Raw genomic sequence first — 144,179 nt, 5'->3', positions numbered from 1 at the left:
AGACAGCTGGTAAGTGAGGGTGTCCCTGGGAACTGACCTGGCTTGGACCTGGGCCCAAGGATGAGATCCCCAAATACCAGGGCAACCAACAGAAGTGTTCCTCTGTGGAAACGGAGAACCTCTCTCCCCGCGGGTTCTCTATAGGCAAAAAGGCAGTATATAGTCTGATACAGTAGTTCCCAAAATCCCTTCCCAGTTTGTCATTTTGTGTTCCAGGAATTACTCATGCTAGTTCACATCTAATATTAGAGTTTGTCTTGATGAACTTACATTTATTTTGGTTAAAAAAAAAATTCTTAGGAAGCTTTATATTACTAGAAGTGGAAATAAGTATAATTTGTCATAAATTGAAGATTCCTCAGTAAGGAATTGCAGTTGACTGCTAGAAACAGAGAGCAGAAATAATGGGCTTAAACAAGATAGAAGTTTACTTCTTTGTTACTTAAAAAGAAGACTGGGAAAAGGCATTCCAGGGTGCATCTGTCAGCCCCATGATGTTACTGGGAACCCAGGCTCTTTCTCTCATTCTGCTTTGCTGGCCTTATGTGTGACCTCCATCATCAAGGCTGCTAAGCACAGAATGGCTGCGGAGTCACCAGCCATCAGGCAGGCATCAGGAAAGAGGAAAGACAACAGAGTCTTCCTGCGTGCCTTGTAACCAAGGAGCATTCCTGAAAGTCCCACCCAGCAATTTCTACTTGCTTCTCATTGGCCAAGCTTAGCTTCTTGGCCTACCTAACTGCAAGGGAGACTGGGAAATGAGGTCTCTTAGTTGGCACAAAATTCAGGATTCTGTTACTAAGGAAGAAAGTAGGAACGGATATTGAGTAGGCCATGAGCCAAGTCTGCCTCAGAAGGTAACTGTGGAAGATTAAGCGTAATGAAAATACAACAAGAGTATTCAAGTCTAGCTGGGTATATTGCTTGCCAAGGTTCTAAGACTAAGGTCTCCTCTCCCGTTGTTAAAAAGGAAGGTCAGTCAGTGTTTCAGCAATGTAAAAGACATGCTACTGCCCAAGAGAGACTTTCTCCTTGATGTAAACAGGTCTGAAGGAGAAGTGAACAGGACACAGCTTTCTCACTGTGTGATCAGTGTTCTTTAGTCCCTTGTTTACGCACAGAAGGGTCTTATGACACACTTTAGGAAACAGTGATGTAGACTAGGGTTCAAATCCTAGCTTCATCATTTTTTGTGTAACCTTAGGCAAAGCATTGTTTTTGTTTGTTTGTTTGTTTTGTGGTACGCAGGCCTCTCCCTGTTGTGGCCTCTCCCGTCGCGGAGCACAGGCTCCAGACACGCAGGCTCAGCGGCCATGGCTCACGGGCCGAGCCGCTCCGCGGCATGTGGGATCTTCCCAGACCGGGGCACGAACCCGTGTCCCCTGCATCGGCAGGCGGACTCTCAACCACTGCGCCACCAGGGAAGCCCCGGCAAAGCGTTTTTAATCTTTGTATTGCAACATAATGTACATACAGAAAGGTTGACTTAAGTGTACAACTCAGTGAATTCTCGGAAACAGAGCTACCCGTGAATCCAGTGCCCAGATCGAGAAGCAGAGCGTCACTGGCTCTCCGGAAGCCCACACGTGCTTAGTCCCTGCCCTCCCCCTCAAGAGCACCCACTCTTACGCAAGCCCTTCTGACCTTGTCTGATCCTCAGCTGAAAAGTGGGGACATCACACCGACTGTGTGGGGTTATCAGAAGGGACTGAAGGAAAAGCCACTGATGAAGTGAAAGCGCAAAGCTTGTAGCAGACACGCAAGAAACAGCAGAGATTCTTAGCAGTAACTCGAGGAGCAGCACGGATAACTCCCAGCTGGAAATGAGCACAGCCTAGGAACCTTGCCATCTGGAGGAAGTGTGTGTAGTTGTACTTCAGTGCATGTGCTCTGAATGCAGACAGATGTGAATTTGGAGTCTCACTCAGCCAACTCCCTGTGGTAGATTCTAGGGCTGGGTGAGGCCTGAGCATCCGTAAGTTTAGAAACTTCCTGGGTAATTCTAAGGTGAAGCCTGGGCTGAGAACCAGGCTCTAACCCTGGTTTCCCTATCTGTGAAATATAGATTTAAGAAATAGCCACTACAGGGCTTCCCTGGTGGCGCAGTGGTTGAGAGTCTGCCTGCTGATGCAGGGGACACGGGTTCGTGCCCCGGCCCGGGAAGATCCCACATGCCGCGGAGCGGCTGGGCCCGTGAGCCATGGCCGCTGAGCCCGCGTGTCCGGAGCCTGTGCTCCGCAAGGGGAGAGGCCACAACAGTGAGAGGCCCGCGTACAGCAAAAAAAAAAAAAAAAAGAAATAGCCACTACACATGGGGAATTTTGTAGCCTCAAAAAATTACGCATGCTGAGCACTTAACACAGATCCTTACTCACAGGAAGCACTCAGTGACTCTTCTGTTACAGCCCTAGATTATATGTTTGGTCTCACACGAAGTCTTTCCTTAGTATCTTTTACTCCAGGGGTGAGCAGGTGTTTTCTGGAAAGGGCCAGATAGAAAATGTCTGCTTCGTGGGACATACGGACTCTGTTATATCCATTCAACCCTGCCGTCGTAGTGTGAAAGCAGCCATAGATGGTACCTACACCAGCCACCGTGATTCTGTCACTGAAGCTTCATTTGCAGACACTGAAATTTGAATTTCACATCATTTGCACACACCATGAAATTTCACTCTCTTTTCGGTTTTTTTTTTCAGCCATTTAAAAATATAAAAACCATTCACAGCTTGGACCTTGCACTGTCCGAAAACAGGCAGTGGGGGCTGGATTTGGCCCACAGGCTGGGCTTCTCTTCCTCCATGTGATAAAGAATAGGACAAGGTTCCTGAATTTTTGTACGTTCGTACGTTTTAGGATTCTCTCTAAATGGTCTCAGTTTCTCTCTTTCCTTCTTTGTCCCACTCCATCTGTGTCTCCCGCTTCCTCTCTTTTCCCTCCCCCCCACCTCCTTCTCTCTCTCCTCTCTTCTTCCCACCCCCCCACCCCACCCCCCGCTTTCTCTTTCTCCTGTCTTTTTCCCTCCCTCTTCCCTCTCTCTCCTTCTCTCTGGCACACTGCAAAGGTCTGATGCCGGAAATAGGCCCAGGACCTGTCTTCCAAAACCCTGGCACAAGATCAGTGGTTTCCGCCAAATTCCAAGCTTATGTTGAGACTTTTCACGCCATCGCCTAGCAACCACCTTCTGTTCTCTCTCCCTTTGTGGCCCCCTCTCTCCCCACCCCTTGCCATTCAAACTTCCCCAGACACTGACTTACAAAGAGGGCTGGGAATCCCAGAGCTGCTATACTGGGGTAAATCCATCTGCAGCCCCCTCCCCCCAGACTGGAGGCTTCTTTTGGTCCTGGAATGTTAACTAGCTCTGCTGTGCCGGCTCAGCTCTGGAGTGGAGGGCTCCAGAGACTGGCCCTCAGTTCTCATCTCCTCTCCTTCCCCCTCGGCACCCAAGGCCCAAAGGAGGGGTGCCATTGTTACTCCCTCCTTTTATTTGTTTAGGTTTCTCTAGTGCATATAATCAGAAGACTCGATCTTTTTTTAAGATCCACAAGCAAAACAAAACTCTTAGAGGATTAGAAAATAGAGAAGAATATAATCACAAACAATGCTAGAGCGAAAACCCTTGTATTTACCTCCTCGGGGACTTGTGTGTGTGTGTCTAGGACAGAGGTTGAGAAGTGGCCTAGCTGATCAAGTAAGATTGTCCTAGCAAATGCTCCACCAGCAGTGACTGAGAGTACCCCTCAAGCTACATCCTCTCTGATACAATATAATTGACGAGTATTTAATCAAGAATATGTACGTTCTGTTTTAGCAGATGCTGCTAAATTGACTTCAGAGTATAAATTGGCTGCTCTAATGAACACTCCCCACAGGGATATGCCTTTTTCCCAAACCCTCATTTCATATTATCAGATACATATTTTTAAATTTTTATTGATTTTTGGCCACTTTTCCAAAGGGTGCAAAGATGTGACTAATTGTTTTTCTCTTTACAATTGAGGTTTTTTTTTTTTTTTCCCTTCCTGGAAAATACTTAAATCAGCTTCTTAGTCACAAAGAAGAGACTTCTCTAGTGGTTGAGCGCTTCGTGGAACTGAACAAACTTGGATTGGAAACCTGGCTGCACCCCTGAGTGGCCTGTGACACTGGACAAGGCCTGCCCACTCTCTGATCCTCCGCTTTTGAATCTGTAAAACAGAGACAAGAGTGTCTTTCAGTGTGGTTGTGAGACCTCCGCGAAGCACCTGCAGTTCATTAAGCCCACAGTCAATGCTGGTTAATGATGTGGCATCTACGCAATCCTCACCAAGGTGCTCCCTGTGAGCACTAATGTTTAATGGCTCTTTTATGAGTAGATCCAGGTGGCTGGGGGGGACTTCCCTGGTGGCGCAGTGGTTGAGACTCCGTGCTCCCAATGCATGGGGCCCGGGTTCGATCCCTGTTCAGGGAACTAGATCCCACTCGCGTGCCACAACTAAGGAGCCCGCATGCTGCAACGAAGGACCCGGCGAGCCACAACTCAGGAGCCCTGGAGCCGCAGTTAAGGAGCCCACGTGCTGCAACAAAGGAGCCTTGAGCTGCAACTAAGGAGCCCACCTGCCACAACAGCCGGTGCAACCAAATTAAAAAAAAAAAAAAAAAGGCCAGTGGGGAGAAGCCCCTCCATAGCGATAGTCCCCATCTAAGTGCCAGGGAGGTTTTCATCGCAGGGCTGGGGACGGAGAGCCAAGATCTGTTCTCCCTGTTGGGAAAATCCTAAGGGAGATTTTATGTTTATCCACAGTCTCACTGAGCCAGCTAACTAGGTGTCAGATTCTCTGCTTTTGGCTGGAATTCCTCCAGCTCAGTATGGTAATACTGTCTCATGCTGATCAGAAGCCTGCCGGTTATGTATGTCTTTGCAAAGTAAAGATGGGAATGGAGATAAATTACTAATTAACAAATTCCGTCCATTTGTCACACCAACTCCTTCCAACCCTGGAGCCCAAGGAGAAAGGATAATTATGAAGAGTATCACCAAAAATAAAGTCTCTTCAGCAAATGGTACAGCCACCCCATTGGCTATCCATATAGAAAAAAATAAATTTTGAGTACCATGGACAAAAATTAATCTGCAATGGATCATAGAGCTAAACATAAAAGCTGAAACTATAAAACTTTTAAAAGAAACTACCAGAGAAACTCTTTGCAAAGATTTCTTAGGTACAGCATAAAAAGCACAAACCATTAAAGAGAAAAACTGATAACCTGGACTTTATCACAATCAAAGGCTTCTGTTCTTTGGAAGACACCATTTAGAAGAAGAAAAGGCAAGCCAGAGACTTGGAGAAAATATTTGCAAAGGATTCCTATCTAGAATATATAATGAACTCTTACAACTCTGTAATAAAAAGACAGCCCAATTTTTAAATGGGCTGAAAATTCTAACAGATACCTCGCAAAAGAAAATATGTATGGTCAATAAATGCAGGAAAATATTCTCAACAGGAAAGTGAAAAGTTAAACCAGAACGAGATAGGAGTACCCACTCAGTTGAATGACTAAATTTAAAGATTAATAATACCAAGTATAGGTGAGGAACCAGAATTCTCATAATATTACTGTGGGAACATAAAATGATATAACCACACGGGAAAAACATTTAATCACTTATACTTACTGTCTGATCCAGCAATTCTACTCCTAGGTGTGTATATATATATATATATATATATATATATATCTGTAATAGTCTGAATTGTGTCTCCCCAAAATTCAGATATTCAAGCTCTGACCCCAGTACCAGAGAACGACTGTTTTTGAGGACAGGGTCTTTAAAGAGCTGATTCAGTTAACACAAGGCTGTTAAAGTTAGGGTGGGCCCTAATCCACTGTGACTGTTCTTATAAGAAGAGGAAATTTGGACACACAGAGAGATACCAGGGACACACATACAGAGGGAAGACCACATGAGGACACAGCATGAAGGTGGCCATCTACAAGTCACAGAAGGAGCCCTCAGAGGAAACTAAACCTGCCCACACCATGATCTTGGACTTTAAGCCTCCAGAACTGTGGGAAATAAATTTCTGTTGTTAAAGCCACCCAGTCTGTGGTATTGTGTTATGGCAGCCCTAGCAAACTAATACAACGTCCAAGAGGAGTGAAATCCTATTTCTACACAGACTTGTAGGTGAATGTCTATAGAAGCTTTATTCATAATTTCTAAGCAATGGAAACAATCCAAATGTTTATCACCTGATGAACAAAGTATAGTCTATCCATCCAATGGAAGATTACTCAACAATAAGAAGGAGTGAACTACTGATACTGTGCACCAATATGGATGAATCTCAGAAGCATGATGCTGAGAGAATGAAGCCAGAGACAAAAGAGCATATGCTGTCTGATTCCATTTCTACGAAACACAAGAAAAATCAGACTGAATCTTTAGTGACAGAAAGCTGATCAGAGGTGGGCTGGGGCTGGGGAGAGTTTAACTGGGAAAGGGTACAAGGGAACCTTTCAAGGTAATGGAACATTCTTTATCTTGAGTGTGGTAGTGGTTACACAGGGGAATACATTGGTCAAAACTCATCAAACTATACACGAAATGCATTTTGTTATATGTAAAATATACCTCACTAAAATTGATTTTTTTAAAAAGTGTCCTCAATCCTGAAAATGCTTGGAAGCCCTGCCCTGGATGCACTTAAATGGCAGGTGAACAGATGAAAGTGGGTGCTGTGGGTAACCAAAGTGCCTTGTCATCACAGGAGGTGCGAGGAGGGGACCAGCGAGAACGAGGCAGCAGCTGAGGAGGAGGAAGAGGGGGAAGAGGAAGAGGATGTTTTCGCTGAGAAAGCCTCACACGATATAGTTGAGTGCCCAGCGCTAAAGGTAGGGAGGGCTGGGGACATGGGAAGGGCTGTCTTGGGGAAATAGCCCTCAGTCCTTGAACCTGGGCAATCAGAAGAGGCTCGGGGCTAAGTCTCATGCTCCAGCATCAGGGGACAGGCCTTCAGAGTGGGATGACCTGCAGAAGGTTGTGTAGGAGTGTCCCTGCCTGGAATTGGGGTCATTTCGGTGACAGTAAGCCAGGAGAGGTTGACTCATCCCCTCGTCTCTCCTGCCCTCTGCAGTTCCCAGTTTTCTGGGCAGACCTCAGTCTTTGCAGGCAGGTGGGTCTGGGTTCAAAGGCCAGCTCTGCTCCTTCCTAGCTGTGTAGCCTTAGGCAGATGACTTCATCCCTCTCCAGCCTTGGTTTTCTCATCTCTAAAATGGACACAGTAATACCAACCTGGCAGGTGGGTTCTAAGATTTTGAGTGAAAGGATTTCTCCATTTGGGTCTGCCCAAAGTGCAGTAGGAAAGAGGTTCTAGTCAAGTTCCCTTCGCCTCCTGCTTCCCTGCTGCACTAGGGTTACATGATATAACAGGCTTCACGCTCCAGAGAGATCTCCATGTTCTTTGACCTGCAGGACTCCTGGAAGTAGAGCGCCCCATTGTGTCTGAGCCGGGCACGTGGGGCTGGAGGGGCTGGAGGTTGTGCACTGCACAAAGGTGCCTGACCCCTGGGGGCGGTGTGCAGCGGGGGTGTGAGAGGAGAACTTGGGCCTGCCTTCTGACTGCCCCGCACCGAGGGGAAGTCTTTCCGTAGTTTCTCCAGCCAAAGGGGGTGCCTTTTCCAAAATCACATGAAGGCCCTGTTTTGGTGAATCAAGGCCCTTCATTTGGGTGTTTTCCTTTACCTCTGCTGGTAACTACTGTGAAAGGACAATAGAAACGTGATCTCCTAGTTTAAATAACGAGATCTGCTAGTTGCCTCCATAACTCCATGAAAACATCTTCGGTTCTTGGCCAGGGCCGTGGAGGCCTTGGCTACGGCTTTGATAAAATACGGTTGGTCTTGAGGGTGTGAAGTCCGGGACTTCGGTGGGTGAGGTACCTCTACTGCTTACGTGAGCTTGTTAGGGGACTGAACATCTCCCACAGGTGTCAGGGAGGACTGGGGGCCAGTACTCGGGGCCATGGGCGCTGTCCTGGCTGGGCTGGGGCCGCGGAAGCCTCTGGCTGTGACTGAGGACCAGAGGCAAGGTGACAGAGGTGGGGAGCAGCTGCGGAGGGTGCCCGAGACTCTGCGGATACCGGTGGCCTCACAGTTGTGACCTCTCCCTCAGGTGGACAAAGAGACCAACACAGAGACCCCAGCCCCATCTCCCACGGTGGTGCGGCCCAAGGACCGCCGGGTGGGTGCGCCATCTCCAGGGCCATTTCTTCGAGGGAGCACCATCATCCGCTCCAAGACCTTCTCCCCGGGCCCCCAGAGCCAGTACGTGTGCCGGGTAAGCAACCATGTGGCACTCTCCTCCCCGAGAGCACCTGCTTCTCTCCCAGTAGCCGAGAGCCCCGGTTCTCACACAGCTCTGGGTGCAAGTTCCCATCGCGCTCACCTTGCGTCCTCATCGGAGCCTGTTTCCTCATAATGTGAACAGACCGACCCTATGGGGTTGCTTTAAGGATCTGAATTAGCTAAAGCCTGGGAAAGGCTCCATCACCAATACAGGGCCAGTGGTTTTATAATTCCAGCCAACTCCCCCCTCCTCCTTGTTTATACCCTGCCCTGCCACACCCCTTGCTGAGATCAGACTGACCAGTCACCATCCCTGATGGGCGGGCAGTTCCTCCCCCTCCAGGGCAATTGCAGCCTGCAGCCTGAGGTTACAAAATAGCAACAGGCCTGTTATTACTTAGTCATGGGCTTAGGGGGTTTTTTAATTGAACTTTTTGCTAACAATGAAAACTTAGGAAATTCCATTTAAAATTTTAAAAAATGAAGAGGTTTCGAATAAAATTCCAGTTTCTCTTGGGAAAAAAAGGGACTGTCTGGCCCCGTGGGCTACACATTCTGTCACAGACACAACTGGCTGGAGCTGAGCAGTGAGGGCCACTGCCCTTGGAGGGGTGGAGGGGCAGGACTTTCAAGTTCACTGTGGCCTCCACCTGGCCCTGTTTAACCTATTTCGCTTGCTGACCTGCTCTTTCAGGCCCCGCTGGATTTAGAAGCCGTGCAGTAGGCTTGGCCCCTTGCTATCTAATTAGTCTACCCCGTCTGAGGGGTCATGCTGCTTGCTGGGGCTACAGAACCAAGACCCTGTTCCTGACGCCCAAATGACATATCGACATCCTTCCTTACCTCCTACCTTCCTTACCTCCTACCATGAAGAACCAACGAGCAATAACCAGAAGCATACACAGAACCTTCCTGCCCTAGTGTGCCAATAAGTTGTCACAGGAAAGGCCCATGGAACCTGCCCCACCTCGTCAACCTGCCACCCACCTGCCTATTGTTATTGGGCAGGGGGAGGGGATATGGGGGGTTCAATATCTGATATTCGGTATCCAAGGCCTCCAATAATAAGCTTGAGTAGGGAAGGTAATTTTTTCATAACATGACAACTTCACTAACTTACTGGCTACTTTTCAAATTAGTCCCCCCAAAACATTCCCTGTAATACCTCCCAGAAATAACGTAAACCTCTTCCATCTAGGTCAAGTGTGTAGCTAATATTTGAGCTTGTAAGCATCTGAAAAGACAATGTGAGCACCTGCAATTTAGCTGCATGTCTTGCAAAAGGTACAGGGTTTCCTGCAGTCACTGAATGTGACTACTGTGGCCTCTCCCGTTGCGGAGCACAGGCTCCGGACGCGCAGGCTCAGCGGCCATGGCTCACGGGCCCAGCCGCTCCGCGGCATGTGGGATCTTCCCGGACCGGGGCACGAACCCGTGTCCCCTGCATCGGCAGGCAGACTCTCAACCACTGTGCCACCAGGGAAGCCCTGAATGTGATTATAACTTGAGGGAATTCGTGAATCACAAGTGAAGAACCCTGCAATTAAGCCAGCACACAGCTGAAGAAGAGGAAAATCCAATCCATGTTTCAAATGTGCATAACTTGAAGGACTTAGAAAAGCCCTTAGGATAATGGATAATCTGTTTCTGGCAAAATTACTGACTTTATGAACGTGCAGTGGAAATCAAACACAAAGTGAAGAATGTCACTTGTTGGAAACATCACACCAAAAGAAATGAGTGTTTGATTCATCCTTTGTCATCAGGATTTAGAATGCAGTTGTAATTTTGTCAAATGGAAGATATGAAATGTAACTTCTGAAAAGTGTTTCTGTTTTCCAACTAAAAACTCAAACTTTTTTCCCCCAGTATTTACAATAAAACTCTGGTCTCCTGTGTAAATGGATTCGCCTTAGATGGCCTTTTTCAGGATTGGCATCCTTGAATAACAAAGAGCTCCGGTCCCATTTGTTACACATCTTTAGCATGCCTAGCACTGTGCTGGGCCCTTCCCGTATTTTACTATCTGGACCAGTTTCCAACCCTGCAGGGCTGCAGATTAAAAAATTCCTAGTCTGCGTGGATTACCTGCCACAGGCAGAAACAACCTTTCTGGGACTTCCCCAGCAGTCCAGTGGTTAAGACCCTGCCTTCCAATGCAGGAGGCGTGGGTTCAATCCCTGGTCAGGGAACTAAGATCCCACATGCCATGGGGTGTGGCCAGAAAAAGAAAAAAAAGCAAAGAAAAGAAAGGGTCTTTCTTAGCAAAGCCGTATATTTTTCCTTCTTTGTTTTCTGACTACCCTTGAGCCCAAGCTTATCGGTTTCTTGTAGATTCTTACTTAAGGCTACAAGAAGTAGCCAATGGTACAATATCCTGAATTTTTTCACTATCATTTCCCTTAAAACTCTATAGGCGTGCAGTCTGTCTCTCGAGATACAACAGGTAACAAGTGTATCCCTCTGGTTTGCACCCACAGAATGAGCATTCTCAAATTCCCAACAGGGAATATTGGTGTCTGTCCTGTGCCCCATCCTACCTCCAGTACACAGCCAGCTCCCCGTCTTCCGGTCTGTGGTTTATAGCACCCAAGTCCTGTACTGGTCAAGGTTCTTAATAGCAAGCAATAGAAACAGACTGTGGGCAGTGGATGTGGGGAAGAAATGTTTGGAAAGGAAATTGAGTAGTTGACATATTCATCAGAAGGCTGTAGAACCAACCTCAGCAATCAGGCAGGAGCAAGGCGGGCCAGACCACAGCCAGAATCAGACCACAGCCAAAGACAGTCAAGGGAGGACACCCCAAGTGCTGCTGTGGAGCGTGGTCCCAGCTGTCTGTGCCACTGCCTCTGGGGTTCAGCACTGATTCCTCCGCCAGACTCCTACCGCTGCAGGAGGCCAAGGAAGCTCCGGCCACTGCTGCTGCTGCTGCCACTCCTCCACCGCTAAGGGCTTCTCCCTGAGAAACCAAGAAACCCGGATGCTCATGGAGCAGAAGAGAATGGCCTGGTTAAATCCAAGAGGCACAGTGACAGAGAATTGGTCCAGCTAGCAAGACCAGAGCAGTTGCACTTAATTGTCAGAGTCTAGTCCCGTGCCTGCTTCTAGCTACAAGGGAGGCCATGAAAACAAGGCTCTGGTACTTTCTGCTTCATTCGTGAAAAGTGGGCTTCGTCTCCCACCAAGAGTCGTAAGAGGATGGTAATTAGATTAGCAACCCCTCCCCCGCCCCCAAATCCCTGTTTTCCTGTGTCATCTAATGTCACAAACAGCCCTGCAAGGCATGTTGTATTAATCCCATTTCATATACGCAGAAAGTCAGGGCACTTCGTTCTGAATACAAGCAATCCCTTCTGGCCTGATGCCACACGTCTCCACATCGAGTACCCTCTGCTGGGTGTCTCCCTTCTTTGGTCCTCAGCATGGCCTGGTGAGTTTCCTGGACTTGGGACCCCACTGGACTTTAAGTCCGTGAGGGGTAGAGATGGTATATTATACTCCCCACAGCTCTCCCCTACCCCTGTGTCTTAAACACCTACGTATTTATCAGCAGTGCTGGCACATGTGTTGGTCGGCTCACTTTGACCTGAAGGATACAGTCCTTCCAAAATTCTCATTTCCCTGTAGCTCCCTCTGACTGCCCGTTATTTCACCTCTCTGCTCCTCAATTTCCCTAGCCATCAGATGGAAAGAACAAAAAGGCAACGATATTCTCTACCATGTCTGAGATCAAACGCAGTACAACATCTTTAAGAAAAAGTTAAATTCAAGGACTTAATGTAGCTTTCATCGCTTTTTTTTTTATAACATGGTCTTTAGCGCATAAACAACTACGACTCGGGATTTCCCTGGTGGCGCAGTGGATGAGACTCCGCACTCCCAGTGCAGGGGACCTGGGTTCAATCCCTCATCGGGGAACTAGATTCCACACGCGTGCCGCAAGTAAGGAGCCTGCGTGCCGCCATGAAGGAGCTGGCGAGCCGCAACTAAGGAGCCCGCCTGCCGCAACTGGGGAGCCCACGTGCTGCAACTAAGGAACCTGTCTGCTGCGGCTAAGACCTGGTGCAACCAAATAAATAAATAAATATTAAAAAAAAACAACAACAAAAAATAAAACAGCTACAACTTAAGCATCAGTTGTCCTGACACATATTCTAGTTGGTATGACACATATTCTGTGAGTGTCACCTATGGATTGAAACAATGTAGGATAAATCCCCCTTCTGATACGATATCCAGCCCGTCTATTTGTATGAATCCACCTCAGTCAAGATGGTCCACCCCTCTGTCTGTATATTTGTTTCATCTCCGAGTCCTACATGCATCCTGGGGGCCGGAAGAGGACATGGCCTTGGAGTCAAACAGACGGGACCTTGAACGCTTGTTCGGATGCTTACCAGAACATTCCACTGAACATGAATGAAATGCTCACTGCATGACTTATAAAAGTGTGTTAATGTCTCCAGGCCTCCGTTCCCTCAGGATTGTTTGAAGATTAAATGAAACTGTCTGTAAAGCCCATGGCACATAGTAGGGGCTCCGTCCATGTGGCTGTTATGGTTACTGTTGCCTATTTCTCATTCTGGTTGAGCCTCTGCCTAGTGTAGTAGCTATTTCATCAACGTAGCAGGACTATTAATATCATTATCACTAATAATTATTAATAACCGCAAAAATGCCGATGTGGACAGCTTCTCAGAAGAGACCTGCAGCAGTGAGCTGACAGCTGCCTGAATTAACGGACTGTAGCATCAGCCTGTGGCGATCCCAGTGACTTGAAAATACGACTCCGGAGAGAAGGCCCCCGCCTCACACATCCTGGGATGTGCTGCCATCCTCACCTCCCTCTCCGGTCCTCCCACTGGGGACACACACTGTCAGTGGAAAAGCATCTGCCTCGACCATAGCCCTGATTTCTGGCTATGGGTGAGGAACATTAGCCCTCTGGGGAGAGTCCATATCACTAAGTGACTGAAGGGTTCTGAGGAGGGGAGAGCTGTGTTCAGCACAGCCCTCACAGAGCGTGTCTGGCCCGTCTTCCCCGGGGATGTGGTCCCCGAGGCTTTGCCTGTGGGCTGCTTTTTTTATATGTATGTCAGTCTTGACAGGGGCTCCATTTCAGCCATGAAAGCGGCTCTCGGGGCAACAGGGAAGAGTTGATACAAATAGGCCTTAGCGTAGGAGATCAAGTGGTCAGTAGATCCTAGAGTCACACTGTCGGGTGTCAACCCCGCCATGCTGCTGCTATCAGCTCTCCAACCTTGAGCAAATTCGGTAACCCCTCACCCTCCGTCTCCTCCCCCATGGGTTGTTGGAAGGGTTACATGAGATATCGCATGGCTGACACGTAGGGGTGTGCATCACTGAGTACACACTCAGTGTGCTTTCCGCATGCACTTCGATCTTCATGAGCTTCCCACGCCTTTTCTCTGGCAGCTGAACCGAAGTGACAGTGACAGCTCCACCCTGTCCAAGAAGCCACCTTTTGTTCGAAATTCCCTGGAGCGGCGCAGCGTCAGGATGAAGCGGGTAAGATGATCACCTCGGAGCTGTGTGTCCACCTGCCCCTCCCTCGTTTCCCCGAGCCATGTGTCCGGCACACACATCCCCTGACGTCTGACCGTTTCTCCTCAGCCACTGGTTGGAAGAAAGTCGCTCTCGCAAGCATGGGGATACTTGCAAATGGAAGCTGATGAACTGTCAGGCCTGGGTAGGCCCTGGGGAAAGTGCCAGAGGGTCACTGTAACATCGTTATTATGACCAATAGGGTTAGATCAGGAGTGTGCATACTTGGCTTTGTTTTCTTGGGTAGAAATCAGAGTCACTAAGAACTAATCAACCCAAGACATCACAGCCACCCATGGGAGCCTGCCTGAGGCAGGACTCTGTTCGGTATGTGTCATCTAGCTGACTGGGCAGTGGCAGGTCCTGACGGCCTCCCTGCTGGCGGAGAAGCCGGGCGCCCCCTGCCCCGCCCCCTGTGGGCTTCTCTCAGTCCAGCTGGAAACGTGCAGGGAAGAGGCCACAAGCTGTGCCCGCAGAGCAATCTGGCCTTTCCTTAACGGAGACTTGGCTGAGGGGTCAGGATGGGGCCGTCTTAGACAGTGGCCCAACTCCCAACAGGGACTTTCACCAGCCAGTCAGGGCTGCAGGAGGTGCAGTGTGGCTCTCCCCACTTTGACCTTTCAACGCAGGCTCGACAGCAGTTCTGGCGAGCTTGCAGAACTAGAAGAAACCCAGGAGCCAGAATGTCAGAAAGAGAAGCAGAGGGAGCAAAGCGAAAGAGAAAGTGCAGAGAAAGGAGAGCGTGCTGACAGCCCCACGCAGGGGTGGCCGCTCCGCATATCCTGTGGGCCTGCTGCTGACAAGCCCCCCGCGCCCCCCCCACCCCAGGTCTCCAGAAAGAACTAGAGAGAGCAGGAGAAAGAAGGCAGTGCAGAAGAGGCGCACCCGGAAAAGAGAGAGTGCTGGCTGCCGGAGAACGTGGACATGGCCTTAAGTGACAGGCATGTCCCACCCCAGCCCCACCCCGTCTGCTGTGGCTGGCTGGTGCTGCAGTCCCTGGAACACCACGTCTCCTTGGGAGCTGGTTGATGATGCAGATTCTGAGGCCACACTCCCAGACTGTCTCATCCAGGCAGCTGGGGTGGGGCCCTGGAAACCGTATTTTAATAAGCTCCTCGGAGGATTCTGGAGCAGGTGTTCCGGGATCCACTCCAGGAGAAATGATGCTGCAGCTGCAGAAGCTCCCGCCTGCTCCCCCTGCAGTTACCTAATCCTAGGAGTGATAGCCCATCATATTCACAGGTCCCACCCACACTGAAGAGGAGGGGATTACACAGGGCTTGTATGTTAGGAGGTAGGAATCTTGGGAGCCATCTTAGAACTCCATCTCCCACAGTCATTTATTCTTTTTTAATGATTAGTGTTTTCTGATAGGAGGAGAGTTAATGATTATAGTTAATCAAGATCTTTTACATACAGATAACTGAAGAACTCAACCCAAATATAGCTTGAAAGTGAAAAAGGGAATGTATTGGCTCATTTAATGGAAAACTCTAGGATGTTGGACTGACTTCAGGCATGGATTGATCCAGGAGCTGAGCCACTGTCATCAAGCTTCAGTCCTCCTCTCATGGCACTGCTCTCTCCAGATGGCTTAATTCTTAAACAGGGTTACCCCATATGCTGGTGAACACAACCATGATCGTTTCTAGTTTATATCTTGCTGGCTCAGTGGCCTCTGTGTAAAGACATTGCCTTCTTTCCCAGTAGCTCAGCAAAAGTGCCAGAATTGAGTGGTACTGCCTGGGCTTGGATAACATGCTCACCCCTGAGGCAGTCACTGAGATTCTGATTGGCCAGGTTCAGGTCACGTTCCTATCCCCGAAGCACCCCCATGCGAAACAGATGGATTGACTACGGCAGATGTGGATCCCCAAGGGAAGATGAGGATGCTATTACTGTAAGACTAGAGACGTGGAAGCTGGACAGGCAGAAACAGTAGATGTCCATTACAGGACCACAGAGTCAATGCATGGGGAACAGACCTGCATCGAGGAAACGGCTTTAGAGCAGGAGAGGGACAAGAATCCAGTGAAGGAGGGGGTAAATGTTGAGGGCACTGTGAGTAGGGAAAGCAGCACCGTGTAGGGAGTGAGTGGGTAGGTTCTGGAGCCAGCTCCTGGGGTGGAATCTCGGCTTTACTGCTTATAATCTGTGTGATCTAACCTCTGGGAGCCTCCTCATCTGTGCAGATGGTAACGGTCAGGACCTCACAGGGTTGTGAAAATGAACTGAGGTAACAGAAGTAAAGTGCCTAGCACCGTGCCTGGGACATAAAAATGCTCAATATTACGAGCAGTAGACGTGGAAAACATCAAGACGGGCTCCAGGGCGAGGGCGAGCCCCATTTTCTAAGCCCGCAGGTGAACGAAGGAGGGAGGGTGTCTGAGGTTCAGACCAGGGGGTCGTGTGGGCTCCCTGGACCCGGCCCTGTAATAACGGCTCAAAAACCATCCCCACCCCCGTAGCCTTCGTCTGTCAAATCCCTGCGTGCCGAGCGCCTACCACGCACCTCGCTGGACCTCGAGTTGGACCTGCAGGCGACCAGGACCTGGCACAGCCAGCTGACTCAGGAGATCTCGGTGCTAAAGGAGCTCAAGGAGCAGCTGGAACAGGCCAAGAGCCACGGGGAGAAAGAGCTTCCACCGTGGTTGCGGGAGGACGAGCGCTTCCGCCTGCTGCTGAGGATGTTGGAGAAGCAGGTGAGTGGCGCTCCGCCCGTGCAGAGGGTGCGCTGCTGCAAGGGAGGCCGGCCGGACCTTCAAACGGGTCCTGCAGCCCTGTGGTGCACTTGGAGTGTTCCCAGGTCCCCTCATACCCATCAGCAAAGAGATCCAGGAATCCCTCTGCCCGGCAAGCGTTATTAGCTCTTTACCTGGCTGCCAGGTCCTTTTGCTGCATTCCCGTGTTTATGTGTGCAAGACCTTATTGTTTACACGTTTATTCCTCCAGGTGGTCCTTCATCAAACACGTTGGGTACCTAATCTACGCTGGGGCACACGCTTGAACAGAGTAAATACAGAACGCTGACCTGCCCCAGTGGCTGCCCATGCGGTCCCGCAGAGCGGGTGTTTCCAAATGGGAAAGGAGCGGCTCCTGGCAGGACTTTGTCCTGAGGGAGATGCCTGGGAATACAAGCCTGCTCGCGTCCCTGCCCTAGTGTAGTGCATTTGAGGGATTTCAGCAGTTGCTCAAGGAAGAAGATATAACCACAGAATGGCCGGAGCACACAATGAGTTTAATTTGAGTGGTTGCTGCTTTCACAACTTTGCATCTGGGGGAAGTCCCTCACTGCATGACAGTGCCCACCGCCCCCTCCAAAGTAGTTCTGGGACCACTACCTAGAGAGGAGGAGGGCAGGGGAAAGGGGATTGGAAAGGGGGCCTAGGCATCTAGATGATGTCATTCAGAGCACCATGAGAGTCTCTGGATTGGAGAACACCAAAGCAGCAGCAGTTTGGGATCTCTTATAGCCCTGGGGTTTATCTTACCTATGACTAGCAGATGTTGGGTACAGCTTTAGGGGGTATGCAAAACAGGCAGGTTCTAAACAGCTAAAAAATCTTATTTGAGCTTCATTTTAAACAGTTGGATGGGTAAAAATTTGACTTTGGCACCAGTGGGCTCTTGAGATCCCGGAACTATGGTGAAGAAATAAATACCACAGGACCAACACACAGAGGCCACCTTCGACTCAATTTCTATAATACCTGCCAGGATTGCGGTCCATGGCAGACATGATAGACTTTTGCTAGTTTTCTCTGTACACAGCCAAGCAGTGCAAGAGCACCGTACAGAGGGTGCCTGCCTGGATTGTTGGGAGGGCCATTAGCTAAAATTCCAGCTCTCAATGCAGGTGACGATAACTTAGAGCAGGAAGGTGGTACTGGGCTTCTTAGGTCTGGACTAATGTGGGAGCTTCAAATTGACTCTGGTAATTCAGAAGTTCCAGAAATGTTTATCTCTTTCTTATTTATTACTTATACCCTAATATACTTATAATAGAGTTATAATAATAGCATTAAGAGAAAATAGAAAATTAGAGCAAGTTTTAAGGAAGAGAAGGCAATAAATATATCCCTAATCTAATGGTAGTTGTCTATTACATTTATCTTGGAGCTTCCTAGTAGCCAAGGCAAAAAGAGGTAAGAAAACAAGTGCATATGTGCCGTACCTTAAGAAAGCACCAACTAAGAAAACCTGACCTTTTAAATAGGGGAAAAAAAAAAAAAGTACATCTGTGACTGTCTGATGATGAGCTTCTACTAAAAAACCATTTAAATGGTAGCTTCATTGACCAAAATTCTGGCTTTGTGCAATGTTTTCAAGTATATGGAGCATAGATATTTTAGGGCTCTCTGGTTTGTTCTCAAAAGTGCTTCCATAGGTTTGTATCAGGAGGGAAGAGTGTAACGTTCCTAAAGCCCTTTAGCACAACTGCATGACTTGGAATTGGGTTTCCACCGTTTCTCACTGGCTTGACGTTAAAGAAATTTCTTCACATGCCTGAGCCTTAGTTTCCTCATCTGTAATACAGAGGTAATTAAAAAATTTACCTTCTTAGGTGGCCCTGAGAATTAGAGAGGCAGCACACATTTTACCTGGTAGCCCCTGTCTCCTTACTTCTGACAGGTCCCCACAGGTATTCAGTTCCTGGCCCCAAAAACCTGTCCTGTCTGACAGATGATGGGATCACTTCCCCTCATTGTTCGGGATAAAGAGGTTCCTATGGTGGAACAGGAAGCGTCAGGGTGCCTATTCTGTGACCCTCAAACCTTTTAACTGCAGCAGACTCCTTCTTTGTGCTAGAAAGTTCCCCGTGGCTGACCCATTTCTAGAGACCCTAAGGACTCTCTACTACCTCACTTTGCCCTCCAGATGGACCGAGCAGAGCACAAGGGCGAGCTTCAGACAGACAAGATGATGAGGTCGGCCGCCAAGGACGTGCACAGGCTTCGAGGCCAGAGCTGTAAGGAGCCCCCAGAAGTGCAGTCTTTCAGGTCAGCAAGTGGGCGCCCGGCCAGCCGGCTTTCCCTTTCCCACCCTGCCCGCCCAGCCTCGGTCTTTCCTCTGCCTCGCTGCTCCCCATCCGACGCTCCCTTCCATAGCGGAGCCCCAGCTCTCTCTGTAGCAGATGTTCACCCTCTGCCGAGCCGTCCCCGTCGGTCTGTGAGCCCTGCGGTGCTTTCCCTCAGCTGTCTTGCTCCGTCCCCACACAACTCGAGCTAATGTGTTAGATCCTCTTGTTTAATGAATGAGCCACCTGCTCCACCCTTTCCTCTTAGCGTTTCCATCCCCAGTAATTGCAGAGGATTGGCTGAATGATAAATAAGCCTGGGAGTGATGGATGCTTGCCAGGCCTCCCTAGCTATGCCTGCTGCCTGCCGGGATCCCAGGGAGATGCCTTCTTGCCGCCCTGGACCCAGGCGTGTCACGGGAGGACGCCACCCACCATTCGGCCTGGGCCTCCCATTCACAGAGGGCTTTGCATTTAGACTCGTGTTCTCCTCTCAGAAAAGATACTCATGTTTGTGTATGTGCTAAAACGCATTCCTTTGTGGAACATGAACGTGTAAAATATACTGTCATTTGTCTAACCGCATTTGGACATCCCTTAATTTCTAACCAATTGGAAATCTAAAACAAACCAACAGTGGAAGTGGCCCGAGGGCCCTTTTAGACTCTGGAGGCCTCTGATTGGAACTGAATGTGGCTGGGCCTGCTAATGTCCCCTATAGCAGTGGTTCTCAATCAGGGATGATTTGGGCCCCTGGGGGACGTTTGGCAGTGTCTAGGGACTTTTTTTTTTTTTTGGCTGTGTTGGGTCTTTGTTGCTGTGCGCGGGCTTTTCTCTAGTTGTGGCGAGCGGGGGCTGCTCTTGGTTGCGGTGTGTGGGCTTCTCATTGCGGTGGCTTCTCTTGGAGCACGGGCCCTAGAGCGTGCGGGCTTCAGTAGTTGTGGCATGTGAGCTCAGTAGTTGTGGCACACGGGCTTAGTTGCTCCGCGGCATGTGGGATCTTCCCGGACCAGGGATCGAACCCATGTCCCCTGCATTGGCAGGCAGATTCTTAACCACTGCGCCACCAGGGAAGTCCTTAGGGACATTTTTGATTGTCAGAACTGGAAGGAGGGGTGGGAGAGCTTGCAGCTGGCATCTAGTGGCTGGAGGCCACTTACATGCACAGGACAGCCTCACCACAAAAAAATTATCCTGCCCATTATACCTATAAAGTGAGGTTGAAAAACGCTGCTTTAAAGGGATGGCCTCTTTTACAGGGAGAAGATGGCATTTTTCACCCGGCCTCGGTTGAATATCCCGACCCTCTCTGCGGACGACGTCTAATCGCCAGAAAAGTATTTCCTTTGTTCCACTGACCAGGCTGTGAACCTAGACTGTGGCTAAATTTATTTATGTGGTGTTATATGAAGGTACTGAGTCACGAGTCCTCTAGCACTCTTGTCGGTTTGAAGACAAACAGATTTTTTTAGTTTGGGTTCTATTATTAAAAAAACAAAAACAAAAAAACCACAAAAAAACCAGCATTACAATGACAAGATTGTATAGTTTGTATATTTAGGAATGTATTTTTGAGAAAGAAAATTTAAATGAACTAAAGCAGTATTAAGTTGCTGCTCTTCTTAAAATAAAATTGTTTAGTTTTTTTTTTTTTTTTTGTACAGCTCTACCTTCTAGAGGTTTCATTGCAATAAGAAGTAATGTTTGGGGGACGGTAATCCTCAAAGGACGTCCTGCAGATGTCACAGCACAGCTGACCTTTCCTACTTAACATATTTTGTACAATAGTAAAAAAAAAAAAGTGCACGGGAACTGTTTGGGGGATTCTGAGGTGCACCCACGAATCTTCACGAGCTGTGATGTGTTTTTATGTGGCCGCCTGACGTGGAGCAGGCAGCGTGGGGCCGGCTGAGCTGCCCATCCTGTGCCAGTGACAGGCCTGCCCACGCTGGCCTCAGATGCCCAGTGAAGCCACTGAAACGAGTGAGGGAGGGCTGTGGAGAACTCCTTTCAGTTTTATCTCCATCAATAAAGTGGCCTTTCTGAACGAACGTCCTCGCTCTCTTTTTCTCCTCCACCCACTCACTTCATCTGTGTTTCCCTGATTTTGACTCTCTGCTTCCCAATCGTTCCCTCCCTACCCATCCCCAGCGCAGGGGATGATTTTTTTCTTTCCTCTGCTCATTTGCTCATTAAGTGAAAATCACTGCTCAGCTGGGGCTGTTGCAGACATCCGAAGTCAGCCGTTACCAAACAAGTAGCAGATTCTCTTCCTTCTTCCTTCCTCTGAAGTTAATCCGTGCAGTTGTCCTCCAAGTGTTGGGTTGGCCCAAAAGCTCGTTCGGGTTTCTCCGTAAGATGTTACAGAAAAACCTGAACGAACTTTTGGGCCAACCGTCTAGAATATGTTGCGCTGCCAGCCATGTCGGAATCACTTGGGGCAGCTTGTTAAAAATACAGACTCCTGGACCCTTCCCCAGACCAGGATGGCTCAGAGACCAGCTTTTATCCGCAGTTCCCGCTGTAAGTCTTACGCATACTGCAGTTTGAGGGACCAGCTGGTTTCATATGAGTGAAGACCAGGCAGAGGCAAAGTGGTATCGCCCCACATCCTACCGGAGAGTCAGGCGGGGGACACTAATAGACATGACCCTCTCCAGGCCACTGGGGACCATTGGGGGAGGGGTAAGGAGGGAGTAGAGCCCCCTTCTAGGCTTCGGGGGCTTCCCCCAACTCCTCACTACATTCCTTACATGGCTGTTCCTCGTGTATTATTCCTTACGTAGAAGGAACCTGGAGTGGTGTAGAATCCACCGTTATTCCCCACGTGGCTTCCAGGTCTTTGGACAGCCAGGCCTCCCTCTAACTATCCAGTCCATTTCCTCACCAACCCGGGGCTTCACCTCTCTGAACACACGAGTGTCGGATGCACTCTCTCACCTTCCGTGGAAATCCATCGCACGTGCTGAGGGTTGGCTTGGACGTTTCTTTAAATGAGTATCAACGTTGTCCCTGACTCAATTGTAATGGGTCCAAGAGCACAAGGGTTGCGTCTTGTGCTGTTCCTGTGGCCCTTAATGCCTGCACAGCTTAGAGCATTGAGACAGCTGCTGACCCTGCCCTTCAGTTCAGGGCTCTGGCCGCAGCAATGGGGCAGATGACCTATCCCACTGGCCACCGCGATTAGACTAAGGCTAGGCCTGGGGCCCCAGCTGGGCCAATCAGAACTTTTCCCCTACATTTTCCACCTGAAGGTTGGAGACTAGATTTTCTCTTCCCAAAGCTATCGTGACCGTGGTTTCAGCTTCTGGGACCCAACCCTAAGGAGAAGAGCAGATAAAAGAAGTGGAGAAAGAAGGTGTGTTTTGGGGTCTGAATCCACCAGGACCAGAGGTCAGCTGCATCCTCGCTCTATTCGTAGTCTGTTGGTGAACCAAGTGAAGAGAACTCAGTAAGAACTTGAAGGTCCTGCAATGGGACATTTTTCGCTCAGTCACACCTTCATCCGTGTTCAGCTTTCCCGACAAGGGTCAGCCCCTCCCACCCCCAGAGCAGCAAGTGCTAAGAAGCAGAGCTCTAAATGCCCTCCTTGAGTGTGGGAAAGGCTGCAGCCGGAGAAGTGTGTCTCGGTGTTGCTTCAGCCGATGGAGCATTTGGGAGAAGAAGCAGGCCACCTCTGGGGAAGGCACAAGGCCCTCTGTCAGCCGTGGCATTGAATTCTCTCTAAAAGCAGTTCACTGGCCAAACACCAATACATCCTGTTGCTTTTGCCTGGCAAGAAATCGAGGAATACATAAGGGATCTTCCATTTGTAATTGTGCTTGTGTCTTCTCCAGAATCTTCAGGAAACAAAAGCTCAGAAATGTGAGATGACTCGCTCAACATCACTCGGATGATAAATGGCCAGAGCTAGGATGCAGACCCTATCTTTGGACTTCAAATTTTCTATTGTCTTTCAGCTCCACTCTCTGTTTCCTGGGGTTACCACGTCACATGAGGTCCTACTCGAAGGGACTTGGCACATTTGGTTTTGAAGAATGAAGTCATGGAATCCCGTGCTTTCTTTGTGTGGGGGTATGGAGAACGGAGGGGTGATTAGGAGACCGGTCGGGGAAAAGACACTCAGTAAACCTCAGTGGGTCTGACTGTCCTGTTCATAAAGCCGGTAGTTGGCCTTTTGACTATAAATGTTTTGCAGTATACACACTGGCAGCCTTTGTGCCTCCTGCCTCCCAAGAAAGCTAACCAGCAAGATCTGTCCAGTGAACTGTCCCTCTGCTGATCAGATTCCAGCCACACTGACCTTTCTTCTCTCCATCCCCACCACAGGGCCTTTGCACCTCTGGTTCCTTCTGCCTGGTACACTCTTCCACCGTGTCTTCATCCCCCCACTATACGGCCCTCTCTTCATCCCTATTCAGATCTCAGTTCAATCCTCACCCGCTTGGAGAGCCTCTCCACCCTGACCCTGGGCCACCCCATCCACTTACCCTCCCACACGTCATTCTGTGACACAGTGACCTGCTTTGTTTGCTTCAGAGCACTGTTCCTCTCTGCAGTGATCTTGTTACATCCCCCCTGCCTGTCTCTTCCCTCTAGGACATAAGATCTTAAAAGCAGGGACCTTGCTTGCCTTGCTTTCTGTTGGATCTGATGCAGAGTGGGTCCTTAATAAATACCTGCAGAATGAATGAATGAGATGAAAAGTCTGCCCCAGAGCTGTGTTTAGTCTCGTCTCCTTTGTCATTCCAAGGAAGTAAGGTAGGTTCTGGGTGGGAAAGGAGTACTGAAGACTGCTATGGGGGGTGTCAGGATGCAGGTGTCTTTCCAATCAGGCTCAGCACACCCCTAAACACACCCACACGTCACCCTACAACATAAAGAAGCAGAAGTGATGGGGATTCCTACTGCACATGTGCATGCACACAGAGATATAAACACACACACAGTGTTTACGTCCTTTGGAGGAACAGTTAGAGTCCTCTCTTCTAGCAATTGGTTTTATTATTTTAATGGCTAATACTTACCTACTGCACAAAGTCCAAAGGGCACTCAAGAGCCATGGTAGCAAATCCTTCCACTACTATAGGCCTCGGCACTGTTCTAAAGCTTTACTTATTGTTAACTCATTTATCCTCACAACAGCCCTATGAGGTAGATAGTATCATGATCATTCCTATTTTACAGTTGAGGAAAGTGACCCAGGGAAGAGTGGGATTAAACCCAGAGTGTGCTCTTAAGACATCTCACTACAGTGACAAGTCTTCTTCACACTTTTGTCCCTACCAGCAGCTACTTCCCTTGCTAAAGACATCCTGTATTACCAGTTTCTCCCATGTCTTTCCAGAGATAGGCAATGCATAAACAATCTTATATGCGTATCCTTTTTTTTTTCCACCTGAAAGTGCATGCTAGACAGACTGTCCTGCACCTTCCCTTTTCTCAATAAGATATCTGTAAGCTATTTCATTCTTTTTTTTAACAACCGTGTAGTATTCCACTGCGTGGATATACCACAAATTAATGGAGGGACATTTGTATTGTTGCCAGTTTCTTGCTTTTACAACGTCTAATTGCTGTCTTTTCCATCCATCCTTTCACATGTATATGAGAGTATCTGTAGGTAAATTACTGCCTGCGTTTTAAAAATGCATTTTCAAAGCTCCCCGTGAAGCTGTAAAAGTGCCTCTCAGTCATTTCTTCCCAGCATGTTTGCTGGCTTCTTTAAGTGGCGTGAAGACTCCGGGAGATATACATTACAGGCACTGAAAAGAATTAAGTTGTTAATGAAAGGTAAGGAAGTTGTTATATTCTAATAGAAAGTATATTCTTGTTATATTCTCGATGCTCCTGGGAATAACTAAACGTAGACGTTTGTCCTGCACCACTAATAAGGCTTCTCCCAGGGCATTTGGGACTGAGTACATTTATTTAGGAGAACATGGTAAGTCATATATTTACAACCAACCATAAATATACATGAAGCTAATCAGAAGTAACAAAATGACCTAAGCTTAATTTTATAGAAGTTTTTACCACTTGCATTTTCGTATTTGATATTTTGGTTTTGGATCTCTGATCATGAGGATATTGGACACACAGAGGCAGGCATCATGCATGTCTTGTGCACCATTTTGGCCCCAGGGCCAAAGCAGTCCCTGAGAGATAGCAGACCCTCAAACAATTGTTCAGTGAATGAATTAGTGTAAGACCAAAGTTCTGATTCCAGTCCTGCTAAGTAAAAACACAAACCCGGGTAATTTCCAGTGGTTTTCCTTTTTTGTTTGCAGGGGTTTTGGGGGGGGGGGGGTTTCCAGTGGTTTTCCATCCTTTTGCCAGGCTGTCTTGATAACCAATGATTTCATGCAGTGTTTCCCAAAGTGAAATGTAGGAGAAGATGCTAGAGGGTACCTAGGTGAACTTTGTATAATTATAATCATATGTTTATTTTAACTTGGCCATTAAACCCATGAATTCACAGCTACTACTTCTTAGGGTGAGGATTAGCAAATACTTAAGTTAAAAAAGTGAATCAATTTAAAGAAAAAGATCGGGAATTCCCTGGCTGTCCAGTGGTTAGGACTCTGTGCTTTCACTGCCGAGGGCCCGGGTTCCATCCCTGGTTGGGGAACTAAGATCCTACAAGCCCCATGGGGTGGGGGAAAAAAGAAAATCACATAATCAACATAGTGGCACAAAGAAATGGCGAAAGTAGTGATGATAGAAGCACATTTAGAAATAATTGAGTTAATATATCTAGAATGGTTCTAGGTATCTGTAAGCTATTTCATTCTTTTTTTTTTCAGTTTTTTTTAAAACTTTATTTTGTGTTGGAGTATAGTTGATTAACAATGTTGTGATAGTTTCAGTTTACAGCAAAGTGATTCAATTATACATTTACATGTATCTATTCTTTTTCAAACTCTTTTCCCATTCAGGTTGTTACATAATAGTGCTATACAGTAGGTCCTTATTGATTATCCATTTTAAATATAGCAGTGTGTACATGTCAATCACAAACTCCCTAACTATCCCTTCCCCTGACACGTCCCCCCTGGTAACCATAATTTCATTCTCTAAGTCTGTGAGTCTGTTTCTGTTTTGTAAATGAGTTCATTTGTATCATTTCTTTTAAAATTTATTTATTTATATATTTTTTTGGCTGTGTTGGGTCTTCGTTGCTGTGCGCGGGCTTTTCTCTAGTTGTGGCAAGCGGGGGCTACTCTTCGTTGCGGTGCGTGGGATTCTTACTGCGGTGGCTTCTCTTGCTGTGGAGCACGGGCTCTAGGCGCCCAGGCTTCAGCAGTTGTGGCACGTGGGCTCAGTAGTTGTGGCTCGTGTGCTCTAGAACGCAGGGTAAGTAGTTGTGGTACACAGGCTTAGTTGCTCCGCAGCATGTGAGATCTTCCCAGGCCAGGGATGGAACCTGTGTCCCCTGCATTGACAGGCGGATTCTTAACCACTGCGCCACCAGGGAAGTCCCATATCATTTCTTTTTAGATTCCACATATAAGTGATATCATACGATATTTCTCTTTCTCTGTCTGACTTACTTCACTCAGTATGACAATCTCTAGGTCCATCCATGTCGCTGTAAATGGCATTATTTCATTCTTTTTAATGGCTGAGTAATATTCCATTGTATATATATATGTACCACATCTTCTTTATCCATTCCTGTGTCAATGGACACTTAGGTTGCTTCCATGTCTTGGCTATTGTAAACAGTGCTGCAGTGAACATTGGGGTACATGTGTCCTTTTGAATTACGGTTTTCTCAGGGTATATGCCCAGTAGTGGGATTGCTGGGTCATATAGTAGTTCTATTTTTAGTTTTTAAAGGAACCTCCATACTGCTCTCCATAGTGGTATACCAATTTACATTACCACCAAAAGTGTGGGAGGGTACCCTTCTCTCCACAGCCTCACCAGCATTTATTGTTTTTGGATTTTTTTGATGATAGCCATTTTGATTAGTGTGAGGTGATATCTCATTGTAGTTTTGATTTGCGTTTCTCTAATAATTAGCAATGCTTAACATCTTTTCTTGTGCTTTTGACCATTTGTATGTCTTCTTTAGAGAAATGTCTATTTAGATCTTCTACCCATTTTTTTATTGGATTGTTTGTTTTCATGATATTAAGCCACATATGCTGTTTGTAAATTTTGGAGACTAATCCCTTGTCAGTCACATCATTTGCAAATATTTTCTCCCAGTCTGTGGGTTGTCTTTCATTTTGCTTATGGTTTCCTTAGTTGTGCAAAAGCTTTTGAGTTTAATTAGGTCCCATTTGTTTATTTTTGTTTTTATTTCCATTACTCTGGGAGATAGATTGAAAAAGATATTGCTGCAATATATGTCAGTATTTTGCCTATGTTTTCCTCTAAGAGTTTTACATTGTCCAGTCTCACATTTAGGTCTTTAATCCATTTTGAGCTTATTTTTGTGTATGGTGTTAACGAATGTTCTAATTTCATTTTTTTACATGTAGCCGTCCAGTTTTCCCAGCACCATTTATTGAAGGGACTGTCTTTCCCTCATTTTATAGTCTTGCCTCCTTTGTTGTAGATTAATTTTTTTTAATTTCAATTTAATTTTATTTATTTTTATTTTTTGGCTGCATTGGGTCTTTGTAGCTGTGGGCAGGCTTTCTCTAGTTATGGCGAGCGGGGACCACTCTTCGTTGCAGTGCACAGGCTTCTCACTGCGGTGGCTTCTCTTTATTGTGGAGCACAGGCTTTAGTCACGCAGGCTTCAGTACTTGTGGCACTCGGGCTCCATAGCTGTGGCTTGCAGGCTCTAGAGCGCAGGCTCAGTAGTTGTGGCACACAGGCTTTGTTGCTCCGCAGCATGTGGGATCCTCCCGTACCAGGGCTCGAACCCATGTCCCCTGCATTGGCAGGCGGATTCTTAATGACTGTACCACCAGGGAAGTCCCTGTTGTAGATTAATTGACCATGGGTGCATGAGTTTATTTCTGGGCTTTCTATCCTGTTCCATTGATGTATATTTCTATTTTTGACCAGTACCATACTGTTCTGATGACTATAGCTTTGTAGTATAGTCTAAAGTCAGGGAGCCTCATTCCTCCAGCTCTGTTTTTCTTTCTCAAGATTGCTTTGGCTCTTTGGGGTCTTTCATGTCTCCACACAAAGTCTAAGATTTTTTTGTTCCAGTTCTGTGAAAAATGCCATTGGTAATTTGATAGGGATTGCATTGAATCTGTAGATCGCCTTGGGTAGTATAGTCATTTTGACAATATTAATTCTTCTAATCCAAGAACATGGTATGTCTTTCCATCTGTTTTGTTGTCTTAGATTTCTTTCATCAGCGTCTTATAGTTTTCAGAGTACAGGTCTTTTGTCTCCTTATGTAGGTTTATTCCTAGGTATTTTATTCTTTTGGATGCAGTGGTAAATGGGATTGTTTCTTGAATTTCTCTTTCTGATCTTTCATTGTTAGTGTATAGAAATGCAACAGATTTCTGTGTATTAATTTTGTAACCTGCAACTTTACCGAATTCATTGATGAGCTCTAGTAGTTTTCTGGTAGCATCTTTAGGATTTTCTATATATAGTATCATGTCATCTGCAAACAATGACAATTTAACTTCTTCTTTTCCATTTTGGGTTCCCTTTTTTTTTTTTGGCGATACGTGGGCCTCTCACTGTTGTGGCCTCTCCCGTTGCAGAGCATAGGCTCTGGACACGCAGGCTCAGCAGCCATGGCTCACGGGCCTAGCCACTCCACGGCATGTGGGATCCTCCCGGACCGGGGCACGAACCCATGTCCCCTGCATCGGCACGCGGACTCTTAACCACTGTGCCACCAGGGAAGCCCTGGGTTCCTTTTATTTCTTTTTCTTCTCTGATTGCCATAGCTAGGACTTCCAAAACTATGTTGAATGAAAGTGGCAAGGGTGGACATCCTTGTCTTATTCCTGATCTTAGAGGAAATGCTTTCAGCTTTTCACCATTGAGTATGATGTTAGCTGTAGGTTTGTTGTATATGGCCTTTATTATGTTGAGGTATGTTCCCTCTATTCCCTCTTTCTGGAGAGTTTTTAACATAAATGGGTGCTGAATTTTGTCAAAGGCTTTTTCTGCATCTATTGAGATGATAATATGATTTTTAGTCTTCAATTTGTTGATGTGGTGTATCACACTGATTGATTTGCAGATATTGAAAAATCCTTGCATCCCTGGGATAAATCCCACTTGATCATGGTGTATGATCCTTTTAATGTATTGTTGGATTCAGATAGCTAGCATTTAGTTGAGGGTTTTTGCGTCTGTGTTCATCAGTGATATTGGCCTGTAATTTTCTTCTTTTGTGGTATCTTTGTCTGATTTTGGTATCAGAGAGATGGTGGCCTCACAGGATGAGTTTGGGAGCTTTCCTTCCTCTGCAATTTTTTGGAACAGTTTCAGAAGTATAGGTGTTAGCTCCTCTCTAAATGTTTGATAGAATTCGCCTGTGAAGCCATCTGGTTTTGGATTTCTGTTTGTTGGGAGTTTTTTAATCACAGTTTCAGTTTCAGTGCTTGTGATTGGTCTGTTCATGTTTTCTATTTCTTCCTGGTTCAGTCTTGGGAGATTGTACCTTTCTAAGAATTTGTCCGTTTCTTCCAAGTTGTCCATTTTACTGGCATACAGTCACTTGTAGTAGTGTCTTATGATCCTTTGTATTTCTGTGGTGTCAGTTGTAACCTCTTCTTTTTCATTTCTAATTTTATTGATTTGAGTGCTCTCCCTTTTTTTCTTGATGAGTCTGGCTAAAGGTTTATCAATTTCATTTGTCTTTGCAAAGAACCAGTTTTATTTTCATTGATCTTTGCTATCATTTTCTTAGTCTCTATTTCATTTATTTCTGCTCTGATCTTTATGATTTCTTTCCTTCTACTAACTTCAGGATATGTTTGTTCTTCTTTCTCTAGTTGCCTTAGGTGTAAGGTTAGGTTGTTTGAGATTTTTCGTATTTCCTGAGGTAAGCTTGTATTGCTATTAACTTCCCTCTTAGAACTGCTTTTGCTGCATCCCATAGGTTTTGGATCATTGTGCTTTCATTTTCATTTGTCCCTTGGTATTTTTTAATTTCCTCTTTGATTTCTTCAGTGATCCATTGGTTGTTTAGTAGCGTAGTGTTTAGTCTCCACGTGTTCGTGTTTTTTGCAGTTTTTTTCTTGTAGTTGATTTCTAATCTCATAGTGTTGTGGTTGGAAAAGACGCTTGATATGATTTCAGTTTTCTTAAATTTACCAAGGCTTGCTTTGTGGCCCAGCATGTGGTCAGTCCTGGAGAATATTCCATGCACACTTGAGAAGAATGTGTATTCTGCTGCTTTTGGATGGAATGCTTTATAAATATCAGTTAAGTCCATCTGGTCTAATATGTCATCTAAGACCTGTGTTTCCTTATTGATTTTCTCTCTGGATGATCCGTCCATTGATGAAAGTGGGGTGTTAAAGTCCCCCACTATTATTGTGTTACTGTCAATTTCTCCCTTTGTGGCTGTTAGTATTTGCCTTATATATTGAGATGCTCCTCTGTTGGGTAAATATATATTTGCAATTGTTATATCTTCTTCTTGGATTGATCCCTTGATCATTATGTAGTGTCCTTCTTTGTCTCTTATAACAGTCTTTATTTTAAAGTCTGTTTTGTCTGATATGAGTATTGCTACTCCAGCTTTCTTTTGATTTCCATTTGCATGGAATACCTTCTTCCATCCCCTGAATTTCAGTCTGTATGTGTCCCTAGATCCTAAGGGGGTCTCTTGTAGACAGCATATATATGGGTCTTGTTTTTGTATCCATTCAGCCAGTCTAGTCTTTTGGTTGGAGCATTTAATCCATTTACATTTAAGATAATTATTGATATGTATGTTCCTATTGCCATTTTCTTAATTGTTTTGGGTTGACTTTGTAAGTCTTTTTTCTTCCCTTCCTCTTTTGTTCTCTTCTTTTGTTTTTTGATCACTCTAGTATTGTGTTTGGGTTACTTTTTCTTTTTTGTTTGTGTATCTATTGTAGTTTTTGTGTTTGCTGTTCCCATGAGGTCTTGATATAGCAGACTATATATGTACCAGGTCATTTTAAGTTGCTGGTCTCTTTCCTGCCTAGAGGAGTTCCTTTAGCATTTGTTGCAAAGCTGGTCTGGTGGTGCAGAATTCTCTTAGCTTTTGCTTATCTGTAAAGCTTTTGATTTCTTCATCAAATCTGAATGAGAGCTTTGCTGGGTAGAGTATTCTTGGTTATGCTCTTCCCTTTCATCACTTTAAATGTATCATGCCACTCCCTTCTGGTCTGCAGAGTTTCTGCTGAGAAATCAGCTGATAACCTTATGGGAGTTCCCTTGTATGTTATTTGTCATTTTTCCCATGTTGCTTTTAATATTTTTTCTTTGTCTTTCATTTTTGTCAATTTGATTACTATGTGTCTCGGCATGTTCCTCCTTGGGTTTATCCTGCCTGGGACTCTCTACATTTCCTGTTCTTGGATGACTGTTTCCTTTCCCATGTTAGGGACCTTTTCAGCTTTTCTCTCTCTCTTCTCCTTTTGGGATCCCTATAATGTGAACGTTGGTGCATTTAATGCTGTCCCAGAGGTCTCTTAGACTGTCTTTGTTTCTTTTCATTCTTTTTTCTTTATTCTGTTCTACAGAAGTGATTTGCACCATTCCACCTTCTAGCTCACTTATCCATTCTTCTGCCTCATTTATTCTGATATTGATTCCTTCTAGTGCATTTTTCATTTCAGTTATTGTATTGTTCATCTCTGTTTATTTGTTCTTTAGTTCTTCTAGGTCTTGGTTAAACATTTTTTGCATCTTCTAGATCCTTGCCTCCATTCTTTTTCTGAGATCCTGGATCATCTTTACTATCATTATTCTGAATTCTTTTTCTGAAAGATTGCCTAGTTCCACTTCACTTAGTTGTTTTTCTGGGATTTTATCCTGTTCCTTCATCTGGAGGATGCAACATAATCCTCTACTCTTTCATTTCATCGAACTTGCTGTGATTGTGGTTTTCGGTCCGCAGGCTGTAGGATTATAGTTCTTCTTGCTTCTGCTGTCTGCCCTCTAGTGGATGAGGCTATCTAAGAGACTTTGCAAGCTTCCTGATGGGAGGGATTGGTGGTGGGTAGAGTCTTTTCCCTCTGATGGACAGGGCTGTGCTCAGTAAAACTTTAATCCACTTGTCTACTGATGGGTGGGGCTGTGTTCCCTCACTCTTGGTTGTTTGGTCTGAGGCAACCCAGCACTGGAGCCTAGAGGTTGTTTGGTGGGGCTAATAGCCTCTGGGAGGACTCAGGCCAATAAGTACTTCCAAGAACTGCTGCTGCCGCCAGTGTCTTTGTCCCCACAGTGAGCCACAGCCACCCCCTGCCTCTGCAGGAGACCCTCCAATACTAGCAGGTATGCCTGGTCCAGCCTCTTATGGGGTCACTGCTTTTTTCCCCTGGGTCCTGGTGGACACAAGACTTTGTGTGTGCCCTCCAAGAGTGGAGTTTCTATTTCCCCAGGTCCTGTGGAATTCCTGCAATCAAATCCCACTGCTTTTCAAAGCCAGCTTCACTGAGGACTCCTCCTCCCATTGCCAGACCTCCAGGCTGGGAAGCCTGACATGGGGCTCAGAACTTTTTCTCCCGTGGGAGAGTTTCTGTGGTATAATTGTTTTCCAGTTTGTGGTTTGGCCACCCGGCGGGTATGGGATTTGATTTTATTGCAGTTGCACCCCTCCTACCATCTTGTTGTGGCTTCTCCTTTGTCTTTGGATGTAGGGTATCTTTTTTTGGTGGTTCCAGCGTTTTTCTGTCAATGGTTGTTCAGCAGTTAGTTGTGATCCCAGTGTTCTCGTAAGAAGGGCTGAGCACACGTCTTCCTACTGCACCATCTTGAGCTATTCTATTTCATTCTTTTTAATAACCATATAGATTCCACTAAATGAAGGTACCATGAATTAACTGATGGATATTTATGTTGTTGCCAATCTCTTGCATTTACAAACAGTAAAATGCCTTCATATAAAGACTAAGGCTGGTGTGACACTGGAACCAGGTGCTGGACAAGTGGGAATGATGAGGGCCAGGGACCCTAGGACCCTGGGTGGCCTCCCCACCATCTCTCTGACAGCAGGGAGGGGACGAGGAGAGGTTTTCAGCTTGGGGAGGACCCTTCTCCTGTTAGGTCAGGACTTTGTGTTGGTCCCATCCCCCTCTGCCCAGAAGTCACTCTGTGCTTGAGGCAGTTCTCATTGTGAGCAGGAGGATAAGAAAGGGGGCCTGGGCTTCCCTGGTGGCGCAGTGGTTGAGAGTCCGCCTGCCGATGCAGGGGACACGGTTCGTGCTGCGGTCCGGGAAGATCCCACATGCCGCGGAGCGGCTGGGCCCGTGAGCCATGGCCGCTGAGCCTGCGCGTCCGGCACCTGTGCTCCGCAGTGGGAGAGCCCACAACAGTGAGAGGCCCGCGTACCGCAAAAAAAAAGAAAGGGGGCCTGCCCTCACCTAGAGCCTCAGTACGGGAGCTTGGTGCGCAATTTTTTTCACTTTAGAATTTGTTTTCAGTTACTATGTAATTAATACACATGGTTAAAAAAAACGCCTCAAATGCTACAGAAAGACGTAAGATATAAAATAAGACACACCCCCATGCTCTGGAATCTACAGTTAATAATTGTTAATCTGGTGGTTTTCAGTTAAATAATTGACCTTTTTTCCTTGTTCATTGTCTGCAGGCAAGATCTGGCCCCTCCCTGCCATAAAGATGAGGAGATTGTGCCACATGCTTTCCCTTTCTCCTCAGCAACACCTCCTAATTTTTGTTAGTTACATCATTATTTTTTATGTAGTTTGAAACAGTATCACATTTACATTCTCCTCTGTAATGATCATCAAGCTTCCTGTTATGAGTTGATTTGAAAAATTAAGAACTATTAACAGCATTTACAATACGATGGTTGAAGTAAACATTATTTCCTATGGAAACAGGAAGTATGTTTGGTCCTGGGTCATTAAACTTTTGTTACTGGAAGCAAAATTCAAAGATCCAGTCATCTTTTCCTTCCCCATAACCTTCTTCACTTCTTTCTGGCCAGACTTAGCTCATTATTTCTCATACCCTGTATCTTCATTTTTGGATTCCTAGTCCAAGAGCAAGTTCTGTCAGTTCTACCTCCAAAATACGTCATGAATCTGTCCATTTTTTTTTTTCCTGTTACCACTTTGGTTCATTATCCTTCACCTGGACCACTTCCAAAGCCTCCCGTATTAGTTTGCTAGTGATGCCGTAACAATCTGCCAAACCGGGGCCGGGTTGTGGGTGAGGCTTAGCCAACAGAAATTTATTTTCTCAGAGTCCTGGAGGCTAGAAGTCTGAAATCAAAGTGTTGGCAGGCAAGGTTGGTTATTTCTGCAGCCTTTCACCTTGGTTTGTAGACGGCAGTTTTCTCACCATGTCTTCACATGGTCTTCCGTGTGTGTGTGTGTGTGTGTGTGTGTGTGTGTGTGTGTGTCCTATCTCTTAAGGACACCAAACATATTGGATTAGGCCTCACTCTCATGACACCATTTTAAATTAATTCCATCTTTAAAGACCCTACCTGCAAATACAGCCACATTCTGAGGTACTAGGGGTTAGAACTTTGACATATGCTTTGAGGGAGAATACAATTTGGCCCGTAACACCTTCCTTTTGAAAAACAAGAATTAGACTTCTCTGCTACGCCATCCAATGGTTCGTATTGTGCTTAGAATAAAATTAAACCCCCCTGCCTTCACTTACAAATTCTTATATGCTTTGCTTTTGCCAATCGTTCCATCTCAGCTCACACCCAATTCCCCTCCTTTCTGCTTTCAAGTAAACTTAGCTCCTGTCTCAGACCACTTGCATTTGCTATCCTCTCTGCCTAGAACCCTGTTGACTGAAGAAAAAAAAAAGCGCAACCTAAAACTAAAAGCTGAGAATTATGGGTTTTTTTGGCAGACAAAACTGAGGACTTTCAGAAGGAGAAGAACAAATTTTGTACATTAACGCATATATATGGAATCTAGAAAAATGGTACAGATTAACCAGTTTGCGAGGCAGAAATAGAGACACAGACGTAGAGAACAAACGTGTGGACACCAAGGAGGGAAAGCAGGGAGGGGGCTGATGAATTGGGAGATTGGGATTGACATGTATACACTAATATGTATAAAATAGATAACTAATAAGAACCTGCTTATAAAAAATTTTTTAAATGCTTTGCTAATTGTAGCTTATTTAAAGCCTCTAGTCCTATAATTCTTTGAATTATTTGAAACTGAAACAGGAGGAAAAAATTAAAAAGGAAAAAAAACACCAAAAAAGCCTGAGGACTTACACCTGGGATACAGCCTCTCAGTTAGCTCTGAGGAACTGCTCCCAAGAGGTAAGGGGGGAGCCAGGGTATATAGGAGTTTTTGTAACAAAGACCAGGTAGTCAGAACATCAAAAGATCACTGTTACAGAAAACTAGATATCTCAAGTTAATGAAGTTAGTACTTTTCTATATATGGGAAGATGCAAGAGTCTGGGCTCATTGAAATCATTCCTTTGATATGCACCTTAACGATCTAGGGCAAGTATCCTGCTTTTTTTCCATCCTGAATCCCCTCAGGGTGCACAGCTGGGGGTTGCTGCAGCGGCTTAGGGCTTGGCAGTGGGCAGCCTGTTTGTCTCCATCCTAAGTTCCCCTGGGGTTCACCGGCTGGGGGGCTGTAATGTGATGGCTTGATGGCTGCAACATCCTTCGTTTGCTGATACAGTAGGCAACATTTTTCACTCACAACCCTCCTATTCGTTACATTAAGAAACAGCTTTTTACCAATGTCCTGTAACAAACTGGGTGATATGCACCTCAGGGTGTAGGAAGACATTCTAAGGGGGCTTAGGGCCTGGATACAAGAGAAGAATCCATTTACAGATTGTGAATTTTTGTATACTCTTTCCTAAAATTTCTTTGCGCGCAAATTCAGTTATCCAGTTCTCTTTTTATATCTCGCTTTCCACAGAGAAAGGCATAACACCCCTCCCACTGCCCTGGGTGTAAACTAACAGGAACTGAACAAGGCATACTTTGTCAGGGAGGAAGAGATTTTCCCCTACCCTCTAGGTTTTTCAGGCTGCCTGGTCTAAGAATTAAATTGACATGAGACAGGTTAGCATGAGAAATCACAGAAAATTTTAGTAATATGTATACATGGGAAAAACTCAGGAGAAATGAGGGACTCCCAAAATGGCCCAAGCCGCCACCTTAAATACCATCTTCATCTAAAGACAAAAGAGGGTATGGGGGGTAGTGGTTTGGGACTTCCAAGGGGAGGAAGGCAATACACTTAGAGATGGAAAAGCAAGTGTTGGGTAAATAAACGGAGATAAGAGTGGACTCTGATCTCTAGGCCTTGCCAAGTTTCCCCCAGTACACCTAGCCCACATTCTTTGCAGATATCGCTGGTGATGGCTCTATTCCAGGAACAGGCCCTTTATCTAAATTCTTTAGGTCACTAAGGGCGAGGTAAAAAGAAAGACTTCCTGAGTCTTCTGTTTCATAAAAATAATCAGCCTAAAATAATCCTCACACCAAAGAGACACATTTTGAGGTGGCAGATTTTGCTTCTCTGCAACTTCAAGAATTTCCCCTGAGGGTAACCCCTTTAGCACCAAGCAAAGGAAACTTACTAAAAAGATGACCCATTTTCCTGCTTTGTTTCAAAGGCCCAAAGGTGGACATCTATCAGTCCATTGATTTGTCCATTCACCAACTCATCCTTCCCTCCATCCATCTTTCTCTCTTAGAGAAGTAAAAACGTGTCACAGGGACATATATTAACACTTGTGTTTGGCTTAAAAATAAAAATAAAAGCAAACTTCAAAAATTAAAAAAATAGGTAAAAATGATATGAAGTATTTGACTTGACAAAGAGAACTGGCTTTGCCAATTAATCAATATGGTAAACATTTTCCATAAATTGGATGAGCTAAATTCGCCGCTCCATGGTTTTGATGAAAATACATTAACAGCACTTACAAAAGAAACAAGATGCCAGAAAATAGTTCATTACCACTATTTCAATTTGTTGCAAGAGCTTTCAGATGTCAACTTTAAAAAGCCTGTAGACTATAGTAAGAATTTTTAAAATTCATTCATGGGCCACAGAGCAAAACAATTTAGAGACCACTGTTTGAAGCACTGGGGATCCAGGGAAGAGTGAACAAGACAGTTGACATCCCTGTCTTCTCAGAACTTACATCCCAGATTAGCTGTTTAAAATTTTAGTTCAAATGTTACCTGCTCAGAGAGACCTTCCCTGACCCAAGTGACTCTACCACGTTACCTTCCTGGCAATTAAAACTCATTGAGGGGTTTCCCTGGTGGCGCAGTGGTTAAGAATCCACCTGCCAATGCAGAGGACACGGGTTCGAGCCCTGGGCTGGGAAGATCCCACATGCCCGGGGAGCAACTAAGCCCGTGAGCCACAACTACTGAGCCTGCGCTCTAGAGCCCACAAGCCACAACTACTGAGCCCGTGTGCCTAGAGCCCGTGCTCCACAAGAGAAGCCAGGACAATGAGAAACCCGAGCACTGCAATGAAGACCCAACACAGCCAAAAATTCAAAAACAAAAAAAACCCTCAAGATTGTTATTTCCTTTCTTTTTTTAAAAAAAAATTATTTATTTATGGCTGAGTTGGGTCTTTGTTGCTGCACACGGGCTTTCTCTAGTTGCAGTGCGCAGGGGCCACTCTTCGTTGCAATGCCCAGGCTTCTCACTGCAGTGACTTCTCTTGTTGCAGAGCACAGGCTCTAGGTGCGCGGGCTCAGTAGTTGTGGCTCTTGGGCTCTAGAGTGCAGGCTCAGTAGTTGTGGCGTACGAGCTTAGTTGCTCCGTGGCATGTGGGATCTTGCCAGCCCAGGGCTCGAACCTGTGTCCCCTCCATTGGTAGGCGAATTCTTTTTTCTTTTTCTTTTTTTTGCGGTACGCGGGCCTCTCACTGTTGTGGCCTCTCCCGTTGCGGAACACAGGCTCCAGACGTGCGGGCTCAGCGGCCATGGCTCATGGGCCAAGTCGCTCCACTGCATGTGGGATCTCCCCGGACCGGGGCACGAACCCGTGTCCCATGCATCGGCAGGAGGACTCTCAACCACTGCGCCGCCAGGGAAGCCCGGTAGGCGGACTCTTAACTGTTATTTACTTTCTTGTCTGGTATATCTATTTCCTCTAAAATGTAACTTCCATGAAAGTGAGGACCTTGTCGGACTTGTTTCCAGCTGTGTTCCAGCGCCTGGCATAGTGCTGGCAAATTAATGGACATAATAAATTCTGTTGAATAAATTAATGGATTTTGTTAGTTCTGTACCCATTTCACGGAGGGGTTAAATGAAGCCCTTGAGAGACAAAGGCTTTAGGTAAGTGCCTCTGTCCAAGTCAGTCGAGCACAGAGCAGCTCTGGTCCGATTCCCCTCAAATCCTTTGCCCTCGTCCCAACATCAGAATCTAAAGGCTGCAGCCCCCGCCCCCAATCCTGGCAGAAAATTCCCGCGGGTTCTCCCCGCAGTGTCTCCTGGATTTCACCAGAGGGCAGCAGAGGCGACACCCACGAGACGGCTGGGCGGGGCCGGGAAGGGCAGAGGGAGAGGGGTTCCGCTTCCGGCGGGGCTTGCCGCTTCCGCTTCCGGCGGCTTGGTGGGTTAGCCGCTGACGAGAGGATGGACGGCTTGGTTGCTCATTGCTCCGCGCGGCTGCTGCAGCAGGTGGGACCGCGTGGGTCCGGTGGGAAGGTTTGGAAGGGAGGCGCCGGGGCCCGGCTCCTGCCCGGGCAGCAATAAGGCGACGGCAGCGAGGTGGGGACCGGCCTGCGCTGCCTCGGAAGCTAATGCCCTCCCAGAAACGCTCTCCCAGAGGTGGGAGAGGAAGAACCCGTGGTTTCCAGGCCCGGGTGACGGTGACGTTCAGCGAGGTGGAGGGTCCCCCTCTCTCTGACTTCCTCAAGGCAGCGTGTCCGGGGGGTGGGGTGCTGGAGCCTGGCGTGTTGAGTACAGCCTCGAGCAGCGCTCGTCTTTTCCCGAGCACGCGCGCGCTCTCGGTGGAAGCGCGGGGCCAGGCAGAGGGGCCCTGGGTCCTGTTTGCAGCCCAGCCACCGTTCTCGCCGTGCTGCTGAGCAAGAGGAATCCTGAAAAGCCCGTGCAGTCGTTCATTATCAAGCAGGAGTTTGCTCTCTTGCCCTCAGTATTCGTGGGGGGAAGAACTGTCATACTTTGTCAAAAAGTGACAGTTCCCTTACCCTCTAGGCCCAGGTAGGGAGAAGTGGGAGGGGTGATGGGAATGTAGGTTACGCAGTGTCATCTCATCACGGGAACTGCTTTATGCTAAATCCCTCACAACAGTACAAGTTGGTCAGGTAGATTGGCACGTTCTTTACCGCTCTCCTCGCATGGTCTTTGTCCGTGTGGGGCTGTAAGTACCCTCTCGCTGGGTTGTGATAAGAATAATAGAGATAATTTCTGAAAAGTGTTAGCTCAGTGCCTGGAACATAACGTATGCTCATTTATGGCAATGTTTTCGGCTGTAGTTATGTCCAGGTAGACAATCTGACAGTTAAAGTGAGGGCGTGTCTCCCTTAGTAATGCAGTTAGGTTGGAAGCTTGATTTTCTTTTGACTGGACATGTCTTTAGTTGGAGGAGAACATCTAGGCTAGGACCTACGACCCTGGAAACAAAGAGAGGAAAAAATGGGAAAATCCTTGTGTCTCAGAAAAGGCGGAAGGGGTGGCACTTGAGCCAAAAAAGAAACAAGCGATCTGAAGCTTATCCCCTTGCATGCTTAACACTCCTGTTTCTCCCCGCCAACACACGTGCTTCGTTTTTTCTTATCAAGGATAATATCCTAATGTCATCAAAAACCTCAAGGAAGAAAACTCACAGCTTATCCTAAGGAAACTCCTTCATTCCCATCACCTCTGCCACACCCAGGTGGAGAGGAGGGGAAAGGAGGAAGTAAGCCTGTGGTTCAATTTATCACGTCGTGGGAATCATCAGTTATGACGGACCGAACAAAGTGGCTTTTCTTTCCTAGGAGAAAGAGATTACGTTTCTGACTGCTGAAATTGATCGGTTGAAAAACTGCAGCTGTTCAGAAGCTTCTTCAAATTTGGAACAGTTGCGGGAAGAAAATTTAAAATTAAAGTATCGGCTGAATATCCTTCAAAAGGTGAGTACTCTAGGTTCTAGTTTCATTCTACAATTTAAATTATTGTGTCTTTTTTTAAAATCCTTGTTATCGAAGATTCTGAAAGCATGCCCTGAGGAATTTGGAAAAAGGAGTGAAGAAACCATGTCCTTTCTCCCTGCATGAGACAAGTTAGGACTCAGTTTTTGGTGCAGATAATGGAGCAATTGCTCTTGTCCTTCTAGGGCCCTTTGAAATGTTTCATCATACTAAGTGTTTGGCCAGCTTAATTTTACATAATTGCTTCTATCAAATGGAAATATTTTTAAATACACCCACAGCCCTTCTCTGCTTTAAGTTGGTTATTGTACAGTTTTACTTTCGTATTTTACAACGTCATATATATATTTTTTTCCACTTAAAATTTCAGAACATTTTTTTCCAGGAAGCTTGTGTTGTACTGGTTATTTAATGACTTCATGATCTAACGGTGTTTATAAGTTTTGTCAACATAGTGAGCTTGCTTCAGTTGGGGTTTTAATTTCTTGGCCTGCCTTTCAGGTCTGCTGATGACACATCCTAGAGGATGACCTCACTCCCATAATTGTTCTCCTGTGTGTGTACTACTTTCGGCCAGGCTGCACTGGCATTATACCTTTTTTCCAAAGCTTACCCCATTTATTCATCTTAGACTCTGCCTGCCCCACTCCCGTGAAGTCTTTTTTATTACCTACTGTGATCTCTTCCGCTTAAAATAGCTTTGAGTCTTCTAAAATCACAAAATTCCTTTTCCATGGAATTGCCCCCAAAATATCTCACCTTTCTGATTACCTCATTCATTCTGCACTTACTTCTACTCATTTCCCTATTATATTTATTTCAATTCAGAGGTATTGTTAAATGCCTAATATGTGCTAGAGTCTAGGAGGGAAGAGATACAAAAGGAAGTACAATGTATTCTAATACACATTTTCATAATGGGAACTAGCTCTAATTGTAAATAGGAGAATTCCGTCAGTGTAATGTGGAAGGCATATTGGTTCTTTCGTAGATACTTTGCCCTACTGAGTAACAGCACTGAATACAAAGTACCCAACAGAGAACAGCAAGCCACAGAAGAATAAATAGTGCGGGATGCCCATTCTCCCTACCCTCTTCCTCTGGCTCACTTTGGCCACATGCTCTGAGTTAGAAACACGTGTTGGATGGTTGTCTCAGAGACATTTTTGCCCTTGTTTTCATTAACTCAACAGCCTCAACTCTTCCGTATACCCCCTCCTACTGAGCTGTCTTCCCCCTGCCCAAGATTAAGTCTTATATTTACTTAGTACTTATTAGAATTATGGGTACGTTTTTCACCAGTGACAATGTTAAGATTGCTATGTGATGGTACTCTTATTACAAAATCAGAGATTTTGAGTAATCTGCTTCTGATGCTAATTTTCTCATAAGCTCTGTGGTTTTAGGAGGTTTTGTTGTTTTTTTTTTTTGCATAATGTGAGGTGTTTCAGAATGCTTATAGTGAGTTATAGCAAAGGTGTTTGTACCGTATGTAATATTTCTTAACCTCATGGAACTTACCATTTTGGGGGAGAAAAGACTTGCACATACGAAACAGGTTGGGGAAAAGTATTTAATTATAGTCAAATACTTAATTGCATGGTGCAGAAATCAAGTACAATGGATTCATATACATGTGTTTACATAGATACACACAAAAACATACACACATCCATACATATATACTGATATTCCCAGCCTTTAAAAATAGATTGAGATTTATCTACAATTGGTTTTGGGTCTTAGGATCATATCTAAAAACTTTAGTATTGTGTCGGCCAAAAAGTTTGTTCGGGTTTTTCCATTAAGATGTTAGAAACCCGAATGAACTTTTTAGCCAACCCAGTATTTGTTACTGGAAACCTTTAGATTGTGATAAGCATATCTTCCCCTTTTTTGAGTGTGGCATCACAGGGGAGTCAATTATTGACTAACTAAAATTTTAAATCAGTATTTTAGTGAGTTTAAAGAATATAATTTCTTCCATATGGTAGAGAGGGTGATGAGGAAGCATAGAACCTGAAATGCTCCATTCCAGCAGTACTGACCATGAATCCTGACTTTGCCACTTGCCTTTGTTATCTTTGGCCAGTTACTTAATCTCTAGCCCACAAGGAAATGATGATAGTAGTCACAAACCGAATTTTTGTTATGTAGATGAAGTAAAATAATGCACATAAATAAATAAAGCACTTGACTCAGTTCTTGAGACTCAAGTTACTCAGTAGTACTCAGTTCAGTACTACTCGAATAATAGTTTTCATTGTTGTTGTCATTCATATTGCACATCATTGGCATTTTGACTGATGTAAAGTTGTGATTACTTTGTAGCAGCATTTTCATTTGTATTCCATTATGAGCGTATGTGTTCAGTCACCAGTCATCTTGACCTGCTACATGGCAGGTACAATGCTAGGTGCCAGGGATAGAGCCATAAATAGGACACTTTCTTTGCAATCAGAAGTCTGGTGATACAGACAGATAATTTGGAGAAGGTATGAAAAGTGCAATAATAGAGGTAATTAATTAATTCTACACCATCTTATGTGAATATATTCCACTTCAGAGAAAGTGAGAAATAGGAGGTAGTAGTAGTCCAACATGGGAATAGCAGTAAGACAAAACAACCTGTTATTCTGATATATTAATATTACCCAGCAGTATTTTTTATCTGTTTCATTTCATGCCTTGAAGGGGTCAACATTTTAATGGAGAGAATATATTTTTTTTTTCTTTTGTTCATAGAGCTTTCAGTTCCAGCATTTGATAAGAAGTTATTTAGGATTTATTTTGTATTATTTTCTCTGTGCTTTAAGGAAGCTGAGAAAATCCAATCAGCCCCTTACTCTCTATTGCTAATTTCTGTTCTGATAAAATAACTGTAGAGGGCTTCCCTGGTGGCGCAGTGGTTGAGAGTCCGCCTGCCGATGCAGGGGGCGCGGGTTCGTGCCCCGGTCCGGGAAGATCCCTCGTGCCGCGTAGCGGCTGGGCCCGTGAGCCATGGCCGCTGAGCCTCCGCGTCCGGAGCCTGTGCTCCGCGACGGGAGAGGCCACAACAGTGAGAGGCCCGCGTACCGCAAAATAAATAAATAAATAAATAACTGTAGAAAGAAAGTACTCAGGACGTTTTTACATGTATGTCTTAGATGCTATGGGATAGACTTGTCCTATTAATGTTTCTCAGCATATCCTAGATATGAGAGCATTACACTATCAGCGTATATTACCTTTCAGTTCTTCTGAAGACATTTCAAGGTTTCGCAAAATATTTGGGAAAATTTTGTATGATAATTTAGAATTTATTGACATTTTCATTCTTTTCTTACAGAGTCTTCAAGCAGAAAGGAGCAAACCAACTAAAAATATGCTTAACATCAATAGTTGCCTACAAGAGGTCTTTGGTTGTGCCATTAAGGCTGCCTATCCAGATTTGGAAAATCCTCCACTGATAGTGACACCAAGTCAACAGCCCAAGTTTGGGGACTATCAGTGTAATAGTGCTATGGGTATCTCTCAGGTGATTATATTATTATAAAGCATTCTTGATGACTTGATTTTCTTAAGCATTATAATTATTACCATTTGCATAAATAATATCAAATTGTATCCTCAGTGAAAACATTTTCCACGGTTCTGGAAAATCTTGAAGAAAGGGAATATGTATGTTTTTAATTTTTAAAAACCACTAATTTGAATATTTAAATTATATATATATATTATATATATATATATATATATATATATATATATATATATATATTCTCAATGTTTAAGGGTAATAGTTGGTATTGTTTTGGCACTTCCCTCCTTTTGTGTCCAGGATGGCTTTGTGTTATTGTTGAGGGATTAAAAGTTAGCTGTCTGGAACCAGCATTCCCATCAAATATTTGGTGGAGATGTGTCTTTGAGGTGGGCTTGTGTATTTCATATTCAGGCAGAGGAGTTCCCTGTTTTTAAGAGCTACATTGTCTAATGTGTTAGTAGTTTATTGCCCCTGGTTTGGGACTTTTTCTTTCTTTTCATTGCTGAATAGAAAGTCTTCATCTAAAGAGACCAGATTTTTTTCTAGATAATTTTTATGTGTCTACGCTGGGGTTAAGTTTATAAGGGTGCTGTTTATTACTCAACTCTGAATATTTGCAAATTAGGAATGTGAATATCCTGGAAACGGGCATTATAACTAAAGACTTTAGAAGTCTTCATTAAAAAGTTCTAGCTAGTTTTGGCAACTCATCTTCAAATGGAGGTCCTGTGGTTTTGGCACTTTTTTATTCCTTCTGGCTGGCACTTTGATGTCTGATGCTTTAATCAATCCCTTTACAAGGTTATTGGTCTCTGCTTTTCTGCCTTTTGATGGGTCTTATGTCAAATGCATCTGATGCTTTGTCAGTTGTGCATTTCCTACTACCTTGCTGAAACCTGTTGTGTAATGAATCATTTATGTTTTATAGATGCTCAAAACCAAGGAGCAGAAAGTTAATCCAAGGGAAATTGCTGGAAACATTATCAAACACCTCCCAGACAATGAATATATTGAAAAAGTTGAAATTGCTGGTCCTGGTATGTCATAATGTTATCTTTCTTAAGTAGTTGTATTGATTGCTGAGTCCTTTAGAAATAAGAAAACTTTTTTTAGCCGTGCCACGCAGCTTGTAGGATTTTTACCAATAGTTTCCCGACCGAGGGATTGAACCCGGGCCCACAGAATTGAAAGTGCGGAGTCTCAACCACTGGCCCGCCAGGGAATTCCCAAGAAAACCATTTTAAATATAAACATAGGGTTATAACTTGTATACTGAACAAGATGATGAAAGCACCTTAGATTGAGAGTTAGGAAACTGTAGTTTTAAACTAGACTTAGCCACACTGGTCTTGGATGAGTTAACTTTTTCTCCCTCTGGCTTAGTTCTTCATCAGCAAAAAGGAGATAGACCATGGCAGGTATTCTGTACGAAAGAATCACCTCTTTTCTGTTAAGAGGTAAATAAATCATTTGCTGAGAGTGAAGGGGCCCTGAAGTAAGAAGCTTTCAGGAGAGTGGTGAAAGTTTGAAATAGATGCTGAAACAGGGAACTTACAGGAGTGCTCAAGCCAAGGCCCCAAGTGGTGTTGGAAGCCTGAAAAGTTTTGCCAGAACCAGACTAAGGCTCTGGAACCAGCATAAGTGAAATTGAGAAAGGCTTTGGGGGTGAGCAATCCTCAAGTTTGGAGGCTGTCTGATTTTTTTTCTCTTCTCTATTGTTCTTTAGGTTTTATTAATGTCCACTTAAGAAAGGGCTTTGTATCACAACAGTTGACCAACCTCTTGGTGAATGGTGTTAAACTACCTGCCATTGGAGAAAACAAAAAGGTATATGTACAATTTTTGATTGATATAATAATACATTAGAATTGTGTTAGTTATAACTAGGAATGGCTTTTACTTCTACTGAGATTTAATCATTAATGTTTTGAGATTATGAACACAGCTGTGAAGTAACTTTTCCCCTGGGTCTTGATTGCTATGTGATTTTTCCTTTCATTCCATAAAGCATTTGAGGTAGCCAACCGATATTTATGAGTTATCTCTGAAATAGAGAATAGATTAGAGAATAGAATTTGTTTAAACAAATTTGATTATTTTTCAGTTAATAATGGACAGGTTTCATCAGACAACCTAACACAATTGAATTACAATGCAAGCTACTGTTTAAGTCTTAAGTTTATTATTAAATGTTATTAATGAATGTGTTAGCAGAATAAAATGTTTATACCCCTTTAAAAAAAATCTTTATTATTTATCCTAGGTTGTAGTTGACTTTTCCTCTCCCAACATAGCTAAAGAGATGCATGTAGGCCATCTCAGGTCGACGATCATAGGAGAGAGCATGTGCCGCCTCTTTGAGTTTGCAGGATATAACGTGCTGCGGTATGTACTCTTGGCTTTCTTTGGAGATTTCTATAGACAAGGGAAAATGTCACTTGAGAAAGAATCTTTGACTAAATCAGTGATTCATCAGTGTGGTTCTGCTTCATAATCACCCATTAGGCTTTTAAATTATGTCCTTGGCCCCTCCTCTGGACTAACAGCTTTTAAGACTTGGGGTAGGGGGCGGAACCAAGGAAAAAGCTCCCCCATTTGTTCCACAAATATTTCTTGATTGCCTCGTGTATACTAGGGGTATATAGTCTAGTGGGAGAGGTAAGCAAGAAACAGATGGTGCTGGGCCTTGTAGGCCATGGTAGGAAATTGGGATTTTATTAAGTGCAGTGAGAAGTTATTGGAAAGTCTTAAGTTAGTAGGGCATGTAATCTAATTAGAGATTACTCTGGTTCCTGTGAAGAAGCTAGGCAACTAAGGGAGAACTATAGTAATGAATTAGAAGGCTGTTTTAATAATCCAGTTAAGAGATGATCTGGTGGTTTGAGATTAGATGAAAGCCGTGAGGAATGAGAAGTGGTTGGATTGACATATTTTGAAAAATTTTGTCCATTGACATTTGGGAACCACTAATTACACTAAGATAATTAGTTGAAAAGTTAAATTTTCATAAAATTGTGGTAATGACGAACATTGGCCCAGCTGCCATTGGCCCAGTTAACTACACAATAAACAGATCACAGTCCACTGATAGGAAATTCATTCAGCAAATCCTAGAGACCTGCTGTTTGCAGCCTCCATTCCTGGGTATGCGATGCTAAACATAACAGACCTGGTCTTTGCCTCTCAGACCAGTTGAGGAAACACCTCCATAAAAATATATTACTAAATGTGATGTACTGGCACTTAATGTTAGTGGTTCCTAATGGAATATAATTCCTCTAATTTAACCATGTTTATCATTTTAAAGTGATTTTATGTTCTGTTTTTGGTATTAGATTAAACCATGTAGGAGATTGGGGAACCCAGTTTGGCATGCTCATTGCTCACCTGCAAGACAGATTTCCGGATTACCTAACAGTTTCACCTCCCATTGGGGATCTTCAGGCTTTTTATAAGGTTTGATTTCATTTATTGTTCTATTATTTGTGTGTTTATCATTTATCACAATTATTTGTTTTCCTTAGGGAGTTTAAAATGGCATTTGAAGCTACTATAACAGTTGCTAAACTCTGTTCCTTAACACATCATGCTTGCTTTTTTTATTGGTGTATGTTAAAAATTTAATTCTACTACATTACCCATTCTTAAGTGAATTTAGGAGTTTGTTAGTCAAAATACATTTTAATATTTAAAAATTTCTGATGCTGTAGTTTTCATCTTCATTTTATATATTTTGAAAGCGTTGTTAAGTATATATAAACAGTTTTTTAAAGACAATTTACCATAAACCATAATTTTAAATCAGTTAGTGTGACTCCTTATCCGTATACAAACATTCAAACATGTATTATATCATTTGTGGTTATAATATCATTTTTATATTCTGCCTGTTAAACATTTTATCAAACTCTTTCATGTTACTTTATAACAGCACATTATTTTGGATTTGTGGACCAAAGTTTATTTCACTCCCTATTGTTGGATTTTCTTCCCCCATTTGGGGGGAGCTCAAACTTCATACTGTAGGTCTTTTTCCTTTTTAAAATTGTTTCCTTATGATAGACAGTATCCCAAGAATAGGATTACTGCATTAAAAAGTAAACATTTGTGGGTCTTTTGGTTGGTTGTTATTGGGTTTTTTGAAGTTATTTTTGTATTTTGGTATGTATTTTCTAATGAAAAAATTGAAAATAAATTGTTTACTGGTGGGTGAAATAACTTACAGTCTCTTGGGATTCTGTGCACTGAATATAATGAGGCAAATCTATTAATGCAATAAAATTTTTTAATACATTGCTAAATTTTAAAACCAAGGTAAAAGAAAAGCCATATATTTCCAGTTTTTTTTAAACACATAGATCTGTAATTATAAAGAAATGTCTAGAATTTCCATCAAAATGTTATTGCTGGTGAGTTTGGGATGGGATTAACAATATATATATATATTTTTTTAGTAAGCATGTGTTGCTTTCAAAATAGATATAAAAACAATGAAAGCAATTTTATTTTTAATTACAAAAAAAATTGCTCATCCAGAATGGAAAATAGAGCCCAGAAAATTCCTCCTCATCTGTTAGCTATTCATTATTACTCTCCTGGAACATAGCATTGGTGTGAATTGGAAAAGTAGAGGTAGCACTGTGGTGAGAATTTTATATTTTTATTTATTTATTTTGCGGTACGCAGGCCTCTCAGTGCTGTGGCCTCTCCCATTGCGGAGCACAGGCTCCGGACACGCAGGCTCAGCAGCCATGGCTCACGGGCCCAGCCGCTCCGCGGCATGTGGGATCTTCCCGGACCGGGGCACGAACCCGTGTCCCCTGCATCGGCAGGCGGACTCTCAACCACTGCACCACCAGGGAAGCCCAAGAATTTTATATTTTTAAGAAAAATTATTTCAGAGGCAATAATAGGGTTTTATTGGCGCATTCATTTGTAACAATACTCTTTGTTGAGATAGAGCACTTGTTCTGGTGTTCTAAATTTTTACTTCCTCACTCTGGTCTATTTGTGGGGTTTGTCTAGGTCTTTTTGAGAAATGTACAAATTTTTTATCTAGAAATATGGGGGTCACTCTTTACAAACCTTACCTTTTTTTTTTTTTTTTAAACACAGGAATCCAAGAAGAGATTTGATACCGAGGAGGAATTTAAGAAGAGAGCATACCAGTGTGTTGTTTTGCTCCAGAGTAAAAATCCAGACATCATAAAAGCTTGGAAGCTTATCTGTGATGTCTCCCGCCAAGGTGAGTTTCTGGGCTTTGTTCATTCATCTAACAGATACTATTGCATACAGTTTCTTGAGTATTCAAAATTGACCTTGAATGACATGTTAAATTTTCAAGGACTAACAAATTATTTTTCTTAAGTATTTTCTGAAGTTGAAACTGCAAAGAAAGTTTATAAAGACAGGCAGGTGCAAAATTTAACTTCCTCAGAAGTCAGGAAAAATTAGTTAGGAAAGAAAGTAGAAGAGAAAAAGATGCTATTCACAGTAGCATCCAAAGCTATAAAAATAGTTAGGAATAAGTCTATCCAGGAATGCGTAGGGCTAAAATGAAGGGAAATACACAAAAGGATGGAATAGAATGTTTGGACAGAGTGTCATGCAGAATCCCCTAGTTCTCCACATTCATTTGTGGTTTTAAGACAATTTTAACATAATCTGAAAGGTCACTTTGAGGAATAAATGAACAAGAATAGCCAGTAGATCTTTGGAAAAGGCTGAGGGCTGTTTTGCCACACTAGGCAGTAAAATGTGTTGTGCTACTGTAGGTTATCTTGTGTCACTAATGCGTGGCTAGAGAAAGAGATAAATGATACACATTAGAAAAAAACTATATAAGAAAATTCAGTGAACAGTTGAACTCCAAATAGGAAAGGCTTTTCTTTTTTTCTTCTCATTTACATTTTCTAAGAGTAAATTTTTTATTTTTTTTATTTTTTATTTATTTTTTTTTGCGTTACGTGGGCCTCTCACTGTTGTGGCCTCTCCCGTTGCGGAGCACAGGCTCCGGACGCACAGGCTCAGCAGCCATGGCTCACGGGCCCAGCCGCTCCGCGGCATGTGGGATCTTCCCGGACCGGGGCACGAACCCGTGTCCCCTGCATCGGCAGGCGGACTCTCAACCACTGCGCCACCAGGGAAGCCCCCTAAGAGTAAATTTTTTAAAAATTACAGTAGGTATTTGTTCCTTGCAGGAACAAAATAAATGTAGACAGGAAAAAAGGAAATACATTATCTGTATTCCTCCCCACTATTAATAATTTTGATATGTATCTTGCTATATTCTTTCCAAATTTTCAAAGTGGCAGTATGTATGTAATGCTCTGTTTCATACATTTTCATGTAATTAATTTCCTTCCAAATGCTTCAATTAAATAATTTCTTTTAAGGTAAGATGCATGTTTCCTATTTGTTTTAATTATACATTTTCTTTATTTGGTAACTTTTTCCCTAGAGTTTAATAAAATCTATGAGGCGTTGGACATCTCTTTAATAGAGAGGGGAGAATCCTTCTATCAAGATATGATGAATGATATTGTGAAGGAGTTTGAAGATAGAGGTGAGTTGTTTTTTTTTTTTAACTTTATTATACAAATTTTCAAACATAGGCAAAAGCGGAGGGAATATTCTAGTAATCCCCAACTCCATGCACTTGTTACCCAACTTAATTATGAATGCAGGCCGATCTTACTATGTCAGTACCTTCCTATATACACTGCTTATATCATATAATTTCATGTATAACTGCTTTGGTTTGTCTCTGAAACAACAGGCCCTTCATCCCACCCCAAAACCACAATACCATTATTATTCCATGACAGTTAATAATTCCTTAATATTAAATAGTGAGTCAGGAGTTCAAATTTCCCAAGTTGATTCATAATCTTTTTTAATCATGAGTATTTTTTTTCAGTGTCTGCACATTTGTTTGCTATAAATTCTGTAGGTCATGGGTTTCTCTCCATTAGCCCCATCCTTTTTTCTCATTTATTTGAAGAAACTAGGCTGTTTGTCTTACAGAGATTCCCGTATAATGTTATGTAACAATTCCTCTATCTGTATTTTCTAAAGAGGTTTGATTAAATTCTGGTTTGTGTTTTTATTTTCTTCCCTTTTTTGTTTGGTCTTGTTTAATTTGCAAGAATGCCAATTTTTGGTTGGCTCTCTTACTATGATGTTAAGATGAATTAGTGGGTTTAGGTGTTGTCAGCCTGATCTATCCTTTAATTTCCCCATTAGACTTTCCCCTAGAGGTTTTAGCAGCTGTTGATTGTCATGACTTTGTTCCATTATTTCATTAGAGATTGGAAAACGGTGGCATTCTGTCATTCCTTTGTTACCTGGAATTCTCATGTGCAGAACTTTGTCACATAATCATTTTGATTATCCTGAGGTACAATTCATAGAAGACAAACAGTATAAATTCTTGGTCCTTTATTTTTCTTTCTTTATCAATTTTCAGAATAATAAATTAATTTCTTAATATCTTCCAGATGTGACAACTGGATTGTTTTTAGCATTATTGTAAGGTTTAATATCTTTTATGTTTTTCGACCATTTGCCTTAGATCTGGATTCAACCAATCTGATATCTGCAAGGAAACTTGGTTCCTTGAATGACAAATGATATTTGTTAGTCACGTTCTGGAGCCTAGGGACCATACTTTTAAGATAATGAATTTTAAAAAAATTTTTTAATTGAGATATAGTTGATTTACAATGTTGTGTTAATTTCTGCTGTACAGCAAAGTGATTCAGTTATATATATATATGTGTGTGTGTGTGTATGTATGTGTAAATACATATTTTTCGTATTCTTTTCCATTATGGTTTATCACAGGATGTTGACTATAGTTCCCTGTGCTGTGCAGTAGGACCTTGTTTACCCATTCTATATGTAATAGTTTGTATCTGCTAACCCCACACTCCCACTCCCTCCCTCCCCCCACCTTGGCAACCACAAGTCTGTTCTCTGTGAGTCTGTTTCTGTCCTGTAGATAGGTTCATTTGTGTCATATTTTAGATTCCACATATAAGTGATATCATATGGTATTTGTCTTTCTCTGTCTGACTTACTTCACTTAGTATGATAATCTCTAGGTCCATCCATGTTGCTGCAAATGGCATTATTTCATTCTTTCTTATGGGTGAGTAATATTCCATTGTGTATATGTACCACATCTTCTCCATCCGTTCATCTGTTGATGGACATTTAGGTTGTTTCCATGTCTTGGCTATTACAAATAGTGCTGCTGTGAAGATAGGGGTGCGTGCATCTTTTCGAATTATAGTTTTGTCCAGATATATGCCCAGGAGTGAGATTGCTGGATCATATGGCAACTCTAGTTTTAGGTTATTGGGGAACCTCCATACTGTTTTCCATAGTGGCTGCACCAATTTACATTCCCACCAGCAGTGTAAGAAGGTTCCCTTTTCTCTACCCTCTCTAGCATATTTTATTTGTACACTTACGATAATGAAATTTTAATAATGAGAAAAGCACAGAGAAGTTAGTAACTTCCCAGAGTTACATAGCTAATAAGTAATAAGTCTGAGATTCAAACCTGGGCAGTCTGGCTTCAGAGTTTGTTTTTTGTTTTGTTTTGTTTTTTCCGGTATGCGGGCCTCTCACTGTTGTGGCCTCTCCCGTTGCGGAGCACAGGCTCCGGACGCGCAGGCTCAGCGGCCATGGCTCACGGGCCCAGCTGTTCCGCGGCATGTGGGATCCTCCCAGACTGGGGCACGAACCCGTGTCCCCTGTATCGGCAGGCGGACTCTCAACCACTGCGCCACCAGGGAAGCCCCAGCGTTTGTTTTTAACCAGCATTTTATAGTGCCTTCACCTTACCAAGCATCAGTTTCCTAAAGTGTAAAAAAAAACAGTAATAACAATATTTACTGCAGAGAGTTATTGTGAAGGTTGAATTTAAGGCTTAATATAGTATTTAGCACATAGTAGCATGCACTCAAAGATTGCTGTTTTTACCGTCATGTACTCTCCTGTCCTTTCTTGCATCCAAGAATTTTGTCTTTTTCATTATGAGTGTATGAACATGATTTTATTTTTACTTTTCACTAACCATTCTAAATGCTAAATCCTGCCATGTTTGTTTCCTGAACTCTGTTGCAGTTTTAACTTTAAAACTGTAAATGAATGAATACATTTTAAGAGGTAATGATAAAAATTGCATCCTCCTCCCAAAGGAAGGCTATGACTCCAGCTTGAAAACAAAGCACAGATTTCCGTGTTCTGTGTCTGCTGAGCAGGTGGGCTCCAGTGGGATGCTCTATGAAGAGTTTGGGCTCCAGTGGGATGCTCTATGAAGAGTGTAGTGTTAGTCCAGAAAACTGCCAGGATATCTCACCTGTGCCCTGAACACACCCTGGGTGCCCAGACAACCTTGACAATAGCCATTTTCCAAGGCTCATACTAGGTCACATTGAGGGGAAAAATCCTGTGATTTTTTTTTTTGAGCTCTCTAATAAATATCCTATAATGGCTAAGCATTTATAGTCCTTCAAGATTCTTTTAACATTATTAATAAAGTTTTTTTTTCTTCTAGGATTTGTGCAAGTGGATGATGGCAGAAAGATTGTGTTTGTTCCAGGATGTTCCATACCATTAACCATAGTAAAATCAGATGGAGGTTATACCTATGATACATCTGACCTGGCTGCTATTAAACAAAGACTGTTTGAGGAAAAAGCAGATATGATCATCTATGTGGTAGACAGTGGACAAGTAAGTGAGTTTGAAGATTTGTATATGTTTAGATTGTCCAGTTGGTGAGGCATTTGGCTCTATAAGACCCTATAAATTTCCCTACAAAAATTCAGAAAAGTAATATAAGGAAAAGAACAGGGTTTGGATTTGGCCAAACTTGTACACTTCTCAGCTTTCCCGCTTGTCTCTGTAAACTGAAAGGGTGTTCCTTTTCTCATGTATAAGGAATAAAGAAGAGCTTTTACAACTTTACTTGCCTTACAAGATGTGTGAGTGATTTGAATTTTACAAATTTTTATTCCTAAGCAGAAGAGCTTTCAGTCATTTTTTTAATTAGAAAGTTTAGCAAGTAACTTTCTCTTTCTCTTTCTTTGTAGTCTTTACACTTCCAGACAATATTTGGTGGTGCTCAAATGATTGGTTGGTATGACCCTGCAGTAACTCGAGTGTCTCATGCTGGATTTGGTGTGGTACTGGGGGAAGACAAGTAAGTCTGGAAAATCTGAAGGTGGAAATGACACACCTGACCCCCAGATTTCTTTGAAAGAGGGTATATTTCATTTGATACCATAGTCTACGTATGCTGTAGTGGTGTACGCAGCTGAGATGTTTTGTACCTATGTCTTATCACTGCCAGAGAATGTAACCTTTTAGGGAGAATTCAGAGAAATTTTTAACATCTTACATTTAATATTGTCTTAGGATCACTTAACTAATCACCATATCATTTTAGATTTGGTGACATGACCTAAATACTACCATCACGTAAAAGTGGGTGATGTTTCTAAAAACTGCATAAGCTAGCTCAAGATGCTTAACAAGCCAGTGTACAAAAGCCCTAATTTAAGCATGTAAAAGGCAGGCTAGGGGTGTCAGGGTATTTATTTTAGATACAAGATTATATGGAGACCAAATACCTTAGATCAGACATTTAATTGTAACATATGACTCTTCTGTATAGCTGCGCTTTTTTGTTAATTAGAAGACACTGGGTCCTTACCATGAGCCATGGCCGCTCCGTGGCATGTGGGATCTTCCCGGACCGGGGCACGAACCCGCATCCCCTGCATCGGCAGGCGGACTCTCAACCACTGCGCCACCAGGGAAGCCCCTATTGGTTTTTTTGACTAACATTTAGATGATTATTCCTACAGTTAGGAGAAAATTAACACATTTACCTTTTATGTCTGATATTTATCACCAATATTTATATATTGGCATTTAATTTATCATGTAATGGCTAAGGAATTTTTTACTTCTTTTTTTGGTTGTTGTTTTATATTTCTGCATTCGGTATCATGTAATTATGGTGTCCTACACCATAAAAAAGAAAAATAATATCAGTGATAGTTAGCCAGTAGCAGCCTACCGTATTTTAAATAGTGACATTAAAATGCTCAGATTCTGCCATCTATTTTTTAGTGAATTTTTCTGTTTTAAGGCTTTTTACAATAAATAACTTATCATTTTATTTGATCATCTTCCTGTTTATTGAGCACCTCATTGGCTGGGTGCTCCACAGTGTGTACATGAAGATAACATAAAACATGGCCTCCTTCCTGAAGAAGAAGCCTGTCATCTAAAGCAGAGCAGTTCTCTGTGGAGCCTGTTAAAATATACATGCCAGGCCCTACCAGGAGAGTTACTGACTTATTAGGTCTACAGTGGGTATTAGGCATCTGTTTTTGAAAGCTCTTTTGGTAGTCAGGTATGCATCCCTCTTATTAGAACCACTGGTCAGAGGAGTAGACCAACACAAAAAGCAAAAATTCAAGGCAGGCGCGGGTAGGGAATAATGGGAAAGACCAGTTATTGCAAAGTGGAGACATTAAGGAAGGCTTTCTTACATTTTGGCTAGGCTTTATGATGGATATCATTTCATCACACAGAAGGTCTGGAAGTTGTTGGAACACTCAAGGAGGGGAGGGGATGGTATAAGGAAAGCTATGGAAGTATTTAATGTACTTTTGGAATAATAAAGGAGTTTTAATTCTATAATGAAGGGCAAGATGATCCTTTTTAAGGCAGCTCTGAACATATAACTTTAACAGGAAGTATCACAATTACTTTGGCAGACTTTGTGTTAGATAGAAAAACATGCTTCCTTTGTACCATTATTGGGATTGAAGGATTTTTTTAACTTAAAAAAAACAGGAAGAAAAAGACGGACATCATATACTTGGATGTCTTGCAAACTTCTTTTTAATAGGTAAAATCCAATTTTCATGAAATGCTTTTTTTTTTTTTTTGCGGTATGCGGGCCTCTCACTGTTGTGGCCTCTCCCGTTGCGGAGCACAGGCTCCAGACGCGCAGGCTCAGCGGCCATGGCTCACGGGCCCAGCCGCTCTGTGGTATGTGGGATCCTCCTGGACCGGGGCACGAACCCGTGTCCTCTGCATCGGCAGGCGGACTCTCAACCACTGCACCACCAGGGAAGCCCCTCATGAAATGCTTTTTAATAGTGCAGTTACTCAGGGCAGTGCTTATCAGTACTTTTGCCCCATCCACAGAGATTCTGATTTCAGTGAGTATGAATGGGGCCCTGGCATCCAGTTCTAAAGTTCTCAGGCTGATTCCGATATGCTTCTAGGGTTGGTTACCACTGGACAGGTGGAATTACTATTCAGAGAAATGCAAGTAAGATTCCAGTTAAGAATTTGCTTATTTCCCAAGCAGTTCTAGAAGCAAAAGTGTAGTTAATTAATAATTTTCTAAGAAGGTAAAACAACTGAGCCAAACTTTGTGTTCAGAAAAATGAACAAATTAACGGATGTCTTCTTTTTTACCGTTTTAACGAATGTATTAAAGGTGAACATGTAGAGAATGCTATTAGGGGTCTAAAGCATAGAATGCTTGGAGTTGAGGGTTAATAGATGAAAGACACTTGACTGTATCTACTTTCTTTTGGCATCCTCCCTGGTTGTCAGCTGAATAAGGCAGTGTCAAACCTTAATTTTCAAAGATTTCTAAGTTGGAAGGTCTGTTTCAAAATCTGTTTAACTGGGACATTTAAATTTTATTAGGAAGAAGTTTAAAACACGATCAGGTGAAACGGTGCGCCTCATAGACCTTCTGGAAGAAGGACTAAAACGCTCCATGGACAAATTGAAGGAAAAAGAAAGAGACAAGGTAATCCAAAGACTTATTTGTGTATTGTGTAGCATGCATGGTGTTGTGGTTTTTTATTTTTGTCTTTATTGAGAGAACTGGGAAGGATTACAAGGAGTCAGTCCACTTTTGACAGGCTTATAGTACTCAGATTTTATTGCACAGTTTGTTTCTTGATTGAGTATTTATTGTGAAAATACAGTTCTTGGCTATTACAAAAGGCCATGGCCTTTTTCGCCTTTGTTAATGTGGCATAGAATATCTGCTTCTTATTGGCAGTTCACCTGTCACTGCTTTGAAGCAGTGATGGGAGAATATTGAAGATTGAGACGGTCTGAGTGAAGAGCCTACATTAGAGTGTATGTCTGCTGAGCTCCTTTGTCTGGGAGCATTTGTAGAATGATCATAGCAGTAAACACCTACCACTCTCGGCCACTGACGAGCCATCAGAGTAGGAAACATGATGGGCTTTCATAGCACCCTTAGAAAGGACTGAGGTTGGATCTGTGTGGAATTTGGAGGAACTGCATCAAAATGGAAAAAAAGCATCAAAAAAAATTTAAGATGGGAATAACAGAGGTCAAGGATTGAGATTCAAAGAGTCTTAGGTCTTTTACTCTCCTGCAAGTCAAGTGGTATTTTGGAATGAACATAATTACTATAAACAGAAGAGTAAAATGACAGAAAGAGACACAGAATAGGAAGAAATGTAGACATCAAAGAGCCAAACAAAAAAAAGGTTCTTTGAGGACACACTGTCTTGTTTGGTTTGGGTAGATCACTGATAATCCAGAGAGCATGAAGGCAGGCTGTAAGGCTACATTCTTCCCATCTGTTCCCTTTCCACTGTTAGCAAAATGAAATGTAAAATACTTTTTTTCTCTATTTCCAGTAGGTGGTTGTCAGGTATACCCAGTTGGTATCTCCAGAATGGTTTTGCCTTTTAGTTCTGGCCTAGGCACAAGTGGCACAATCAGATGAAAAATGGAAAATTTAGTCACCTAATCAATTTGTTTAGTCTGCATGATAACAAAAACTGCTTTGACTCTTTTATTTATTTGGCCATTTCAGCTAGTATCTTTTGATTTGCATACAGTAAAATGTAAAGCTTGACGAATTTTTACACACACATATGTATAGACATGATAACACCAACCAATCAAGTTATATTTCCATCACCCCAGAAAGTTTCTTGTCACCATAGATCACTTTTGTTTGAGGACTTTAATGAAATCATAACGTGTGTTCTGTTTTCCAGGTGTATCAGTAGTTCATTTCTTTTTATTGCTAGATAATAGTATGTATGTATTTATGACTGCATTGGGTCTTCATTGCTGCTCTCGGGCTTTCTCTAGTTGTGGCGAGCGTGAGCTACTCTTTGTTGAGGTGTGCAGTGGCTTCTCTTGTTGTGGAGCATGGGCTCTAGGCGCACAGGCTTCAGTAGTTGTGGCACACGGGCTCAGTAGTTGTGGCTCACAGGCCCTAGAGCACAGGCTCAGTGGTTGTGGTGCACGAGTTTAGTTGCTCCGCGGCATGTGGGATCTTCCCAGACCAGGGCTTGAACCCGTGTCCCCTGCATTTGTGGGTGGATTCTTAACCACTGTGCCACCAGGGAAGTCCCTAGCTAATAGTATTATGTTTCTTCTGTTGATGGACATTAGGGTTGTTTCTGTTTGTTGACTATTACAAATAAATTAATTTCAGCATTGCTGTTCAAGCCACTCTATGGGTACATGCACTTTTTCTCTTGGATGTATATCTAGGAATGGCATTGATGGGTTGTAGGGTGGGCTTATGCTTAACTTTATTAAAAATTGTGCCAAGGACAGAGTTGTAACCATTGTACACTCTCACCACTAGTATGTGATTGTTCCAGTTGCCCCATATCTTCCACTATAACTTTTTGTGAGTCTTTTATTTTAGCTTTTCTGGTGAATGTGTATTAGCATCTCACTATGGTTAAAATTTGCATTTCTCTGATGAGTAATTTATGTTGACTGTTGCTTATTGGCCATCTGGGTGTCTTTTGTGAAGGGTCTGTTCAAGTCTTTTGTACAGTGTTTGTTTTAGACCATCTATTCATTTATATTTATCCACATATTTACCCTTTCCTGTGAACTTTTCCTCCCTGCAGTTTTTTTTATTGCCTAGGTTTGGTTTGGAGAGGGAGTTAGGGAGTTTCCTTCTTTCCTTTGTACTTACCTTGCTTGGGAGTTGCTGAGCTTCCTGTGGGTTGGGTTCCTCATCAGTTTAGGAAAATTCTCAGCCATATTTCTTCAAATATTGCATCTTTGCCCCATTCTATTCTGGAATTCTAAGTACATATATTATATTAGAACTTTTGACGGTCTCCCAAAGTGTCTTTCACTTTTTTTTTCACTTTTCTTCTCTCCGTGCTTTATTTTGAATATTTATCTACTTCAGATATTTTGCTGTTCTGTATTCCAAGTGTCTATTGAAATTTTGCTTTTCATACAGTTTTGTCTCATTATTTGAATACCTTAATCATAGTTTTCTTTTTAGCTTTTCATTTTGAAATTTTTCTTTTAGCTTTTCATTTTGAAATAATTTCAGACATAACAAAAATTGTAAAATAGTACAAAGAATTCCCATATTAGCTTCCCCAAACATTAACATCTTACAGCCGTAGTATGATTATCAAAATCAGGAAATTAACATTGCTGCAATACAATTCACTAATCTGCGGACCTTAGTCAAGTTTTGCCATTTGTCTTACAGACGTCCTTTTTCTAGTCCAAGATCACATGTTGCATTTAGTTTTCATGTCTCCTTATTCTTTTTTAATCTGGGCAGTTCCTTGCTCTTTCTTTGACTTTCATGATCTTGACACTTACGAAGGGTCAGGTTTTTTGTGGAATGTCCCTCAGCTGGATTTATCTGGTATTTCCTCATGATTAAATTCCAGTTATGCAGTCTTGGGAAGATAGGAGTTCTTCTCACTTTTTTATTTCAGGAGGCACATGATGTTGATATTTCTCATGATTGTTAATATTAATTTTGATCACTTTGTTAAGGTGATACTATCAGTTTCTCCACTGTAAAGTTACTATTTTTCTTCTTTGTAGCTAATAAGTATTCTTTAAACAATTCCAGACTTTAAAGTTGCTGTTGACTTGTTTTTGTTGTTTCTGTTGTCTTGTTTCTCCCTCCCCCTACCTCACCTCTTGGTTTTTAGTCATTTCATCTGACATTGTGGATGAAAAATTATAACGGTTCTAGATAATATCATTCATCCTAGTTAGGTTTTCTGGCCAACAGATAGCATGCCAGCTGGTTGTCTTAATGGTGTCCTTGTGTTGATGCTCTCTGGTGACTTCAAATGGTTGTTTCATATAACTTATTCAGCTTTTAAGTAGTTGATTTTGCTGGAAGGGTTAGTCTACTTCAAGCTACTGCATCATGTCCAGAACAGAAATCCTTACTTACTTACTTGTGACCTAATAATGCTTCAGAATGTATGACCAAATTTAGCAAAACAATATTAGATCTCCAGTTCTTGACACCCTATTTTAATTCCAGTTAATTACCTGACCCTAATTTTTGTTTTTATTTTACTGTACTTGTTTCCTGTAAGCTACCTCAGAATCTTTGATGGAATGAAGCGGATATAAACTAATAATTGGTGCTTTCCGTTTCTCACTTACTGAGTAACGTATTCAAGCGGACACTTCATAATTTACAAATCAAGTTTCTCATGGAAACATTCTTCGTTATGCAGAGCTGATGAATTGTATTTTCATTGTTCTCTTCTTTGTAGATTGGTCCATGTTTTCCTACCTCAGTGTTGATATTTATTAAAGTTTACTGATTAAAAAGCACCATTAGGTGCTCCTTACGCCCATCTTTTGTCTGTGAGACAGGATTATGAAGTATTTTTTTCTTTTTCCAAAAGGTCTTAACCACAGAGGAATTGAAGGCTGCTCAGACATCTGTTGCTTATGGCTGTATCAAATATGCTGATCTTTCCCATAACCGGTTGAATGACTATATCTTCTCCTTTGACAAAATGCTGGATGACAGAGGAAATACAGCGGCTTATTTGTTGTATGCCTTCACTAGAATCAGGTAATTGTGGGTACAACATTGTTTTATTTTGAGTCAAATGATGATCATTTCTAGTTTATATCAGTCACTTCTTACTACATGTTTCAATGGAAAAGAATGTACTTAACAAAGGGGAATGATGGCTGTTACCTGATTTTTCAGGTCAATTGCGCGTCTGGCCAGTATTGATGAAGAAATGCTCCAGAAAGCTGCTCGAGAGACCAAGATCATTTTGGACCATGAGAAGGAATGGAAACTAGGCCGGTGCATTTTGAGGTTCCCTGAGGTTCTGCAGAAGATTTTAGATGACTTATTTCTCCACACTCTCTGTGATTATATCTATGAGCTGGCAACTACTTTCACAGAATTCTATGATAGCTGCTATTGTGTGGAGAAAGATCGACAAACTGGTGAGTGGTTCATCCAATAGTCATTTTGGGGATTGGGCACCAACAAGGCATTTATTTGAGTTGGATGTAGGTGGTTTTCAATTTATTTTATTTATGGAAACCACCTCCTTCCCCCCATTTTTCCCCCAGTTACACATTAATCCATATCATATACACAAGACAAAATTGAGCTAGCTCTAATAAAAGCATAAACGGAATTCTTCCCATTCCCAAACTGACTAGTTTCCCCACCCTCAGGCACATGGGATGGAACCATAAGACTCTAAAGAAAAACAATTAGAAGGCCACTAGGAATAGGATATTTCCAACAAAAGCAGTGTGACTGAGGGTCCCAGAATGAATCTTTGTGGTTCTTGATAACGAAAACTACCCTTGGGGGAAAAAAATGATACCTTTTGTAGGCTTTTTGCTCTACCCTGTTAAAGAGTTAATGAAGTAGACTGAATTAATGTGTTACATGGCAAGTAGGCATTTCTGAGAGTCATGCCTGAGAACTAAAACTTCATTAGGAAAAAAATCTCACCATTATGGTGTTAAAGTTTATAGTTAATTCAGACCATGAGGCCTAGGAAAGAACTCTAAAAAGAAAGATAAAATACAATCTAATCAATGCAGGCCTTGTATCTCTTTTATCATCAGTTGAAAACAGATTTCTTGAACAGAACACTTATATTTCTTAGATTGTTTCCCCTTATAGTTTAAGGTAAAGGTGATTCTAATTAAAGCCCCAAAACATCTATGGGTTGGGCTATTCACTTCTCAGTAAAATCCAGAAGTAACATAGATTCTTTAATAGTGATTTGTAAAAAGAAAATTTACTGTCTTTTTCTATGTTCTCAGGAGAAGTATTGAAGGTGAACATGTGGCGTATGCTGCTATGTGAAGCAGTAGCTGCTGTCATGGCCAAGGGGTTTGATATCCTGGGAATAAAGCCTGTCCAAAGAATGTAATCCTCCTTAGGTTTGAACACTGTGTGTTTTTACCAAAGTGGCCATTAGCATTGTTTGCTTTTTCACAATCATCAATCATGTGGATACAAAAACAAGTAAAAGAAATTTGTCAGCTATCTACAGAACATGTGGTTCTTTATCTCTCACAACTAGGCTTCTGAAAAGAAAAATACTTTCACTAATTTTAATTAAATAAGGAATCCCATTTATTGAGCCCTACTATAGTCCCCAAGAACACAACCTTCATTACCATTTATTCTGAAAAAACAAATGCTTAATAAACATGAATGGTATTGCACCATGCTGTTTCCAAGGGTCTCCAAGCTCAAAGGAGCCTTAGGTATGATCTTAATGAGTTATGACAATAACTACCATTTACGACTGGTATGCACAGAGCCCATGTCCACAGAATAAAGGATAAATTGAGAATAAATATCTAACTAAAGCGAATAGCAATGAGAAGACAAATTATTAAAAAGAAGCCAAGTAGAAGTTCTGGAGTTGAAAAGTATAACTGAAATGAAAGATTTGCTAGAGGGGCCCAACAGCAGATTTGAGCAGATAGATGAAAGAACTTAATAGATAGGCCAAATTGAAATTATACAGTCTGAGAAAGAATTATATTAATGCTTAGAATGAAATTTTTAAAAAATGAACAGAGCCTAAGAGATGACCTACAGGGCACCATCAAAAGTACCAACATATGTATAATGGGAGTCCCAGATGAGAGGAGAGAAAGAAGCGTAAAATATTTGAAGAAATAATAGCTAAAAATTTCTCAGATTTGATGAAAAACGTTAATCTAAAAAAAAAAACAAAAAAACGTTAATCTACATATAGAAAGAAGCTTAATAAACTCCAAATGGGATAAACTCAGAGATCCTTTTTGAAATATGTAAACTGTTGAAAGACAGACAAATTGGAAATCTTGAAAGCAAGAGAGAAGCTACTCAAATCACATGCAAGGGATCCTCAATAGCAGCAGTCCCCAATTTCAGCAACAATTTTTCCACAGACGGGGGGTGGAGGGTAATGGTTCAGGCGGTAATGCAAGCGATGGGGAGCAATAGATGAAGCTTTGCTCGCTTGCCAGCTGCTCACCTCCTGCCGTGTGGCCCGGTTCCTAACGTTCAGTTATTTCGCCTTCATCAGTTGTCTTTGTCACTGAGAGAACCGCTAAGGAATGAAAGAGTTTAAACCCTTTACTTCGGACCACACTCAGCCTGTCTGCATCCCTCTGATTCAACCACCAAGGGAGGAGGGAGGCGTCCTGGGGCTGCTGCTCCCCACTGACACCCACCCTGTCTAGCATGCTTTTGGTCTCCAGGATTTTACCAGGTTTGTTCTTTTTAATTCTCAACATTTGGGGTAGAGGTGGACGGTATGAAGCCCCAATTTCCCATTGTGTTTGTAGACAGTTTCAACTGAAGCAATCAGAAACTAGGACTAAAACTTTCTATAAATGAGAAAATTCCCCCAAAGAAGCACTTTAAAGATACCTCTGAGAAAAGTTACGGAGCAGAAGTCACTGAGTAATATAAACACACACACACACAAACACACACTCAAATAAAAAGCAAAAGAAAATGCAATAATTAAGTGCCAGTCTTCTCCTTGGTCCACAGCCCAGGGGTTGGGGACACCTCTTAGTAGGATTGACAACTACAGAAAACATAGGAAGTGGGGGATGGAGCTATATAGGAACAAAGATTTTGTACACTGTTGATATGAAGTTGTTACAAACGAAAGTTGTCTAAACTAGGTTGTTACAAACTAAATTTAGATGTTACTTATTATCCCCAGGGCAATCACTAAGAAAGTAACTTAAAAATATAAGGTAAAAGAAATTACAAGGGAAATGTTTAGAAATACCTATTCCTTTTTAAGTTGAATAATATCTATGGTATGTATATACCATATTTTCCTGGTCCGTTTGTCTGTTGATGGGCACTCGGGTTGCGTCCATGTTTTAGCTATTATGAATAATGCTGCTAATGATCATGAGTGTTCAAGTTTTCTTCAGGACCCTGCTTTCAATTCTTTTGCGTATATGCTCAGGGGCAGAATAGCTGGATCAAATGGTAATTATTTTTAATTGTTCAAGGAACTGCCGCGTTTCCCACGGAAGCTGTACCATTTTACATTCCCAGCAGCAGTGCACAAGGGTTACAATTTCTCCATCCTCGTCAACACTCTTTTTGATAGTAGCCATTCTGTTGGGTGTGAGGTGGTGTCTCAGTTGTGCTTTGCATTTCCCTAATTAGTTAACATTTTGAAGGCAGAAGGAAGAAAATAATAAAAGACTAGAGTGGAGATGTATGAAATAGAGAATAGGAAAACAATGGAGAAAATCAAACCAAAATTTGGCTCTTTGAAAAGATCAATAAATTTGACAAACGAAACGTCTATAGCTAGACTGACGAGAGCTCAAATTACTAAAATCAGGAATGAAAGTGGGGATATTACTACTAACCTTACAGAATAAAATGTAAGAGACGACTATGTACAGTTGCATGCCAAAAAATTTAGACAACTTAGATGAAATTTTAAAAATTCTTAGAAACACACAAACTACCAAAGCTGATTGAAGAAGAAATAGAAAATCTGAATAGGCCTCAAACAAGTAAAGAGATTGAATCAGTTATACCAAAAAAATTCCAATAAGGAAAACTCCAGGACCAGATGGCTTCTCTGGTGAATTCTACCAAACCTTTAAAGGAGAATTAATATCAATTCTTCTCAAAGTCTTCCAAAAAAGAAAGGAATCACTGCCTAACTCATTCTGTGAGGCCATTATTACCCTGATACCAAAACCAAAGACATCACAAGATAAGAAAAGCATAGATCAACATTCCACATGTATATAGATGAAAACATCAAAAGTACTAGCAAATCAAATTTAACAATATTAAAACAATTAATACATCATGAGCAAATGAGAGGCTCCAATCAAGATGGCGGAGCAGTAGGATGTGGAACTCCCCTCCTCCCAAAAATACATCTACAAATGGAACAATTCTTATAGAACACCTACTGAACACCAGCAGAAGTCCTAAAACACCTGAAAGGATGAGAAATATCTCCACATAACTGGGTAGGATGAAAGGGAGGAAAAAAAGGGACAGGACCTGCACCGCTGGGAGGGAGCTGAAGAAAGGAAAGATTCCCACACCCTGGGAAGCCCCTCACCTGCGGGGAGATCAGCTGGGACAGAAAAGGAGCTTCAGAGGCTCAGAGGAGGGCACGGCAACTGGTTTGTGGCAGGCAGAACAGAGAGACTACACAGACGGTCCGAGCCACCGCCCTGTACCCCCAGCCTAACGCACATCCGCTGGTACAGGTGGGGGCTGGGTGCTGAAACATGGGGTTTAGAGGACAAACCTGGGGAGAGGACTGGTGTTGGCTGCTCGGAGACAGACTGAAGGAGCTGGAGTGTGGTACGGCCACAACCAGGGCTAGAAGCCAGGCCCACCATAGAAACGAAGCACCGTTGTTAAGTGGTGCACGAACCGGGGAGGGGGTGCTGCCGTTACAGCCTCTTTCTCCATGTGCTAGCCCCTGCCCACGCAGGCTCCGGGAGAGCACGCCCCAGCCACCCCACCTCGGCCAGCTCCCACCTGGGCAGTCTTGCAGGCCCCAGATGCCACCTAGACAGGCTCCGAGGCCAACCGCAGCCTCAGGAGCAGACACCAGCAGTTTGCCCGCATTCAGAGGTAGGGCCAAAAGCACAGCTGAGCCCCAGGGGCCACACAACTTAGGAAGCAGGGCTGAAAATTCAGTGCCTGTGGGACATCCGAACAGACAGCGGGTGCTCCCACGGCTGGGACGGGTCTGGCCTTAATAGCTGTGGGCTTTGTGGGTGCATGCACGCAGGGACTGGGCCGTGCCAGGGTCTAAGCTACCTCTATAGCTCCCACAGCAGGTCCAGGTGTGGGACTTGTGCTGTCCTGGGACCTGACTTCAGTGGCTCTGTGCTGGTGTCCTTGAGACACCTGGGTGGATGGCCGGCATACCCATGGTTGACGCAGGGCCAAGGGCAGTGCCAAACCAGTGTACTTTGTGATCCCGGACAATGGGTGAAAGGTGACACATCAGAGCACACTCACCAGTGAACAGCTCCAGCAGAGGAATACTCAGTGGCTCCCCTCCCAGTGGGAGTGCTCCAGTCCCACCTACCTCACACCACAGCTCAGTAATGCAGCTCAGAAACAGATCTGGGGACGTCTACTCCAACATCTAGGTAGCAGACCCTGCCCCTGACAGGGCAGTGACAAAGAGCAAAGAGGAGGCCCCACTCAACATCCAGTGCAGGCTCTGGCCACCACACCACCAGTCACACCTTCTATCAAGGGGATAATGGCCAGCATACACTGAGGAAAGTGGTGGCAGCCATCCATACTAAAAACAGCCCCTGCACCACAAATGTTAAACCCACGTAGGCTACAAAGGGACGCTCCCACATTAGTATAGCCCTCCAGGACCACAGTAGATAACTGTTTTTCCTAAACTCAGAGCAAGAGAAATATAAGTAAAATGAAGAAGCAGAGGAACCATTGCCAATTAAAAGATCAAGAGAATTCCCCTGAAACAACAAACAATGAAACAGACCTCTTCAGTCTAATAGACAAAAAGGAGATAATGAAAATACTGAAGGAATTAAGAAAGGCTATTGGCAGAAATGCAGATTACTGTAAAAAGGACCTAGAAACTAGGAGGAACCAAGAAAAAATAGTTCATCATGAGCAAATGAGACTTACCCAGGAATGTAAGGATGGTTCAACATTTGAAAATAAATCCAAGTAATACATCATATTAATCAATTAATTAAATAGCAGCACTATTTACAAGAGTCAAGACATGGAAACAGCCTAAGTGTCCATCAACAGATGAATAGATAGAGAAGATATGGCAAATATATATACAATGCAGTATTACTCAGCCATAAAAAAAAGAGTGAAATAATGCCATTTGGAGCAACATGAATGGACCTAGAGATTATCATACTAAGTGAAGTAAGCCAGACAGAGAAAGACAAATATCATATGATATTACTTATATGTGGAATCTAAAAAAAGGATACAAATGAGCTTATTTACAAAACAGAAATAGACTCACAGGTACAGAAAACAAACTTATGGTTACCAAAGGGAAGGAGAGGGGAAGGAAAACTTAGGAGTTTGGGATTAAAATATACACACTACTGTATATAAAATAGATAACCAACAAGAACCTACAGTATAGCACAGAGAACGCTACTCAATATCTTGTAACAATCTATAATGGAAGAGAGTGTAAAAAAAAAGAATATATATATTTTTATATATGTATAACTGAATCACTTTACACCAGAAACTAACAATTGTAAATCAACTATATTTCAATAAATTTTTAAATCAAATTTAAAAATTTTATTTAATATGTATTGTTGATTGATTAACGTGAAAACTCACAGACGACAGCACTATAACTCATGCCTGAACAAAGCTTATGTAACACACTTATTTTCTTTCAAAGGCACATCATAGCCTTCTTGGACAATTTTAAACAGCAAGATCACCAACAAAAAGCACAAAAGTGTCACTAAATAGGCCGCGAAAAGGACCATTTTTTTACAGTATGTGAACTGAAACAAGATGGCAGAACAGCACCTTGTTCAACCTAAGCTGGTAACGTGTTCATTGGGTGACTCAAATTTTTCACTGCTCTGTGCATAGCCATGAATGATTGCAAACACTCTACGAGTATCAATTTGGGGGTTACAAATAAATGTTAGCAAGCTGATAAACTCACAAATATGGAATCCATGAATAGGGAGAACAAACTGTTATCTTGCTGGTGACTTGATTTTCTCTCATCCTGTAATGTCTTTTTTTTTTTAGAACTTTTATTTATTTATTTTTATAAATTTATTTATTTTATTTTATTTTTGGGTGTATTGGGTCTTCATTGCTGTGCGGGCTTTCTGTAGCTGCAGCAAGCGGGGGCTATTCTTCATTGTGGTGTGCGGGCTTCTCATTGCGGTGGCTTCTCTTGTTGTGGAGCACGGGCTCTAGTCTCACAGGCTTCAGTAGTTGTGGCGTGCAGGCTCAGTAGTTGTGACTCATGGGCTCTAGAGTGCAGGCTCAACAGTTGTGGCACATGGGCTTAATTTGTCCGCGGCATGTGGGATCTTCCCGGACCAGGGCTCGAACACATGTCCCGTGCGTTGGCAGGCGGATTCTCAACCACTGTGCCACCAGGGAAGCCTCTGTAATGTCTTTAAATACTGTATTATCTCCAATGAGCCCGTGCAGCCCTAAATTTCCCAAACACATACACTACTGTATTTTATTTATTTTATTTTTATTTATTTTTGTTTTTGTTTTTGGCTGCATTGGGTCTTTGTCACTGTGTGCGGGCTTTCTCTAGTTGCAGCGAGTGGGAACTACTCTTCCTTGTGGTGCGTGGGCTTCTCATTGTGGTGGCTTCTCTTTGTTGCGGAACATGGGCTCTAGGCACGCGGGCTTCAGTAGTTATGGCTCACGGGCTCTAGAGCACAGGCTCAGTAGTTGTGGTGCACGGGCTTAGTTGCTCCACGGCATGTGCTCCACGGCATGTGGGATCCCTTCCTGGACCAGGGATCGAACCCGTGTCCCCTGCAGTGGCAGGCAGATTCTTAACCATTGCACCACCAGGGAAGTTCCTACACGACTTTAAGAAAGGGAATTGGGGGGGTGGTGGTCCAGTGGCTGGGACTTGGCTTGAACAAAGATCCCACAAGCTGCACAGTGTGGCCAAAAATAAAAAAGGGGGTGGGGGAATGGAAATGCTGCTGGGTGACCAGCTCATAGTTTCTGCTCTGTGTGGCAATCATTCCTTTTATGTTGTTTAGTGTTAGTTTGCTACTGCTGTTATAACAAATTTCCACTAACTTGGTGGCTTGAAATAATAGAAATTTATTCTTTCACAATTCTGGAGGCCAGAAGTCCAAAATCAGTATCACTGGGACAAAATCAAGGTATTATTGCCTCTTCCAGCTTCCAATGGCTGACAACATTACTTGACTTGGCCACATCATTCCAATTTCTGCCCCTGTGATCACATCACTTTCTCTTCTGTGATATCCCCTTCTGCCTGTAAAGTTACATATGATTGCCTTCAGGGTCCACCCAAATAATTCAGGATAATCTCCTCATATCAAGATCCTTAAGTGCATATGCAGAGACTCTTTTCCCATATAAGGTAACATTTACAGGTTTGAGGAATTAGGATCTGATATTTTTTAGGAACATTTTTCACCTACCACACCTAGTCTTGTCTGTCCATGTGCTTTGTGGGCAGCAAGCTCTTACTCAGAGTCCTGTGAGACTTCCGGGCTTGCACCTGAGGGTTTACAATCCAGCTGAGCCTGGGTAGAGTGACACAGCTCTAAAGAGGCCAGAGAAGTTACCAGGAGCCAAGAAACTGGTCTGTTTCCAGCTCTGCTGTGTACCTTGGACAAAGGGCCCATGCTTACCAAGCCTTGGGTTCCTTATTTCTGAATGCTCTTCTACACCAGGACAGCTCAGAGCTGCTGCAGATGAACTTGCAAATTGTAGCCCCCTCCTTAGTGAAAGACAGTTTAAGGGAAGTGATTTTGCCTCATTTCTCTGCTTTGGCTGAGTCCACTCAAGCATAGCCAACCAACATCAACAGATCACCTACTCCCTACCAGGCTTCCTTCTAGGCCCAGGATAACACAGTACCTCAGACATCAAGGAGCCCCCAGCTAAAATGGGGGTAAAAGGGGGGCATGGCATGGGTAAAGGTACCAGGAAGCCCCAGGGTGAGAAGCCTCAATTATATCTCACAGTATTCAGGCTCACTCATTATAGGAATGTTTTTAAGAAACAGATTAGATATGAATAAAGTTAGTGAGTTGCGTTACTTTAAAAGGTCTCAGGGGGCTTCCCTGGTGGTGCAGTGGTTGAGAGTCCGCCTGCCGATGCAGGGGGCACGGGTTCGTGCCCCGGTCCGGGAGGATCCCACGTGCCGCGGAGCGGCTGGGCCCATGGGCCATGGCCGCTGGGCCTGCGCGTCCGGAGCCTGTGCTCCACAGCGGGAGGGGCCACAATAGTGAGAGGCCTGCATACCACACACAAAAAAATGTCTCAGGCTCTAATCATGAAGTCTAGGGTGCAGTTGAAGTACTCCCCAACCTACTTTTCTTCAGAATAGGTCAGAATAAGAAGAATTTTTCACTTTAGAAAGGAGCAGGACTTCCCTGGTGGCGCACTGGTTAAGACTCCACCTACCAATGCAGGGGACACAAGTTCGATCCCTGGTCCTGGAAGATCCCACATGCTGCAGAGCAACTAAGCCCATGCACCACAACTACTGAGCCTGTGCTCTAGAGCCCGTGAGCCACAACTACTGAGCCTGCATGCCACAACTACTGAAGCCTATGTGCCTAGAGCCTGTGCTCTGCAACGAGAAGCCACTGCAATGAGAGCCTATGCATTGCAACAAAGAGTAGCCCCCACTCGCTGCAAATAAAGAAAGCCCACGCGCAGCAACGAAGACCCAACGCAGCTAAATAAATAAATAATAAAATAAAATAAAAACTATAAAAGAAAAAAAAAAACTATAAAAGAAAGGAGCTAAGAGCCTCCGGTGTGGTGGTATGAAATGGGACAGATGCATCCACGGAAACTAGAGGCTTGAAGGGGGATATATGGGACAAATTTCATACAGCTAACCTAGTTGGGAGCCAAAGGTTACCATAGACAAACATTTTTATAATTATCAGAAAATTTGAGTTGCTTCTAGTTTGTCAAGGGAGGGAGGTTTGGGGTATTAAAAAGGCCATCCAGCATTTCTCCCTGTATTCTGCAAGGGAAGGGGAAGGGCAGACCCCACCCCAGGGAATTCTTCACTGAACATAGAGGTTAGATGGGCAACAGGGACCTCAGTGGACTGAGAGGCTACCATGCTACAAGGAGTGTCAGGCCAAGTCTCTTGTGTTGGTGTCTGACTGAGACAGGAGTCCAGAAATTCTGTGTGAGTGCCCTTTGCCGACTGGGTACAGAGGGGCTTGTCCTAGACCACCCTCTAGGAGACCCTTGTTTGGTTAGGATTGCTACCCTTTGAAGGGAGGCACTGATCCACTGGTCCTTTCCTTCCCAACTGGCCCTTTCAACATTATTTCTACCTTTCCCAGTGAGCTCTAGCTGTAATTATGAAACTAACTTTAATAAATTTAGTCCCGTAATAGAAATAAATTGTGTTTGTCAAAACCCATAGAGGGTATAACACCAAGAGTGAGACCAGATAGAAACTATGGACTTTGGGTGATGATGACGTGTCAACGAAAGTTCATCATGGGAACAATGTAACACTGGTGTGGGACATCTATACTGGGGGAGCCTGTGGGAGGGGGGCTCAGGGTATATGGGAACTCTGTACTTCCTGCTCAAATTTGTTGTGAACCTAAAACTGCTCTAAAAAATAGTCTTTTTTCTTGAGGAACTGTATGAGGGCTCTTTGCTCACCTTGACCTCCTTGAATCCCTAGACCAGCATAATCGCCTTCGTTTGTTTTGAATAGAGTATTTGCCAAATATTAAGGGCAAACTCAGTAGAGAGTTGGAGTCAACCATTCAAGAAATTTCCAACTTTCGAGAGTGTCTTTTTTTTTTTTCCCAAATAAATAGTTAGTTGGCTTTTAATTGGAAAAACAGAGGCTCAGTATTGCATCCTATTTGAACCCTATTTGGTGTTTCCTGACTAGGCCTCTCCCCTAGACAGTGTATCAGAGAAAAAAAATGGAACCTATTTTTCTGAAGCTGGAATGTAAATTAATTTTCTGTTATTATCCTCCTCACACTCCCTTCATTCCTATGGATATCCAAATGGTTTTAATCAAAATTAGATTCAGAGGCAATATTACAGTTATTCTTTTTAAAAATAATGTTTTTCCCCCTTGCCACAGAACTGACTTTATTTTTATTTATTTACTTATTTGGCCACATGACATGGCTTGCAGGATCCTAGTTCTCTAACCAAGGACCGAACCTGTGCCTCCTGCAGTGAAAGCATAGAGTCTTAACCACTGGACTGCCAGGGAACTCCCACCACAGAACTAACTTCAGAAACTGAATTAAGAAGAAAAATAAAACAAAAGTTACAAGTAATCCAAATGCCCATTTATAAATACTGCAGTGTTTTGTTCCTTTTGTGTACAAACACACGCATGTGTGTACATACATAATGGGAAAGGGTCATATTTTAACTAGATTTTTTTTTCAGTTAATATGGACATTGGTCCATGGCTTTGCATATTCTTTCAAAACATCAGTTTTAGGACTCCCCTGGTGGCACAGTGGTTAAGACTCCGTGCTCCCAATTCAGGGGGCCTGGGTTCGATCCCTAGTCAGGGAACTAGATCCCACATGCATGCCGCAACTAAGAGTTCGCATGCCACAACTAAGGAGCCGGCGAGCCTCAACTAAGGAGCCCACGAGCTGTGACTAAGGAGCGCACCTGCTGCAACTAAGACCCATAGCAAACAAATAAATAGTAAAATAAATAAAATTTTAAAAAATAAAAGATAATTGGAGAATATTAGAAACAGTTAAAAAAAACATCAGGTTTAGTAGCAAATTATATTCCATTTTATGGATATACTACAATTTAAATCAATCTTGTATTGTTGAACACAGAGCTTATTTCTTAACTTATGCTTTTTCAGGTGATACTGCAGTGAAGACTCCTGGGTATAAATCTTGGCACAGATCCATGATCATTCTCCTTCTAGTAAACACCAAGAGGTGGAATTGTGGAGTCAGAAGGTACATGCCTGGTAAAGACTTCAGCACAATTAACAAATGGCTTGATAGGGAGGGAAGCACGTCACAGTCCCAGCAGCAATGCATGAAAACTCCATGTCCTAAATCCTTGTCAATATTGGATATTGAGTTTGACAGGTTTGGCAACACTAGCTTAGTACTGAGAAAATTAATCAGCCTGAAATCACTGCACCCTAACTCTGTGTTAAAACACAGAGAAGTATATGTCCTGGTTCTGAAGGAATTCACAGAATATGGGCCAGGTTTTTCCTGGCTGAACCACTTACTTCCCTGCTGTTTGGCTCTGGAAGAGTTATTGACCCTCTTTGCCTTAACCTTGCCTGCCAGCCGTGAGGATGAGTATCTGGACTGAATTTATCATATTCTCATTTACATTTGTATTATAAGTAATATATAAATGAGAATATATATATGTTCTTATTTAGCCTCCCCAACTAGACACAAATATATATATATATAAACTAATAACTATAATATATATACAGTTAATATATACAGGGTTCAAAAGCGGTTGTCACTGCCAGTGCTATTACTACTACTGATTATAATAATCATTGAGATGGCTCTGGGTAGACACTTAACAAATGTTAATTACCACTTACAAGCTGTTTAACTTGGCTTAGAAAAGTTACGCCCTCTCTCCAATCATTAGCTTCCCCATCTGTTCAACGGAACTAAAAATACCCATTTCCTAGGATTACTGTGAGGATTATAGGAAATGAAACCATCAGCTCAGTACCAGGAATATAGAAGGAAGTTTTCTTCCTTTAGGAATATTTTAGAAACCGACTTCAGAAAAATAATGCATAATGCCTGATAATAAACAACTCAGTTTCTTTTGTGAAGAACTCTAAGATCAGGGGCTGAATCAGCAAGAGCTGGTGAAACTACATCTTTACCCTTTATCCTCCTTTCTGGAAAAATTATTCTTTCCAAACATCAACTCTTTTGGCCTGATGTTCAGGTGCCTGTCACTGGGTTTGCCTGGCTGACGGCAAAAAATCATAGGAAGGCTGAGGTGCCAATCTAGGAGACCGAAATAAGAGTAGGGATTAGGTGGAGAAGAAGGAAATTCTTTCTCCCTATGTTCTTGCTTAGTTAATACCTAATGGCTTTTTAAGGGGTTGCAAGTATAGTTTAATAAAGATGTGCCAATATCTAGCAGCAAAGGCACTCTGCCAACATCATAAGCCCCTCTGCACCTGCTCTGGCATAATAACTTTGATAAGAACTACTCATTACTGAGCACCTACTGTAAGACTCTATAATCCTTCCAACAACCTGATTATTCCAATGAAGACATAGCTATTCAGAAGAGATAACAATTCAGAGCCAGGACTGGGACTCATGTCTGTTTGCCTTGAAGTACATGTTTTTCCTTGTGTACTTTCTCTCTCTTCCTCTAGTACTTTTCAGATTCCTGCCTTTTCCTTCTAGCCCACCCGGATTTCAGGCCAGCCTTTGTACCCATACCAGGTGCATCACCGATCCCCATGGCTTTAAGATCTCCTGTTCCCATGGCCCTGCACCTGGCGGACTGAGAGGGATGCCAGCTGCTCTTTCTTTGCAGGGCACAGAGCTCTGAGTAGCACACCAAGATGTGCAGGAAACTGCAAGCTGAGAACCCTTACATATTTCTGAGTCTCTGAGTCATTGAAGAAAAAGAGGTACTTCAGTGAAGAGGGCTCAGCCTTACTAGGAAGTATAAAGGAAATATTAAAGGCACTGTGTTTTTAAATAGTATACTTAGCAAACTTGAATATTTTTGGCTAAAGCAATTTCATATTGTGACCAAGGGAACTGAGTGAGTTCAATTAAGGTACTATGAAGAGACAGGAGCATTGCATACAGACCAATGTTTTAACAGTTAAGATTATTTTTTATCTTTGACCTAAAGGAGACAAGTATACTCAATAGGGAAAAGATAGTCTCTCAATAAACAGTGCTGGGAAAGCTGGATATTCACATGCAAAAGAATGAAATTGGACCCCTATCTTACGTGACTTACAAAAATTAACTCAAAGTGGATTAAAGACTTAAATGTAAGATCAGAAACCATAAAACTCCTAGAAGAAAACATAGGGGAAAATCTGCTTGACACTGGGCTTGGCAATAATTATTTTTTTAGATATGACACCAAAAGCACAAGCAACAAAAGTGAAAATAAACAAGTGAGACTATATCAAACTGAAAATTTTGTGTATAGTCAAGAAGCAATCAATGATATGAAAAGGCAACCTATGTAATGACAGAAAATATTTGTAAACTACATATCTGATAGGGGGTTGATATCCAAAATATATAGGGAACTCATACAACTCAACAGCCAAAAAAAAAAAAAAAAAAAATCCCACCCAAATAATCCAATTAAAAAATGGGCAGGAAAAAAACAAAAAAAGGGCAGGGACTTCCGTGGTGGTGCAGTGGTTAAGACTCTGCACTCCCAATGCAGGGGGCCTGGGTTCAATCCCTGGTCATGGAACTAGATCCCACATGCATGCTGCAACTAAGAGTTCGAATGCCACAACTAAGGAGCTCATGTGCCACAACCAAGGAGCCAGATAGCCACAACTAAGGAGCCTGGGAGCTGCAACTAAGGAGCATGCCTGCCACAACTAAGACCCAGTGCAACCAACCAAATAAATAAATTTTTTTTAAATGGGCAAAGGGTCGGAATAGATGAATAGACATTTTTCCAAAAGATATTCACATGGCCAACAGGTACCTGAAAAGGTGCACAGCATGACTAATCGTCAGGAAAATGCATTTCAAAACTAAAATGAGATATCACCTCACACTTGTTAGAATAGCTATTACCAGAAAAGACAAGAGCTAAGTGCTGGTGAATATGTGGAAAATAGGGGACTCTTGCTCACTGTTGATGGGAATGTAAATTGGTGAAGCCACTATGGAAAACAGTATGGCAATTCCTCAAAAAATTAAAAATAGAACAACTATATCATCCAACAGTTCTACTTTTGGATATATACCTGAAGAAAATGAAATCACTATCTTTGAAACTGAGCAGGACCCTACCGGGTCTTCCTGGGGAAAGACACCCAACCTGTGTCCTCCATCTCTTATTTTAAAAAAAACTTTAGCCTCCTAGGCCTTCCAAAGAGCAAATATAATCAGAAATACAGAAACAAAGGAAAGCAATCAAGCAAGACAAAATAATAATAGTTTAACCATAAAACAAAGTCAATGACCTTTAATTCCTCCTCAGAGGCTATAGATAATATCCTGATCCAAATCTTTGAGTTGTTTTTCAGATATTAAAACCCCCACAAGATGGAAGAAGTTGACTGCATGCTGACCACTAGCATGTAGCCCCCAGATGAGCTGGAGCGTGAAGATTGATAATGCTGACCTCTGTGACCTCATCTGGTTGCCTCACCACCCACCAATAAGAAAATTGTGTGTGAGCTGATCACATACTCCACAACACTTTCCCTCACTTTGTCTTTTAAAACCCTTCCCTAGGGACTTCCCTGGCAGTTCAGTGGTTAAGACTCCGTGCTTCCATTGCAGGGGGCACGAGTTTGATCCCTGGTCAGGGATCTAAGATCCCACATGCTGTGTGATACGGGAAAGAAAGGAAGAGAGAGAGAGAAAGAAAGAAAGGGAAAGAAAGAGAAAGGAAGAAAGGAAGGAAGGAAGAAAGAAAGAAAGAAAAAGCCATTTCCTAAAAGCCATCAGGGAGTTCAGGTTTTCCAAGCATTAGCTGCTTGTTCTCCTTGCTTGTTACCCTGCAATAAATGTTGTACTTTTCTTCACCAAAACCCCGTGTCAGTAGATTGGCTTTGCTGCAGGCAAATAGACCCAAGTTTGGTTTGGTAATGTCTTGAAGAGATATCTGCACATCCACATTCATTAGAGCATTATTTACATTAGCAAAGACATGGGAACTAAGTGTTCATCAATGGATGAATGGATAAAGAAGTTATACACACAAGTGCATGCGCACATGCATGCACACGCACACACACACACACGCACACACACAGAATGGAGTATTGTTCAGCCATTAAAAAGGAACTCCTGGGCTTCCCTGGTGGCACAGTGGTTGAGAGTCCACCTGCCGAGGCAGGGGACGCAGGTTTGTACCCTGGTCCAGGAAGATCCCACATGCCGTAGAGTGGCTGGGCCCATGAGCCATGGCCACTGAGCCTGCACATCCGGAGCCTGTGCTCCACAATGGGAGAGGCCACAACAGTGAGAGGCCCGCATACTGCAAAAAAAAAAAAAAAAAAAAAAGGAACTCCTGGTTGCCATATGATCCAGCAATCCCACTCCTAGGCATCTATCTGGACAAAATTATAATTCGAAAAGATACATGTATCCCAACGTTCACTGGGACACTATTTACAATAACCAAGACATGGAAACAACCTAAATGTCCACCAGCAGATGAATGGATAAAGAAGATGTGGTACATATATACAATGGAATACTATTCAGCCATAAAGAAGAATGAAATACTGCCATTTACAGCAACATGGATGGACCCAGAGATCATCATACTAAGTGAAGGAAGTCAGAAAAAGGATGACAAATACCATATGATATCACTTATATGTGGAATCTAAAATATGACACAAATGAACCTAACTATGAAACAGAAACAGATTCACAGACATAGAGAACAAACTTGTGGTTGCCAAGGGGGAGCGGGGAGGGGAAAGAGAAGGATTGGGAGTTTGAGGTTAGCAGATGCAACTATTACATATAGAATGGATAAACAACAAGGTTCTACTATATAGCACAGGGAACTATATTCAATATCCTCTGATAAACCATAGTGGAAAAGAATATATATATGTGTATAACTGAATCACTTTGCTGTATAGCAGAAATTAACACAACATTGTAAATTAACTATACTTCAATAAAATAAATTTTAAAAAAGAGAGAGAGAGATGCCAGAGACGTTACTTTCTCTCCCTACCAGGTGAGGTCACAGTGAGAAGGTGGCCATGTACAAGCCAGAAAGGGACAGCTATCACCAGAAACCGACCATCGATCATGCTAGCATCCTGATCTTGAACTTCCATCCTCCAGAACTGTAAGAAATAAATTTCTGTTTCTCTGGAAGACCCCTGCAGCCATCTAAGCTTTTTGAGGATTTACTAAGTGTCAGTCAGTAATTCTACAGGGTAAAATGGAGTGAGAGTCTGAGCCACCCCCAAGAAGAAGTACCACACCCAGTGAGGTAGTGGGCAAATGTCAATGGAATCCCAATTAAGGGACTTGAACTATTCTCCAAGGCCCAGATATTAGAAAAGGAGAGACAGTTCTCTTTTTTACTTAACGTGCCATATTAGACATGTGATTGAGAACGGATTATTACTCTGGGCTTTAGTCATGTGTTAGTAAAAAGGTATTCTATTTTGTCTTGAGGAATAAATTGAAATATATGCACACTGAACAGTAAATTTTATCTCTGATGTTTATGTAGGTATACTGATCCAGGTGTGCCAGACAGACATTATGCAGTAGATACCTGTGACAAAAACATTTACTGTTCACCGATGATCCCACCCACATTTCCCAGCTGCCTTTCAGTTAGACAGGGCATGTGACTAGTCCCGGCCAATGGGTTGTGAGTAGAAATGACTGTGTCAAACCCTAGGCCACAACAGAGAAAAAGGAAAGTGAGTTCTCCATGCCCTTTCTTCCCGCATGGCAACAATGGGAGCCCTCTTGTTTCTCATGTTACAGCCACAAGATGTTGGTGTGTGAGCCGTGCAGTGTCTATGTGGAGCGAACCTCCCACAGATCTTCAATGGACATTAAATGTAAGCAAGTGGGAGACGTAGTTGTATTAATCCATTGAGATTTGAGGGTTGTAATATGTTACTGCATCATAGCCCAGTCCATCTTGACCAAATACAACTGTGGCTGTCACTAGGGGTAGAGAGGCAAATCCCTGGAGTCACCTTTGGAAGTAGACCACGGCTTATAGAAAACAGGTTGGGGAAGCCTCTTCAGGAGTGAACGTTTAAATGCTAATTAGACTGGGGATGAGGTTGCACAGCCTTCCAGCTGGTTTTACCTAAATCATGACTAGTCACTCCTTAGGCAATTTTCTGGAACGGTATATGAGAGTAACAGAGAAAAGTTTCATATATCTTGTGAAGTCTATGGGTAGGACTGATGTACTCCATGTCACTACTAAAGCCCGGTCACAGATATAATTATGAACATCATAGGAGGGCATACATTATGGAATAATAAGTCAATTGTAAGCAAAAGTTGAAGTGACCATAGTTGTTCTTATTGGCTGTCAGACAGAAGTGTCTGGATCACAATGCCAACTTATCCCTTTAAGAAACTTCTTGAGCAGATGAGACACACTGCTAAAGAATCTTTGAAAATGAGACAGATTTTAATGTTGTAAGTGACCCCAGATGAAAATTTGAGTGGCAGAGGTTTTTTTTGACACCTCAATCTCCTTATGATGCCAATATTTGGCATGAGTCCCTGCCTTGGTTGCATTCTGGGGTCATGCACAGGAGAGGGGGAACATGTTCCACTGGACTGAAAGTCTAGTTGGTGATGGGTGCTCCCAGGCTAGAGCATCCCAACAGAGAGCCGGTAGCAAATGGCTATGCAAGGTAGGAATCAAAGGCGGGAGACAGAAAAGGTCTCTGTGGGAGTCATCAAACGTCGTGCTGGGAAAGGTTGCCTCTGATCAGAAACAAGATGTGCAAACTTGGTTTGTACTGATTCCAAAGCTGTCAACAGCAATGAGGCCGTGGGAAAAAGCCTGAGAAAGCTGCCTTTGGCTTGCGGACCTGGACGGAGAGGGTTGTTGGAAGCCTTAGCAGATTATTGCAGAGGACATCAGTAATGTGAAGAAAGTGATGGGCCACTAGGGGCAGGGGTGGGAAGATATCTGGAGAAACTGTCACTGCTAGAGCGTGGTGGAGGCTGCTTCCAGCCCTGGTATGAAATCTAGTGCGTAGGGCGGGCCACCAAAACCTGGGGAAGTAGGCACCCCCCAGCAAGGTGGCACACTCCTACTGCTAGTTTACAGTAGTTACTCCTGCAGAACAATTCTAAATTCATGAAGGTATTGCTCATTATGTTTAGAATTTGTAATCACCAGCCATCCCTCCCAATGGATTCCATTTAATGGAATCACAGGGGAAGGCATGAATTGCTTGAGAGGATCAGCTCTGAAATGAGCAGCAAGTGCACTGGAAAGGCCACAGTTGTCCACTTAAAACAGAGGCTGTGAACAAGGGCCTCAGAGGTACTGGTATCATGGTGAAGGAGAATTAACGACAACATAACAGAAAGTGATAAGAAAAAGGTCAAAATGTGTCAGTAGGTGTGCCCTCTAAGACTTATACGTAGAGTGGCAAACAGGATTATCTAAACTATTTAAGGTAAAGTCTGGCGGATCTCTTGCTGTTGGATTCTGATCTCCTTCAATAGCCTGGTGGCATAGTGGAGAGGGTTCATTGTGGAGGATTGGGCTTTAGTAACCTGAATAAAATCAAAAAAGGAATAAGGTATTCAAATGTAACTTCAGACCTCCATGATACTGTGCACCAGAGGGAAAAATATTAATGCTTATTGATGAGAGTTTTGTACTGCGAAGTTAAATACTACCTGTAATACAGGTAGTATTAGTATATTTATAGTATGACTTTATTACCTGATGTAATAAGCCTTATGAGTCATGTACTTTTTCCAAGTTCTGTTTGCACAACAAAGTTCGGGCTGTATTTGAGATGTAGTGGCCAACTAAAGCAGGCACTATTGATGCCCTATCTAATATCCCCTAGACTCACCTCTGAGTTCACCTGCAGCTGTGGTAAAGAGCTTCCAGCGTGATTGCAGCTCCCCATTCCAAGTGCCTGCTTCTCTGCCTGAGAGCTGTCTGAAGCATCAGCGGAATTTGCTGAGCCACACACAGGAGCAACTCAAAGGATAAGACAGTTAATGTTCCAGAAACAGGGTTTCCCTGGTGGCGCAGTGGTTAAGAATCCACCTGCCAATGCAGGGGACACGGGTTCAATCCCTGGTCCAGGAAAAGGAACTAAGCCCATGAGCCACAACTGCTGAGCCCACGTGCCACGGCTACTGAAGCCCGCGCACCTAGAGGCCATGCTCTGCAACAAGAGAAGCCAACGCAGTGAGAAGCCCGTGCACTGCAACGAAGAGTAGCCTCCGCTCGCTGCAACTAGAGAAAGCTCACATGCAGCAACAAAGACCCAACACAGCCAAAAATAAATAAATAAACATTTGAAGAAAAAAAAAAGTTCCAGAAACAATTCCTGATGGCTGGGGAAGGGAGAATGCTGGATTACTGCTCCAGCCTCCCAGCCTGCAGTGGAACAATTCTGAGATGCCCTCTACACAGTTTCTCAGAGAGTAATCAGAACAATTAAGCCCTGGGACTTCCCTGGTGGCACAGTGGATAAGACTCCGTGCTCCCAGTGCAGGGGGCCCCAGGTTCGATCCCTGATCAGGGAACAAGATCCCACATGCATGCCGCAACTAAGAGTTTGCATGCCACAAATAAGGAGCCTGCACGCCACAACTAAGGAGCCCATGTGCCGCAACTAAGGAGCCCGCCTGCTGCAAGTAACACCCTGTGCAACCAAATAAATTATAAAAAGAACAATTGAGCCCTAATCATGCACTGTGCTAATCTGCTCATTAATGCACTGTTTCTTAGCCTTTCTACCTCCCCTGTCTCATTTTCCCCACACCCACATGTGCTTCCTAGGATCACCTGGACCCAAGTCCCTGTATCAGGGTCTGTATTAGTCAGGTTTCTCCTGAGAAATAGAACCAGTAGGATAGATAGATCAATCTATTTCTCTATATCCATATGTATAACTCCACGTCTATAGCTATATACCTATATCTGCATCCACATCTATATCTATGTATCTATACACAAAGATTATAAGGAAATGGCTCACATGATTATGGAGGCTAGCAAGTCTAAAATCTGCAGAGCAAATGTTGCAGTTCAAGGACAAAAGCAGGCAGGCTGCTACAGACCCAGGAAGAGTCAATACGCCAGTGCAATGGCTGTCGGGCAGGAGAATTCTCTATTACTCAGGGGAAAGTCAACGTTTTGTTATATTCAGGACTTCAGCTGAATGGATGAGGCCCACCCACATTATAGAGGGCAATCTGCTTTACTCAGTCTACTAGCTTATATGTTAATTTTACCCCAAAATACCCTCACAAAATACTCAGGATAACATTTAACCAAATATCTGGGCATCCCGTGGTCCAGTCTAGTTGACACACAAAATTAACCATTACAGGGTCCGATTTGGGGGCAATCCAAACCAAGGCACCAAGCATAGCTCATCAATCTGGAGAAGCACCCCTTGTAACGAGAGTAGAAACCTCTAAGGAGAGCGTTTTATGTGGACCATACACCTCAGGAACCATACGCGCACTCTCTGACCCCTTGTCCACGTGCCAACACATAGGCTCTGGCACACATTAAGGAGGCATTTTGGCCAGAAGGGAAAACCAGACCTGGTGTTGCTGTCCATGAATTTGAGACAGAAAGACTCCTGGTCCAGGATGGAATGAAAGCTTTGCTGTGTGGACTCTGCCTGACATTTGCCCTAATATTCAGTTACATTTTGTCCCTCTCTGGACCAGGCACTTAGTCCCACTAATAGGGAGGTCCACCGATTGCTTACACCACCTACCTACACCATCTTGCGTTGCTCCTGGTTGAGCCCAAAGCAAGCGCCAGTAGCTTAACCGGCCCCCATTGGTGTTGCTGTCCGTGGTCCTGACAGAAGGAGCAAGCCTCTGCGTTGACACCTGTTTTGCTGTCCATGGTGCTACCTAATAATTTTTTTTTAAATAAATTTATTTTATTTTATTTATTTATTTTTGTCTGCGTTGGGTCTTCATTGCTGTGCATGGGTTTTCTCTAGTTGCGGTGAGTGGGGGCTACTCTTCACTGTGGTGCGCCTGCTTCTCATTGCAGTGGCTTCTCTTGCTGCAGAGCATGGGCTCTAGGTGTGTGGGCTTCAGTAGTTGTGGCACCCAGGCTCAGTAGTTGTGGCTCACGGGCTCTACAGCGCAGGCTCAGTAGTTGTGGCGCACAGGCTTTGTTGTTTCATGGCAATGTGGGATCTTCCCAGACCAGGGCTCGAACCCATGTCCCCTGCAGTGACAGGTGGATTCTTAACCACTGCGCCACCAGGGAAGTCCAGTGATTCTTTTTTTATGCTCAGGAAGACGCTGCATATTGAAAGAGCAGGTTTTTGAAATGTAGACTAGAATTCAATGACAAACATGAGATTTTGGCTCTTGCTGATGTGTGTTATAGGATTTAGTGCTCTGGTGTATGTGTCCCCATTCAAACTGAAGATTCAATATTTTCTTGCTGCCCCATATTCCCAGAACAGGTTCTAGGATTTAGCACAGTTGATGGAAAAGAGCAGAGCTAAATAGAGAGCAACCAGGGCTGAAGGTTGCAGGCTATTAACCACATCAGGGGAATCACTGTCCTTTGGAAACCCCTGGCTTGGAATTTTCCTCTTTTTTATTTCCTATGTCCAACCTCGCAGAAAGTCTTGTGGATTCTATCTTCTAAGTAGCTCTTAGATTAGGCTACTTCACCTCACCTCTGCCAACACTTCCGACAATGATGATCATCACCACTACTACCATCACTACCTTCATTCTTCTAATTACCATTATTTCTGGCTGGGATCATCCCTTTAGGATAAAAATTTCAAAGTGGAATAACTAAGTGGAAGTATAGGTACGTTGTTTAAGGGTTTGATAGAATATCTGTACCAAGGTGCATTTCCACCAACCTTGTAAAAGAGGGCCAGAGACACTTTCAGGTGGCAAAAGATCTATCAGCAATACACTTCAGTTAAAGATTGACCAAAAGAAATACATTAAAAAACTAAACAGGGAGTTCTCTGGTGGTCTAGCGGTTAGAATTCGGCACTTTCACTGGCGTGACCTGGGTTCAATCCCTGGCGGGGAAACTGAGGTCCTGCAAGCCAAAATTAATCAATTCATCAATCAATTAAGTAAGTAAAAAACATAAAGAAAAAAGCTAATGCTTACAGAGCACTTAGCATGTACCATGGCTGGGCAAGTGTATGTGGTGCTTTAAAACAAACCTTTGTGGTATGTTCTGTTTTCAGATGGAATAATGAGACACAGGTAAAGAAACTTGTCCAAGTTCAGACAAGACCCTCGGAGAAGGTCAGGTAAGCTTTCTGAGACCACACAGCAAGCGAGTGGCGCAGCAAGTACTGAAAGCGATGTTTGTCTCTCCCTCTCCTGCCAAGAAGAACTGCCAGGGGTCCCTGAGAAAGCAGAACATGGGGAAGAGGGAAGGAAGAAGGCTGCGTCTGCGCGCCTGCTGGGAAGCGGGGGCTTCCGGAGCTGCAGGGTCGCTATAGCGGGTGTGATGCAATCACGCCCGTCGCTGCGTCAAAGGGCGGCTCCCGGGATACGGGGACTGCAGTAGAGGTGGTCCCCACCGCCGCCCACCTCGCCTCTGCCGCCCACCGCGGCTAACCCGGCAGGCAACCGCTGCCGCTAACCTTCGTCCAGAGTCAGGACCACCGCCCCGGAGCCACCAGCGACCCCGACAACATCTCTCAGCCACCGGCGACTCTGACAACCGCCCCCAGGTACCGGTGGTCCCTGACAACCACTCCGAGCCACCGGTAACCCCTGACAACCGCCGCCAGCCCCCACCCCGCCCCCCCCCCCCCACCGGCGCCCGGGGTGCGCCATGAAGTCGGCGGTGAGCGCGCGCGGTGGGGTGTCTGGCGGCCGCGGAGGTGGCTGCTGGGGCGGGGGGCGAGGAGGCGGAGGAGGAGGCGGGGGCAAAGGAGGAGGCGGGGGCAAAGGACCGGGAGGCGATGGCGGCGGCCAGGGGGGCAAGGGCGGCTTCGGAGCGCGGACGCGCGGCTTCGGAGGCGGCAGGGGCAGGGGGCGCGGTGGTGGAGACGGCAGGGACCGCGGAGGCGGCGGGCAGCGGCGTGGCGTGGCCAAGAGCAAGAACCGCCGCAGGAAGGGCGTCACCACGGTATCCGTGGAACCGCACCGGCACGAGGGGGTCTTTATCTACCGCGGGGCGGAGGACGCTCTGGTCACACTGAATATGGTGCCCGGCCAGTCGGTGTACGGCGAGCGGCGGGTCACGGTGACCGAGGGCGGCGTGAAACAGGAGTACCGCACGTGGAACCCCTTCCGCTCCAAGCTGGCCGCGGCCATACTGGGCGGGGTCGACCAGATTCACATCAAGCCCAAGTCCAAAGTGCTCTACCTGGGTGCCGCCTCGGGGACCACCGTCTCCCACGTCTCCGACATCATCGGCCCTGATGGCCTAGTCTACGCGGTCGAGTTCTCCCACCGCGCCGGCCGCGATCTGGTCAACGTGGCCAAGAAGAGAACCAACGTCATCCCAGTCCTCGAAGACGCCCGGCACCCCCTCAAGTACCGCATGCTCATCGGGATGGTGGACGTGATCTTTGCCGACGTGGCCCAGCCAGACCAGTCCCGCATCGTGGCTCTGAATGCCCACACCTTCCTGCGCAACGGGGGCCACTTCCTCATTTCCATCAAGGCCAATTGCATCGACTCCACCGCCTCTGCTGAGGCGGTGTTTGCTTCTGAGGTGAGGAAGTTGCAGCAGGAGAATTTGAAGCCTCAAGAGCAGCTGACCCTGGAGCCCTATGAGAGGGACCACGCTGTGGTCGTCGGGGTCTATCGGCCCCTTCCCAAGAGCGCCAACAAGTAGCAACCCAGCTCGGGCTGTCCTTGAGATAATGCTTAAGACTGTGCTATGTTCAGTGTTACTATATGTGTGTTTTCTTTGTGCACCGCTTTTCTATTAAATGGCATAAAGAAACAGTACCCAGGTGTATCAGTGAGGCCAGACCCAGTTATCCCCAAATCTCCAAATCCCCCAAACTCTAAAATAGCCAAGATAACAGGTGATAGGGGTCTATCAAGGATCAGCCTGGGGACTGCTTACTCCAATCACTCAGGGTCCTGACTCTTCAGGGCCCCTCTTCACTCGTCACAGGGGCAGGGGAAGAGAGCTGGGAAAATAATGAGCTTATAAAATCCCCTTTGGAACTGAGGGGACACTTCTTACACACTGACCATGTCATGTGACCAAGCCTGGCTCCAGGGAGTAGCATTGGATATTGACGGACAGTAGTATAGTCTAACACACCCAATGTGTCTGACTCCAAGCCAGAGTCCTAACCATAATATATATTTAGTACTTTACTCTTCAAGGAAGCCCTTGTGCATTCCCTAGTATGTGTAATCAGCACACCAGCCCCAAGATGGCTTTGTTACCATTACCCTTTTACAGGGGAAGCCACAGAGCTTCTGAAGGTAAACTGGTTGCACAGCCAGTAGGGAGGTAGAACTTAACTGCCAGTCTTTGCGCCTCTAAATTCATTGCCATTTCCTGTACACTAATGGGATCTTACCTCTCCCCGACATGGCCCACGCTAAACAGACCACAAGTCCTAACACAAGGACACACACACAGAGCAGGGCCCTCTGGCTTCTCTGTGTCCTTTCTCTGCCTCCCTGTACCACCCTTTTCTTAGATTTCAAAATAACAAAACAAGGCAGGGAGGATGTGAGTCCACCTCAAAAAGTATTCCCAGGGCTTCCCTGGTGGCGCAGTGGTTGAGAGTCCGCCTGTCGATGCAGGGGACACGGGTTCATGCCCCGGTCCGGGAAGATCCCACATGCCGCGGAGCGGCTGGGTCCGTGAGCCATGGCCGCTGAGCCTGAGCGTCCAGAGCCTGTGCTCCGCAACGGGAGAGGAGGCAACAGTGAGAGGCCTGCGTACCGAAAAAAAAAAAAAAAAAAGTATTCCCACCACAAGGCATAACACACCCAAAGTGGCATCACCAAGTGTCTCAGAAATAACCAGGAAAATGACTCCCAGAAAGTGTGTCTCTGAAGGGCATTTCCTGCAGGCCCTGAATCCCAGTCCATTCAATTCTGGCTCTCAAAAGCAGTCCAAAGGGAGCAGGAGAGAGAACAATCCCAGGAGGGCTGGCAATGTTCCAAAACCAAGACTCAAAAAGGCCTTTCATTTATTCATTCACTCATCCACTCAGGAAATCCCCATTGCCAATTGCCAACGTCATCGACATTGCATCCAGGAATGATTGCTCCCTAATCCGTCATTTGGAGAGTGGGTCTACCTTCCTGAAGATGTGCTTGGATAGAGGTTATGGTTAATTTGTGTTTTCTGAGGGCATACTTCCTTCATACAGTAAGAAGATAAATCAGATTTCGAAAGGGCAGCCTCCCCTCCCCTTCCCACAATGCACACACAAAAGCTATTCCATACAATGCAGGGGGAGAACTACAGTTCAGATTTGCTGGCCAGACTGACTCAGGAAGAAGAGGGTGAATGGAGTAAATGTCTGCAAAATCCCGAACCAGGCATTTCCACAAACAAAGTGAGATCTTCATTAAAACCCTGCAAAGCGAGGATCATTATTCCTATATAACAGAGGAGGAAACTGCAGTTCGGAGAGATGACATGACTTGCTTAAGATCCCCCAGTAAGTCTCACAGCCAGAAACCAAACCCACAGGAGTCTGACTCCAAAATCTATGGCCTTTCCACTGAGGTCTGTGCTGGCTCCCTTACTTTGAAAAGCCCTCTCTCCAGTCCTAGGCTAATTGATTCATTGCTGGGATGAAACCCTGAGGCTGGGAATGGACTCCTAGGAAACAGGATGATTCCTTCTGGAATCTTAAAGGGTCCAGTCCTTCCTCAGAGGCAGCTCAGTCTCAATAAGGAGCTCTTGGAGCCTCCTTACAAGGTGTCTGTCCCTCCAGATCTGGGACATGGCAGGGGAAACTTGGCATCTTTCCTTGCTGTGAGCATTCCCACATACACACAGAGAAAATTTATAGTCCACGTTTGAAGCTGCTTGAAGTGGGAACGTCAATGGAGACATGGCATGAAAAAAACCTCCTGAAGAATGTCTCTGAGCTGCAGACGGGTTCCTGGGCCAATGGAACAACATGGTAAGTCCCAGGAGAAGCATAGGAATAAGGACTAAGGGAATATAGGAGGGAAGCTGAAACCTGGTTTTGGAGGATGGGGGCGGGGGAAGTATGGGACTGTAATTCCAGTGGGCAGTGAGGTTCAGGACATACGTAGCAGTGACACCGGGCACCTGACCTGCTTGGGTTCCCAGAGGCATCAAATTGGGGTCCCTAGGCATCTTAGACTGCGGCGGCTACCCTAACAAAATACCAGTCTGCATGCCTTAGGCAATAGACATTTACCTTCTCACAGTCCTGGAGCCTGGAAGTCCAGGGTCAAGGTACCAGCAGGGCTGGTTTCTGGTGAAGCCTCTCTCCTTGGCTTGTCAATGGCTGCCTTCTCCCTGGGTCCACACATGGCCTTTTCTCTGCGTGCACAAGGAGAGAGAGACAGAGAGAGAGGGGAGGAGAGAGAGATGCTGGTCTCTTCCTCTTCTTAGAAGCACTCCAGCCCTCTCAAATTACAGCCCCACCCTTATGACCTCCCGGAACCTTAATTACCTCCTTAAAGGCCCTACCTCCAAATACAGTCATATTTGAGAGTTAGAGCTTCAACATTTTGATTTGGGGGAATACAATTCAGCCCAAAACACTAGGGCTGGATGGGAACTTTCAGCTAAAATGCCCATCTTGCTGGCTTTTGGAAAGTGACTGGGGAAAGCAACGTGCAACTGAAGTTCCTGCACAAAGCTCTGAGTGTTATCCCTTTCTCCCAACTTTCCTCTTATTGTCAGTGTAAAATACCCGAGAATTAAGAGTTAACATAGACGCCTTGGGTTGGAGCGGGTGGTGGGTGGGGTGAGGAGTGATGGGGAGGGAACTTAGTTGAGCTTCTAAGAGGATTGGTTCAACCTGGGAATTGGTTCAGCTGGGTGGAATTTGCTGCTGAGTTTCAGAGAATCAGCAGCCTGACAAGAGCCACGGTTGAGCCCAGCCCAGCAGGTGCAGTGAGGCTGGAGGCTGATGCTCAAAGACAGGGTGAGATGGACCCTGACTCAAAGAGAGTCAGCAGGAACCAGTGGGAAGAACACACAGACCTCACCTACTGCCTACCCTCACCCTCACCGTGATGTCCCTCAGCCTCCTCCACCCCGATGCCCCTTGGGATAAGGGGAGGAAGAACGGGGAGGGAAAAGAAAACAAAAGGGACTGTTTTAAACTGGAAGAAACCAACTTCTTTTCAACTGGCAGTTTCCCTCCCGGCTGCAGTCCTGCTACCAAGCAAGATGCTTTAACCACATCGGAGCCGCAGTGAGTATGTTTGGACTCTGCAACACTCGTATTTGTCAAGCACTTATGATGTCCCAGGCATAGAGATAAGCATTTATTTGATTGCAAAAAGTGTTGTTTTTAAATTAATAACGGGAACAAACATAGCAGAAGATACTGAAACGTAAATGTTCAGGTTAACATTTGCTGTAAAATGCACACCGGCGTCAGAGCTGCCGGAAATGTCTGTGTGGCCTGGAGCGAGCGCACACGTTAGACCCCTGGCCAGTGCCCTGCCCCTTTCTCTTCCCACCCCTGGTTCTGCCCCACCTCCTGAAGGGGCTCACACGCATGTCTGTAGACTCCCAGCCCTAAAATCCAAGATCCGACCCCCTGCTCTTCAAACAGCCTCCTTTAAGCCCCTTGGGACTGGAGTTGTAAACTGGGAGCGTGGTCCCTTCTTGGGAGGACTGGCCTGGGGAAGATTGATGGAAGCGGACTTGGGCTGTTCAGGCTGGGCGCCGGGTGCCCAGTGCAGGATCTAGAAGGTGGTGGCGTGGGCTCGTGGGGGCACGGCCCTCGGCCCGTGTGGACTCCTTGCCCCATGGGGCAAGGTGCAGGCAGAGGAAGGCCAGAGCGCAGCCCTGTAGGTGCGGGGCCCAGGGCAGGGGCCCTGGCTGACCAGGTCTGAGAGTGGCCCCTTGGCCCGTCCACTCAACCAAATCTCAGTGTTCCTCCTTAAGGAGGCCAGTCTAACTCTTCCAAGTAGTCTTCCTGGCTCTTGGGCTCACAGGAAATTCCTCTTGGTTCACGTTCTGAGGGAGACAACATTTACCGTGCACGTAGTATGTTCCAGGTGCCTCCAGACACCTTGTTTCACTTAATTCCCATAACACCGCCTGGGAGGCAAGTGTCATCCTCCCTGATATCACAGATGAGGAAATTGAGGCTCAGGAAAGTGACAGGAATCACCCAAGGTGTGATGGAGCTGGAGAATGGAAGATCTGGGGTGTCCTGGAGCAGAACTCTACGTATTCATTCTCTAAATCGGTGAAATTAAAACCAGACGCTCTAGGGGGAAGGCCTGGCATTGGTGTTTTTGGTAAGTCCCCCAGGTGATTCTAATGTGCATCCAAGGCTGACACCATTTAAAACCCCATACCACTCTTGCTGTTGATTGGGAAAGGCAGATTTAGGACAGTACTTTGAATAACTGGAAGATGACAGCTGAGCTTTTCTGCAGGGTCTCTGGGACAGCCCAGGATGCCCCCTGAGATTCCTAAGAGAAGGATGGTTGAAGTCTGTGACTGAAGACAAAGTTACTGGTATTCCTGCCTCTTTGGTCCCTGATTGAGTGCTGCCCACGGATCTTGTTTGTAAGGAGCTCAGCTGAGCTGGGAGAGAGAGCTGAGCTGCCAGGTGTGGGAGGAACTCAAGATTGAAGGAGCCGAAAATGAGAGTTCAGTCTTTAATTTACTGTGATGGAATAAGCAAAAGGCTAAAACTGGAGAAAGCGCCAACTCCCCTGTTCCATATTCTCACATGGAAAGGCGCCCCAGCCGAGGGTCGGGGGATCAGAGCTCCTTGGGGATGTCTTACTGCTGAAGGCACCCTTGAAAAAAAGGCTCCAACATTTTACGGACCCTGAGGCTGCTGGTGAGGGCACGAATGGGGAAGGCTGGGGGTGGAAAAGTCTTCAAGGTTCTCCCCTCCCCCACAAGGAGGCAGAGGTCCTCAGATCAAAACCTATGGAGGACTTCCCTGGTGGTCCAGTGGTAAGACTCCGTGCTTCCCCTGCCGGGGGCACGGGTTTCCCTGGTTGGGGAACTATGATCCTGCATGCTGCACACAGCCAAACACACACACACACAAACACACACACACAAAACAAACCCGTGGAATGAAGGTGACGGGTAGGAATGTAAATTTACCTGCCGAGGGCCCTGAGTCCTTGACCGCAAGCCCCTTCAGAAACCGAAGTGCGCCGGCTGTGCCCCAGGTCTGGTGCGGAGGGCAGCTTCTCCTAGTCCCACCAGCTGTGCTGTCTGAAGCCTTCCTATTTGCCTGTGGTCAGGCCTGAGAAATCAGTCACACATGATTTTTTTTTTAGAGAGCTTTTTTTCTCTTTTTTAAAGTTTATTTATTGGCTGCGTTGGGTCTTCGTTGCTGCATGCGGGCTTTCTCTAGTTGGCGGCGAGCGGGGGCTACTCTTTGCTGCAGAGCACGGGCTCTAGGCACCCGGGCTTCAGTATTTGTGGCTCGTGGGCTCTAGAGCGCAGGCTCAGTAGTTGTGGTGCACGGGCTTAGTTGCTCCGCAGCATGTAGGATCTTCCCGGGCCAGGGCTGGAGCCTGTGTCCCCTGCATTGGCAGGGGGACATTCCCTGGGCCACCAGGGAAGCCCCCCATGTGTTTCGTATATAAATTGTCAAATGGAAACAGCCTCCAGTACATGCTACTAACACCACTTTGCTACTTCGCCTAAGGCCACACATCCATTGGCACATGACCTACCTTCCAAGTTGTCAGGTGACTGAAGTTGCACTTCTCCATGACATGAATCCTTCCATCCTCTGATAGCAGTTTTTTTGCCACCTGCTGCCAGTCCCTAATCCAGGGCCTCATTATTTAGGTTTCTATTCTTCAGCGGCATCCATTGCTGGTACCAACGTCTATATCAGTTGGGATGGGTATATCAGACGGGTTAGGCGGTGGTAACAAACTCCCAAGGTCTGTGCCTAAATGAAGTTTGTTTTCTTCCTCACACTATACTACCTTCATTATTTTGTGGGTGGTTGAAGGAGAGGGGCCTCTGTTAATTTTAGTCATTTAGGGATCCAGGCTAACAGAGTAGCCACCATCTTGAATGCTGCTGGCTGTCAAGAGGGAAAAGATGGCTCCGGGAAGTCTCAGGTGATGAAGTGCTCTAGCCATGACATGGTAGTTCCAACTCACTCACTAGTTGGCCAGAACCAGTCATATGAACCTTTTCAACCACGAGGGAGCCTGGAAGTACAATCCTACTGTGTTGGAAAGGTGGAATAAAGATCTCTGCTGAACAACATGAATGATGAACACAAGATCATCATCACATGTGGGGTGAGAAATTTTCCTCAGGGACTTCCCTTGCAGTCCAGTGATTAGGGATCTGTACTTACACTGCAGGGGGCACAGATTCGATCCCTGGTTGGGGAACTAAGATCCTACCTGCCAAGCGGGGAAGGAAGGGAGGGAGGAAGGGAGGGAGGAAGGAAGGAAGGAAACAAATTTGCCTGAGATCATATGCCTAGTGACTAAGAGCAGAATTTGAAACCATGCTCCAGAATACTCGCATTTAATCACTACTCTACACTGCCTCCCGAGCCATTAGCAAAGAATTTTTTTTCCTTTTTTTGGCCACGCCACGCGGCTTGTGGGACCTTAGCTCCCTGATCAGGGGTCGAACCCGCACCCCCTGCATTGGCAGCGCTGAGTCTTAACCACTGGACCACCAGGGAAGCCCAGCAAATAGATTTTTACGTCATTGTCATGTAACTTAATTGTTATGCTTTGAGAATGTGGCCTTATTTTTTGAAATTTATTGACTTATTCTATGATCTTGTACATGATCAATTTTTGTACATACTCCATGTGTGCTTGAGAATAATGTGCACCCTCTCATTGCTGGATGCAGAATTCAATGTATGTCCATTGGGCCAAGCTTAACCATGGTGTTCAAACCTATTTTGCTGATTTTCTGTTTGCTTGAACTATCACTACTTGAGTGAGGTGTTGAAACCTCTCACTGTGATGACAATTTCATGCCTTAAAGTTTCCTCCCTTGTAGATTTATTTTCTATTTATTTAGCTATTTCATTACTTGCATATGTATTTTAAACTGTGATGTCTTCTTGGTTCGCTTTATGATTACATAATGACCCCATTCCTAATGATGACTTTTGTTTTCAAGTTTATTTTGCTTGTCTTAATATAGCTACATAAGTTTTCTTTTGGTTAGTGTTTGCCTGACCTTTTTTAATCCTTCTGATTTCAAACTGTCCAGGTCCTTTTACTTTAACATCTATTACAAAAAGCATATAGGTGTTGTTTTCCTTTTAAACCAGACAATCTCCTTTAATTGGCAAACTTAGTCTACTTTCTTGGATTCTCGATGCCCAAACTTGGCTCTTGGTGTGTGAAAGATCCTAGGACATCTCTAATCTGAAGCTTGCTCTTAGACTAAGAGGTTTCTTTTTTTTTTAAATTAATTTTTTTTCCCAGCTTTATTATGATATGTTTAAGATTCAAGATAGCCTTCCTTTATTCACAGCACTGGGAAAATGTCAGACAAAAGCAGTATTATGGAAAGGAACCCAGGAAAAAACAGAATGTTAGTAATTTAGTTTTAAGTGTCTAGAATTGCTTGAACTATAAATTTCATAATCAGAGTCAGGAGAACGAATAGGATATGTTGACAGAAGTGTGAGTGGCTATTGAGTCCACCATTCTAGATGCCATTAGGAACATTTGTGATTCCTGGGTAGAGGTCAAAATATCAACATCAACAGGAGTTTGGAAGAAGTTGATTCCCATCTTTAGGGATGACTTTGAGGGGCTCAGGACTCCAGTGAAGGAAGTAACTGCAGATGTGATGGAAAATAGCAAGAGAACTAGAATTAGAAGTGGAGCCTGAAGATGTGACTGAATTGCTGCAATCTCATGATAAAATGTTAACGGATGGGGAGTTGCTTCTTATGGATGAGGAGAGAGTGGTTTCTTGAGATGGAATCTACACCTGGTGAAGATTATTGAAATAACAAAGCATTTAATATATTACTTAAACTTAGTTGATAAAACACTGGCATGGTTTGAGAGGACTGACTCCAATTTCAAAAGAAGTTCCACTGTGGGTAAAGTACTACCGAACAGCACTGACGCTACAGAGAAATCACTGTGAAAGGATGACTCAACTAATGCAGTAAACTTCATTGTCGTCTCATTTTAAGAAATTTCCACAGCCACCCCAGCCTTCAGGAACCACCACCCTTATCAGTCAGCAGCCATCAACATGGAGGCAAGACCTTCCACCAGCAAGAGATTACGACTCCCTGAAAGCTCAGATCATGATGGTTAGCATTTTTCAGCAATATTTTAAAGTGAAGGTATGTACATTTTTTGACATAATGATATTGCACACTTAATAGACTACAGTATGGTATAAACCTAACTCTTACATGCACTGGGAAAACAAACAAACTCACGTAACTCGCTTTATTGCAGTGGCCTGGAACAAGCCCGAAATATCTCTGAGGTATGCCTGTAGTAGCTCTAGAAAGCCTTAAAGCTGGGAGGGATGGAGGACTGGGAAGTGAAAAAAAGGGTATCTACTGTATGAGCCCACTTATACAATGAAAACTGTAGAAAAAATAAATTGAATGTAGTGACAGAAAGCATTGGTTGACACGGGATGGGGCTGGGAAGGGACAGCCTAGGGTGGAGGCCAAGGGAACTTTTTGGAATGATGGAAATATCTTGGAAGGGTGGTTACCTGGGTGTATAAACATATTTACTTAAATATACCATTAAATATTATTGTTCTTAAAATCATACCTCAATAAAGTTGATTACAAAAAATAAAGAGGTCCAAAACCAAAAGTAAACAAAAATCAGTAGTAGCAGTTACAAATTCACTGAAATCTTTTTTTTGAGGCATTAAACATATGTCCTGAAAACCGGAAGAGGTGTTCTAGGAAATCTGAAAACACAAGGTATCAGGATTCTTTATTCAAATTGTTAAAATATGATACCTAAAACCAAACAAAAACAAAAACAAAAACCTACATAACACATATTCACTTAACTTTTTCCTGAATGGCATGTTTAATATATGATAAAAGTTGGATTTTCCCCCACCAAAGAAATTGGGGGTAGCAGACTCCAAACTCTAGCTAGAGAAAAATGAGTGAAGTGGGCTCTTCAGTCCAAAAGAACATGCCTTCATGGTTTTGATAATTTTTGTTACTGTTTATAGAAACTGTAAAGGTCACTTTTATAGCCCTGGCTGGAGATGTGCACTTACTTACCTAAATGTAAGCAAGTGTACTGGTGTATTGCTCACCTCTGGGAAAAGCAACATTAAATACCGATTTTTTATGTAAAGGAGGAGATGCAATCCCAGAGATGAGGAGTCAGGTTTTCCAAGTTTATTTTAGAAAACAGAAACAAAAACAAAACTTAAAAACTCTCAAAATCAGAAGCATAGGAATACCTTAAAATAGTTTATAAAGCTTTTTGCATAGGAGGAGATAAGACTTCAGGTGCAGAAACATTAACAATGTTTGTTCAATACACAATACACTCCACTGAGGAACATGTCAATAGAAAAGAGACGTCTTCCTTTCAAAATGTATACACCAGCTCTGTGTATAGAAGTCAAATAAGCCCTTTTCTTTCCCTCCTAGAATAAATTTATTTTTATTATTATTTTTTTAAATAGATATTTGTTGGAGTATAATTGCTTCACAACACTGTGTTAGTTTCTGTTGTACAACAAAGTGACTCAGCCATACGTATACACATATCCCCATATCCCCTCCCCGTTACGTCTCCCTCCCACCTCCCTCCCACCCCTCTAGGTGGTCACAAAGCCCCGAGCTGATCTCCCTGTGCTAAGCGACTGCTTCCCACTAGCTAACTATACATTTATTTTGAATGAAGCACTTAAACTACGCATGTAGCCTTCAATTACGGTTGACCCTTGAACAACCTGGGGAGTTTGGGGGGCCTGACCCTTCGCACAGTTGAAAATCCACATATAACTTAAGAGTTGGCCCTCTGTATCTGGTTCGGTTCCTCTGCACCTGCGGATTCAACCAATCTCAGATCATGTAGTACTGCAGTACTTACTACAGAAAAAAATCTGCATGTATGTGGACCCGCACAGTTCAACCCGTGTAGCTCAAGGGTCAACTGTACTTTTGCTCTTCAGTAGCTTATTTCCAATCGCTTGCAATGCACTTGGAGAGCTAAAGTATAGCTCAAATCTAATATTTCCACACCAAACTCGTAATTTTTCCCTTAGTCACTGTCTCACATTTTTTTCATCCTACTGAAAAAATTTTTTTAAAACAAAGGGTATGTACCTTCACAAGTTACCTGGTCATCTTCATGTTTTCAACCATTCTTATATGCCTGGAGTCTAGACAATCAGTTTGAAAACTCAGAAGTCAATTTTCCAACTTAATTCCTCACATATTACGGAACACCATCGAAGCTTTTAGAACAACGCTAACAGACATTGTCTATTAAAAGCAAAGAAATGAAGTTTTGGTTTAGAGAAAAGCGTGTGTGACATAACCCTTAACAAACTGTGGTAAGAAAGTACCACACGTTCTGGCACCTCTGCTGGGACCGCATCTAAGGGCCACTCTGCTGTCAACATCCATTTCTGGCATAGGACACCATGGCCTCGGTTCAAGGAAAAGCAAAGCTTTTCACATGTTAATAAACGTAAGGCTTAAATTTCAGGAAGGTTTGCACTGCACCTCTGCTAAACTTACATTTGTGCTTTCTAAGGCTGGGGAGAGGAAAGTGGGGAAAAACTTCAATTACATCTTATAAAGGGAGACTAGATAGATAAAGACACTTCCTCTACAGTTAATTCACTCAATAAGTATTTTTTACTGAATGCCTTCTCTGTGCCAAGTACTGGGAATACAGAGGTGAGCAAGACTTTACGATGTCCTTTCTCTCAGTTTACACATTCTACTATAGTTGATTTCATTAAAACCTTATATTTATTTGAAGTGGAAATGTGGGAATACAATATATAAACAATAAAAAGATAACACAGTAAACAACTTAACAGAATTTATTTGCAAAGTAGGAAATAAAAATCATGATTTTAACATTTATTTAGAATATGAACAAAACTAGAAAAAGTTAAAACTACAGAAAAGGTAGAGAGTACTGAAGTTGGCTCAGTGGCCATATAATACAAACAAGCAAAACCCAAGTTTCTTTCATGCAAATAAGCCTTAAGGAAAAGAGAACAGGATGTTTATAGAACAGACCACAGCAAGTATTTTAAAAATTTACATAAGAAACTGTACATAAATGAAAAATAAATTAGACAATTTACAAGAAATGTTTTATAGGTTATAATAGGCTATAACTTAGTTTATTATGAATAAAATTTGTAGCACATCATACATTTTTACATCACAGATTCAGTGTTAGAATAATTCCAACATGACAGAGCTCAGACTTGGCAAGAACAATGCAATAGATAGAATAAGGCAACTTAAACGGAAATGGCTTGTATAAGTAAAATTAACACAAACATTTTCTAGGTATGATTTGATCTGTAACTGGGCAGAATTAAGACAAATGCCACTCAATTTCAGTTAAGAAGTCAAAGCTTCACTGTAGTTCAAATAAAAAGTCAAAGCACACAATGTATTAAAAAAATGATAAAACCACCTTAACCTGACTTACATCCATGTTCCATTAACCGTATTTAGGACAAGGAGACCAGAATATTAATGTTAGGTCTATAAAGTTATCTTTTGTTTCTAAATGTAAACTAAAAAGGGCACCTCAGAAAAAAAGTGGCAGATTTCAAAATGGCTTAATACTCGTGACAACTATCAACTGTGCCAGGTATGAGATCCGTATGATTCAGAGACACAACATAAAGCTAAAATAATCTCAAACTATCTGCATTATTTATGTATATTTTACAAATTATACAAAACTGAAATGTTTTCTTTGAAAGCTACTGGAACTGTAGGTACTGCAATGTATGAAAGATATTGAGAAATAGAAAAAAAAATCAGCACTATCTTAGACTTGAAATTTAGTTGTACATTTATACAATTCAAAACCTTGGATTTTAACTTTATTCACTCCTTTGAAAAATACATTCCTCATTCGTTCTTTTAAACACAAAATTACTGGCCGCTACAGCAAAAAAGACTGAAAATCTAAAAAGAGAAATAGTCTTTTGACTACACAAAGAGCCAGAATGTAAAGATTCTGGTTTTTTTCTTAAGGAAAAAGAAAACTGATTTCCTCTCAAACACATCATTCAGTACCAACTGTAGTACCTGAAGTCCCAACATCAACTCACTGCTACATTTATTAAGCTGGAAATATCAGACACATGTACAATCTGATTATTCTCAGGCAATCCTAAGGATAAAGGTACTTTAGGTCTTTATCATACTTGATGTAAATGACTACAATCCATGATATTTCAACTCACTTAGAGATAATTAAAATTGTGTTTTATAAATCCCACTATGAATTGTGTTTGACAAAGGCAATAATTCTAGGAGGGGTTTATCCCACATCTATCCCAACTCACAATGATCAGAAATAAGAAACAGCTTAAAGAAAAGGGCTATTAAAAAAATCCCAAATATATCTAACATTCAAACATCCATAAATTTAGTGGTATGTTTCTTTTTGTACAATGGAAAAGTTATAATGCCCATATAATTTTGAAGTTATAGCACAATAAAAATTCCAGATAGCTTTACAGATTAAAGCACGCGCACGCACGCACGCACACACACACACCCCCTTGATATTACTTTAAGGTATATCTACTACTTGGCCATTACAGGTAATAACAAAACATTATGAGAGAATAACTAATACCATTCTATGGTGAGAATCCAAAAACTAGTACCTCTCAACATATATCAACACAAATAAAATGAACTCTAAAACATGATGCCACGTATCTGAACAAATTGTTTCTGTCACTTCAAATGATGCCATGAATGGAGCAACTAACTGTCTTTTGGGACAGTCTGCTTTTCATGGAACCCCTGTTTTCAATAGGCTATTAAAATACCTCAAAGGAAGAAAAATAATTACTCACTTTTTGGGGTCTTTGCTCATCAGTTACTAGGCTCAGTAGAAATATAAAGCTACGGTCTCAAATATTGAAAACAGGCAGTAATATAGATAAAGAACATTACTTTCTGAGATTATCTGATGACAGAAACCAAGTTGGCTGAATTCCTTCTCTATTAGAATAAAACACCCTAAAATAAACAAGCTTATTGGGAAAACAGATCATTGATATTTCATGGCAAATCATGTTAAATAAAGTCAAAGAGTATTGTTACAAAAATGCAGTATGTTTCTAATATTTTGTTTATACATACCACAAAACAGTAAGTTAAATGCAAAATAACACATACTCATTTTTCCGGTGATCATCCAGTTTTTACATGGCTTTAGAAGAGAAAAAGTTTCTAAACTACATTCTCAAATGCAACAGACTAAAAAGCATAAAGTGCTCGATAGAGAAAAAACAAAATATTAAAATATGAAACATTTTGCATATAACAAGCAGAGTGGTTATAAAGGACATTTGGAAACTACTGCCTTGCTAAGCTTTCCACCCAAAAATGCGACCTTAGAAATCAAGGCAAGATGCCTTGATTCAAGGCAAGATGGACTGCTCTTAGAAGGCAAGAGTACCGCTGGACATAGAGGAAAACCTTTTTCCCTTTGAGCTGCCTCATTTTTCTTACAGAAGTGGACTTTCAGGAACTGGTACTGAGAATACAACAATCACATCTGCACGCAAAGGTAAAAAACTCAGGAATCTTCACAGTCTAATATTTGGCAAACAATCTGAACCTCTAGAAGGACTGTCAAGACGCCACATATATTACTGGAAATAGCGCTAACTTTACCTAAACTAAGAGTCCACCTATTTCAACTAGAGTAGCTGAGCAAGGAACGCCCTTGTCAACAGGCAAGGAAGTCTACTAGTACTTTGTCTTTGGAGAAGTTGGGGTGTAGAACTGAAGGCCATTAGTTCTCAAAGTCTCTCTGGTTAAAAGGCAGTCTTCTGGGGGTACGGATGGTGGTAGTGGTGGTGGAACGTTCTAGACCTTGTGTTCTTTACCAACCGCCCAAGCAAACTGATAGTGATCCTTGCATTTGAAAATGTTTTTTTTAAAAATGAAAATTAAATCCACCAAGTTATAAACAAGATTCTCCTTGTGTGTACAGAACTCAATGAAGAATTAAAAAGGTTTCTTTTTAGTCCTTTAGAATTGGCTTCTCAAAGTTCAATTAGACAAGGTGTGTGTGTGGGGTTAAGTCTTTGGAATCATCAAATTTACTGCAGCGAAGGAAATATACATTCTGAAGACTGATGAGGATGCTCAGGATGTGTCTTGGGCAACTTTATTAGTATCATTAGAAAAACGATACCTACTACAATGAGATGGCAGGATGCAATGTAAGATGTTTTTTGGAATGGTCAGAACTACAGTTTGTCTGAATAAAATAAACTAGGCCAAATGAGGTATTTCTTATCCCTCTTTACGTATTTAAAAAATAAGGTTCTCACGTGTTCCCTCTCTAACATTCTTTAAAAAGTCCAGATCCAAATTTAAGTTTTAATGAATACATGATAGTGTTCATTTTTAAGAGCTAGTTCTAGAAACTACACTCATACAGTAACCACTACCCAAACGTGGCTACTGAGAACCTGAAATGTGATTAGTCCAAATTGAGTTGTGCTGTACGTGTAAAATACATACTGATTTTGAAGACTAGGTAGCAACAATCCCCCAACCCCAAAAAAACCCTAAATAACTTTTTATAATGATTACATGTTGAAATGATCACACAGCTACACTGGGTTAAATAAAAATATATAATTTAAATGAATTTCACCTGTTTACTTTTTAAATATGTCTGCTAGAAAACGCAAAATTACATGTTGCTCACGTTTATTTCTATTAGACAGCACTGTTCAAGAACATAAGAGCTCTGAAGCTGATTGGGATTAGAACCAAACCTATTTACCACTCTATGCTTATTCAAGCATTTTCCTGGGATCATAATAAAAAACTAGAATCTTGGCAGCCTTCATCCCAATTCTGTGTTCTTATTAGAAATACTTATTAGAATTACTCCAGTAATTCTAGATTGTACAAGAGAAAAGCCAAGAGCTTTTCTCACAGTGGTGAAATAGTTGGTCACTTTATATGCATTTTAGCAGGTAACTTCAGTTTCAAAAGACAAAAAGTATGAATCATAGTCCCAAATTAACCAAAGTATTGATCAAATTAACTTGTATATACTTTTACCATTCCATTTCCTTCTTGACGACAGCCCCAAACCTGTAACTGCTAACGTACAGTTTGCCACAGGTATAAAATTTGAAGTTATCATTTAAAAGCAAAACCTTCTTGTACAGATGCCCAATCATGCAATTCTAAAATAAATTAAAAATATAGCTTTTGGCTGAAATATCTAGTCACAAAAATGGAAACATTTAGTAAGAAAATGTTTAAACACTGTAGGTTTTCAAAATGACCACTGACTGACATGAATTCAAAGTTCTAAATATTCTACATTCTAAAAATTACCTTCACATGCTTTTCCCTCTGAACATAACTACAGGGAGAAATATCTTTATCAAGCACCACCTCTTGAGATTCAATTGAAAATTGTTCTCTACGGAGCAAAACTGTCGTGCGAAAAGACAGCATAATACCTCTTCCTGTAATATAAAAGTTTTAAGCTCTTCAAAGTACATCCAGATTTACTGTAATTTAAGGAGGTGAACAGTTTTTCCCAATTTTCCCCGTCTTTCAACTTCCTAAACCATAAGTGACAGTCTCAAAAAACTTTGCTGAACTATTGGACCTCCAAAATGTTACTACCAAAATGAAAGTCTGAAAAAATTTATAACATTATAAAAAATGACTTCAAAATACAGAATAAATTCCAAGGCAAAAGGATTTACAAATTTTGGAACTATAATGCTTTTATTACCAGAATGTACGAAACACTGATCCTTTTATAATTCTGCAATACTGCCTCAGATTCCCAGTTTCAAAACAACTCATCTTTTAAATTTCCATAACATCTGTTTAGAACAAATGATTTTGCTGCTGTTCACAGTAGAAGACAGTCTTTAGCTTTGATGGTTCAGACCTAATTAAACAGAAATGGCTAACTTTGGGCCTAAGATAAATGTGGTATAGAGAGAAGAGCACAGAACCCTACCAATACACATAAACCATACTCCATTCAAATAGTCCTGGGACCTCACTGAACGGACTTTCAAATAAGTAATTAAGCCTCCAATTAAACAACATTTTAAAATGTACTATCTGATAAACTCAAAATACAAAAAATGCAGTATCACCAATTATGTGCATTTTCTAGGATTCATTTTAAAGTTCAGGCTAATGTTTAACAACAGTATTTCAATTAAATTATGGCATTTGAAAAAGGTTATACTTCTGGGGAAAGAGCACATAAACATGATTTTTGGGAGAAGATATGTTTGGAAAACAACAGTAATGAATAATTAATATTGCTTTAACATTTCTAAAATCATATAAAAATGATCATCTTTGATTGCCATTTCAGTAAGTTTCGATACAGGATATGTTACTGTCCACTTACTAGTAACCAAAATACACATAGAACAGACTTGTAACAAATATTCAGAATCAATTCTTTTCATGAGATAAACATTTCTGAGACTTTAAGATTCATGTTTGAACATACAGTACTGCAATGTTGGCTACATAAAATAAAATAAATAGAAAATCTTTTTCAGAGGAAGCTCATTAATCAGAGGCTGTATTGCATTTAAGGATTTAACACTGGCTATATACAGAAGGGAAAGTATTTCACTTAGAAATACTTCACATTACTGGAGCTCTCTTTTTAATATGGCAACATATAGCAGCTTACCATATTCTGATACTTAAAAATCAACAGGAATAGTGCTACTCTTTCATCCTTTGGTTCCCAGTGACAAATAATGCAGTAATAACACCTCCAGTTTTCAGTTCCTCTTGAGTGACATTAACAGAGAGAAACCCGATGCTTTAGCTGAAATTTGGCAGCCCAAGAAGTGCACCAACTGCTCCAAAATATCCCTGCATAATTTAAAAGCAATTATTAATGTAGTGCAGCTTCTAAATGAACATGTAATATTAACCACTATTAAGAACACATACTTGTGTATAATCTATTTAAGAACATTGATTCAGAAAGCTACCAATTTGTGTCATCAGTTATTGTAAAAAAAATTTTTTTTAAACTGTATTCTCAATATATACAACTTTTTTTTTGTAATTGAATTCCATGTTTAATTGCTCAATATTTCAATCAACAGTCTACTTGAAACAATCCAAGTTTTCTGGTAGTATATATTCTTCATATAGTACAAATTTGGGGTTGACCAATAAGTTTGTTCAGGTTTTTCCTTAAGATGTTGCAGAAAAACCTGAACAAACTTTCTGGCCAACCCAATACATATATATGTATATGTTTTTGTATTATAATTGAAGCTAAGCATTTTCTAGTTAATTATAATATATATACCTTTGAAATACATATTTTTTTATAAAGAGTGGCTGTTAGACTCTAAAGCTTCTAGGACTATTGTTGCAATTCTGGCTCCCCTCCCCTTTCCTGAAGAAAATTCCTTTGGCTCTGCCTGCCATTCCCACAGCAGAGGACACGCCAGGTGGAGCTGCACAAGAGTACACATTCTGACCTCTACAGCGAGAGCAGTGACAATGACACATGGAAGCTCATAAGAGCAGAACAAATACTCAGAATCTGTATTATTAAAATGCTTAATAAAATATTCACTTGACCACAAATAATTCAAGGTAAGTTTACTTAATCCAAAACATTTTGTGAACTGATACTTGCTCCAATCAGAATTTAACTGGATATTGTGATCGAATAGGAAAAAAAAATCTCAAAGAATAAACTCCGAAATGTTAACAGTGCTTACCACTGGAGGTGGGGGTGAGGCTGTGGTGGGAGGATTAAGGAGATTTTCGTTGCTAAATCATATATATTTTTACTGTTCATATTTAACATTTGTTCTCTCAGGGGAGGACAAAAAAAGAAAGAGGGAATTCCCTGGCGGTCCAGTGGTTAGGACTCTGTGCTCTCACTGACAAGGGCCCGGGTTCAACCCCTGGTTGGGGAGCTACTACTAATATCCTACGTGAGGCACGGCCAAAAAACAACAATAAAAAACAAAACAAACAAACAAAAGAAAACAATTTAACAAAACAAACCCACTAAGTACACAAGCAGCCCCAGTATTTAATGAGCTCACAGACCTGATACTGCTCTCTCTTTTTCAGAACTGTGAGATTCTCATCTTAATGGGATGTCTGCCAGGTTACAAAAATGCCCACCCCCTAACTCAAACTGAAGTGAGGGAATCAATGTACTATTTACGTAAATCGCAGTTTTATACTTCACTTATAAAGTACCCGGCAAGGAACAATATATGAAACTGCATTTAAAAGCATGCTATTAAAATTCACAAAACTTTATTTTCATATCATACCTCATGCTCTAGAAACAATGCTTTCAGTTGACCTTTTGACCAATAATCCAGTGCATATGCCAAAAGTTTCATCGAGAGAGTATTGACACGTAAAAAGTTTCCAACAAAGACAACTCTGTTTATTTTCTAAAAGAAAAGAACAAAGAAAATGACTTGAAAAAAGAATTATCAAGTAGATTTTACAATACAATACAGTTTATAAGATCTCTACTTACAAATATAAACAACTACTACCTTTTTTTAGTGCCTACTGCATTCCTGGTATATGCCTTCATAATCCTGAATATTTAAAAATTAGTTTAGGACATGTCACTACACTTGTCAAAACCCATAGAATGTACACTAAGAGTGACCCCAAATGTAAACTATGGACTCTGAGTGATGATGTGTCAATATAGGCTCATCGATTTTAACAAATGTACCAAACTGGTGCTGGATATTGACAGTAGGGGAGGCTGTGCGTCTAGGGGGTCAGTGAACTCTGTACCTTCCACTCAATTTTGCTGTGAACCTACAACTGCCCTAAAAAATAACGTCTAATTTAAAAAGAAAAGTTCTGGAAGGACCCTAGTTTAATGATTATAGATAGACTTATTTTTGAAAATGGCCAATAAGTAATACATTTAGCAAAGAAAGTAATTTGGAGAAATGTCACTGACGAGATAAAAGGAGACAAACCAAGGAAAAGTATTTTAAACGTGTTTAGGATTAAAAACAAGCTGTAAACTTGGTCAGCATTTTGCAGTTTATGCTCAGTAATGACACAGAAACCGTGGACTTTATCTATAGCACTGGAGAGCAAAACTGACTGGGATACTGGCATGCCCACCCAACCCCTAGGGCTTCCAGATGGAGGAACTAATATTTGTTTTGAATCTCCAAAAAACCTATTTCTACTCTCACAACAATGTAAGTACTTCTGAGTGTACATTTTTGCACACTGAGTTTGAATAGCGTAAATTATGGCCTTAATTACTGTTAAGTCAATTGGCCAGTGAAAATCTGGACCTACAGGGGTAACAAAAAAGATCCCAGATTACTGTCTGCCCCCTCAAAGTGATATATTTCCCAAACCTAGGTTAAAATGCCTGCTAGTGGCTCCCTCAACTAACTTACTACACTGTTATTAAGAAACTTAAAAGACAGTATTCTAATTTTGAATTTAGAGTAATTCAGAGGATTAATTCGAGTCTTTGCACAGTTGTTCTCTCTTCTGGAGCCTCCCTTTCCCCAAATATCTGCACCCATGATTCTCTCACCTCCATCAAATCTTTGCCTAAGAGTTACATTTTCAACAAAGCCTTCCTTTAACTACACCCAGTTACTCAGTAATTTGTCCTCTGCCACTCTCTGGTCTACTCTCAATTCTCTTTATCTTGTTTAATTTTCTCCTTTTTAAAAATAGCATTTATCACCTAATACGGAATAATTTACTTGTTTACTACAACACTAGAATGGCTGTAAGCTCCACAAAGTCAGGGATCTTTGTTTTCTTCACTAATTTATCTCAAGTGCTCAGAACAATACCTGGCACATGGTACTCTAAATATTTACTCAATGAATAAATGAATGAGTGAACAAATGAAGAATTCCTTTAAAAAGTAAAATTCCCAACACATTTATAAAGTATTTGATATTTATAAAAATTAAATGGGCAAATACCTCTATTACACAAAGGCAAAACTGTATATACAGTCTTCTTCAAATAAAAATAACCCAATTATGAGGTAAATCTAGCAGTACATGCTTTTTGTAAGTATACATCATTCAAATTTCATGTGAAGAACGGTCTCAGTGCCTTCATAGCCCTGTACAATGCTGCTTGATCCATATGCAACAAGGCAGCACTGTAAAGAAGCCGAGGGCAGTAAGAAAACTTCCAAGTACTTCACTAATCAAAGGTAACACTAGCAGGAAAAAAGTACCCACCCACTTTCAATAGTAAGTTACCTCAAAACGTCTTATTGTTTAGATAGAATTTTTGTTTCACAACTTAAAGATATTTAGGTTGTATATTTCTGAAAAGGTTTCTGGATAAATATGAAATGTAAATTATCTCTTTGTCCTATTTCCGGTTTGAATTATCTGCTACTTTCTTTAAAGGTAGTATCACAATCGGATAGGTAACATATATATTAATGAATCTTGGGATTTAATGGATTAAGAGATCTCGATCCTATGAGGCCTCCTTAAGGAATACGAAGAAGCCTGCTACACGTACATAAAACTCCAACTCACATTTTTCATATAATTAAACAATTTTTTTTACCTCATTAACAGCACACATTCGTGCCACAGAACCAATGTTATTGGTGATAGTAACTAATGTAGCTCTTGCTAGATCTTCTTTACTAACAGATTCTCGCTTCTCCTTATAAATCATATTCCCAAAACTGCAGAGAAATGAAAAACAAAATCAAATCTGCTGATAACAAACAACATTTCATACATTTTGAGAATACAGCCTACAGATAAATCTACACATGTATAAAATAAGGTATACATGTACAAGGTTACTTACTGACCCAATGAACTGCACGTAGGAAAATACTGGGAACACCCAAACATCTATCAAACTATGATACATTCATACAATGAAATACCATGAAGCTGTTAATAAAAAAAAAGGTGGGGGGAGAAAGGAAGGAGGGAGAGAGGGAGGAAAGGAAGGAAAAAGAGGAAGACAGAGGGTAGGGAGGGAAAGGATGAGGGAAGGAAGAGGGGAAAAAGAGGGGGGGGCAGGCAAACAGACTAGGATATACTGCTGTAGACTATACAGTCCTCCCTCTTATCCATCGGGGATTGGTTCCAGGACCTTCCTTGGACACCAAAATCTCTAGATGCTCAGGTCCCTTGTATAAAATGATGTAGTATTTGCATATAACCTAGGTATATACTTTAAAGCATCTCCAGATTACTTAATAACACTTAATACAATGTAAATACTATGTAAATAGTTGCCTGTGTGCAGCAAATTCAAGTTTTGCTTTTTGCAACTTTCTGGAATTATTTTTCCAAATATTTTCGATCCGAGGATGGTTGACTCTGTAGATGAGGAACCATGGATAAGGAGACCCGACTGTATACGGCATACTATATAATGGTATATAAATGTTACCTTCTAAAAGTTACCTTCTGTAAGGGGAGGATAAGGATATTTATTTGTATTTGTTTAGAGAAACACTGGAAGGATACTCAAGAACTAATAAAAACAGTTTCCTATAGTGCATTCAGGGGAGACTTCTTGATGTATATTTAATTTTAAAACGACATCAATGTTCAAAACTTAGAACTAAACTGGGTAAGAGGAAGCCCCTTACAACTTCCTGATACACTGCTTTCTAAAAACTAAATACGCGGGCTTCCCTGGTGGCGCAGTGGTTGAGAGTCCGCCTGCCGATGCAGGGGACACGGGTTCGTGCCCCAGTCCGGGAACATCCCACATGCCGCAGAGCGGCTAGGCCCGTGAGCCATGGCCGCTGAGCCTGCGCGTCCGGAGCCTGTGCTCCACAACAGGAGAGGCCACAACAGTGAGAGGCCCACGTACCGCAAGGAAAAAAAACCAAAAAACCAAAAACCTAAATAAGCAACTTTAATTACAATGTAAATGTTAAACTTACCTAGATGCTACAGCCCAACCAGGCAGACCAAATCTTTCATAATCTCCTCCGTAAATATCACGGACCAGCTTGTCAGCTTGGGTGCTGTCACCTTTGGATGCCATTTCAAGAGCCTCTTCAAAACTTTCACAGCCAGTCAATAAACTACATAAACCAAGAAAGGTACCCCCTCCAAGGCTAAAGAAAATAAAGAAACTTGGTAAGTTGCATTTACACACTGTATTCTTTCTCCAAAGTAAAAGGATGGAGCACTCATTTATTCAATGAACACACGGATAGATATTGCTAAACCTAAGAAAAACACATAGCAAAACCAAATTTGTCAGATCAAAGAATAAACCAAAGGAAAAAAATGTCGTCGTGTAAACAGACACAGAAGACCTTTTATATCTTCTAGTATCTTCACCTGATACCTTACACTTTGTAATTGCTAAAAATAAATGTTTTTGTGTGCATGAAAAAGGAGTGCTAAAAGTTAATACTGTACAAATTAAAAGGAGAAAAATTGTAATTCTAAATGGTTTCCAGGAAATAATTTTGTGAAAGGCCTATTTACTTAGCCTGATAAGGCTGAAATCAACCCAACGTGATACATTAACATTTACATGACTCCGATATGAATACAGTGAGGACATTTATGTCAGGCTGGTCATCATGTTAAAGACAGAAGTTAACTTGGTTCTATTATTCTTTTGGATATGCTCACAAAATGAAATTATGCCACTCTAGCCCCTAAAATCAAAACCTTTGCTCCCTAGTCTCACCTAAATTTCTAACAGGTTATATTCCTGAATCACTGTTGGAATTTAGTTAATAGACTGAATTTGTCTTTTTGAATTGATTGAAGTAGGCAGTACTTCCCTGTAATTCTTTGGCATAGAGAGTTTCAACGGAGGTAGACTTTTCAGCCACCACAGAAATAAAATACTAATTAAATTTAAGTATTATTCAAATAGGAGTATTACATTAAAATTAAAATGAGTTTTTTTCAGGACTTCCCTGGCAGTCCAATGGTTAAGAGTCTGTGCTCCCAACACAGGGAGCACAGGTTTGATCCCTGGTTTGGGAACTAAGATCCCATATGCTGCAGAGCATGGCCAGCGTTTTTTTCACAAATCAATCTAATTTAAAGCATCCTAAAATCTTTCTTCCTCAATTAAGTAAACAGGAGCCTCCAGCTTCCTTAAAAGGTGATAAAGGACATATTGGAATCATAAGGAAAAATTTTAAATCTCATTTCACATTCATATTCCAGGTATTAAAGAAAAGAGTTCATGTTAAATTCATCCTATATGAATTAATTACAATGTTGCCAAATACTCCACTTAAATGTGAATCAAATAAGAATGTTTCAAGCTTTAGGCTTAAATATATCTACATAAAAATGAGAAAAATGCTTTGGAAAATTAAAATGTTATTGGAATCATTCCAGCTAAAAATTCACTCTTTTCATTATGGAAATTTTGATGCCAAATGATGCTAACCAAATATAAACATTTAATGATTTTAGTTTGAGTCTACACACATGCCTTATAAAAAAGTATTATCTGCAACACTTTAACTTATACTTACACATCTACATTTTTAGCTGTTGCACAATACACATTAGATTTCACAATTTCTGTGTAGAAAACAATATGCATGCTGCCTTAAGAACAAAAAGGTTACTACCTTGTCCCAGTTACTCGTTTATAGTTGTCTTTGGAATGGACTGCTAAAATACTGACTCCCGAACCAATGTTTACTACCAGAAGTGGATAGGGATCATCCAGGTTGAAAGGCATCTTTTGGCATCTCTCAGGTTCTGAGGCATTAGCAAAATAATAGCACTCTGCTTGTCCATTGAAACTGACAGAATCTATATACAGCAAGCCCTTTACAAGGCAGTCAAGTTCATCCAGTTTGTGCAGGTGGAGGTTTCCAATCTGTAAAAAAAACACCAAAGCGAGTTTTATAAAGTGAACAAAGGAACGCATTCAAAATACTTGACTCGACTATACCATATAATTTCCATGTACTTTACAAAACTTCAAAATCATTTACAACCCACACGTTTTCACTTGTTTTCTTTTGTGTCAAAATCTCTTAGGGACTTCATTTAGTCCTGTGGTTCTCAGTGGTGGTGGTATTACTTCTAGAGGTGTTTTGGAAATCTGTGTGGACTTTTTAGTTTTCACAAAGATGGGGAGGAGGAGAGAATCAAACTAACATTTACTGGGCAGGGACTTGGGGTGCCAGACATCTGCAATGGGTGGGGCAGTTGTGAAAAAAAAAGAGTTAACCCTTCCCTGTATTACCTTTGAACATTACAACAGACATTTTTGTAGGCAGCAGTAGGAAAATTCATTTATAATTATCTGAGCCTATGTAAACAGGAAGTATTTTATCTATATGTGTATACACACAAGGTATTCTTTTTTTTTTTTTTTTTTCCGGTATGCGGGCCTCTCACTGTTGTGGCCTCTCCCATTGCAGAGCACAGGCTTGGGATGTGCAGGCTCAGTGGCCATGGCTCACGGGCCCAGCCGCTCCGTGACATGTGGGATCTTCCCGGACTGGGGCACGAACCCGTGTCCCCTGCATCGGCAGGCGGACTCTCAACCACTGCGCCACCAGGGAAGTCCGACACAAGGTATTCTTTACGTGGTTTTAATACATACTAAATTTGCTAGGAACGCAACCACCACATAAAGTGAGGAAGTGTACTTTTTACTGTTTGGAACTTTACCTTGTGTTGTTTAGCATCTTCGAAAGTTATGTCACAACAGCAATACCACTTATGGTATTTGATTCTCCAATAAAACATACCTTATCAATCTTAGCATTTGTGGCTTTAGAAATTAAGTTCAATCTATGTACATACAAGCATCTAAATCTGACTACTTCATTATGCCCTCTTGTGTGATCATACCAGAGAATCTACCTACTGATATATAAATACCTTAACTTCCTGTCTTTATATTATAGTTTGGGTACTAATATGAAATTATTAAATTCATTTCAGGTTAGTAAAGAGTATATTATAAAATATTTACTATAAAAGATCTCAGCTTAGATAAGCTTTTCAATTCTCTAAGGATTTATTAGGTATCACTCCCCCTTGTGTTCCCATGGCATCTCTTTTCATAGCAATAGTATTAATTATAATGCATTGTACTTCTTAATTATAATGCACTGAACTTATAGTTCACTTAAATGTGTGGTCTAGGATACTGCACTCTTTGAGAGCTAAGTCTGTGTCTTATTCCTAGCTGACTTCTCAGTGCCTAGCACAATACCTAACACAAACTAAGTGTTCAAATATTAGCTTAATAAATGATTGAGCTCCAACAAAAACAAATATTATAAAACTTCGTCACTAGAAAATATCAATACTTCTTAAAAAAAACTTAGAACTCCGTAATTTGAATACCAGGGTCTCCAAACAATGGCCAGGTGAGAGCTGGCTTCAAGGACACTGCTTTTGGCAAACACTAAATATCACACATCCAAAAAAACTGGATTCGAATTTATGGTCAGATTACTCAATAAACTGAATACAAATCAGTATTACTCATCATAAAAATTTTTAATAAAAACTACCCCAAATTACAAGGTATTCACTTCCGTGAGCCATATAAGTGATCGCTTATGTTCTGGATTTTCTTATGTGAATCTGAGAAACGAAATGGTCCACATGCATATTTTCAAGAAAAACAAATTTCAGTAAATCCAAGTATAAACTTTTTTTTTTTTTTTTTTTTTGCGGTTTGCAGGCCTCTCACTGTTGTGGCCTCTCCTGTTGCGGAGCACAGGCTCCGGACGCACAGGCTCAGCGGCCATGGCTCACGGGCCTAGCCGCTCTGCGGCATGTGGGATCGCCCCGCACCGGGGCATGAACCCGGGTCCCCTGCATCAGCAGGCGGACTCCCAACCACTGCGCCACCAGGGAAGCCCTAAACTTTTAAATCTTTATTCTAATGGGAAGGACTGGACACTTGGCAAACCCCTACTAGCACAGAAATCGACGCTTACATAATCCGCCTGCCATATCCAAATGACCCCCTTCAAGACAGAAACATGGTAGGGTCAATGGTATAAAATCCAAGAAAAAAGGGCTAATAGGGACTTTCATTCAGGTGTCTATTAATCAAAAGATACAGGTTTCAGTTAGGGTTTGGGAAGATGGTGGCCTTAGGAGAGATGACTGGATAATACTCAAAAAAACAAGCAAACACAGGATAATAATAGTGAAAATATTTCAAGCCCCATTTATATCTGGCTTTGCACACTGCCAAATTCACTGAAGTCTGCTTTTACTGTAGCTTTGTAGCAGTTCCTAAACTTAGCAGGTTTTACTCCATATTATGTACGACAGGCCCAACTCTGGCCAGTTTTTACTCATTGTATAAAGGTGTTTAAATGCTCCAATCAAAAGTAAGTCATGAATACATACTTCCCCTGTATCAGCAGGGGGAACTAGTCTAAGGAACGTATCAGACAGAAAACGAGCCTCATACTTTAAAAACTGAAGAGAATGGGTACCGATTTTTGCCTGTGAGCGAAATACCTACTGTGCGAAAATCTTTTTCAAACTTGTAAGCACCACCTCCTGTAGCACATAGCACCGTGTGTAATGTTGAGAAGTTTTTATCTCTTCCCATTTGGATAAAAGTAGGCAGGTCCTGGGTTGGAAATCTGATAAAGTGCAAGTTCCCTCTCCGGCCAAAAAGTGTTAAATCTTTCAGTTCAAGGTGTACATCCCGAATACCAGTGGATCCATAGGCTACGTTAGAAGTCAGATATTTCCGGATACTTTTTAAGCTCTCAACTTCTTCTTGTTCTTCCTCTGCTGTGATATCGATAGGTTCAAAATATGAGAGCTTTACCAGAGTTCCCCCGATGTCCATGCCAAACCATGGGAAAGCTATGAATAAAAAATAAATAAAAATATATATCCTGATTTTAGAAATGCAAATTAGGACCTAGTTAATTAGCCACAAGCTTCATTTACCCTGAATCATGCGTTCAGTCAATAATACTTTTGAGGTAAGACAAATCTATGTGAAACTCACCCTTTTCCCTTCAAAATGTTATTCTGTGTATTTTCTCAAAACCCATAACTCAGCATGCCTGCGGCTGGACCAGGGCCTTTTAATTCCTGGTCTGGTAGGCATTCCTTTTCATTTATTACATAGTTATCATGTGCCCCAGGAGATTAGGAAAAATTTGGACCAATTTGGTTTTAATAATAGGTCATCACCTACGGCTTGAAAATGTTTCTACGATTTTAATGTAATAAAATTGGCCTATAATCACTTCAAGTAACCCAAGGGAAAAGTACCTCCTTAAAAAGAACTTTTTTTCTTTGCTCATTAAACTTACTAGGCTTCTTTAGTGCATCTGGTTAATAAAATTAGCTGTTGATAACGCTGAAAGTAAATCTACTTGGAAACAGGCACATTTGGGGAGGTAGCATCATCTGGGTTTGGGACTTGGTGCTCTCTCACTAACTGGGCTATATGACATAGGAAAAGCCATTAACCTCTCAAATCTTAGTTTCCTTAAGGTCTGTTTCTATTCTCTGGGATCTTAATCATTATGATAGAGACTCAAAAATAATACTTAAGATACATAGATTACAAAATGCCTAACAACATGTATTTAACAGTTTATTATGTATAAGTTGTCAAGGAAATTTGTTTCTTATATATTGATATTTTACTTATTTGATATGTGTGTACCATTAGTAACCGGAAACATACGATTCAACGAGAAAAGATTCGGTACATTTCTCTATACAGGCACAATGCTTTTGTCACCTATAGATTTGTATAAACAACTAAGATGCTGAAGAAACTAAATTTTCTCAATTTTGTTGGGCAGCTAGCAATGGAGGCCATCTTAAATAAGTAGAACACTTTTATTGATATATATATTTTTTGGCTACGCCCCATGGCTTATGGGATCTTAGTTCCCTGAACTAGCGCCCTGCGCCCTGGGAGTGAAAGCGGGGGCTGCAAGGGAATTCCCAGTAACACACTTTTAAAATAAAGGAGAGGCCATTCAAGACTCACCTCACATCCAGCCTGTTAGATACGTCTATGTCTGTTCTCTTAGGGGTATCTGCTCTTAAAGGAAGAGTAACTGGAGATGCTATATTGCAGACCATGAACGTCTTGGTTACCTTAATATCCAAACTAGAACATTATAGGTCCCTTCTTTTGCATAGAGATCCTTTCAACTCAGCAGAGTTCTGGAATTCATTTCCTTATGCCAGAGAAATAATCACCATTCAAAAAGTATGGGGGAGGCAACAAGAACACAGAAGACACGTATTCTTAATTACGATCCACTCCTTTGATTTAGCAAGTGATCTAATTTCCAGTGCATTAAAGCAAATACTTATGCTTGTTATTTTGTCACTAACTAAAATGAGAAGGGGAGGGGGCACAAAACTCAAACTTTATTAATTTGTGATGAAAGTACAAAGTTATTAAGGACAACCAGAGGCCCACTAATACTTCCATGAGGTAAGAAATATACCACTTTCCAAAGAAATCAGACAAATATCTAAATCTATAGCTTTGCTGCTTCTGGCCAAGGGACAGGTTAAAAGTAGGTCACCAGTGCGTAAGCATCCTACTTCTTGCATACAGCCTAAACATTTCTCATTCTCTCGAGAATAAAACTCTCCACTGTCGAGGTGAGAAAAATGAACCAAAAATACATTTAAAGAACAAAACATACCTTCCATAAATATAAATAAGTACTTTGATGATGGCAAATAAACATTACCTTCTACAGACTTTTGAGCATTTCCTAGAATCTCTCATGATGTTTACGTGGCCTTCCAAAAAAATAGTAGCTCCTATTCTATTTCTCACCCGAGCCTAAGAGAACTGCCATTAGTTCCCCATAAGTAACAAAAATATCCAGAACCAGCATAAGCAGAGTGCTACCAAGAAATTATCTTTCCTACCAGGTAGATTAGGTATGCAAAAGGAGAAACCCACATGCCTGATCACCTCTTTAGCCACAAGGGCAGACTGCTAATTTCTAACAAACTGCATTATAAAAGTTTGGTGTCTTGTTAAGTGTTGGTAAGAGGTAGCGGAGAAGCTTTAAGGAGCTATTTAATTGCTATTGGCCCCATGCAGATTTTAGCCCAAAGGGATCCTATGCCAAACTAGAATTTAATTGTTCTGGAGCAGAAAGAGAAACCAAATGCTGAAAATGTTCAGAAGCATTGGTGGATTATTTTAAGGAACAGAATTCTAAAATGAGCACGTGCAATGGTCAATTCCAGATACTGTTCAAGTTCCCGAATAAAAGACAGTTCACTCTTCCCAATAATCATTCCGAATAAAAATGTTGTTTTAAAACAGACTAAGAAAATAAACCATACTCACACCTTCAGTATTATAATTCCTCAGAAGAGCTTCAGAAGACTTTTCCCCCCTTTGGTAAATTAGTTACATCTAAGAGAATATTAGAAACTATCACCTCCAACTCACCTTACTATCCACTGGAAGTGATCATTCTTAAGTAATGACTCAATTTACAAACAGTTATATAGAAGCAAACGGCACACATATGCTACATACCTCTCTCTGGTCTTGACAAAAACTTCACATACCTTACTGCTTGGGTTAGCAAAGCAGACACCCAAACCTACACTGCACCAAGTGAATAAATATATATATGTATATTAAAAAAACTTTTATTACCACTCTATTAATCATGTTACATGCTCTACAGGTAAGCAAAACAGAGACTGACCCTTACCTTAAAAAATCACGTCAGTTGAGGTACAGAGGAACACCACTGCTTAGATTTTTACTATTATTTAAGTAGCGTGAAAAACACAAGTAAAGGTAATGCAAACATTGCCACTGTTTGGGTTCTAGAAAAAAATTTTTCATTAGATTGTTTGACTTCATTCTTCTCCTGGAGTTGAATTAACACATAATTTCAAATGCTCATCTTTTAGTTATACAATTTAGAGGGTGAAACCAATTCCTTTTCTTATTTTCTGGTTAAATACAGGCATTTGGTTTACAGGCTGGTATATACTAGTGATGTATCAAAAAGCAATGTTTTCTAACACTTGGGTGAGTAACTGTAAGAAAATGTGTGAAGCCAAAGTCACTTGTTTAACTAGTATGAGATACAGTTTTTAGTTACTAGTGCTGCTCTAAGGATTAAATGACGCAATGCATGTAAAAGATAGTGCTTACATACAAAGTGCTCACTAAATTTATGATTATAAAAAAAAGAAACCCTATGCAAGAACTCAAAAACAAGTGTGTCTTTAGCTAAACTGAGTGGTTTGAAACATCAGAAATAATACTTTCCAGTTATATATATATATTTCCATGACAGTTCATAGTTGAAATTCTTTCCCACATGCAAAAGAACAAGATGTTCTTTATTTTTACTGTAAAGAGCTGAGTAGACAGTAAAGTCATCTTTTACATATAGGAAACTGGAAATGTTATTTCAGACTTCTAAATCATATTAACTGACTGGTTTTTCAGCATAACTCTTTTAACATTAATGGTCTCACAGTGTACCACAATATATTAATAAACAAATTACTTCTAAAAAATAGATGTTCTTTTACTTCTCAACCTAAAGTTTATTTTATAAACTCTTAATTATCATCTTTACTAGATATGAAACACCTTTGCCAGAGATGGTATTCACACCTGATTATAAGTTTGCCCAAATCTAAGTAATCAAATCGCTGTCAAGGCAAAAATAAAATAATAACATAAGGGTCAGACTATGAGCTTGTCATAGTTAAACTCATTTTACTAAATGGAAATTCTAACACAAGCAGAGAAAACCTATGTGTTGAGGGAAGATGTCCAACTGTTCTACATTACTGCATCTGTTCAAGATTCATTTAATTCAGCAAATGTACAGTAAAATAGTAGTATTTCTATATTACTCTCTCATTTTAAGACTTCACATCAGTATTTCATAGACTCCTGAACGAGAACTCTTTAGCTATTGTGTTTTTTTTTTTTAAATCATTGTTTAAAAAAATGTTTTAACTGGCAGATAAAACTACCAGATAAGAAAGGTTTGTGCTTCTCTAAGTATTTAGACTACGCCCTACAGGTGCAAAAGAAAGAACACAGGACTATGAGTCAGGTGACTTAGGGCCCTGAACCTCAGTTAGCCGAGTTGTAAAAGGTGTACAAGGTGTACAAGTTGTACAAGATGCAGCCTTGTAAAAGTTACTCTGGGGCTCAGTAAGTTCAGTTTTCCTCAGCAGTAAAATGAGAACCAAATTATCTCACATTTAAATAACAATTAACCGTTTCTGGAGTGCTTTGGTATGTTGCCTCTCCGTGGAGGTTTTCAAGACCGGACGGACGGGCGGGAAAAGACAGTATCAGTGCTCCCGTTCTATAGCAAGAGATTTCCTAGAACTGTTGGGAGGATCACACAACACTGCAAAATGGCAAAACACCAATACAATTCTAAGACAGAAGCATGCATCCCGCATTCCTAGTCGCTCTGGAAGAATGAACTTCAAGTATGACAATCACAACGGCTGAGTGATTAAATAAGCTATTCACAGGAGTAAAAGGTTTTAAAAAGGCTAAAAATAAAAGGAAGCAAATAAAAGTTGATCTACTCTCTTTCAGTATGGAAAGTTTTTTTTTTTTATAAGTATAGGTTATATATAGTCGTAGAAAAATCTCTACGGGTAGTCACCAAAAGATTAATAGTGGTTAGCTCTGAGTGGCGGGAATACGGATGACTTTGATCTTTTTATCTCTGTTTTTAAAAAAACAAACATGAACTAGTTGTTATTCTAAACAAGTCACGGCACTTACCCACCGGTAGGTTACACGCCGTGTTTAAAAGCTCTAATTATAACAACAGAGACAAATCCCAGCAACCCACCGGGATTTCAAGGACACAAGCAGAAAGCTCAGAAATCAGTTTAAAAAAATTTTAAAAAAAAAAGTGGTAAATGTCCCCGCGCAACTTGACATCTGTGACAACCCATTTTCAACTTGATTTCAGAGGAAGCTGGTAACTCTGGTCTTGCCTGCCAAACCTCAGAACAAAAATTCCCCCTTGCACCTCCCAGCTTTCGAGGAGGAAAGGCTAGGGGGCGGCAAGCGTTCGTCAACCGAGCGTAGGGGGATGGGAGGGAGCCTCGAACTGGGTGCTGCAAAGGTCCCTCCGCCCCCATCCCGTGCTGGGCGACGGCTGGGAGCGACCGGCTTCGAAGCAGGCCACCACAAGGGGCTTCCCGACGTGGCCCAACTTGCTCTCCCAACCCGACGAGCCCAAGCCCCCATCTTACAGGGTTTCTTGGCATCCTTAATCTTCATGGCGTCGGCCTGAGGGGCGAGAGGCAGCCTCGGGTACGGCGCGCAGAGGGTTGCGGCGAAGACTCCGGAGGTAGCTGGGCCGCGCGGGGAGGCCCGGCCGGTTCCTCCCCTCGGGCCGGGCGGGGCGGGCCAAGGGCGGGGCGGGGGCGCCTGAGATTAGGCCCCGGCCCAGGGGGCGGCCCCCCCCACCCCCGCGAGGGGCGGCCGGGACCGAGCGAGCAGGGGAAGGCCGCCGGCCTCGCCGCTCCGGGGCCCCCCGCCGCCGCTCCAAACAAAAGGCCCCGGTCCCCCGAGCCGCCGCCGCCGCACTGAGAAGCAGCCCGCCCAGGCCCAGCGCCCACGTGACGCGAGGGCCCCCTCTCTTCGCTCTCCGCCCGGCTGCTGGGGATTGTAGTTCCCCGGGTCGCAAGGCCCAGCTCTCAGGCTGCAGCCTTACAGATGGACTACAAAACCCAGGATGCATCGCGGGCCCTCCTCCGAGGCCCCTCCGCTTTCGGAGATGGCCTCAGAGTGGTCCCAGAGAGAAGGGGGCGGGGCCTTAATCACGCCAGCGACGGGGCTACCAATGGTGGCTGATGTGGGCGGGCTCCCGAACCCTAGAGCTGAAGCCTCGCGCCGCCGCCGAGGGAGAAGGGGAAGGGAAGTCTTTGCTGGTACTATCATGGCAGTTCTGCAAGTCGCAGACTTCCTTTGGAGGCAGAAAACCTGGTCAGTGTGCCAGGGAAAGCGGTAAATACAGGGCTCTAGAGCCGCTCTTTAGACAGACCAGTGAATGCATTTGTAAATTAAAGTCATTCACGAAGGAATCCCCTTGCTTAATAGAGACACCGCGAATGCAGGAGTTGGAATGATGATGATAGTAATGGCAATAGCAATGATAGGTAATAATAGGCACTCTGCTGAGCTCTTTTGGGGAATTATTTGATTTAATTAAGTAACTTTGTGAAGTTCGTGCAATTATTATCTATCACTCCTTTTGAAGATGGGACAGGAACTGAGAAGTTAAGTCACTTGGGAACACATGCCCTTTGCCGCAGTTCCTTGGTCCCCTCAGGGGCCCTGTAGCCCAGCTCCCTCCTTCCAAAGGGGAAGTTGACCCCCAGAAAAGAAAATTAGGTGCTACAGTTCTCCCTCCTTTCCCTGTGCCTGCTAGATTCTGAGTTCTCTAGCTGGAATGGGAAGGGACAGCACAGGGAGCTCTTCTCCTGGCCTCCCCTCCCCCAATTAGCTGACCAGGAATTTAGTGACTTTGGCAATAGATGGTTTGAGAGTTGGCAATGGAGGATTGAGCCTTATTGCACCTTCTTTGTGGAGGATATGACAAGGATTGTGAATAAGAACCGGAAGGGACACAAACGATCATTTAGGGAACATGAACAAAGAGCTAGCTTGAAATATAATGATTGAAATATAATGATTAAGAGCTTAAACTTGAATTCACATCTTGGTTCTGCGATTTGGTTATAAATTTGGGCAAATTACTTCATCTCTCTGATTCTCATTGGGAATGATGATGCCTACATCTCCTGGGATTGAGATGAAGATTGAGTTGAAAGAAGGCATATAAAGTGCTTACCTCGTTGCCTGTTGTAGAGATAGCAATCAGTAAGTGATGACTATGTTTTTATTGCCATTGTTATCCTTACTGTAAAGATAAGGTAGAAAGATTAAGTATCTAGACTGTTTGTCCAAGGTATTATTTAGGATTGGACCTGAGGTCTGATTGGTGCTTTGTGGTTCCTTATCTTTTGTTATTTTGATCTCAGTTTCCACATTTGTTATTTAGAAATATATTTTTATTTATATTTTTTATAGAAACATTCTTCTGAGCTCCCAGATATGTGACCTGATAACTTAGAACCCTGAGTGGGTTCTAAGTTAACCTTCTTTTCCTCTTATTTTCCCCAAGTCATTCCATCCCACACAGAACACTCGATATTCTTGAATGGTCCTGTTTTCCCACATTTTTTTGGAGTGAGAGCCATGACTTCTGATTGACATGGCTTCAAAGAGTGTTCACTATCTCATATGATTCACCTGCTGCTTAAGTCTCGTGTGCAACCCTGTTGTCTACCAACAGATATTCCTGCCTCATTTGGTAGCACCTGCTTGGAAGTCAAAGGGGAAGTGATACCTGTGCCTTGTAATAGGCTGGCCATGAACCAAGAGGAAAGTGAGCTGGAAATGAGAGCCATAGAAATTTTTTTTTTTTTTTTTTTTTTTGCGGTACGCAGGCCTCTCACTGTTGTGGCCTCTCCCGTTGCAGAGCACAGGCTCCGGACGCGCAGGCTTAGCGGCCATGACTCACGGGCCCAGCCACTTCGCGGCATGTGGGATCTTCCCGGACTGGGGCACGAACCCTTGTCCCCTGCATCGGCAGGCAGACTCTCAACCACTGCGCCACCAGGGAAGCCCGAGCCATAGGAATTTGGGTAAGTTTTTTGTTTTTGTTTTTTTGGCCGCGGGGCACGGCTTGTGGGATCTTAGTTCCCTGACCAGGGATTGAACCTGGGCCCATAGCAGTGAAAGCGTGGAGTCCTAACCACTGCACCGCCACACCAGGGAATTCCCTTGGGTAAGTTTTGGACACAGGCTTTTGCTAGTTTCTGTGGCCATACATGGATAACTTAGTTTAATTTAGCTTCAGTGTTAGGCTTGCACCTGTGTTGTCGTGTGTGAGAAAAACACTGACCTTCAAATAGTGAGAATCCTAGCCTTAGATCAGTTATGGAATTTCTGTATGACCCTGGGAAAGTCCTTTCTCCACTCTGGGTTCAAGTTACACATCTGTAAAATGAAACAATTGTTTGAGATTTCTTCCATCTCTGAATTGAGGTTCATTAACATATGCCTCTTTTTTAGGAGCAGTAGGAGATGAGTTCAAGTTTTCCCCAGTGTTACTGAAACTGACAGGTCATCATGCTTCAGTTTCTGGCCAGAATCTTTCTTCTGCAGCCCCTGTTGGCTATCAGCCCTAATCCCTCCCTCCAGCGCTGTCTGGTCAACTGCATTTTCTCTCTTCCCTAGCATGTCCTCAGAATCCTTCCGGCAGAGTGAGTGCAGGAGCTGCAAAGAACATCTAAAGGGTCCAAGAGAAGTTCTTGATCTGAGCACTTCCTGTCTCAATATTTATTGTCTACCAAACACAGTTAATCCGCCCCATCTTGCAGAGTGACAGAGGAGACCTGACACCTGCTCATTTTGCTTTTACTGAGTGGGTCTCCCTGGAGACAGGTGGTAGATTGTACCTAATGATGACTGTGAGGTCTCCTGGTATGAAGAAAACACACACACACAAACACAAACACACACACATTCTAGCTTCAAAGCCCAGACCAAGCTGGTAACAATGGGTTCTGTCTCTAATTAGATGGTCAAGAACATGCTCCAGTCAGTCCTTGAATCCACAGAATCAAACCAGCGTCTCATCGTGGGGAGCGTCATTAGCATGAGCGTCATCGACATCATCATTACCATCATCATCACCATCACGCTAGTGGAAACACAGTTCTGTCCAACAAATAATAATTGAGCCTTGACTCTGTTCTGGACACTGGAATACATGCCGGGGGAGAGAGAGGTAAGAAAGAGAGAAACAATAATCAAGTCAACAATTCAGTAAACGGCTTGTGGAGAACAGGCTGTGATAAGTGATGTGAAGGCAGTAACCAGGTGGACGTGCTGGAGGGTGCCTGGGATTGCAGGAGAGGAGGAGGGCTGCACTTCAGCTTGGATGGTCAGAGAAGGCTTCTCTGAGGAGGCGGTGTATGAGCGGAGATCCCTGCAGATTGCTGGGGAGGACAGAGGTGTGGCTGGTACTGAAGGTCAGTTGGGTGGAGGGACAGAAGCAGAGCACGTGGAGTAGAGAGCAAGGGGTAAAGTGATCGGAGGTGGAGTTGCAGAGGTGGGCATGCTGGGCCTTGAGGACCACTGGAAGATTTTAAGCAGGGGAGTGAGATGATCTCTGATCTTAGAGGGCTACTCCGGCTGCTTCGTGAAAAATGGGTGGATTGGAGAGGTACCAGGACTTGTAAAGGCTCGTCACCTCGGGCTCCTCCCCCTCCGTCCTGGCCCACATGCCATCAGTTGCCAAGTGTGCGCTGGAAGCACTCCGGGAACTGTGAGAGGGTTTGAATCCGTGTGGTGGCAGCAGAGAGAGCGAGAGAGAAGTGCTCAGATGCGGAACGTCATTTAAGAAACGCTTATGGAGTTCCTACAGTGCGCCAGGCACTGTTGTAGGGATGAGGGATATGATGAAGAACAGGACAAAGCCCCCATCCTCTTGGAGCTTATATTCCAATGGGGACATAGTCAGCAAGCAAGTAGACCGACGTAGAGTGTTAGATTCAGTAGTATAAATTAGATAGTATATGTAGATAGCATAAATGCTTATGAAGATAACAACGCAGGATGAGGGATCACGAGTGACGGGGTGTTTGAGAGATAGAGTGGTGGTTGAAGATGAATTAGATGAAGTGGGTGGGGGGAGGGAAAGGGAGGCTTGAAGGGTAAGTTGTAGGGTTTGGGCTTGAGCTCTAGGGTGTACGGTAGTGTCACTTACAAAGAAGGGGAGCATGGGGAATAAATAAGCGGGACATCAAGGGTTCTGCCTTGGTCTTACTGATCCTCTAGGGCAGCGCTCCCCAACCTTTTTGGCACCAGGGACCGGTTTCGTGGAAGACAGTTTTTCCACGGTTTGGGGCCGGGAGGGGGATGGTCCAGGCGGCAGATGAAGCTTTGCTCACTCAGCCGCCACTCACCTCCGGTTCCTAACAGGCCTCGGACCTGTACTGGTCCTTGGCCCAGGGGTTGGGGACCCCTGCTCTAGGGCCATCCTCTCCTCAGATGCGGGACACAACGCATGCTTTGTTATAGCAGTCAGCTGGTTTCAGTAGTTGACGGTTTGCATCTTAGAGGCACCCACAGCTTGGGTGTCACATACTCCTGCCCTGCCCAGGAATGAGTCCTGTCAGGTATTTCCCTGTGGGAACAGAGAAGAGCCTCTCTCTGGAGCTCTGCCCTGCCCGCTGATCCCCACCCCCTGGCTCAGTAACCTTAGCTAGTCCAGATAGGAGCTCGTCGTCCTCCCACCCCCTCTTCTCTTGCCCACTCACTTTCCTAAAGGCCCTGCCTCAGCTCATGGTACCAGCACCCACCCACTCGCCCAGCACAGAAAGTTGGGCGTCATCCTGGCCTCCTCTCGCCCCCTCACAGTCCACATCCAGCCAGTCACCCGGTCCTCTTGTTGTTATCCTCGCATCTACTCCTTCCTGTCTAACCTCACTGCTCTCGTCTGAGCACCAGCCTCTGCATCTGACATTTATACTCTTAAAGGTCCTTCCTGCCTCTTGGCTGACTTTATCCCATCTGGCCTCCTTACTGATGCCAGAGTGAGTTTTCTCAAAAGCAAACCAGACTGTATCATTTCCAGGGCTTAGAACCATGCCTCTCCCGCAGTATTGTCTTCAGGATAAAATCCCATCCTAGGACATAAGACCCATCGTGATTGGATGCTGGGAACCTCTTTAGCTGTATCTCTTGCCTCTCTGCACCCTTCATTATATGCTCTGGTAAGACAAAACTGCTTATAGTAAACTGAGTACATGCTACTGCCCATTGCTGTTACCTCTTATGCATGTGTAAACCTCTCTCTTGAGTTCCCATTGAAAGCCTATTTATACTTTAAAACCCAACCCAGAAACCCCCTCCTCTGGAAAGACTTCCTTTCCTCTATGCTACTTCTGGTCCCTGTACATGCTTCTATGTTTACCACTCATTGCATTATAACATAGCGGTCCATTTACTCACCTGTCTCCTTCAATACCAGATGAACTCTTTGAGGGCTAGGGTTGTGACTTATTCTGCTTGATATCCGCAAGTCTAGTATGGGGTCTGATCCAGGAAGTTGGCTCACAAATGATTAAATTGGATGAGTTTGGGTTCAAGTCCTTCAGATGCAACCTGGAAACTCATCCTTCTAGAAACTTCCAGAACCAATAATTACTGACAACAAAGGCAATTTAGTAGGAGTGAATCGTACTTTATGGGCATAACACTGAAGAGCGTAGCACCCGGGAACCATTGTGTATTTCCTAACACCATGTTTAATCAGGGACAGCTCTAATTATAGACGGACCTCTTCCTGGCCCTGGGACATGTACGCAAGTGTATTTATTTATAAAGGCTTTGACCATATTAGAGCAGAGTGCAATGGTTAAAAGCTAGACATCACAATCCAGCAGAACTAGGTCCTGATCTCTGATTGATTGTGAAGCTTTCGAGTGGTACTTTTTCCTCTCTGTGTCTTGGTTTCCTCATCTGTAAAATGAGGATAAAAATGGCTCCCATGCCTTCAGCCTTTGTGAAGACGAAATGACTTCCTGCATCTAAAGTGCTTGATACAGTCGCTGGCCATGACAACTCTGGTGGTGACTCCTGCAGAGACAAAGCATTCACGCTGATATTCAAGCTGCCATTTAAATGTCTCTTCTGCTCTCACTACCGTATGCAAGCAGACTAGATTAGGGTGCCTGTTTGACATCTTAGAAAACTTTAGGACTTTTGTTCATAGCATTCATCGTGACACTGTTTGCGTCATATTTCGTCTGACTTCCTGACTCAGCTCAGAAAGATCCCAGAGGACAAGGACTGTGTTTTTTAATCCTTAACTCTTAGCACAGTTCCTGACACAGAGAAAGCTCTCATTGAATATTTGAATGACTGAGCAAGTCTTTCTTACTAGCATGCTATCTTGGCATGGGGTATTTATGTGTGTGTGTGTGTGTGTGTGTGTGTGTGTGCGCGTGTATGTGTTTGGGGGGCTATTTGGTGAGGTTAGAAGTGAAAGCACTGATAGAAAGCCCATGGTGATGGAGAATGGGGGCAGATTCTGGTTAGGGAGCTCTGCACCAGTATAATTAGAGATTAAGAGCACATAAGGACAGGCCCCGGCATCACAGGATTTTTCAGGCTGTCACTGCCTTAGGCTGTGAGGCCAGTGTGTATAATAAAAATAGTTTGCACAGTTCTGCTTTGGAAATCAGGACTCTGACTGAGAGCTTAGCCAACTAGCCAGCAAGAATAGCTTTCTGGAGCTTGGAGCCTCATGAAAATTCCAAAACTGGGGAATAATAAAAAAAAATAGGTTTGTTTGCTGGCTTTGAAAAACTACATTAAAAAAAAAAAAGCAAAAAACCTTCTCAATATTCTCTTCATCTGCAATACAAATTGTCAGACACTTCCTGTGCACCAGCCCACAGAAGAGAGGAAGAAGGAGCCAGGAATAAAGCAGGTGCTTCATAGGAAGTCATTGGCTAAGGCATGAAGAAGAGTAAGGAGTACGGTGTGGTCGCCAGACTAATGCTAATCTAAGCGTGGGGCACAGGTGAGTGCCGACACCACCTGTTTGTGATTAGCTCCCCATTCGATAGGGAGCTTGCCACAGAATGTAATACATCAACGACATCACTAGGCACACTGTTTGCAGTTCAGCCGCTATTTTTTTCATAGCAAGATATGCTCCATGAAAGTAGCATTGTATTCTTCCCTGTTTTGGTGCAGTCCGTCACTGCCTTAGGCTTGGACCGGTAACAGATAGTTCTCTGACCAGCTGCTTTGAGCAGCACTGGTCTAGAGCATGGACTTCAAAATCAGTCAGACTCAGCTCTGCTGCTTAAGCGAGTCTCCTGAGCTGTCTGAGCTTTGGATTCCAAGTCTGCAAAATGGAGAGTCATTCATTCAAAACAAAGTTTGAGCACACACTGTATACTAGGCACTGTTCTGTGAGTTGAGGATATTGCAGTGACCCTGGCTGATAGGATTCCTGCTTTCATGGGGCCTACAGATAAAGAAGTGAGATAATTACAGCTTATGATAAGTGCTGTTAAGAAAGTCAACTGACTCTTTGATGTGTGTGTAACAGATTGGATGGTTAGGGAGGTTTAAGAAGGAATCAGCTGTGCGAAGAACTCAAGAAAGAGTACTCTAAGCAGAGGCGAGAGCAAGTGCAAAGGCTCTGAGGCATGCTGGGGGAAACAAGAAGATGGCCAGCGTGCCTGGAGTGGAATGAGGGAGGGGAGGTAGAGCATGGGGAGAGGTGAGGTCAGAGAGGATCCAGTTCATGCAAGGCTTAGGAGGGCACAGGGAAGAGTTTGGATTCCATTCTAGAAGCAATGTGATACCATTGGAGGGTTTTAAACCAGACAGAGTTTTTTTTCTGAACCATGTTAAAGAGTTTGGACTTTGTTCAAAGAACAACAGGGACCCACCAAAGATTTAAAAGCCTGAGAGTGTCAGGATTAGAAGCACATTTTATAAAGTTTACTTGGGTTGTGGTAAAGATAGCAGTTAGGTGGGACTAGAGGCAAAGAGACCAGGGCTTCCCCATTGGCGCAGTGGTTGGGAGTCCGCCTGCCGATGCAGGGGACTTGGGTTCGTGCCCTGGGCCAGGAAGATCCCACATGCCGTGGAGTGGCTGGGCCCGTGAGTCATGGCCGCTGAGCCTGCGCGTCTGGAGCCTGTGCTCTGCAATGGGAGAGGCCACAACAGTGAGAGGCCCACGTACCGTTAAAAAAAAAAAAAAGAGACCAGCTAGGGGAAGACATTCTGGTGGAATGAGTGAAGAAGTGTAAGAATGACCGAATTAACATCCTTAACTGGATCGCAAGCTTCCTTATGTCATGAGCCTCACCGCCTCTTGCTTTGGCTGTTCTGTGGCATGAACTTTAGGTCTTTGTGAAAGTCAGTTTTTAATTAACATTCAACTAGCTGAATTGACTAGCTAACATGAAATCAAACTAGATCCTCCATCCACTCTTCAGAAACTGACTGCTTGTGTACAGCGCTGGTCTTGTCCATGGTATAGAAGTCTATCTCCTTTACCTTGTTCTCCTCTCACCTCTCACTTCATACCCACTGATGCTCAAGTCTAGGTGAGCCTATTTCCAACAGCAACTGTACTAGAGGGATTTCCATCTGGAACCAAACAAATGCCTAAGCCCTATTTGGAATGCGTATTTCCACAGTCATCCAGCCAGTGTTGCACAAGGCAAACTGGCACTTGGTCAGCCTGCTTAAAAGAGCTCTTAGTGCTCTTACATGAGAGGCGGGCTGTTCATCACCAGAGACCTTGCTAGCCATCATGTTGGCAACAATGATGAGAGCTGTTTTTTGAGCAACTACCAGGCACTGGGCTAAGGGATTTACGTTTATTCTCTGATTTTAAACCTCACAACAACCTTATATGATAGGTGTTCTTAACTAACTCTATTTTAATGAGAAAGGAACTGGGAATCAGAGAGGCTAGGTAGCTTATCTAATGTCATACAACTCATCGGATGCCTACCAGGATTTGAATGTAGTTCTTGCTGATTCCAAAGCCTTGTGTCATTTTAATAGTAAATTTTAATTTATTTTTTTATTTTAGTGACTCCTTATAATTTTTAAAGTTATTTATGCTCATTGTCACACATTCCAACAATTTGAGATTATATAAACTACTGAAAGTATTTGTTCTGGTTATCGATTGCTGTGTAACAAATCACTCCAAAGCTTAGTGGCTTCAAAACATTCATTTAATTATTACCTCAGATGGTTCTGGGACCTGACTGGGCTCTCCTAGTTGTGTCTCTCTCACTGTCTGTCATCTGGTTGTGGTCGGATATCAGCCAGGGCTGGAGTCATCTTAAAGCATTTCTTACCCTCAGGTCTGGCCCCTGAGGCTGACTGGGATCTCCCTGGGACTCTCTGCTGGAACACATACACTTGGCCTCTCGCTGTGGCCTGGACTCCCTCAAAGTGTGATAGGTGGGATCCAAAAGGAAACGGAAGGAAGTAGAAGCTGCTCATTTCTAAAGGCCTGGGCCAGAAATGGGCAAAGGGCCACTTCTGCTATTTTCTATGGATCAAGCCAAGATTGAGGGGAAGGAGACATTCCATGAACGTCAAAGAATTTAGAGGCCATATTTAAAAACTGCCACAGTCTGCTTCTGACCACAAATTATTTCTTTTCCTCTTTCAGCAAAATGAACTTGTTCCATCACGAGACGCTCCCAAACTTCTCATGCCATCAGGTTCAGGCTTGAAGTCCAGGATCTCGTCTTTGGTATCATTTCCAGGTATGACTGGAGGTGCCTTGAGTGTGGTTTCTTAGTTACAGCTCTTCAAGAATGAGTCTTTTTTTTTTATGAATTACAAAAATTTTATTTATTTATTTATTTATTTTTGGCTGCATTGGGTCTTCGCTGCTGCGCGCGGGCTTTCTCTAGTTGTGGCGAGCAGGTGCTACTCTTCGTTGCGGTGCACGGGCTTCTCATTGCAGTGGCTCCTCTTGTTGCGGAGCATGGGCTCTAGGTGCACAGGCTTCAGCAGTTGTGGCATGCAGGCTCAGTAGTTGTGGCTCATGGGCTTTGTTGCTCTGTGGCATGTGGGATCTTCCCAGACCAGGGCTCAAACCCGTGTCCCCTGCATTGGCAGGCATATTCTTAACCACTGCACCACCGACCGGGGAAGCCCAAGAATGAGTCTTGATCTGAGTATCTGTGAAGTAAAAAGATAACTTACCTGTCTTCCATACCTAACATCCATCTGTGGGCTAGGCATCTGAATGCTGCAGTAAATGTATTGTGGGTTCCTTGATTAGGGTCCAGTTCTAGTCAATGTTTCTCTGCAGCTCTGCCTGTTACCCGCAAACTGGGTTTACCTCTTGGTGGATGTGGAAGCCAAATGACATAACCAAGTCAAAGAGTGGGAGAAGGAAGGATTTATTACTTGCAGTAAGCAAGGAGAACACCTGGGATCTTCCCCCAAACAAAACTGGGGAAGTTTTAAGCTAAGGGTATATACATATTCATGAAGGGGCTGGAGCAGAGAATTTAGCCTAGAATTGGGGCAAAGGTTGACAGAGCTTGAGTTGACTGAAGTCGTGAGGGTCAGGAAAGGTCAATATTATCATTCGTTAGGTTCTGAGCAGCCTGGGGTCTTAGCATGCAGTTAGCATCCTCCATCTGGGTGGGGGGCCTTAGTTCCTACAGAAGTCAGAGCTCTGTATCATAGTGTTATGTATCTCCTTCTCTTTTTGTTCAAACTGATTCTAAAAAAACTTTGAGGATTTTTATGATTTTTACTGGAGTTCCTTGCATGGGGAAAAAAACCATGACACAAATCTTTTTGGCTCCTGTAAGTCCTTTTCTACCTTGGATGCCTTTTCAAACCACTGTGGGACAGCGCCCTTAAGAATCTCAGAAATCCTGTTGTTTATGGAGATAGGAAGGCACACCCTCAAGCTCTTTAGAAGGATTTTGTCTGTTTGGAATGGTTGATGAAGTACCTTAAGCCTCTCTGAGCTCTTAACAAAAGATGCAATGCTCATCCTTTGCTGGAAAGCCATTTTAATTTGAGAATAGTTTGCCCTCTGGAGAAGCTGGGAGTGAGAAGTAGTTTTATTTTCAAACCCAGAAAACACTGGCTTTTACATAACCTCTGCGTTCTGCTTGAAAACCAAAAAAGTTCCTTTTTTTAGCTTCTCTCTCTTCTTTGTATTTTACTAGAGGCAGGTTGGTCAGATCATCATGTTTATGAGGTATGTTTCCTACTTTTTGGCATTACAGCAGACAACAGTGTCACCAAACTTTCTGAAACCGTGCACCTCAGATTGGGACCTGAACCCACACAGCCGAGACTTGAACCTGGCCAAAACCCACAGTCTTCCAACTGAGATCACACACCTGGTTTCAGGGCTTAATGAAGCTCAGGGTTTTTTTTGTTTTTCTTTTTTGCGGTACGCAGGCCTCTCACTGTTGTGGCCTCTCCCGTTGTGGAGCACAGGCTCCGGACGCGCAGGCTCAGCGGCCATGGCTCAACGGCCCCAGCCGCTCCGCGGCATGTGGGATCTTCCTGGACCGGGGCACGAACCTGTGTCCCCTGTATCGGCAGGCGGGCTCTCAACCGCTGCACCACCAGGGAAGCCCAAAGCTCAGGTTCTTGATGTCTCATTGTAGAAAGAATTTAGTGAGAGACAAAGTGATAGGTAAGAAATGGATTTATTTAGAGAGAAACATACTCCACAGAGTATGGGCCACCTCAGAAGGCGAGAGCGGCCTTGGGAGAAACACACGCCACAGACAGAGTGTGGGCCACCTCAGAAGGTGAGAAAGGCAGCAGGGTATGGGAGGTTGTTAGTTTTTATAGTGGTGGGTAATTTCATAGGCTAATGAGTGGGAGGAGCATTCCAGCTATTTCGGGAAGGGGCGGGCATTTCCAGGAATTGGGCCACCGCCCACTTTTTGATCCTTATGGTTGATCTTGGAACTGTCATGGCGCCTGTGGGTGTGTCATTTAGCTTGCTGATGTGAGCGTATACTGAAGCTCAAGGTCTAGTGGAAGTCGACTTGTCCACCATCTTGCACCCATTTGGTTCTAATCAGTTTATATCATATCCTCGGGCTATGTCATTCTTTCAAAGCTTGTGCCCTGCCTCCCTCCCTCCTGTTTCATTTCCCCCACCCACAGGGGTCCCCTTTTGCTTATGGTCCTCAGGCTTGACAAGGCTCATTTAGCCAGTTCTCTGTCAGAGTCTCTCATGAAGTTGCAGTCGTCTGGCTGCGGCCAGAGTCATCTTGAAGAATGGCCCAGGCTACACCCATCTAATCCCTCCTCTGGGAATTATCACTGGGGTATTGACAGAGGAAGCCAGTTAACTAAGGGCAGCCAAGCCGAGAGACATGGGGACTTTTAGAGTCAAAGTGGGGCTGAGCGTAGTATATTACTAGACTATATGCAAGACGGTTGAGAAGAAAGTCATCTTTTGGGAGACAAAACGGAGGTAGAGATGACAGAGAGCACTGGGCACTCTGATTCCTGGTGGCTTTCTAAGCCCATATGTTCTGTCTGGGCTTTGTTTCCATAATACCTTTGCATTCTCACCATAAACTTCCATTTTGACTTGATTCTGAAACAGGAGGGAAGGAGGCAGTCCACGACCTTTGAAAGAATGACATAGCCCGAGGACCATGTTTCCACATGTTGCCAAAGGGCCCCAGGCGGGTAGGGGTGGGCAAAATCGATCCCAGTTGCAAATCCTCACTTTAGATAAAAAGCAGACATTTTTGCATAAAACTACAGACCCCAACGTTGACCTCTGCATCTGACTTCCCAATCCATCTGACTCCTTTCCCCTGGGTTTTTGCCTCCAAAACTAAATGGCATCAGGAGGAAGTAGGTACCAATGCCAATTTTATAATGTTGACACTGAAGAAAGGAAAATCTGCATAGCCCCCTCCTCCCTTCCTCTCTGAGGCCAAGCCCAGTCCTGCCTGTTTAATTACCTCCAGTGATTTCAGCATTAACTAGGTCTGCTGATCCACCCTGCTGTGAAGAACAACAGTCTTGACCAGATCTGATAGTGCAGAGAAATGGGAACCTTTCCCTAGTACCTTTCATGTGGGTCCCAGCTTGGGTTGAGGGTCATGGCTTTGGTGGGTCATAGTTGGAACACATTTGGCATTGGCATTGGCATTGTCTGAGGGTGAGGAAGGGATTCTGTTTCCACCGGTTGCTCTACAGTATCACAGTGGGTCATGGGCATAGCAGTCTGATTAGTGTAGAAACTGAATTTGCATGGCAAGAATATGATTTATCCATAGAACTATAAAAGTACCTTAGTTTCCCAAAAAGTCCTTTGTTTATATAAGTTTGAGAAAGAATCAGTTGTCCTTGTTAAATATTATGGTGATGATGATAATGATTTCATCTGGGGGTAGTGGCTTTCTCCTGGCCCTCTGCTATCAGAGCCTGTGGGGCAGGACGGGCCTGGCTTTCTGATCCTCTGTCTTACTACTTTTTTGTTTTTGGCTGCATTGGGTCTTCATTGCTGCACGCGAGCTTTCTCTGCTTGTGGTGAGCAGGGGCTACTCTTCGTTGCGGTGTGTGAGATTCTCATTGCGGTGGCTTCTCCTGTCGCGGAGCATGGGCTCTAGGTGCGCGGACTTCAGTAGTTGCAGCATGTGGGCTCAGTAATTGCAGCATGCAGGCCCTAGAGCACGCAAGCTTCAGTAGTTGCGGCGCGTGGGCTCAGTAGTTGTGGCTCTCAGGCTGTAGCGCACAGGCTCAGTAGCTGTGGTGCGTGGGCTTAGTTGCCCTGCGGCATGTGGGATCTTCCCAGACCAGGGATCGAACCTGTGTCCCCTGCATTGGCAGGCAGATTCTTAACCACTGTGCTACCAGGGAAGTCCTGTCTTACTACTTTCTCTCTTGCTCATTTACCCGCCTTCTGCTGTTCTTTGACTACCAAGCTCCTACAAGGCCTTTTTTTTGTTTTTAATTGAAATATAGAATATAGTTGATTTACAACGTTGTATTAGTTTCAGGTATACAGCAAAGTGAGAGATTGGTTCAAGATGGCAGAATAGGACGTGTGCTCACTCCCTCTTGCGAGAGCACTGGAAACACAACGAACTGCTGAACAATTATTGACAGGAAGACACTGGAACTCACCAAAAAAGATACCCCACATCCAAAGACAAAGGAGAAGCCACAGTGAGACGGTAGGAGGGGCGCAATCACAATCAAATTAAATCCCATAACTGCTGGGTGGATGACTCACAAACTGGAGAACGTTTATACCACAGAAGTCCACCCACTGGAGTAAAGGTTCTGGGACTCATGTCAGGCTTCCCAACCTGGGGGTCCGGCAATGGGAGGAAGAATTCCTAGAGAATCAGACTTTGAAGATGAGAGGGATTTGATTGCAGGACTTCGACAGGACTGGGGGAAACGGAGACTCCACTCTTGGAGGGCACACACAAAGTAGTGTGTGCGTAGGGACCCTGGGTAAGGAGCAGCGACCCCGTAGGAGACTGTCCAGACCTACCTGCTAGTGTTGGAGGGTCTCCTGCAGAGGTGGGGTGTGGCTGTGGCTCATCGTGGGGACAAAGACACTGGCAGCAGAAGTTCTGGGAAGTACTCCTTGGCGTGAGCCCTCCCAGAGTCTGCCATTAGCCCCACCAAAGAGGGGTAGGCTCCAGTGCTGGGTCACCTCAGGCCAAACAACCAACAGGGAGCGAACCCAGCCCACCCATCAGCAGACAAGCAGATTAAAGTTTTACTGAGCTCTGCCCACCAGAGCAACACCCAGCTCTACCCACCACTAGTCCCTCCCATCAGAAAGCTTGCACAAGCCTTTTAGATAACCTCATCCACCAGAGAGCAGACAGCAGAAGCAAGAAGAACTACAATTCTGCAGCCTGTGGAGGGAAAACCACATTCACAGAAAGACAGACAAAATGAAAAGGCAGAGGACTTTGTACTAGATGAAGGAACAAGATAAAACCCCAGAGAAACAACTGAATGAAGTGGAGATAGGCAGCCTTCCAGAAAAAGAATTCAGGATAATGATAGTGAAGATGATCCAGGACCTCTGAAAAAGAATGGAGGCAAAGATCGAGAAGATGCAAGAAATGTTTAACAAAGACCTAGAAGAATTAAAGAACAAACAGAGATAAACAATACAATAACTGAAATGAAAAATACACTAAAAGGCATCAATAGCAGAATAACTGAGGCAGAGAAACGGATAAGTGACCTGGAAGACAGAATGGTGGAATTTACTGCCATGGAACAGAATAAAGAAAAAAGAATGAAAAGAAATGAAGACAGCTTAAGAGACCTCTGGGACAACATTAAACACCACAACATTCGCATTATAGGGGTCCCAAAAGGAGAAGAGAGAGAGAAAGGACCAGAGAAAATATTTGAAGAGATTATAGTCGAAAACTTCCCTAACATGGGAAAGGCAAGAGCCACCCAAGTCCAGGAAGCGCAGAGAGTCCCAGGCAGGATAAACCCGAGGAGAAACATGCCTAGACACATAATAATCAAATTGACAAAAATTAAAGACAAAGAAAAATTATTGAAAGCAGCAAGGGAAAAACGACAAATAACATACAAGGGAACTCCCATAAGGTTAACAGCTGATTTCTCAGCAGAAACTCTACAAGCCAGAAGGGAGTGGCATGACATATTTAAAGTGATGAAAGGGAAGAACCTACAACCAAGATTACTCTACCCAGCAAGGATATCATTCAGATTCGATGGAGAAATCAAAAGCTTTACAGACAAGCAAAAGCTAAGAGGATTCAGCATCACCAAACCAGCTCTACAACAAATGCTAAAGGAACTTCTCTAAATGGGAAACACAAGAGAAGAAAAGGACCTACAAAAACAAACCCATAACAATTAAGAAAATGGTAATAGAAACATACATTCAATAATTACCTTAAATGTGAATAGATTAAATGCTCCAACCAAAAGACACAGGCTCGCTGAATGGATACAAAAACAAGACCCATATATATGCTGTCTACAGAGACCCATTTCAGACCTAGGGACACATACAGACTGAAAGTGAGGGGATGGAAAAAGATATTCCATGCAAATGGAAATCAAAAGAAAGCTGGAGTAGCAATACTCATATAGATAAAATAGACTTTAAAATAAAGACTGTTACGAGAGAGAAGGAAGGACACTACATAATGATCAAGGGATCAATCCAAGAAGAAGATATAATAATTATAAATATATATGCACCCAACATAGGAGCACCTCAATACATAAGGCAACTGCTAACAGCTATAAGAGAGGAAATCGACAGTAACACAATAACAGTGGGGCCTTTAACACCTCACTTACACCAATGGACAGACCATCCAAAGAGAAAATTAATAAGGAAACGCAAGCTTTAAATGACAGAATAGAACAGATAGATTTAATTGATATTTATAGGACATTCCATCCAAAAACAGCAGATTACACTTTCTTCTCAAGTGCACATGGAACATTCTCCAGGATAGATCACATCTTGGGTCACAAATCAAGCCTCGAAAAATTTAAGAAAATTGAACTCATATCAGGCATCTTTTCTGACCACAACGCTATGAGATTAGAAATCAACTACAAGGAACAAAATGTAAAAAACACAAACAAATGGAAGCTAAACAATACGTTATTAAATAACCAAGAGATCACTGAAGAAATCAAAGACGAACTAAAAAAATACCTAGAGACAAATTACAATGAAAACACGATGATCCAAAACCTATGGGATGCAGCAAAAAGAGTTCTAAGAGGGAAGTTTATAGCAATACAAGCCTACCTCAAGAAACAAAAATCTCAAACAATCTAACCTTACACCTAAAGGAACTAGAGAAAGAAGAACAAACAAAACCCAAAGTTAGTAGAAGGAAAGAAATCATAAAGATCAGAGCAGAAATAAATGAAATAGAAACAAAGAAAACAGTAGCAAAGATCAATAAAACTAAAAGCTGGTTCTTTGAGAAGATCAACAAAATTGATAAACCATTAGCCAGACTCATCAAGAAAAAGAGGGAGAGGACTCAAATCAATAGAATTAGAAATGAAAAAGGAAAAGTTACAACAGACACTGCAGAAATACAAAGCATCCTAAGAGACTACTACAAGCAACTCTATGCCAATAAAATGGACAACCTGGAAGAAATGGACAAATTCTTAGAAAGGTATAAGCTTCCAAGACTGAACCAGGAAGAAATAGAAAATATGAACAGACCAATCACAATTAATGAAATTGAAACTGTGTTTAAAAATCTTCCACCAGGGCTTCGCTGGTGGCGCAGTGGTTGAGAGTCCGCCTGCCGATGCAGGGGACACGGGTTCGTGCCCCGGTCCGGGAAGATCCCACATGCCGCGGAGCGGTTGGGCCCGTGAGCCATGGCCGCTGAGCCTGCGCGTCTGGAGCCTGTGCTCCGCAACGGGAAGAGGCCACAACAGTGAGAGGCCTGCATACCACAAAAAAAAAAAAAAAAAAAATCTTCCAACAAACAAAAGTCCAGGCCCAGATGGCTTCACAGGTGAATTCTATTAAACATTTAGAGCAGAGCTAACACTCATCCTTCTCAAACTCTTCCAAAAAACTGCAGAGGAAGGAACACTCCCACACTCATTCTATGAGGCCGCCATCACCCTGATACCAAAACCAGACAAAGATACTACAAAAAAAGAAAATTACAGACCAATATCACTGATGAATATAGATACAAAAATCCTCAACCAAATACCAGCAAACAGAATCCAACAATACATTAAAAGGATCATACCCCATGATCAAGTGGGATTTATCTCAGGGATGCAAGGATTCTTCCATATACGCAAATCAATCAATGTGATACACCATATTAACAAATTGAAGAAAAAAAACCCATATGATCATCTCAATAGATGCAGAAAAAGCTTTTGACAAAATTCACCACCCATTTATGATAAAAACTCTCCAGAAAGTGGGCATAGAGGGAGCCTGCCTCAACATAATAAAGGCCACATACAGCAAAGTATATATATATAATAAGTATGAATATATATATGATTCTTTTCCCATGTAGGTTATTACAAAATATTGAGTATAGGTTTCTGTGCTATACAGTAGGTCTTTGTTGTTATCTGTTTATTTTTAAATTTCTTTTTTATTGAATACAGTGGATTTATAATGTATTAATTTCTGTTGTACAGCAGACTAACCCAGTTTTACACATATATACATTCTTTTTTAAAATATTTATTTATTTATTTGGCTGCGCCCAGTCTTAGTTGCGGCATGCAGGATCTTTAGTTGTGGCATGCAGGCTCTTCACTGAGGCATGTGGGATCTAGTTCCCTGACCGGGGATTGAACCTGAGCCCCACCCCCCACCCCTCACATTGGGAGCATGGAGTATTAGCCACTGGACCACCAGGGAAGTGCCTATATATTCTTTTTTATATTCTTTTCCATTATGGTTTATCTCAGGATATTGAATATAGTTCCCTGTGCTATACTGTAGGACCTTGTTGTTTTCCTTCAGGGCCTTTGCATTTGATGTTCCCTTTTCCTAGAACATGCTCTATTTCAGCTCGAGCCGTCATAAAATACCACAGTCTGGGTAGCTTAAACAGAAACTTATGTCTCACAAGTCTGGAGACTGAGAAGTCCAAGGTTAAGCTGCTGACAAGGTAGGTTTCATTCTGAGGCCTCTTCTCTGGGCTTGTAGGTGGCCTCCATCTCACTGTGTGCTCACATGGGCTTTCCTCCAAGCGTGTGTACAGAGGGGCAGGGAGAGCAAGCTCTCTGGTGTTTCTTCTTACAAGGACACTAATCCTATTGGATCAGAGCCCCATCCTTATGATCTCATTTCACCTTCGTTGCTTCCCTAGTGGCCTTATTTCCAAATACAGCCACACTAGGGGTTAGGGCTTCAATCTGGATTTTGGGGGGATGCAAACATTTAGTCCATAACACTCCTCCATTGGCTTTGTCCCTACCTTGATTTAGCTCTTGGCTGTCTATGACATATCTTCCCCCCTTTTCCCTGTCACTTTCTGTCCTTCTGTTTGTTTTCTTTCCTAGAACTTAGCACTACCTAAATGATTTTACATTTAAAAGAATTGTGTTTCTTGTCTGTCCCTACTTCATAGATTTGTTCAGGATTAAGCGAGCTAGCTTTAATAAGGTATTCACTCAACAAATGTTTATTGAGTGTCTATAATGTGCAAGGTCTTGAACTAGGTTCTAGGGTTGCAGTGGTCAAGAAAAGCACACACACACTCCTGCCTTCAAGTTGCTTACAGTCTGGTAGGAACATTTATGGGATACTTACTATGTACCAGGTATGGTGCTAAGAGTTTTGCTTAGATGATTTTGTTTGATCGTCATAAAAATCCCATGACATAGGTCCTATTGTTGCGTTGATTTTATGGAAGGGACAACTAAGGTCCTCAATGGATGAGCTACTTTTTCAGGGTCAATTCAGCTGGTTGGAGCCGGGTCTTGCAATCTGACACCATAGCTGATGCTCTTGACCACGTGTTAAACTGTACGTGGAAGGCTCAGTGGAGCACAGAGCATGTTCAAGGGGATGAACAAAGTCGTGTTTGGCTGTAACCTCAGTGTTGGAAAGAATTCAATACTGATTATTCCCAGTAACCATCAGAATAACCCACAGGTGCACTTCACTGTAAACAAATTTGGATATTAAAACTTGCATATATGAGATTGATATTCTGAGGCATTATCAAGAATGTTATAAAAAGCATTGCCATGGGATTCCTTTCCTTTAGAGTGTGTGATTGAAAACACAGTGGGGGCTTTGGAGGCAGACAGACCTGGGTTCAAACCCTTGCTCTGTCACTTATTGCCCTTGGAAGCTTGGGTAGGTTCTGAGACTCAGTTTTCTTATCTGTAAAATGGGGATAATATGTACTTCCTAGAGTTTTAAAATATTCCTGCAAATAGAGGATACTTAATAAATGGTAGCTAGTTTTTATTATAGTATCTTTTTCACAGTGCATTTAAATGCTAACTTGATTTTTTTTAAAGGTTACTAACCTGTACAGAAGCATCTGTATTATATAAAGTGAGTGGTGTAAACTGATTGGTTGGAAACAGATCCTTCTCCATCAGTTTCCCTGAGCACCTTGAAATAATTCTATTAGTCCCCAATTCCTTTTCCCCTGAAAGGAGGGTCTTTGGGACTAGCAGTTCTCCAAGGTTCCGGGAGGTCAACGGAATCAGGTCCCTTGGCATACCATGTGTCTCCTTTCTCTTTGCCTCTGGTTTCAACAGGATGGAGTCTCGGTCAGTGTCAGTGGGTTGGGGAAGGAAGAAGTAAGAAGAGATAAAAAGGAAAAGTTTGAACTTGAACCCAAGTCATACCCATCTCTCATCGGAATCCCAGAAACCATCTTCCTCCTTTGGATAGGACAAAAAGACTTAGAATCTCACCGTTATTGGGCTTGTCAGACCACATGGGACTGCATAGTACCATGCTTTTGGCTGTGAGTGTTTGGAAGGCATGTGTGGGTTTTGCCTGCCCAACATCTATTCTCATTTCTTATAAAAATAACTTGACTTTTTTTCCTTTGAGAAACTAACCTTCTCCTGGCCTCAGTCCCTCTTCCAGGTCCAGGTAGGTGTGTAGGCAGGCCTGGCAATCAACATGTCTCATTCCTCTGACCACAATGGTTGGTTCAAGGATGACAATATGATCCAAATCTGGGCCAGCAGGTCTCAATTTTGATGCGTTTATTAGCCTTCTTTTCCCCCAGGGATGGTAAGCTCCGGGGATGTAAGCCTGCTCCTGCCTCAACCCTCTAGAGAGCGCTTACTGCAGAGTGGAGCCAATGTGACGGGACACCCCCATGCTCGTAATGTCATTTGAGTTCCTCCCTGTCAGGCTTGGATTTTCAGGTACTTGAGCCAATAAATCCAGTGTCTCCATTTTTTTTTTTTTTCCTTAAATTAGGTTGACTTGGGTTTTTGACACTTGGAATCAAGAGAGTCCTGAGTCATGGATCTGACTTTGTTGGGCTGGAGTGAGTGGAAGAGGCACCCAGGATGTGAGGGGGTCTGGAAGCCATGCCCTAGCAGAAGCTCTTAGGGAGACCAGCAGTGTTCGTCCCCATCTGGAGGGGCTGTCTCTGGGCTGCTTGTCTTATCTCATCTGGTTAGGTGTGTTCTCAGGGCAGAACTAGACCAAAGAGAGGTGGTTATGGAGGAACAGATGGTGAGGACATGATTTCCAATTTGCTGGAGAAATATAGTTGTAAATTCCTAGTATAGAAGTGAGAGCCTTGGGGCTTCCCTGGTGGCGCAGTGGTTGAGAGTCCGCCTGCCGATGCAGGGGACACGGGTTCGTGCCCCGGTCCGGGAAGATCCCACATGCCGCGGAGCGGCTGGGCCCGTGAGCCGTGGCCGCTGAGCCTGCGCGTCCGGAGCCTGTGCTCTGCAACGGGAGAGGCCACAACAGTGAGAGCCCGCGTACCGCAAAAAAAAAAAAAAAAAAAACAAGTGAGAGCCTTGTCACTAGAGCTGTGTGATTCCAGGAGGCTGGACTGACCCTGCCAGTAATGTTAAGCGGGTTTGGGGGGGTGGGGAACAGATTTGGACTGAATTTGAGTTCCATCTCTATTTTGGGAGTTTCTGATTGAATGCAGAATGTTTGGAAATATCATTCAGCCTGGAATACGTGTAAATAGGAACTTGCAGTGTTTGTATTCTATCTTTATTTGAATAATAATCCTATGTTTTGTAAGCAGAAGAAAACAATAAAAGAGAATTTTAAGGAGAAAAAAAAGAAAAAAAGGTGTGCCCTTGTAAGGACCATGTCTTTTGCACTCCTCTGGCTCCAGTGCTAGCACCGGGGCAGCAGAAGCTGGGTAGCCTGGTGATGAAAAGCGAAGGCCCTGGAGCCTAACCCTGGGTCTGTCACTTGCTGGATGAGTGACCTTGGGCTTCACTGCACGAGGCTATGTCCTGTCTGTAACATGGGGATCCTGTTACCTGCTGCTTGGGGTTGACCTGTGGATTGACCATAAGGCGTGGGAAGCACCTGTCTGACACGTGGATGGTGCTCAGTAAACGGTAGCTGTTATTATCAGAGAACCTCAGCAAGCACCCTGCTGACGCCATTTCAGAGAGGAGCTCAGGGTGAGATGCGAGGAGGAGAAGGTGTGACAGTTGCAGAGACTGGATTCTGCTCTGGCCACAGGACACAATGAACGCCTTGTCTCTTGCTGCTTCTGTGGGTTTTTTTTGGGGGGGTGGAGAATTCTAGTTTTTTCTTTCCTGGATAAGTTGCCTGTGTCTTATGTCAGGGTGCTAGAAGCCAAGTCTGGGACAGGAATAGGGGCATTGTTCAAGTGATTTACTGGAGTCAGTGCTCTCAGGAAAAGGAGAGTGAGCAGGGCCAGCTATGTAATTTGTGGGATCCAGAGCAAAATGAAAATGGGGGGCCCTTCGTTCAAAACAAAAAGGGAAAAGTGCTGTTGAAGATACTAACTTATAAAACCTTTTCCTGGGACTTCCCTGGTGGCACAGTGGTTGAGAATCTGTCCGCCAGTGCAGGGGACACGGGTTCAATCCCTGGTCCGGGAAGATCCCACATGCCGTGGAGCAACTAAGCCCGTGTGCCACAACTACGAGCCTGGGTGCCACAACTACTGAAGCCCACGTGCCTAGGGCCTGTGCTCCACAACAAGAGAAGCCACCGCAGTGAGAAGCCCGCACACCGCGATGAAGAGTAGCCCCCGCTCACCACAACTACAGAAAGCCCGTGTGCAGCAACGAAGACCCAACGCAACCAAAAACTAAATATAATAAATAAAATTGGTTCTTTAACAAACAAACAAAAAAACAAAAACCTTTTCCTTTCTTCCACAATCTCTCTCTTAACCTGCCGTGTTTTTTTTTTTTTAATCTGGTATTTAATGTAGTTCTAAGTCAAGGAAAATGTAAAGTTTAAATTTAATAAATTTCACCATTCCTCTTTATCTTGTGCAATGCCAATTTAAATGCAAATACCAGAGTGTTTAACTTGGATGTGGAATCACCAAAATGACACAATTTGTTTTTTTATGGCTCATCCCCAGAAGGAGCCTCCAGTTAGTCAGAAGAGACGAACACAAGCCAGACTCAGGAAGGCTGGAAGGAGGGTGCATGAAGCATAGGGATGCGCTGAGCACTTGATGGGCTGTGTCCTGGCTGGGGAAGTTGTGCCGGGAATCTTCCCTTCTCACAGGCCACCTGCTCCAACGCTCAGTGGAAGGAAATCCTAAGGGTTCACCAACCTCCGTGCTGGGATGTCTAGGTACCTGCATCGGGAGTAGGTGAGAGGCTTGTTCTTGCCCAGTGCCAGCTGAGTGTGCCAAGGGCAGGGACGGCTGCCACCAAGCCCTGCCCCGGGAAGCCTGTGTGCCTGTCCCTACCTTTCCCTGTGCCTGCTCTCAGGCCGCTGCCAGGAGTGGAGGGCTGCAGCAGTCACTGGAGGGGTCAGGGAGGGAGAGGCTGCGCAGAATGTGGGGTGTCAGGGCGTAAAGGAGGTGAGGAGGCAGTGGGAGATGGCACTGCCTCTGAGCCAAGCCTCCAAGTCCCTGTGTATCTCTCTTGTCTTAACGTACATAGGACTTCCTTTACAAAGCAGATTCAAAGAAAAATGAAGAATTTCAAGCTGGCAAGTGCAATTAAGAATTTCAAACTGGTGGGAATTCCCTGGTTGTCCAGTGGTTAGGACTCCGCGCTTTCACTGCTGAGGGCGTGGGTTTTATCTCTTGTTGGGGAACTAAGATACTGCAAGCTGCGTGGTGTGGCCAAAGAAAAAAAAAAAGAATTTCAAGACGGCAAGCACAGAGCATTAAACCCCAAGCACAGGGCCCTTCTGAGCACTGGACCCAGTGTTGCTGCCTCGGTCCTATGCCCATGAATATCTCTGACCTCATTCTTTTGCTCATCCATTCTTGATGTCTTTTGATTGGGTATATTAAGCAAAACCTAGCTGGCTGTCCTAATTTGTCCCCATGATTTCTATGTTTGATGAGCCATCTGCCTGGGTCCCTGCAGGTCAAGTCCCCTGGCTGCTATTCTGACCTTGTTGCCCTTTATGGTAATTGCACCATCTTGTTTCTTAGGCTTGAGTGCTTCCATCGGTCTTTGCTACTCTGGAATTTTATTCTCCAAGTTCTGTGGAGCCCAGTTCTGTAACAGCCACTATTGAGCTGCTCGTGATACCATTGCTCCCCCACCAACACTTTTCTTATCTCCGTGCTAAATGGAGAGTTCTCCAGGCCTTCCCAAGGAACACGGGCAGCTTGTGGGTTTTCCTGTCATATACAGTAGGCACGTTCTAGTATGCCCACTCCTCTGAGCCTTTCTGTCCTTCCCTCCAGTTTGCAGTGGCAGTTCTGGCATCTCTACATTGTTCAGTTTGGATCATTGGTTTTTCGAATCTTTCAGGTACTGTCCCATCAGCATATTGGAACCATCCTCTGGGGCCCTTGCCAGAGTGTTAAATCCTATATCACTGGAGAGGATCCCTCCATATCAACGAACTCTACTTCCCCAGTTTATATCTCATCCCCCCCACCTTCATCTATCACCCTCGGAATCTTCCACAGGCCAGTTTGGGCTTGTGTATGTTGGCCAGGTCTGATATGTAATCCCTTTCTTTCCTCCCCTCCTTTCCTCAGTTGGTCCATGCTAAGGTTATTCCCTGGTTATCAGTCTGGTGGCCAGGAAAGGAGGTGGGGCAAATCCCTAGGAGGGCACGTGTTGCTTTGTAAAGCACCTGCTTCATTTTCCAGCAAGGTAAGGCGGCAGTGGGGCTCTGTCTTCCAGCAAGGGAACAGGACTCGTCTGCAGGCCCAGAGGGTTCAGGAGTATCTGGGTTTATCCCTTCAGATAGCCCCTCCCAAGAATCAGGATCCTCTTTCTCCCTTCTGGGGCTTTGTCTTTGGTGTAAAGGGATGCACCTATCCGAGAACTGGCCTTCTCTGAAGTTCTGCCACTCTTACAATTCATTCCTGCACCTGCTCTGCGTGCCCTCCAGCTGCAGGAGATGCGAGTCTCTTTAAATGCTGCCACGCAGGCCCTCTGAAATTGTTGATCAGTGAGCCTGTCATTTTCTCTCTTTAACAAATCAACAGTGCTGAGCAAGAGCCACCTGATTCAGAGGTCTGTTTGGTGACCACGTCCCCCAGACCTCAGGTGCTAGAGACACTGTCTCATCTCACCCCCTCCAACTTTACTTCATCCTGTTCACCGAAGGTGAAAATCAGCAATCGCATGAAAGCGGCATGCAGTTTGTTTCCTAGGACGACTTCTGGTACCAACTGTTTTGGATTGGTTTCACTAGAAGCAGAAGCTGAGATGGCATGTTCATTGTTCAAGCAATTTTTTTTCTTTTAGTAAATTTATTTGTTTGTTTTTGGCTGTGCTGGGTCTTCGTTGCCGCGCACAGGCTTTCTCTAGTTGCGGCGAGCAGGGGCTAC

The 144,179-nt window shown here is 43.1% G+C and overlaps 4 protein-coding genes and 1 long non-coding RNA gene across 7 annotated transcripts in view; 4 read left to right on the top strand and 1 right to left on the bottom strand.

Annotated features, from left to right (window-relative positions):
* WWC1 (WW and C2 domain containing 1) overlaps positions 1-20,964 on the top strand; it is a 152,521-nt gene extending 131,557 nt beyond the window's left edge. The window contains exons 17-23 of the mRNA XM_027084351.1: positions 1-9; positions 6,756-6,879; positions 8,159-8,323; positions 13,768-13,860; positions 16,365-16,598; positions 18,775-18,896; positions 20,173-20,964. The exon at positions 1-9 is cut by the window's left edge and continues 83 nt beyond it. Of these exons, the coding sequence (XP_026940152.1) occupies positions 1-9; positions 6,756-6,879; positions 8,159-8,323; positions 13,768-13,860; positions 16,365-16,598; positions 18,775-18,896; positions 20,173-20,239 (814 nt within the window). The 3' untranslated portion in view covers positions 20,240-20,964. The remainder of the gene's footprint in view (positions 10-6,755; positions 6,880-8,158; positions 8,324-13,767; positions 13,861-16,364; positions 16,599-18,774; positions 18,897-20,172) is intronic.
* A 17,614-nt stretch (positions 20,965-38,578) lies between these two features.
* Positions 38,579-62,064, top strand: RARS1 (arginyl-tRNA synthetase 1). 2 transcript variants are annotated; one of them, XM_027084348.1, is made up of 15 exons: positions 38,579-38,683; positions 40,006-40,140; positions 43,487-43,675; positions 44,610-44,718; positions 45,408-45,508; positions 45,945-46,066; positions 47,017-47,137; positions 48,797-48,926; positions 50,142-50,246; positions 53,250-53,428; positions 53,788-53,897; positions 56,435-56,540; positions 60,433-60,605; positions 60,747-60,994; positions 61,835-62,064. In XM_027084348.1, exons 1-15 carry the CDS (start codon positions 38,639-38,641, stop codon positions 61,942-61,944), a joined length of 1,983 nt encoding a protein of 660 aa, XP_026940149.1. In that variant the 5' UTR covers positions 38,579-38,638; the 3' UTR covers positions 61,945-62,064. The 2 variants fall into 2 exon arrangements, with proteins under 2 accessions (XP_026940149.1, XP_026940150.1); XM_027084349.1 differs by lacking the exon at positions 38,579-38,683 and adding an exon at positions 39,909-39,926.
* A 126-nt stretch (positions 62,065-62,190) lies between these two features.
* Positions 62,191-85,657, top strand: FBLL1 (fibrillarin like rRNA 2'-O-methyltransferase 1). Its single transcript, XM_027084350.1, has 6 exons — positions 62,191-63,282; positions 67,459-67,610; positions 72,652-74,436; positions 77,721-77,834; positions 78,491-78,567; positions 83,932-85,657. The coding sequence occupies exon 6, from the start codon at positions 84,531-84,533 to the stop codon at positions 85,539-85,541; it is 1,011 nt and encodes a 336-aa protein (XP_026940151.1). The 5' UTR covers positions 62,191-63,282; positions 67,459-67,610; positions 72,652-74,436; positions 77,721-77,834; positions 78,491-78,567; positions 83,932-84,530; the 3' UTR covers positions 85,542-85,657.
* Positions 85,658-96,877: 11,220 nt separating this feature from the next.
* PANK3 (pantothenate kinase 3) lies at positions 96,878-118,669 on the bottom strand. The gene is made up of 7 exons (XM_027084346.1): positions 118,332-118,669; positions 112,573-112,925; positions 109,691-109,944; positions 108,020-108,196; positions 106,669-106,792; positions 104,400-104,525; positions 96,878-102,960 (listed from the first exon to the last, which is right to left on the bottom strand). Exons 1-7 carry the CDS (start codon positions 118,357-118,359, stop codon positions 102,910-102,912), a joined length of 1,113 nt encoding a protein of 370 aa, XP_026940147.1. The 5' UTR covers positions 118,360-118,669; the 3' UTR covers positions 96,878-102,909.
* Positions 118,670-120,750: 2,081 nt separating this feature from the next.
* LOC113608242 (uncharacterized) lies at positions 120,751-132,925 on the top strand. Of its 2 annotated transcripts, XR_003428276.1 has the most exons (4): positions 120,751-120,791; positions 121,730-121,939; positions 128,378-128,474; positions 132,717-132,925. It is a non-coding gene; the product is annotated as an uncharacterized LOC113608242 (long non-coding RNA). The 2 variants fall into 2 exon arrangements; XR_003428275.1 differs by lacking the exon at positions 120,751-120,791 and having other exon boundaries at positions 120,851-121,939.
* Positions 132,926-144,179: the final 11,254 nt, after the last annotated feature.

The sequence above is a fragment of the Aethalodelphis obliquidens genome, unplaced genomic scaffold, assembly GCF_003676395.1.
Source record: "Aethalodelphis obliquidens isolate GAN/ISIS:26980383/991018 unplaced genomic scaffold, ASM367639v1 scaffold52, whole genome shotgun sequence".
Classification (NCBI taxonomy): domain Eukaryota; kingdom Metazoa; phylum Chordata; class Mammalia; order Artiodactyla; family Delphinidae; genus Aethalodelphis; species Aethalodelphis obliquidens.
This window is presented reverse-complemented; position numbering and strand designations above follow the sequence as displayed.

Bases quoted from the DNA above. Each gene is read 5' to 3' on its own strand.
- RARS1 (XM_027084348.1), top strand. From the start codon at position 38,639: ATGGACGGCTTGGTTGCTCATTGCTCCGCGCGGCTGCTGCAGCAG. The intron at 43,676-44,609 runs GTGATTATATTA...TATGTTTTATAG, and splicing joins GTGCTATGGGTATCTCTCAG to ATGCTCAAAACCAAGGAGCA. The intron at 44,719-45,407 runs GTATGTCATAAT...ATTGTTCTTTAG, and splicing joins AGTTGAAATTGCTGGTCCTG to GTTTTATTAATGTCCACTTA.
- FBLL1 (XM_027084350.1), top strand. From the start codon at position 84,531: ATGAAGTCGGCGGTGAGCGCGCGCGGTGGGGTGTCTGGCGGCCGCGGA.
- PANK3 (XM_027084346.1), bottom strand. From the start codon at position 118,359: ATGAAGATTAAGGATGCCAAGAAACCCT. The intron at 112,926-118,331 runs GTAAGATGGGGG...TTTTATTCATAG, and splicing joins TAAGGATGCCAAGAAACCCT to CTTTCCCATGGTTTGGCATG. The intron at 106,793-108,019 runs GTAAGTTTAACA...ATTTCTCTGCAG, and splicing joins GGTTGGGCTGTAGCATCTAG to TTTTGGGAATATGATTTATA.